The sequence below is a fragment of the Dermacentor andersoni genome, chromosome 7 (genome assembly GCF_023375885.2).
Source record: "Dermacentor andersoni chromosome 7, qqDerAnde1_hic_scaffold, whole genome shotgun sequence".
In the NCBI taxonomy this organism is placed as follows: domain Eukaryota; kingdom Metazoa; phylum Arthropoda; class Arachnida; order Ixodida; family Ixodidae; genus Dermacentor; species Dermacentor andersoni.
In genome coordinates, this window is record NC_092820.1 from 95,543,525 (window position 1) to 95,667,692 (window position 124,168).

A 124,168-nucleotide genomic window follows, 5' to 3' on the forward strand; every position below is an offset into this window, starting at 1 on the left:
GTGCGGGAGCTGCGAAAGTTATCAAGCCTCCCAAAAGTGATAGTAGCGACATTGTCTCAACTCACGAAGGAGGCTATTCGTTGTCATTTTCGGAAGTTTCGGAATGCCGCTGCACGAACGCTCGAGGGTAAGCCCTCGGAGGCCGCGGTGTCCTTTTTTGGGATCATCAGTACACGGCTCATCATACGCGCCAGCTTGGTCGTTAAAGAAACGGTGCGCAGCTTCACAATCTCGATATTGCCGCGAGTTGGGCGACAAGAAACAACTTCGTGTAATCCTGGCGGCCCAATACTGCGGAGCCAGATGTCTTACTTGATGCTCACTGGACAAGGGGAATTATACGCGATTGCGAACAAAGTTGAGTTTTTGCAGAAATCTGACAGATCGTAAGAAAATACATATTGCGCCTTCCGCTTGTGCTTCCTCGAGACTGTGGACTTTGAGATGTGCGGTGACAAACTAGATACACCGAAAGAGGCATTACAGATGGCACAATTGCCGGCCTCGCTTGCCGGGCTTAAGCCGCTTGTTCCAAGGTTATCACCATAACCCCTAGCAATGTTGTAAAGCGGCGACCTGTGTATTATCTTACTTTCTGTGCCACTTCGTGCTGATGTCATTAGGTGACTGTTAACGTTGTTATAATTACCCTACAATGAGTTTTCACCGGATGTGCGATTAGTAGAGACGATAGTATTATTTTAGAATGGAATGGAAAACTTTATTGACTCTTTTAAGGTTTTAGCGGGTCGAGGCCGAAGTCTTCATTCTTGAAGCTTGGGTCCTCTTCAGCCGTGGATGGGCCCCTAGTCCAGGGCTCCACTGAGCCGGGCCGCCTCGCACGCGTGCGCTATTAGAGCTTTTTGAGCCTCTAGCTCGCGGCTGGTGAGCCAGCTCTCCCATTGCTCCGCACTTGGTGTTTTGTGTTTGTGGAATGCTTGGTTTCTTGTACACTCCCATGTAATGTGGTATAATGTTGGTTTAGCTCCAGACCACGGACAGATTACGCTATACTACGTGGGGAACATCCTACCTAGTATGTGTAAGTTTGGGAAGGAGCCCGTTTGCAGTCTCCGCCATCCTGCCGCCTCCTCCTTTGTTAATGCTTTATGTGGTGGGGGACATTGATATCTTAGCCCCTTATAGAGGTTGTCTTAGAGAAAAATTATGTAACGTAAGTCGCGTGGTAAGAACTTTTTAAGGACGGCGCCAATTTTCGTTCCTTTCCTTTGCACAGGTACAAAGTATTTTCATTATCCTGGCAGGGTCCGCATCGTATGGCCACTCTTGTAAGTATGCATCAAATATTAATATGGCACACAACCCTGACATAGTTGTAATACTCGAATAGTAATTCGCGGATCATCGCAATGTGGCGTGCCGTAGTTCAGGAATGACCGGTCTCGTCTTCTTAACCGTTAAAAATTGAGTCCTATTTCCATCGCAAAGGGGTATTTATTCGGGCAGCTTTTGTAGACGTTTCGTGCACGTGTAAATACGTGAATGAAACGAAAAAAAATTTTGAAAATGTATTGTTAGCTGCAACGTTATCTGTTTAGCTCCCCAGTTCCCCATTCCGGACGCTAAAAATATATGTCAAAAAGCAACTCAGGGTTTATTTCTGACGGTATTACTGATAAATGAGTTGCTTTGCTTAGCCAGAAATTCTTGTGAGGGTTGAATGACGAGTTGTTTATCCGCTACACTTATCCTTTAATTTTACTTTACCATTCTGGTCTGGGCTTCAACCCATGTGCAGTCTTCCCGTTCACATTATGCATATTGTAATGTCTTTCTTCCTTCACAATAAACCCGACGTTGCTCAGTGGGAATGCTGTTGGGCTACTGACCACGAGGTCGCGGGATCAAATCCCGGCCACGGCGGCCGCATTTCGATGGTGGCGAAATGCGAAAACACCCGTGTACTTAGATTTAGATGCGCGTGAAAGAACCCCAGGTGGGCGAAATTTCCGGAGTCCTCCACTACGGCGTGCCTCATAATCACAAAGTGGTTTTGGCACGTAAAGCCCCATAATTTAATTTAATTTTTTTTCCTTGACAATACGATAATATGTGGATTTACCCAACGTCCCAATGCGAGGATAACAGGCAACTTTTAATACTAGTTTGCATTTGTGATTTGGCGAATCCTGCTTCCGGAACTGCAAAACACCATTGATTCCCGAGACTGCCGTTGTGTCAGGAGCGGTTTTTCGCGTGCGCATGCAAAATTGATAATTACTTTAGATGAAATGCGACATTTCGCAAGTTTGCTACAAGTTCAGAAAACACCAATGAAGTTTAAAGCTTGATTTTGCAGCGAAAGCTGTATATTACTAACCTTCCGTAGTTTCTTCGGCGTCCGGCAACAGAAACAGACTTACAAATTTCTAGCAAACCCATACACACAATGGGTTTCATTGTTTGCTTTGTGTGTGATGACGTACTGGTGCAGTGTGGCGGCGCAGATGTCAAAATGCGGAGCAGATTAGAACGCTCGCTGTGAAAAATAGCGCGGCGTCAAGGTTATCGCGGTATATAAGCAAGAGAGGTCTCGCCGCTAAAAACAGCTGCGTTATCGATGGGGCAGACACGTATAGTTCGTGCACCCGAACAACAACATGCGTACGAGGAGCGCCGGAGGGAACGGCAACGAGAATGTAAACGGCGCCGGCGCGAAACGACCACCGACGAAGAACATTCCCGCGATGCTGAACGAAACGACAATCGCGAGCCCGGGCAATCATTCCACTCGGTGAAAATGGAATGGCAGCGAAATCACTTTGTTTTTCGTTTGAGAGCCTTGACTGTCGTCAGCTTTCGCTGCCATTCCATCTTCACAGAGAGGAATGGTTGTCATTTTTATGCCGCGTAACTGCCTTTCAATATACAAGACGCAGGTCTCAAAGCACTGTTAATGTATACGGAAGCTATATATATGTCACCATTTGGGGAACTTTTGTTTTTTCTTTTAGCCACATTTTCAGATTTCCACTTGACGTGGATTTGCATGGCAGCGCTGTTGCTCATCGCTTCGTTATTGTTTGTCAAAGGAGTTGGTGACGTAAGTTTTTCTGTTTCAGTAGCGTTCCTAGATATCTCGAGTTTTACTTCAATCATAGAAGAAAAGAATTCATGATTTATTTTCTGCCTTTGCTTGTGCACTCTAAGAAAAGTTTACACCCTTTGCGGTGTAATTTTGCCACACAGCAATAATCGTCATGTAACTTGCCCGCATTTCCTTTCTTTAACGCTGCGAGCCCGCTACTTCCAAGTCACGAAGGGCATACGCGATATGAGCATGACAGAGCATTCTAGACAGGGAAGTAATGAGCGCAGCGTTTTCAAGAAAGGAAATGTGGGCAAGATAGATGGCGATTATTGTCGTGTGGCAAATATAGACTCCAAAGGGTGTAACCTGTTCTTAAAGTGTATTGTTAGGAAGTATGGTCAGTCATGGGAATTAGATATGTACGTCAATATCAGCGAGATTCCGTTAAAGTTCTACTTGTCAGCCGATGCCAGCAATTCTGATGCGGTGATGTCACTGTGAGAGAAAATATAGAAGTAAAGATAGAATTAAAGTTGGAAAGGGACGTTACCTTTTGTGTTACATCTAATTTCTGGTCAAGGTTATTTTGCTTTACTGCGTGCATCAAGATCAGTAGGTAGGGAGCTATTCTATGAATTAGCCTGACGCGCATGCATTTTTAAGAAAGGAAGTGTCACTACGTATGCGGGAAGCTTCGGGGGGTTATATATAGCTCAATTCTGTGGTGCTTTCCTGGCAATTTTTCTTGGTAGATATTGGCCAAAGTATGCGTAATAAAGTTATGTCTTCGCTGAAACTCCTTTAGGAGGAGTGCTTAGCAGGAAACTTAACTTAGTGGGGTCAAAAACAAGTGGTTGAAGGCTGTAATTTTTTCTATAATTTCTTTGACCATATTACAGTGATGGTAACAGGTGTGTGCGCCTCGCTGAAGCTCATTGACAGGAAAGCTTGCCAATGTTATTTTGCTTCAGAGTAGCACGTATTATTCCATGTTCTAAAACGAAAGGAGAGTCAAGCCTGTATAGCTTTCCGAAAATGCTGCTGCTGACGTAGTCTTGTTGCACGCAGAAAATATCTCTACTGATGATTCCATGGATTTTAGCCATGGTGCCCTTTACACTGTGGCTCGTCGGAGCGGCGGTCTGGGCAGCCGTAAACAGCAAGGTGAGTGCTAACGAAAAAATATCAAATATAAAATTGCTTCATGGTGCGATGCTGCATTAATGTTTCAACATGGCTTGAGACAGTAGACAGCGCAAAAAAAAAAAAAAAAAGAAACGAAAGACAGACAGAAAAAAAAAACACACCACAAAACGTTGTGCTTTGCGGGTAATATAAATGCTATCCGTTTTTCATGTCTGAGCTGTTGGCCGTCAGAAGTCAAATATGAAGTTTTTTAGTAGGAAGCTCGCAGCTGTTTACAACACCGGTTTAGTGCCAGCTCTCTCTAGTCGGAGGATGACATGGTGGAATACAAAATATAGGCACGCTTTTGCGGACACCTCGAACGCTTTCCTTTGTTATCGAACCTTAATTTAACGCAATCAGAGAGCTTGGTGATACGACTTAAGTGGTTGTAACGCCGTGGCGGGCGGGTCAGGTGGCAACTGCCGCAAGATATCGCTCCTGTAGAGAGGAACGAGCCCATACAGACGATTTGGTGCACCGGACGGAGTACTGATAGTACACTGTTAACAGTGGGAACTCAACTATGTCACGCGAACCACGGCAGAAGATAATTTTATTAATAAGAACCTTGTAGAGGTCCTAGCCAGCGAGTGCTGACTCTCGTATGCTGACAGACGCTACGCTATATAGAGAAAGGTGCACTTTACTCGAGTTGTATAGGTATAACTGCCACGAGTATAGTGTGCCTGTGAAATGCCTCACGCCTGATGAAGGATGTCGCTTGCGGAAACCCTTGGTTTCCCGTTTTTAACACGATGTCGGTTTGCGCATCCCTCCGCGCGTGACCAGTCGGAAATAATGGTCGACTCAGCGCTTTAGTTATTGCTCAAATGCTCAAGCACTCCGCATGAAAAATAAGAAGAAAAAGAAACAAAGAAAGAGAAACAAGGGAAAAATCGCGGGCATTTACCAGGCGGGCATATAAGCGGAAACGCTAAAAAATATTGCGGAGTATACAATCAGTATGCAGCAAAAGTAATGTGCCAGCTATCCGTGGCTTACCATGGGAATATGCTGCCAAGAAACTGGGATATATCAAGCTATATTGTTCCGCACTGGAATTTTCTTCATCCAGTAGTTCTTTTCTTCCACAAGAAATTCAGTTTTTTTCTGATCTCCTCATAATCTACCCTTCAGTTATAATTTTTAGGACTTTCAAAAATGAAATGATGAAGTCCATAATTGCAGTGCTTTATTTCTGTGGGTCGTTGCAATCCACCACTTGCTAAAGAGCTCGCAGCTGTATCGTTTGGTGCCGTTGGGCCACCCTGACAGTCCGAGCGCAACGTGGAGAATGCCGTGATGTTTATGGCGCAAGGCTTTATATACATTAATTAAGACGGCAAGCTGGGCGAGTTGGTGGTTGAACATGTTTACAAACATGTTCACATGTGTAACAGAACATGTTACACGTGTTTACATTTCCTGTATATTATAGCTGCTCTCGTGTTGTGTACTTCCTCTCGTCCTTCGTCCGGGTTGCGCTGCCCACCCATAGGAACATGTTTATATACATGCCTGGATCGGGAGAGAGCAACACGAAGATCACTTGTAATGATCGGCACGTGTCGTGCATGTCGTAGCGATATCATCTGATACAGTAGCCTTGTGAGAAATAATTCTGTTATTTAGTCGCAGTGTGCGATGTTACAAAGCCGCACCGCGATAACTGGACCATGTGCTTTTTTTCGGCATATTTAGCATGCACAGGTACGGGACACTAAACCATCACCAACGGCAAGTAGGAATGAGAGGTTATTGCGGTACCCGGCTGTTCTCGAGGTTGTTGCTTGGATTACAAGTCGCATTACACGGGTAGAATGAAGAACCAGACAGTGTGGCAGGAACTATTGAAAACGATTATGAAAGTCAGCAATAGCTTTCTTGTGTAACCTGCTGCTTATCGCCATGCGAGCCACGCATGACAAAGCGTTATGGGCACATCAGCAGACGCGTGACGTGTCAATCTCGTTGCCAGCGCCTATGCCGAATAATACCACGACACAATATGTCTTGTTGTGATCACAGCACTCTATTTGCACATGGGTATTGTGCAGCGTCTACGAGAGACACCGCCGTGGCCAGCTTTTGATTTTCACCGATTGGTTTCGTTGAGGTACCCGCTATTATTCTCCTAGCAATTTTACTTTCCCCACTGATGGGCTACCGCATATCGAGAAAAGATGTGCTTAGGTATCAAATGGGCGCACGAACAAGTTGGTTTTGCACCTTAGGGCAAAAGGTATGACACAATAATTGGGCGAAGTGTTTCTTTGTCGTCGTCCATTGTGGAAAATTCACGGGTTCTTACAGATGAGTCTGACCCATCAACGGTCATGTATTGACGGAAACCGGTTTACCGGATCTTGAGCAAACGCTGTCTTGCCGTACATCACATGGGTTGTTTCTGAGTTATCATTTATGTCCCGAACAGCAGTTTCAGCTGCTGCTCAATATAGTCCTCTGACTCTTTTGAGCAACAGCTGACACTGCTTTTCCCGTATTACAGCATGATCGTGTATCGCATAGTAGATACTGCAACGCACGTTCTTGTACAGCGTTTCTTGCCGCTCGTGTAATCTTTTGGCACAACTTACAGTATTGGGATAAAATAAATAAAAGAATCAAGCAGTATCATTTTGGATGGTCTGATTTTGGTGGTGTATAACCTTTTTGGCTAAGATAAGACGGAAATGAAAGCAAAAAAATTATTGTTTTTCAGATGATGGACCCTGTTTCCGCAACGTTGATGTTTGCCTTTGCAATTGTGGAAGTGAGTAAACCTGAATGTGTTTAGCAAGCTCAAATTTATCGAAAGTAATATTGCGCATCCACACGAACGTAGTCCGAGCGCTTAAGAAACCTGAAAATGTTCCTAGAGAAGGAAACTTCACTTATGGAAGTGCGTCATTTTCTTAGCCCATGCAAGTGTGGGTAGAATTGTGGCATGCAGGACAATTTAGCTTTCTACTACAATCACGAACATGCAAACTTTCACCCAAACAAATTTGTTTTCACTTTGACGGTTATGTGCCGAGCTATGAGATTCAAAATTTCAAGGAAACTAACGCTGATCTTTTAGTATTATTATCTGTAGTATAAACCGAATTTTTCTTGATGACAAGAAGTGTCCTTCAAGTAAGTGTCCTCTTTATCTTAAATGGCTTGATGACGTAACATAAGCTACTATGAGGACTTCTTTATAATCTTGGTTACCTACTCAACTATAAACTGTTTAGTTAGAAGGAAATATAATCATGAAATTATCATTTTAAGGCCGGGCGAGAAAACAGGGCTACGCAGACAGAAACACAACGGCACCTCCTTTTTCAACGTAAGGCTTGATTTCAAATAAACAGTGTATATAGCCTTTTCTCTTCAACGAAGAAACTGAAGATGAACTCGTATTAAGGTTTGGAAAATGTTTGAAGAAGCATTTAATAGAGAGAGAAAAAGAACAGAGCAAATAGGTGAGCGCGTGCTTTTAATCAGGATTGACACTTGAACAACGCATGCGTGTCACATTTGTATAGTGCTTCCATTTATCGAGTGACTACTTTCCTCCTTGTGTCAAACTACCTCAGTGTCATCAAACAAAGGCACAACGCCACGCATGCGGCAGCGCGATGCTAGATAGGACGATGTACAATTTCTCAATGCCTACATTCTTTGACTAGGAAGCGCCTGGCTTCACCACGTTCAGTTAAGAATTCGTCCTATGTTGTGTTTTTGTCTGCGTAGCCCTCTATTGTTTCGCATTGCACAAAACTACACCATTGCAACTGGCTCGTCTATCTATTTTGCCTCGAGGATGGATCTGCAGTGCACAAAGGTTTAATTGCACAGTTATGAGTCATATTACACGACCATAAGCTCCTTCGGAGGCAACTATTTATTAGCATCAGAAACACAGTTTGACCATATATTTTGCACGCTCCGGGTCATCAAAAGCGTTCTGGTGCTGGACGGCAAGTTAAAAAAAAAGTATGGGCAGCCCGCGCGAAACTTCTATAGAAGCAACAAAAATGAAAACATCAACAATTACTGGTTCAGTATACATGGAATTCACTTATGCAGCCACTTGAATAATACGGGCCTTAGGCACAACATTGCAAAGAAACAATGAGAGATGTGTACCAGCCACATAGGAACATACTGGCACCGAGACCGAAGCTCTATATTTACGCCTTCACACTCCCTTCACTAAAACACTTCGCACATGCTATTTCCATTTGCAGCAAAGGTCTAATCACAAGCGTTTCAAGGTGTATGCAACACATTCTAAGTATCATTATTTCAATTCGCACTGTACCTTTGATACGCTATCATGGCGCGCACAGCTGCATAAACCGCACTGGAAAGAGATATTGAGGTAAACGAAGGGATTTATTTTTTTTCTTGGTGAGGACCATAGAAACGCGAAAAAACATAAAGCCAATGCTTAATTTTTTGTCATATTTACGAGGCTGTGTATTCGAAGAAAAAACAAAAAAACGTTTTTGCTGAATTCGATGAAGCACTTATCGCGCAATCAGTTAGGGCAAGAAAAAAAAAAAGAAACGTTTCGCATGCTTCTATTTGCAGGCGTATTTCCTATCCTGCGCAGTCTTCTACCATAGAAAACTGGTCCGAGAGAATTGAGAAAGACAGCTACGAAATGAGAAGGCGCTGGAGCACCGTTCTGCAGAATCACGATGCCTATGATAACCGCAAACGTAAACTCCACCCCTTGTATATCCACCGACTGACTTTTTTCGTTTTCAGGTGTCTTAGAATACCGCTTCGGTGGTTTATTATTTATTGTGATGGCATATTCTAGATGTGCAAATAAAAGAAATACTCTCTTTCTCTATCTCTTTATGCATATATTATATATACATATATATAGGTCACAGTCGTATATGAGGCCAACAGAAAATGTCACAACCAGAAAATTTTCCGCTACATCCCCTAAATACCACCGATGTCACTAGTTTAGTTCATCAACGACTCCCCATGCATGTCGCACAACGAATAGAAATAGAAAAAAAAAAGCATTTGTTCAATAAGTAGTTTCAAGACTTCAGTGTAACCCACAAATATTAATGTTTCATCTCACATCGCACGTAGCAAGCTACCTGTTTCCTCGAAGTATTAACACGGTGTAACGTAAACATTTCTGGGGACATTTTGACACATAGTGGATAACAGTCGTAAAACCATGGTCCTTCTTTTTTCTAGTAAAACACAATAATTCACAATTTTCGCACACCAAATAAGATTTATCAAATTTGGCCTAAAACCGATTTCTCATTGAAAATTACTCTTTCTTAAAGGATGATAATACATTCAGACATTGCAAAACTAATGAACGTTGTCCGTCTTCTGTGAGCAAGGGGTAAAGATATTTCATATTAATAATAATGTTGATATACGAATATGATATGCGCTTTCTTTATGCTGAACACCCAAGCGAAAACCAGCCTATATATACATTCCCGCCAGGCGGCATTCGATGTAGAAAAGCTTGTAGCTGTTTTCTAAAAGCTACGTTAACATGAATACGATAATGGCCCATCGCATCACGTTTCCCGCACGTCGAATGTACATGTAAACAGCTGTATTGCCCTAGGAACGGAAGGCTACGTCGACGGCGCTCTGCAATGCGAGCGGTAGCTATGACGCTGACAGGACATTTACTCAGTTATGTTGCGTTCAGAGAGGGGTGGCAGATTGAACTAGTTGTCGCATCATTAATTTTGTTGGAAGAGCGCGTGGCACGAATCAGTATAACAGGATGACCATGCACAGACAAGGGAGAAAGGCCCGACAGAGATCTAGGATGGACACCGAGAGAGACAGAGAGACAGAGAGATGGGGTGGGAAAGGTAGGAACGTCCGCCAGAAGAGCTTCTGGTTTGCTGCTCGTCACTGGGGCAAGGGAAAAGGAAGACTGAATGAACAGCGGACAAATAAAGAAAAGACGCGAAAAAAAATAACTGAAGGTTAAGAACGCGTTTGAGAACTGATTTAGTTTCTCTAATAGGCCACTCGAAGGTGAATACGCCAAAAGTGCCTCGACCGACTTTTGGAGTGACGCCTGCATAGAGCGCAGTTCCAGTACTGTCTGCTCCGAAAGCAGCCGGTCTCCAAGACGTACCAGCGTGGTCGCGAGTGAATGCGTGTGTGCGCTGAACCGAGGACGACGGCGAAGTTCAATAGATTGTTAACTTTCAGGCCGTGATCTCTAAATCGATTGTTTAGGCAAATTTTTGCGTTTTGCTGTATAGTATATAGATGCTTGCTTCCACCTGACAATGGCAGTTCATAAAAAAATGTGCGTGAACAGGAATTTGTAAAACAAGAAAAAAACTGAACAAATCTTGCGAAGCATGGCTGTGTGCGCTGCTATTTTCTTTATTAGGCAAGCTGCAGAGAACCAAATAAAGAAGGAATCGCCTAATACGTATATTACCATTTGTTGTTTTTGCCTACAAGTTTTGTTTTAATACATGTATTGCCTGCCTAACAGCATTTGTATAGCTAAGTTCGTTTCAGGACACACTAAAGACTCTCTTTGCTATTACATTCGCCCGAGAGTGATTTCGCTCCTTTATATACGTTCGTTATCGAGAAGAAGCCATTGTGTCTGATTGGTAAAGGTTACCAGAGAGAACCCGAACGTTTGGCTGCGCGACGACAAAATCCCGATTTCTCTCCGGTTTTCCTCCTTAAAAATAACATCCGATTTTTAACCCTCGAAATAAAAGGAGGTATAAAAAGACCACCGCCGACGGACAACGCACAGATGGTTAACCAGCGAAGCTGTAATGTGCGGCTCCAGTGTTTATCACTTGGTTAATCACGACGGTTCATTAAACGACAGCTTCGTAGGCTGCCGGATCCTCGCTACGCAGTTGCTGCTTGCGCTCTGCTGAACGAGCCTGTTCTTGCTGATGTAACCAGCGCAAGGGTGGACACGGGACACTACTAAGACGACGAGCACAAGTGCTGACTTCCAACTCGTGTTTATTACAAAAAGGCATGCATTCATAAACTCGCGCACTTGATCAGAATGAGATACAATTGTGCAAGTAAACGTGGTCACCACAATCAACAAGAGTGCGCCAAGGCCGCGTCAAGGCCTAAGGCGGCTTCCCGCGTACAGACCCCAAGTAAGCGAATTCTTTAACAGACAACGCTACGGACGATTTGCTAACGCAGTTGTATTCCGCGATAGCCGCTGCCTCAACGATGAGTTGTCCCTGTCGCCTTACTAGTGCACTGTGTCCACTCTTGCGCTGGTTACATCGGCTCGGAATCGCAACTAGCCCGGTCTCACACTTTGCTCCTGTTCTTGTGCCCGGGCTACATTATCGGAATGGCGTAGACGAGCTCCTTCCCGGTCCTGCTCTTGGCCTTGCTTTCTCAGGAGTACGTATGACGCGTGGCCAACCCACTTTGGAGCCAGAGAGAAAGTGCTGAGTGCGCGTTCGGCTGCGAAGGAGCGCAAAAACGTCACTACTAGCGAGGCCAATCACGCGCCTCTTTCTCTTTTTTTTCTTTCGCGCATGCGCATGGGGTTGCGCCGGAGGAGTTTTCAGCGTACAGGCGACAGACGGATGGATGGACGAATAGGCTAGCCACAAGCAGCTTCGCTGTAAAACCCTATAACAAGGCAGTTACGCATAACGCATGCGATGAGTTGATGAAAAAGTGTGCCTAAAGGGCCGTAATACATGCATGCATTCGTATGTAACCTCGCATGCGCGTTTTGCTATAATGTATCTCCCCTTTCGGGGAAAAAAAATGTGTCGGTGGCAGATATAGATGTACTATAGGACGGCGGGTTAAATTATACGCCGTTTGTTAAGCATACTTATAACCTTTTTATACGTAATTTACAGAAAAGGAAAAATCTAAACATTGCTCTGAACATCGCTTATACATATTTGCGACCTTATTTACACCATATGTTAAAAAAGTTCGTTGTTTAGTTCACGGGTTAACTGGGGCAAGCTATCTTGCCTCGTGCAACGCTTGAATATAGGCAGTAAACGAGTAATAAGTAATTACCTTCAGTGATTAGAAGAGATGTAAATCAGCATCATAATATTTCTACTATTTTCTTCTCCAGTTAACTTGTTATGATTTCTATATCTACCATAAATGTTTTTCTACTATTGTTAGCCCTATGTACTTAGATTCAGGTGCACGTTAAACAACCCCAGGTGGTCCAAATTATCGGAGTCCTTCACTACGGCGTGCCTCATAATCAGATAGTGGTTTTAGCACGTAAAACTGCATAATTTAATTTTTACTATTAATATTGTTCGCACGCAACATAATAATTTGCATTGCTTAAAGGTATTTTAGCTTCGCACACTATATTTTTGTATTTGTTTATTATTATTACGTGCGACATGTAGCACATTTGAATCCCACTTAGTGGTTTTGGAAACATAATATGTAACATTTTGTAAATCTTATACTGCAACCGTAGGTGCTTGAACTACACATCTTTGGCCCAATTTTCCTCGGTGTGCAGTGTGTACTGTGAACCGAAATAAAAAGTCTGTTGTTGTTGTTAAGCTACGAACGTTAAGCTTTTTTAAGAGATCACACCTAATGTTACTCCAATTTCCACCGTATGTGAATTTGGTGCACTGCACAATTGCCCTAGGGTAGTTCGAAGCAGGGACTAACGGCGCACTCATGCTTTCAAGGAATAGTTTAAGCAATTTTATGATTTGATAACACGCATTTAACTTCGCAGGCTGATTGGCTGTACCGTGTTCCCAGTTCTGCTACCAGTTCCCAGACTATTCTAGTGTACATCTCCATTTTCTTTTCTACGTTTTTTACTATCTCTGTTATTTGCGTTTCATTCATAGTTAGAAGTTCAGATGCTATTGGCTCGTATTTTGCGCGGTCTCTCGCAAATGTTAAGGCTAAACGTTTGTGATCGCTGCCTAGACTATCTTTTCCATGTTCATCTATCATCATTTGGTCTAGTCGTTCGTAGACCGTGTCCAATAACAGGCCGCTGCTCCAAATCACGTAGATGCGTTTCGTTCAAGGCGTACACGCTAGTAGCTTCGTCAGTCAGCAGTGCTCGGGCCATCATGCGACGCCTGTCGACAGTATATGCAACCAGTTGTCGCTCCATTGACCCAGAGATGGGCGGCAGGTACGAACCCCCACTTTGCAGTCACATTTGCCGGCGGCAGCGCGGTCGTCTCGCTGATGCCGTATGAACACGCTAGGTCACGGCGGACCCAACGGCTGTCGAATCGACGCAAAACAAATGTGGATGATTAAATTATCAGAACAAAAAAAAATTGTTTCATGCTTGCAAAGGGAGGCCATGAAGTTTAGTCCGGCGCCTTCAGTTTTAATCATGCAGACAATGTCTGCCAGTTTGCCACAAGGGGAGCGGCTCGCTAATATAGCAGTGAAACTCACAGAATCATCGGAACGCAAAATAGCGGCTGCGGAATGGGAATGCGCACCCGCCAACGCCTGCTGGGTCGGTGTAGTGACAACTGGTTACAATATACTGTCGACAAGCACTGCATGCCCGGCCGCACTCTTGTCTCAATCACAGCTTATAAAGAAGCGGTGTCGCTCTGTGCCGCTGACAGTCGCGCGGGCCGCTTGCTCCCGCATTCGGGTTAGGTGTCACGGTGGCAGTACGGGTTCGGTCTCTCTTCGCTGAGCACGTGTATAAGCTCGAAGAAAAGCACACGCAGAAACCAGAATTTGCGATGAAGCGTAGAAGAGCGACGCAGCCGCAGATGCTACGAGCAAAGGTTACGCCACGGTCGCGCGGGGATGAAACTTCAAGAAAAGGGCGGTGCGTGGAAGGACACACTGCAGCCCGGTGAAGCACCCAATGTGGCTCTAACCTACTTTTCGCCATCCGCATTTCGTGCCTCGGTGTGCAGCGCGCGTGAGCCGGCTCGACGGAAGGCCACCGCAGATATCACGATTTACGCCGACGCCGAGAACCTCATCGCAGAGGTTGCGTGCACGACATACAGCCAATAGTATCAGGCTGCTCCAAAAGAACAACACATGAAAACGTCAAGCTCAAATTGACTGGAACAGGGAATAGGGCTCTAACGCTCTAACCGTGTTTTTCCCTTGCTTTTGGGTAAGAGATCGCTTGCATATTGCCATTCTTTGTTAAACCGAATAGAATCCTTGGCTGTTGTAATGTAAGGATTCCTTTCATTTCAATACATTCCTTCATCTCCCATCGCTCAAGTTGGGGGGAGGGGGTAGCGCCGCTCGGACCAATGATGATGCATGACCAAGAAAGGAAGTGGCCTCGAATCATTGCTTTAAACCGGCCTTATTTTACTTTGAGACTATGGCAGCGGAAGAGTTTTTATCATGTTAGAGCGATTTGGGTAAAAAAAATTATGCAGATCCCACGCGCTGTGGGCATCGATGTAAGCGAACCTTTCCGTGCTGGATGCTTTGATTGACGATAATTAGCGGTGATGTTGAAGGCTAAAGCTTAATTCCTTCAACGTTTAGGTTAACACGAGAATGGTGAGTTGATGTTTAACGTTACCTTGCGTGCACCACTGCTGTTTGTCTGCGTAGTACACAGAACACACAGGGAGAGGTGTTTGCTTGTGGCGTTGTTGTGCGCCACATTTTATAACCTCTGAGAGGGTTGAGCGTTTTCATGTCCTCACATGGCACGTCGCTATGTGGCAGAAGTATTAAACTTGAATTGGATTATGGGGCTGTACGTGCCGAAACCACAGTCGGATTATGAGGCAAGCCGTAGTGGCGGACTCCGGATTAACTTTGACACCGTGATGTTCTTTAACGAGTTCCAAAATCTAAGTGCGCGTGCGTTTTTCATTTCGCCCCCGTCGAAATGCGGCTGCCGCGATTGGGATCAAATGCACGACCTCTGGCAGTGCCATAGCCGCAAAGCTAACGCGGCGGGCACATAAGTGTTGATATGAAGGTCGACCGCTTCCGGGTAGTGTCTCCAGGACCCTGCGGTGCGGTTTAGTTGATGCGGATATGCTTCTGCACGCCCTGAGTAAGTTGCCGCTTGACATATTTGCATGGCGTTTATTTTTCAGAAATAGCAGCAACGTACTGTACCGCACCTTGAACCTGCTTGAATTGGGTGCTAACCAACGGCGACGATCATCCGTTGAAGTCATCTTGTGCACAATCGAGGTGCGACACCGGTAACCACACTGGCAGCGCTCCTCTTGACTGCAGCGTTGTGAGACCCCTAATAGCTTCTAGGGCGTCGTTATCCGCTGGGAAGTGGCAATGTCATTCCCGCGCAATGATAAAATAATGTTCGATGGAACTCGAGCGCAACGTTATACCTTCTTACTGCTTTCACTGCTTCGCCTCGAGGGCGAACTTGCTATTATTCGTAATTTAAATGTTACTCTCTTTCTTGAAAAAACAAACAAAAAAACTGCCAACTGTACCTCTGTCGCCAACATTCCGCAGTGTCAATTAAATGTCCATGTCCCATATTACAGTGGCATTTATGCAGATATACAACTCATCCGTACCCAATGAGCTATAAAAGAAATCTCTCATAACTGTATGGGCGAATATATTTGCAACACTAAATACGCGCAAAAGTGCTAGCCTTCTGCGAGCCTACGTTTTGAGATGACAGGCCGTAATATCAAATAATGTTGCTACAGGTTAATAACCGCAATTGCTTGCACACCTTCATTTGACAAATAACGCAACGAGAAGTATCAAAAGGCAATTTAGGCTGAGGCGTAACTTTATCTTTGCATGACAGAAGAAAGAGCAAATTCACACTTTTCGGAAAAAAAGTAAACATTATAAGTTAAGATATATACTACAGAGCCCTATATCCCGTTATATTTGTTACTTTCGCCTCCATGGCCTACTACCCTCTCACTGGCAGATACGATCGCACGTAGACCGGTGGTTGCACATCACCAACGCGACAGAGCCTCAATAAAGCGCGCGGAAATGGAACGTAGCATCAGTGTGAATTAGACTTCCTTTTGGGAAACTTGGTAAGGCCAGCTGAACGTGAATATGTAAAAACATATACTGCATAATGAAAAAAAATATGACTGACAAGTGCCCCCACCTCCTTTCACTCTCCTTATCCATCTGTTCTTTCTTTGTTCACGCACGTTTTTTCTTTACAACTTAAAGCCACATTTATCATCACTAATCAGCACTGTTAAGGTACTGAAGTAGCTAGTGCCGCCTCCGATGTGCTCCTATACCGATGCACCGTGCCACATGAACCATCTTCGTCTTTGATAAAATGTGTCGAAGATTTCTTTGAACGGCTCTGTTAACACTATGTAGGCACCCACTACGGCGGCTTAGCGGCTATGGTGTTGTGCTGCTAAGTACGAGGTCGCAGAATCAAACCCCAGCCGCGGCGTCCGCAATTCGACGCGGACGAAATGCAAAAACGCCCGTCTCCCTAGAATTCGGGTGAGGTGAGAGATCCCCCGCTGGTAAAATTAATCCGGAGTCCCTCCCTAAGTCGTGCCTCATAATAAGGTCGTGGTTTTGGCACGTAAAGCCCCATAATTCATATAGTATGTTGGCCTAGCTGAGTTTTGGAGCAACGAAGATGCGAAGCGAAAATGAAGGTGCCGCAATATGACTGGTTGAAGCACTGCATATGTTAACACGGCTTGATACTGCAAATCTTGTGGCACATGATGACGTAGTTATACTGGCACTGCATCACAACTGGAGCAAAACTGCGGTACGCCATTATTTTATTAGTTCCGGTGGAAGAGCCAAACTACATGCTAGAAGCGATGTGATGCAGTATTTTATTTCCCTTTGTCGGTGTGAAAGCTCTCTTAAATGTTTACGAGAGCATAACGTTTGCTTAGCGGCAGTGAGAACGAAGGAACGGCGATTTTCGCGCCAACCCCAATACACTTCTCACCCCATTTTTTATGGGGGGGGGGGGGGGGAGAGGCAATCAAAATTTGGGTATCCGCAGATCGCTTCAACTGAACAACAGCTCATTTGCTTACTGGGTGCTACTTGTTTAGTTCATCGACCACCTCGGAGGGTTTATTCGCGGAGGACCACCTGTCGTTGATACTTTCACTTTTGTGCGATGTGGCAACTGGCGTGAAGCCACAAAAGAGTTACCGACGTCATGCCGACTGGTAAGTGTTCGACCAAGAATAGCGTCCCTGCCTGCAACATTGCATCCACGTGGGTTACGCTCATACAACGTGAGCTGAGAAAAAAAAAAGAGCACAATTACCTCTGACGTCCACAGTTCTTTTCCCATTCCAAACAGTTAGAAAAAACAAACATTTGCGAAAGATAGCGCAGTTCTGCCTTTTCTGTTGGACTTTCGTCATGAGAAATAGCAATGTCCTGGTAGCTAGTCAAAATGGTTAAATAATTACCTTTGAATTATTCATTTTCCTGCACCGCTGCCAAAAAAAAATTGGAGGCGAACATTAGTGAAATCATGTCCACTTAGCGTGAGTCCTACGACTGCTTAGACTGCGAAGTACACGTGTATAAAATTTGCTACGAAAGACATGGGTGTTAGTCAACATTTTCCTAAAAGCATCGCTCAAGCTATTCGGGTTGTTCATAGCTATAACTGCAGTGCGATTTTTGGTGTAATTGGGGTACGGATGTCCTGAAAGTGGTGCTAAATGTGGTGCTAATCTTAGTATTTCAGCTATGAAGACATGACTTCATTAGTGCTCGGCTATAATTGCTCAATGAGACGGCATATACTATTGAGTGGTTATTGTAAAAGGCAACGAATGAATAATTTGTCTTAGCTAACAGGGCATTGCAATTTATTGTTTCGTCGCTTCGAATAATGTGCACCGAAAATACCAAATTTTACTATACGCTGCATGGGATATAAAAAATATTTACTATAAGTATAAAAAAAATCGAAGCATATGGTGCAAGTGAAACTGCAACGGAAACGCTTCCTGCTAATAAGACGAGCTGTAATAGTTCTAACGTAGTCTACTTTCTGATAGATATGTTATTGGTATATGGCAGATATATTGAAATATCAGAGAGACAACTCATGATAACCAGCCCTGCTGCCAAGCCTGCACAATGAAGATTGTATCACGAGGCATCGATACTTCAATAAAATGGGAAATATCAGAAAAAAATAAACAGCCTGAATAACAATGGTAGAGGCATGCCAGTTTCCATATTCGCGCGAAATGTAGGCATGATTTCATAGAAAATAATCGTAATCTGGAAAGCTGGAGGAATGCGTAAGTAAATAACCGGTTCAAGTCTAACATGAAAGAGAGCAGCTTACAGTAATGTAGCGCAATGATGCAGTATCATGCTGGAAATACGTACAACAGGATTTTATTTTACCTAGCGACGCAAACGAATAATCCACCTACCCCTTCTCAATAATCAGAACTGTTTATTATGTCAGCGAGTGCTATGGTGTCAAACTATCCAAGGATGAGAACGGATGTATGCGCAATCTTCAGCAGGCACATTTAAGAAATGAAAGCAGTGGACACGTAGTGAGTGGCGCTAATTAGAACAAATCAAGGCGCCCTAATGTACTTCTTGCAGGTACAGTAGCGTTTGTTGCAGTAAAGGCCCCTGCCACACTGCCGAGCATCGCGACGGTCGCTGATGCGATTGGAGCAGTCCTGGTCCAAGCCTGTAAAAATAAATATTAGCAACAATTTCACCTACGCGTGAACATTTACTGTAAGCATAAGTATACCTGGTGCTTCTTTCGAAGACTTTCCTATTACTTTTTTAAATAGCCATTTTGAAATAAAACGACACTTCCTTCAGACACATGCCGTCCGTGGTGGCAGCTATGGAGTGGCAGGGGATACGGGGTAATTTGTCGCTAATTAAGAAAAGTGTCCAGTGATGAGCATGTAAAATTTTAACTTAGGCTGGCTTATTCTATATAGAAAATTGAATCGAGCACTCTAGGTAAGTCAGATAAGCTTTACGATCTGAGAAAATGCAGGTACCCTGTCAAGACATATATAGAGTGGGAAGTCGGAGCGGCGATCTCAACGGTAAGGCAAAGACACCGAGTGTGAGCCCTAGCGCTGATCCCGTACTTCGCGCTGGTGTTGGTTAGCTAGTGTCTGTCATCCTCGCTACACACATCACCGGGAGTGAAAAGGCAGCCGTCATAGCGACCTAAGAGCTCGCCGAGATGAGCGAGTCGTGGTAAGTCTCGAGAGGCTGCACACGGAGGATGCCTCGTCGCCGACGGTACAGGTCTGACGACTATGCGATGCGTTCGATGATGTTAATTTAGGCAGGTGTGCGCTTGGCGATGTGGTAAGGGCTTTCATACTTCGGTAGTACTTTCAAAGAGAGACCAAGTACATTGGAAAAAAAACTGACCACCGCAGAAGCCTGCCAGAAAGGAAAGAAGGTCTCACTGGATTTTGGCTATGCTAATCTTATGTGGAGTTTAAAGTCAGGCGGGGAAGCAGATGGCCATGTTATTGTGGAACTGAATTTCAGCTTCGAGAGCCTTTCGTAGTTTTTTGCTAGACTTGCTTTTAACATCTGTATACATATACAAAGGGAGCTCTTATGAAGCGTTCGTCTAGCGGAGTTATTCAAAAGAGGACGCCTACGTTGGCTTTTCTTATAATCGCTTTCGGCTTTGACTCTCCCTAGGCGGCACATCTGCTGTGTAATTCCCTCCCATTTTCTCCCTCTTGACGTTATCATGAGACGAACCTACTCACAAAGTATTTGTCCCTCTCCCCCCTCCCCCCCCCAAAAAAAAAACAAAAAAAAAAAAAGAACGTTTTCCTGATCTTCAGAGTTACGCGTGGTGTGATCCATTTCAGCACCGAGACAAAAGAGAACATGACACTCAGAAAAGCGAATCAAAGCTAGGGCTTTATTTACCAGGCGCCATTATTAGAGCATTAACGGCCCCATTCCCTTACCGAGTACAGCGACGCATGCCGGGCAACAGCGACACCCATCGGCGAAGGAACGAACCACTCCGTCGCAGCTGGTGTTGTCAGGGGCCGGTTCGCACTTGGTCTCCTTGCACGGCTCGCCGGTGCAGGCGCTCTGGCGTTCTGCGATTATAGCGGCGTCACGTATTCGGGCAATTTGCACTATTGCACTAGGCAAACAAATGGCGTTACATTCTTCGAGAGCGAGTGGTTTGCTTGTTCAAGCACCCTATAAACGCGACGCGGTCAAGAAGACAACAAAGCGCGCTACCTACCTACTGAGAAAAGTTCATTGAATGAAAGATGGTTTGTGAAGCTCGAAAGGTGAAGAAAATACAAAAAACAAAAAAAAACAGCAATAAATGATTCATTGTTGGAAGCACGACGAGTGCAATAATTGCAGAGGTAAGCAACTTTTCTCTCACTGGGGTAAATAAATGGAACCTTGAGACATTTCGCACTGCTGTGATAAATAGCAAGAGCATCGAAAATTTTGCGTGCACATTGCTCGCGATACATCACCAGGATGGCGCACTGTTTTAAACTTTGTCTCAACCTCGCGCTTGGCGCAGTCGATGGCAGCTGTACTGCTAGTTCTTGCTTGCACCACATTCGAATGTTCCCGCACACGCGCTGCGACCAAAAATACTGGCAGTAATACAGCTATCCACACTGCCAAGCGCGTGCGAGAGCCAATGTTTCAAAGTGCGCGTGACCTTAGACTAGGCGAAAGCCAATCTGGCGACGAAAGTACTATGAGGATGTAAATCCTACTAACAAAAGACTTGGTTTCCTGTTTACGTTCCGTTGTCTCAGATTTCTCTCATGTGAGAACGCCACGCAATTTGGTGCCGGCACGCGCCCAGCACTCAAGGTAGCTTTTGAAACAACAACGAGGAGATTGCTGCGCCAATGTATTAATTAGGAAATCCCCATACTATAGCAAGTAGTTTTATAGATCCGGTGATCATGCTTGCCCAAGGAACTTATAACAAAAGTGGCACGATGGACTTGTCAGAATCATATGATTTGATTAGCTCACGGCTTATCGATAGGGCTTCAGATAGAGCAGCTCTTACTTTCAGGTATTGAAAAAATAACCTTGAGCCGCGCTTTTGTGGCGATTCCTTTTTCGATGCTATTCCTTTTCGCGCTTCGTCAGTGGCCAGAGCGACGGTCCATCCTCGCTATCAAAAGGATGAGCCGACCGTGAACGGTGGATGACCACAGTAGCATAAAATCAAGCGGAAGGCATGATTGCAGAATCGCGGGCTTGGTTTTTCATCTTCGCGCAGGCGCGAACCAGTGTAGCCTTATAGGCTTAACACAACATGAAAATTCTCAGCCCATATACAGGAATTTCCTAAAGGTGAGCACGTCAGAGTCGCACCCACATTTAAGTTAGTACTCACTGGCGGGGTCACCACGATAGTCCCAGTCCGGCAACTCTCCACACTCGGCGTCCACGAAATAGTACATCACGAGTAGCGCCGTGACGCAGCAGCTGGTGACAACGCCGGCCAAGCTGACGCACACCACAAACAATCGCGTCCCCTGCGCATCGATGAAGGTTACTTCGAGCCACACTCGCAAAGCTGTTCGCTCGTAACGGATCTTTGCCATTGACCGGCCACGTTCGCTAATCATATCTCTAGCACAAGAATTGGCTGACATTTTATTTTTACGAACAATTTTAGCGTAGCAAACATCTTGCGAATACTGTGTCATTTTCAGGAAACTGAAACGTTGAAGGTGCTATAATATACTTCGTGCACGTGAGTGATCACTTTTGCAACCACTGAGCGCGGATGAACGCAGATGAGAATCACCAAAACAGTCCACAGACGCATTCTTGTATGGTTGTTGCAAGCGCACCACAAGAGAACGCTTCAACTCAGTAACTTTTCACGTTCGCGGCAGAGGCCGCCGACATCATATCTGCCTAATATCGTTTGCAAGAAACGCGTTGGCGTAAATGTCCTTTATGTCACAGGTAACATAATGGAAACACAGTACGTAACACCCCGGCCTGTGCAATAGAATAAATATTCTCCGCAAACGCAGACTCTCATTTGTACAAGTTGTCAGAATGGGTGATCACACACACCTTAAGTAAAGGCCGCGCAAGGAAATATGCTGAATGCAAAGATTGGACCACGTCCACAAAATGTCCTTACTCCAGAATTGTTCCTGATAAAAAATTCTACCTATTCTTCATGCTGGACATACTACATCAGTGAAGGCGGCAAGGTAATGGCAGATATTACTTACTAAAGAAGGCCCGTATTCATACGCTAAAATTGCTTGTACGAGTAACTTTCTGCCCATTCTATTGCTGGACATATTATTCAATTGACTTATGAATTCTAGGTTTTTATGATTCAGAACCATTGCCTGATTATGAGGCACGCCATAGCGGAAGACTTCTGATTCATCCTGACCACCAGGGGATCTTTAACATGCCCCCATTGCATAGATCACCGGCGTTTTTGTACTTCGGCCCCATCGAAATGTGGCCGCCGTGGCCACGATCTGGTTCCGCGACCTAGTGATCGCTGGGCCTATTATTTGCGAAGCCGACCATCTAATGGGAAGATCACATAAGAACGATAAGCTTTGTGAGTACGGCCTCTAATACGGAAACACGATTTTTAAACACCATAAACTTTTTTGTACGCTTACCTTTGACGCTCCGACCATGTCTTCTAACGGCTGGCTGTAATGCAATAAAAACATGCACAGCGGAATTGAGGTGCTACTCTCTAAAAGAAAGGGTAGCATGAAGAAGCAGACAGGAGGTCAGAATGAAACATTCACATAATATTTCTTAGATGGGTTATGCTGAGATTGACACTTTCGAAATGGATAACTCGTGATTCAATGGTATAAAACAGAACTAAGCTATAAAACAGAACTAACTGTAGTTTTGAAGACAATTTTGACAATTGCGGATATTTTGCTATATAAGCGCGAAATTATGTTTAATTAATACGCTCAGGCAAGTGAAGCGCCTTTTTTGAGCCTACGCGCACCAAGTTCACGAACGTTTTTAATCGTAAGTGTTTGCTATTCGACGGCTTCGTTCGCTAATCATATGTCCAACATCCCAATTTTCTGGCAATATGTTTAACGTAGGAATATTTTTTTTCGACCGCGAACGAACTTTTTAATTTGTCAAATGGCTAGAAAGCGTGAAAGCTGCGCGCAATCATACGTCACGAAGTGTGCTACTTAAATACATATTTCTAGGGGGTACTTAGATCACCCAACCTAGTCCTAAAAAGTCCGCTGTGGTACGGAATGTCTCGTGCTCCCACCTCTACAAAAGTTCTGACTGCGCCTAAGTGCGTTAGCTCCTGCTGTTCACGACAAGCTGGTGGGTGAAACGTCCGAGAGCTTGTCCTTACTCTGGGGCAATTAACAAGAGAAGATGCCAGCTAATCATGATGCTAAATTATCTCCCGAACAGGCGGCCTGGCAATGGTAAAGGGAAGTTACGAACGAAAAGCTCTGTGAATTTGACCCCTAATACGTAACACCCCACCTCCCGTTTAAAATAATATATCTGCTTAATAGAAGCGAACAAACCTTTGTTGTCTCATTGCGGCACGCATGGAGCGTCGTGGGGACTTCGTGCTGCTCACAGAACGGCTGCTGAGGAAGCTGTCGTAGGTGAAAGCTGCAAGTGAACGGTCACGTGAGTTCCTGTCAGACAACCATTGCAAATAATTTATTGCTATCATTCCTAATTATTTTGGGTTTATTATTCGCTCGTTGATTCTACCAATACAATAATGAATAATTTCATGTTCTGTCTCGCTTGTGCGTACTGTTATTTTGCTGTCTAAAAGCAACTAAAATATCGAATGCGTTGAAAGCAAGTTTGTCCTGTACTGCACATTTAGGGAGAAATGGGATGAGTGAAGCACACTGATGAGACATGACTGCGCTCAATAGTTGCTTATAGCAAGAATTATTTTACGACGCAATACAGCAATATCCTTGAAAACAGTTTCAGTGTTGGCAACGGCACGGTGAGAATCAACATTTAAAGCGTGCACTTGTGCTTATGGGCAGGATAAAACAAATTTTAAGGTTTTGCACCTCTAAGTAGCGAAAATAGCATTTGCTAAACTTCAAGATTGTGGACTCAAAGAACCAACACATGACGGACAAGCACGATCGACGCATTTCGAAGCTCCTCATTCGTGTTTACCGAAGAAATATGGTTCAGCACTTCTAGGCCAATTGACAGATGAGCGTCGTAACAAAGACTGTTCGCCACGAATGACAATACTGTGCGATAAGATTGTCAGTTGCTACTCGCAACCTTAATCTCGGCACTGAACATATTCGCAAAAATGGCAGTCGACCTCCCGGTAAAGTGCATTAACAGCCCTGAATGATCAAACTGCCCACTTACTCCGGCAAGAAACTATCTGGGCCTTCCTATGTCGGGATTCCGGTACTTCGGCGGCGGTTAAAATAGAATAGGTCGGAGAATGACGAACATGTGTCAGCCCTGTCCTTCTTCCTCTTCTTCTTTCACCTTGATGCTAATAGGGCGGTAAGGTCGTTATTTCTTTTCTCAAACTTACTCTTGCCAGAAATTGATGTCCTGGTAGGAAAAAAGTTTACAGTCAATTTTGCGTGCGCTAACGAGAATGAATACGGAAGAATACGCACTCACGTGACATTAATTAAATTAGTTAATATTCTCATTCGAATGCGTTTAAACTTCCTATTGTTTTCTCCCAAGAAGGGTCGTTGGTTCGAGTGGCTTAATTCACTTTGCCTTAATTACATGTGCCTGCAATAATTTTCGACTTAATTATCACCAAAGGTCGAGGGTGTGATTGCCTCAATTACCTATACTTAATTAAATGTGCATCAATTCCCTTCGCCCTAATTAACACCCATGATCGTTGGTTCGACTCCCATCAGAGGTCGTGGGTTCGATTGCCTAAATTACCTCTACCTTAAGTAACTGGGCTTTTATTGAGCTCGCCTTAATTAACACCAAAGGTCATGAGTTCGGCTCCCACCAATGAACGTGGATTCGACCATGGTGGCAACATCAATTTTGGTGCCATTGAATTTTGGTCCAACAAAGGTCGAGAGTTCGACACCCACCAAAGATTGTGGGTTCGGGTGCCTTAATTATCTTTGCCTTAACACCAAAAATTGGGGGTTAGACTCCATCCTAAGGTCGTGGGTGGCACCATCAATTTTGGTACCATTGAATTTTAGTGCTATAACACCGGTCGGTCAATTTTCGGATAACGCCCGGCAGCGGATTTTTCGACCCATAAGTCTTATACGGCTATCGCCTTTGAAAGAACGAAACATTAGGCGCAAGCTTAAATAATTGCATATCCTTTCAAAGTTCACTTATGCAGAGGAGTTCCGTTTCTTTAGCCCAGAGGGGAGAAATGAGCCGCTGTTTCACAGATAGGCTGAAAGCAGCCCTAGAAACTCACTTTGTCTAAAAGGATGGTTGATGCATATTCGTTATTCCCGTTTTCTTGACTTTCAAGGACAGCGGACTTACAGTTAGGAGTTCTAGTTACTTTTCGTACGGCATGACGTACGACGTATAGACATTTCTACCATGTGAACGGGACGCACGACTAATGATGTCTCCATTTCCAGCGTTTCGGCCGGGGTTCCGCATCATATAAGTGGGCCGCACAACCCGCCATCATTCATAAATCCAAGCAAGGCTGGGGAGTATACCCACTTCAATCCACTTGCTGGAGTCAGCTGTCGGTCACTGCGGAGCCTAGGCCGTCGGAGCAAGGGCTCTCGAATATGTCACGCACCGGGACATTTAGGTACACGGTAAAGAACTGCGGGTTATCGATAATAATCTAGGCAACCTACAACGTATAGTATCATGGAAAGGTTCTCTGGGCCTTGAAAAGCAAGACACCGTAATTTACTGTAATCATTTGAACTTATTCATGCCGTTCAACGTTGCGTAACAAAGTGACGGTTGCTCACTGGCATCTTCTGGAATGCTGTATTCTTTGTGTTCTGACTGGAAATGATAGCGAAACGACACTCCCTGAAGCTATGAAAAAAAAAAAAGAACTGGGCTCCAATCTACGATGTGGTGGTGGTTGGCCTTGGAAACTGTGGTATGATCATGATCTGATAGACCAATGTGACGTAGCTTTCAGCTGGATTCAGGCGAGCCTGAGTACGACGCCGTTGTACATGTCGTTGCTGTTCCTTTCGTCGCTGATCGTATTCGAGGTGCTCTTCAGGCGTCCTGACTGCGCGTGGGTTCCATTACGCAGGAATCACAGCGTCCGGCCTAGCCTGAGCACGACGCCTTGGAACCAATTGACGTAGCTGTTCCCGTCGCCACTCATAGTGTTCACGCTGCTATCCAGAGATTCTACCTGTGCGTGGCCTTTCAATGGCGCTATCAGAACCCACATTAAATCCGTTGCTAGGAGGGTTCATCTTTTACATGTGAAAGTGTGGCTACGTGACCCTCTGCTCCGTATGCTACAGTTGCCGCTTCTCGGCAACAGTAGCTTGTTGGCTTCTTGTGATATGTACGTGAAAGGTGGCAGACGTAGCAAATGGGTCGCGAAACGTAAATATAATTTAATAAAAATCACATTACGCAGAGTGACTTTAAACAAAGCAGGCAAATACATAAAACGTGAACGTGCCCCAGCTTCCATAGCCTACATCGGTCACTTCTTAAAGCTCTGCCCAGGAACGAGGGCTATTCGAGAAAAAAAAGATGCTGAGAGTTGCTAAGTTGCGAAAAAAAAAGAACGCTGGAAGTGTTGATAGGGATTGCAAGGTTCAGCTTGATGCTTGGACTCTTCGGATGGTGTTGTTAATATACGCTGTTGCGACGTGTAAGCACCACGCAGCACGCAAAGTAACTCCTGTAGGGCAGAAGGAACAACGCGCTACAGCTACCAGGAGTCTGAAAACATTGGCGCGATAGCAGCGCTGGTAGTGGCATCGTAGGCGTCGCATTGCGATGGTGCAAGGTGAGACGGACAGGATAACTTTACGGTTAGTCGGTGCCAAAATATAAACACATCAGCTGAGTAAGAACGGTCGCGCGTGCAACACTCATGACAACAGTGGAAGAACACTGGCCTGGCTCCGCCACTGAGGCGATAGGGCAGAGCGTTGGCTGTGCGTCCATTTCATTTCCTCGTTTTTTTCGGGCCAAACTCGCGGCGTCTCTGGACACTCTTTAAGCGTCCGCGCGTGAGCCGTCTACGCCCTGCCCGGTGGAAAGGATGATAACGGTGGGGACGCCGAAGAGGTGAATGCACCTCGAGCGTCCGCGTAATTACTATCAGAATGAAAGCAGGCATACAGTTACAGGTACTGACTCATGGACGAAAAGCACCCTGAGCCGCTAATGCCATTTCTGCACGGGGAGGGCTTCCGCGCACGCACGCACGCACGAACGCACGCACACACAGACGCACGCACGCGCGCACATACACACAAAAAAGACATTTAACTAGCGAGGCAACATTCTTGCATTTATTGACGAAAAATAAAACACTGGTAACAATATGGAGCAGGGTTATGTGGCGAGTGGAAAGTGGGTTCGGTGGTGAAGAGCGTAGGGCGCATGCCATATTACAGAATGCAAAGCAGCTTTGTTACTAGAACTCTGTTCGCGTCGATATGCAGAATGACTGAAAGGTGGGTAAGTTGGGTGCGGATGCTTAGTTGAAGCTATGCCTGAAGCGGGACGCAGCACACAAAAAAGAAGGCAGACGAAAAAGCGAGACATGGCTTGCGTATTTTCTTCGTCCCTTTTGTGCGCGCTAAGCCGGGCTGCCCTGCCCTAGCTAAGTATTGGATTATATATGTCTGTGTGCCTGTGCTTGTGTAACAACATTTGTAATGGTCTAATATTACACTATTTTAGACTGCTTAACAAGGAAGCGACTTTCAAGTCAACCCCGCCGTCCTTTGGAATAGCATTGATTACACTAGATGGCAGTAGCCCATCAAGGCATCATGTAAGCAATGTGTGTTCTATTCATAACAAAAAGGAGAATAAACAATGTGCGGATTGTGGAATAGGATGGACTCCTTTTTCTAAATTATTTCTTTTTCTTACATTTTGTCACTGGTATTTTTTTCTTGTTTGAATTTGATACTAACGTTTCGAATTTTGAGGTATATACTGATATTGTATTTTTCCTCTCGTTACGTTTCCCCGTGTTTCTTTATTGCAACATCTTTAAACGCTTCCGAACTCCTTTGTCAAAAATGCTTGTTTCTAATTGATATTGCTTGTATATATAACGACGATACTTTGGGTTAGACTGTTACTTATCAGGTTAGGATATTAATGCTTTTATGCAAGTTTTTGATCGAGGGTTTATTTTCTGCTGCTCTGCGAGTGTCACATTTGTACTTTTATGTTTATTAGGCAACGGAAATACAATTTTCAGTTCCACAGCCAGCTAATTCTCATAACAGAGCTTGGTGCACTCGTTGTCGCAGGGTGATCTCACGCTTTCCTTCATGGCATCGTCGACAAAACAGCGATGTGTGCAGCTTGTGTAGCAGCTACTGTAGCAAACCTCCCGAAGTGCAGCCATGTTTGTTCCTTTAGGTGCGCATGCGCACAACCCGTCTTTGCAGGCCCCCATGGAGAAAAATGGACACTGGGCATTCTGCGGGATCACGAAAAGAGGAAAGCGTGAGGGAGGGATCGATGCGGTGCTTAGCTAGTTTTCTGAAATCTTATACCTCAAATGTACTTTTGCACAGCCACCCGATTCTTCCCCAATTCAACTTGATCTTCAGATGGGCGTAATTGCCGATTACAAATGCCACCGTCATCATTATCTACTTCTTCATTAACATCAGGGACGATGGTGATTTCAGCGAGAACCAGCTCGGTATATTTATCCCCTCCTCTGTTTTTGTGCAAGGTCTACCTTCGCGCGGCTATTTCAGTTTAGGCATAATGAAGTCTAGCAATCTGAAAGCAAAAGCGTGGCGTATGGAATAAACCCCGCCAACCGAAGACTCAACTGAACAATCACCATTTTGTTTTCTTTTTTGCTCTAGGTGGATGACCAATAGTGTTTAATTTTTCATGGCATTAAGAGAAACTATAACTCGTCAAGAAACCGCCAACGCACTAAGAATGCGGAATTTCCAAAGAAAAAAGAATACAGTGCATATATTAACAAGACATGCACTTTTGAGGTCACAGAAAAAGCGCCAGAATTGATTTTATGCGATGAAGGCGCGCAAGGACATGTATGGCTGTTAGATTTCCGTCGCAACAAAATGCCACCACTGTTGCCAGGAATTGAATACGCCACCTCGTGGTGCCGTAGTAGGCCGCTAAAAACACGTGCTCTAAGCTACTGCGTCTAGATGATTGACTATGAAACTTACAAAGGTCCTACCGTGTTTTGCTTCTTTTAATCACACGCTAACAATTTCACATTGCAACAACAATCTGATTCTTGTTAGGTTACAACAAGCTCTAGCACACTGTTTTGATCATGTAATAGTTGGTACGCCAAAAAACGAACGTGACCCTGCAAAAAAAAAAAAAAAAATCTCATTTGTGTTTAAGTGCATGTCAGACCTATTCAACATGCCAAGTTCTTGATCACTTACATAGCAGAGGTTTCCGTTTGCAGTAGTGTGATCAATGCAGCCTACGGTCCTCTGAAAAAGAAAAAAAAGAAAAAAAAAAACATAGGCGAAAGTATTTTAAACAGAAACAAAAAATAATTTTGGCTTCCGCTTACATTGAATTTCCGTTTTGTTCAAGAATATCGCTCCGTGCAATCGCATCCTCTTTTCTTACAGCTTAGTAGTAAATTAGAAAGGCGACAGATCGGTACGCTAGGCTGTCATAAGGATTAGGGATGTCAGTGCGACACAGGCCCGGAGGACGAGTAACAGTACTTGGCCATGTTTTCACTCAATCTGTATTCCTGTTTTGTGCTATATCACCAATTAATAATAGTGAACCTTTGCTATGTTTTTACCAAAGATCAATAATAAATGAGCATACGTCTGAGATTTTTCTTCATAATGAATCTAAAAAAAAAAGGAACACTCACCTTAACTCTCAAAAGCTGTGAGGCTTGCGGAAGGGAATTAGTGTTCTCGTTTAGGTTGTCGGCAACAGCCAGGGCCGTCGCTCTTGGTGCTGAAAAACAGTTCATTGACCTTGGCGAGACAAACTTACGCTTGAGAAAGAAAGACTTCTGAGGAGAAAGGTATGCTTTAGAAAACAAAGGAGTAGAAATAGAACCGTGAATTTATATGACTGGGGGTGTCTGTAGCAGACACGAGAGGTTACAGTAAATCGTCGAAACCAAGCAGTTTCGGAGAGGGCAAAGACAAGTTTCCGCATAGGGGGGGAAATGAATCGCCAGTCTAAATGAGTGGTTTTGTGCGTTGAAGGGCGCAAACATCTTACGTCAAGTCGAGGATTCACTGACATAAATTTCGAGGAGGGATGGACGATTTTTTCTTACCGACAAGTGCGATTATGGCGATTGATGTTACAATCAGGAACGCTTCCTTTGCGTGGGTTGGCATGACGTTGCTATAGTTGGCAATGAGCCACATAAATGCGCGCCTTGTTTCCGCGTAATCTTCGTACGAGTGAAAAGTACTTTATGCTTGCGCGTGCGGTCTCTCTGCGCAGCCAACAACTCGGATGGAACCATATTATATGCTTCCCGCGTTTCCCGTTGTCCAAACGTGCAAGTAGGTCGTTCGTGACAAACTCGAGGCGACTGGCTTCTTGTTCAAAGTTGAGGAACAGGAGCCGGGGCAACGATCAGCTGTCGGTTGCAGTGAAGAAGAGAGAGAGAGAGCTTGATTTATTCTTCCGTTGTTCGACCTAGTGATTCACGGCTATACTCTCGCCTAGGCCCTGGGGAACAGTAAGTGAGAGATATGCAAAATCTTGTTCCAGGAAAACACTAAGCTCTTACGTGTTCGCAGAGAGGGCTGTACAATGTACTGGTGTTTCTTTAAATATTTTTGAAACATTCTTCCACCCGTTCTTCTTGCTTGCGCGTAGTGGCGCGTGAACAGTGTCTACGATTGCTAAACGTGATCGCCGTGCTTCACGCTTGCAAATGTATTCACTTCTATATTTCTTATAGTCTTATGTATGAAACGTGAAGGAAAGCGAAACAATCCCAGCCGGACAACCTAAACTGAACCATAGAATCTCATTTTTCTTCTTCATTCGCTTAGGGTTGCCACACGGCCGTAGAATCAAAGTAGGATAAAACCAGCTGAACATTGTACTCGCTGCTTTCGCGTACCTGCATATCGAGCAGAATCAGGAGATTCCTTAAATTCGCACTTTTTTTTTTTAGGGGGGGGGGGGGGGGAGGGGAAGCTTCGATTTCGCATCACGAAGTAGTCCTTGGAAAAGAGGCGACTCTTAGTGCTAACGTACGGTCGCGCACCATCTAAGAAACCTGATCTAGCGAGCACGCTACGGCGTTTTTCCTTCATTTTGGTGACAGGCTTATACAGGAAGTGAAATGTTTGACATCTCCGAAGAAGTGACGACGTGAGTCACGCCCTGTTCACTTTAAAGGAAAAAAAGTCCCCAACAATGACAGGAAGAATCCCGAGATTTGTGAAAGAACAGCGGGATTGAACGAATACTACATATATGACGAATAGTTGTCAAACTATCAAGAAAGTGCTATATAAGAGTGGTTTAGCTTGTCCGGTATAGGGGTAAACGCAAGCGGACGGGGCGTGGGAGAGTAGGGGGTGAGGCGTAAATGCGAGTGTCCTAGGGTGCCTCGATACGGCGGCAGAGGGGAGCGCGCGCATCGAGGCACCCTAGAGTGTCCTGCATGCTACAGCCACCTGGTGGCGCAGAGCTCAAACAGACAAAAAAACAGCTAATATTTCAGTAAGCAAGTGTATTCTACTTTATTGTGGGTGTAAATTCTTGGCAGCAACACGATTACGTCAGGGCAGAAAATATACACCAGCAGCGACGTACAATACAATTCGTTAATGCAATATTAACTGTTTGTCTGTTTGAGCTCTGCACCACCAGGTGGCTGCACCATGCAGGACACTCACGTTTACGCCTCCGCTCCAACGCCCCGCAGGCCCCGCCCGCCTGCATTTACTCAAATACCGGAACCTCTCTCTAGTCGGCCTGTATTCCGCATACTTGAAATGGGAGTGGTTGAAGGTGAAAAAGAAATCATCAAAATATAAAGACCGACAAAGTTGGCAAATATATGTTCATAATTTTTCTCTTGTGAAGATTTAGTTTCACCCCATTTCTTGTATCTTCATACTCATGAAAAGAGTAGAGCATCATACCGAATTACAAGTTTTTATTTCTTCAGGAAGCTTTGCGAAGTTTGTAGAATGGGGACTTCATGCGATAACTCTCTGCAGTGACATCACATACAGGAACATCAACCATTTCTTGTCTAATATACTTAAAACAAAATAAGGGATGTAAATAATTGCAAAAAACGATGAAAGAAGGGAACCGACTACAGAACAACTTGCTAACGCCGAGAGCGAACACCCGATCGTCTACATTAGAGCTCTCGGTAATAATAAACTTTGCACATACTACTGACAGGCGCAGCACATATACGATCAAAAATGTTTCAGTTGTAGGCAACACGTATCGCAAGCTATTATTTCTTTTATAAGCTGTTGGTTCTTTCCCGCCGTCTTTGCTTAGTTGTTTCGGCGTTTCGCTGCTATGCACGAAGTCGCGGGATCAAATCCCGGCCACGGCGGCCGCATTTCGATGGGGGCAAAGTGAAAAACGCAAAAAACGAAAAAAAGAAAAACTCCCACGTACCTTGCACTGGGCCCACGCTCAAGAACCCCAGGTGATGGAAATTACGGCATGCACTACGGCGTGCCTCACTATCAGATTGAAGTCTTGGCGCGCAAACCCATGCAAAAAAGTTTACTTCTGACGAATTATCTTGGAGTCCGCAATTGTGCATATTCAGGGCGCAAATAATCAGCTCGGCGCACACATTATTCCTCTCACAATCACGTTTGCTTACTACGAGAATGACGATTCAACACCGACTTGGGATGCGGCGGAGCGGCAGCTTTCGCTTTGCTTCCTGGCTGTGTTCCGATACCTTCATGCTCACGTGCGCGTTCAGTTAGACGGCACTCGCGCGAATCGAAAAGAAGGTGCGTTGATTACAGAGTGGTGCTCGTACATTTTCATGCCTGTGCTCTACATGCTGGCAGAGTGGTTCCAATGGAGAACGTTGCCGTGATGTTGTTGGGGCTTCAGAGCACGGTTCGTGCCCACTAGGGGTTTTGGCCACACGGGAGGAAATGAGAAGTGCACCCAGCTAAATGCAAAGAGGGAGAAAACCAACAATCAAAGATACAAATATTATGCAACTTAAGCTGCAAAAATTTGACAGGGCTCATTCATAAAAAGAATAAAAATAAAACACACTATGGCCGGTATCCTAACAGCGTAATCTTGCGAACGCCTCAATGAAATTGCGTATTGAAGCAATAATAGACCTCTGGCTAGTGCCTAATTGACAGGCACCAAAGGACAATATGTTTGACGCTGAAAGTGTTAGAGTAGCAGTCATATGCACAACAAGCATTCAGCGGAGCAGGAGAGGCGTTGCAATTGTTTCTGGCTTGTTGCAAAAAGAACAAAAGGGTAGGAATCATTAAACCACACACATGAGCGTAAAGGTTTAGGGGCGAATCTTTATATCGGAAGCTTGATAGAACACCCTCACATTGTCGTAAAATATATTTCGCTGCGTCTTATTGGAATTTTCGGTGTCGGAAATCATCAGAGGAAATCGGGGATGATTCATCAAGGGATAACAGGTATTTAAATCTGGCTCATGTAATAAATCAAAAGTTAAGAATAGCAATTTTAACTGAAACATTGAGTGGCAATGACGTGAGCAAGTCAGCGTATTCATTTAAGAACATGCCACTGTGTTCGGGTCCCCAGAAAAACGCGCGTGTTTGAGATGCACTATCTGGCACCAGTGCCGAAAATATGCTCAGTACTCAGGTTAAATGCGTACCCACGGAAAGCGTATAAGTAACAATAATTGCCTTAGGTTGCTGAATACCGAAGGGAGAAAGTGCGCGCAAGGTGAAAGTGTGCGGAATGCGCTTTGTTCTTTTTTTTTGCAGGTCGATAACACGAAGCCTTCAAGCAAGTAAAAAACATTGACTGAAGGCAGTGAATGCGGGAGACTAATGCCAGTGTTGTCACCTAAGAAGCGGGCCAGCTCAAAGGAGCTATGGACATTTTGAACTTTTCTAAAGTGCTACCACGAAAAAGACGAAGTTGTAACTACTCCTTTTGGTTCGTTTTTTGCTCATCAGATTAGCTGCCAGCGTTCGCCTTTGAGACCACCAAACACATGGCAAGCGCGCCAAATCGAATCTATAAGAGTGAAACGAGTAGCCAGGGCAACGAAGTCTCGGTGTTTTACTTCAAGAAAGAAAAAAAAAATGGAAAAGAGAAACTGGAGAGTTTGCTGGATGCGCGGAAGTGTCGCTGCCTCTCTTCCTGCCCTGCTCGTGCCACAAACGCTGCACACGCAGTCTCGGACGAGTCTTTCAGTGGGAGAGGCTGCGCAGGCGCGGGTGGCCGTGCTTGTGATGGCGGCGGCGGTTGGCCTGGCGCAGCCTGCGGTATCGGCCCGGGGGCCTGTTGTGGGCAGCGAGCTCGTTGTGCGCGGCTCCGGTGGTGACCGCAGCATCTCCGAAGGTGGCGCCTTTGTCCGGCACCGCCTTTGCAGCATCGCCCACTTTGCCGCTCGTGGTCTTGGCTTCGAAGTGGAGCTTGTTCACCTCCTCGTCGGCGGCGGCAGCACCGCCAGACTTGGCGGGTGGACCGGGGAGACCGGGGGCGCCGGGCTTGCCGGGACGTCCCGGGGTACCCGGCACTCCCGCGGGTCCGCCGTCCATGGAAGGATGTCCGGGCTCGCCCATTTCGCCGGGTGAGCCCATGTGGCCCGGCTCGCCGGGCTCTCCGGGCCCTCCGGGCTTCCCTGGCTGCCCGTCAGCTCCTGCACGAAGGAGTGTGGTTCAAGGAGTAGCGAATGGGTCTTCGATGGCAGTCGTGAAATGCAAACTCGGTTCACGAGAGCACTATACTGAAAAGCACGTAATGGTTAATAACCGATATGAATATACATATGTATAAGCGAGAAGAAAGGGCGTTAACCGAGGGGCCCGATTTTTATTAGTCATATAGTATGCAGCCAACAAACACTGACACCAAGGAGAACATAGGGAAAACAGGGGGGGAACGATCCGACAACCTTCGAATTTCGCGTGCGATGCTCTACCAATTGAGCTACCGTGGCAATGGGAGAGTATCGCACGAATTGTTTAGCCCCATATTAATCGGTTTTGCATAAATTACCAAGCATCAATTTTGCAAGAGCATAGTGATGTCTGTAATGTCCATCAGCCTCGTTTACATGGATACGGTAGAAGCATATAGTATATATCGTATCGCATATACTCATATGCCAACGTTTACATGAATGCTAATTTTATTGCAATTTATACGCAATTTGTTCTAACTTGTCTTGTGATGAGTTACGATTTTATTGTTTGCCCCTAACTGGATTTCTCAAATAGCAGTCGACCCCAAAGTACATTTATTAAATAAAGAGCTAAATACTGTCCAGCAAACTAACGCCACGTGGTGTCATATTTAAATGTTAGCGATTTCACTTCAGGTAAACCTGCTTTTACTGTCGCATTGGGAAATGCACCGAAAATACCCGCAAGGTGTCGGCTACATTCCTTCAGTTCTCCGTTGTTTGTCCGGAAACTTACGCGACGTTTATTTTCCGATAACATCCCTCATCGTGCCAAAATAACAAACTTTCCCAGTGTCTCGCAGCGGTTGTATGGCCCCTACGTGGTCTCTACTGTAGCGGTTGCATAGTCCAGCGGTAGACGAGTGCGGACGTCTCTTCCATTGTCACCTCCAAAGTGGACTTGGCTACGTTAATGACGGGAATCAAAGTACTCACCGATGTAAATGTCATTTGTAATTAACAAAGACGACACTGTTTCAACGCGTGTAATGCACTAACGAGTGAAAAGAAATTGCGTGCGGCCTGCTTCATAGGACGCCATTGTTATTGTTTTCCTATCCCTCAGTGTGGCAGCGCCCGCCGGTTTTCCATAATTCCTATAATTTCTAATCCGACAAGCTTTTCGTTACATGCGCGGTTGAAATGCGCATTCTCCATGTCAAACTACCTCTGTGTGTCGCATCTGGTGCGTTACGCCATCCTATAGCAAATTACCCCATTTATACGAGTTTGGATACGCTTGAAAGTCGACACGATACGCTTCTGTCACATTCGTGCAAGGACTTTGCTATGCCGCGAAGCGCAATTCCGATGTGAAGATTACCAATGTGAAAGCAACCGTTGCTTCATCATGCTCACAGAACCTTCATATGCCTGCAGTGAGTTTTGGCTGGTTACATGTAGCTTGTGAATAATGAACTGCCTTCGAGAAGGCCATTTATGAAGCAACTTTCCTTACTACGACGAAGCTAAAATGACGACAACTGCTCGTTGAAGTCTCTAAATAGAAAATGTTGTAGCTAAATCGAGAAGAAAGTCGCTAAATCTAGCATCAAACTTGCTAAGATGGGAACACTGATTACAGAGAAGGAATTACAAAAAGCAAAAAAAAAAGAAGTTTTCAAGGACAGTTTGTTTACACGACCCCAACAAACACGGGATGATGCAAGCAGCGGAAGGTGGCAATCGTATAGATAACCCGGCGACAGCCTACTCTGTAATGCAGTGCCTCCAGGGGGCGTCTTGCAAGCGGCTCGCACTGCGAAGAACCGTAACCCTTAACTGCTTAGCGCGAGCGCCATCTGTTACAGCGCGTGGCGGCTAGGCCCGAAAGACAATCCTAGCTGTTCAAGCAAAGAATAATTAACTAAAGATAGTTATGTAAGAAAACTTAGCATAAGAAGCTGTTTTGTTGGATCTGCCAGTGTGCAGCTGACAGCGCCCGCTTTTAAATGTGGGGGGGGGGCGGAGGAGGGGGGTAGGCGTATGCCCTACTTTGCTGCGCCACTTCTGATAGTGGGTGGCCAAGTGCCCCCTCCTCTGCCCGCCTCCTCCGGTAGACACGCCTATGGCTAACAACATAACATGCAGTGCGGTCGAACATTGGAATGGTAGCGTCAACATAGTTTCATCGGGGGCTATGTGCGCGACCCGAGAAAGCAGTGCGCGGAGGTCTCGCATCAGCGAACCTTCGCTATCTTCGTTGAAGAACGACTGCTCAAACAGGCAACTTTAATGTGCAGCTAAGGAAGTGAGTGGCTCTCGATAAGCTTGACTTATTGAGAGTGGCTTGCTGGTACAGTTTGCTTTGCCGTATCTGGCGCACTGGCACCTTATCATACTAAGCCTTGACGGGGTAATTCCGATACTCGATACCATTTTACCTGAAGCGTTGTACCGGCGTTTGACCCGATGGATGTTACGGCATGATCTCGACGCAAGAAGGCCGTATTCAATCAGATATATTCAGCCTCCCTGGTTAAGCCTAGAGCTCCGATAATCGATGACGGATATTGAAAACCGCCTCGTTCTGCCTCCGGCGCATTGCTGCCCAAGTGTTATGACACATAGCAGAGTAAATACAATGACCATTTGAGAATTTTGAATGCAAGCATTGACGACGACTGAATAGATCCGAGGAGGGCGACTTTCCTGGAGGAGCTGCCATATTTCAATCAGCAATTCTTCCCTCGACGAGCGTCATTCATCGGCTTCGTTCACGTTATATCGCCGCGTTGACGTCACACGCTGTGCATCTGCCGGATTTGGTTCGTCACTTTCGGCACAACTGGTCAACGGTGTAGCGCATAAATACAAGCATTGCATTAGATTGCGCGTTCCATAGAATAAAAATTGCTTATAACAAATATGTACGCATCGAATTTCTTGGCGTTAATGCTCATCGTGTTAAAGTCAACATTCATCGTGGAATAAGTTCAAGACTTCTTATGTGCGTCTTATCCACTCCTTATATATATATATTACATATATATGACGAAGCCGCTCAATACATTGCGCTGTTCCAAAATGAGTTTGGGATGCTTTGAGATGTCTCTATGCCAACGTCCCATGTTCTGGTTCTGATACAGGAATTTATTTTTTATTACGCAGAACACGAGGGGCGTTTGCCCGCGCAAATTCGTCGGTCACCATACCGGGTGTATTAGGCGTTCGCAAAAGTAATTGTGCAGCGAAAACGGTGGTCTTAAAATTTGAACTATTACATACTGAAGTGCACTGGTCTACAGGGGATGCTCAAAATGTCCACCGTCTGTCTTAAGCCTCGTCCCCACACGACACTGCACATGAATAAACCCTTTGTGGAGGGTTGCCGGAGTCACCTGCGCAGTGAGCCGTGTGTAGCTCCGGCAGGTGTGTGAATACTGCCTTCATACACCCGTGCTTCGTGCTCTCCACAGACGTTGTCTAACTACACCTCAATGCCTATCATTTCGCACGTGAAACGGCCATGTCGTTCAGAATTACCATACCGTTTTTTTTTTACTTTCTCGCTGCAGTTAATCAATACGCAATACGCAATCTCAATACGCAAGCGGCACCTCGAAACGCTGCGCTGAAACGGTGCAGTGCAAAGGCGACGCGTAAACGGACGATGCCTTCGCGCTTCCCTCTTCCTACGATATTATTCCCATTGGCACTGGGCGCGCAACCGCATGCAAAGTCACTTCGACAACATGGGCAAGACAGACCGCATTACGCCGCCGTGTAACCAAGCTTCATTTTACACCGCCTTACTTGGTCACTAGAGGGTTTCACTGCGATAAATGCTACGAAGTGGAGGGTGTTTATATTCAGATAGAATGCAGGAATAATATAAAGCCAGTAATTTCAGTGTACATGGCCGTCTTAAAGTGTAAAAACACGGAACGAGACCTCTACGACGATCCCTTCTAACTTTCCAATATAAACATGTGCCGTCGAGTCTAACTCAGACACTAAATGGCGTCATTCGTGTAATTACTGAATACTTAGGCTTTTCCTGGAAACAGTGTCCGTCTGGGCACGCAATTATTCAGCAGTGCCGTATCAATTTAACCAGCAGCCGAGGTTAAAGGAAAACACTGAATGAGCTTCAAATTCACGCCCACACATATTTCCTGCGATGAAACAAATAACGCGAACCGCGAAGCAGAGGCCAGGAAAGCGTCGCTCCGAAAATGTACTCTCGACTCACCATCCTTACCCGGCCGGCCGGGTTCTCCCGGCGTGCCGCCCGATTTCTCCGGAAGGTTCCGCCCTCCGGAGGGCTGCTGCCGTTCCGTTCCCGATGCCGGTGGCAGTGCCGGCAGTCCCGGCATTCCTGGCAGGCCCGGAAGGCCGGTCTTTCCCGCCTGCGGCGCACCGGATTCGTCCAGGTCCCTCCTCTCCGGCTCCGCGATGTCCCTCTTCCCACGCTCCTCGGGAGACGACGATCCCGCACTGCCCGACTGAGCCGACTTTCCCGGCTGACCCGGCTGCCCTGGCTGCCCTGGCTGACCAGGCTGTCCTGGAGCTCCGGCAGCACCCGCTGCCCCTGCCTCGCCAGGTTTTCCTTGGGCCGCCGCGTTCTCGTTAAGGCCTCGTTGGTCGGGACCTGCATTAATTATGGCGGCAAATCAATGATAAAAAAAACGCCGTTTGGCATTGGCTGATTACAGTGCAGCGCATTAAATCCATTTTCACAAGTAAATGTTGCTAGTAAAAGTTCAAGTACCTGTAGAGGTAGTTGCGAAATAAATCATTTTCTGGAGTCCACCTGAGCAAGCCTGAAGACTCGCGTAGCGCTGGTCATGTGGAAGTTTCCGCTCTATGTTTAACAGTATGCGGAAGATGGGGGCTTCACAAGTGCTCACAGCGAATCGTTTTTATGACGAAAGGCAAACTAGCGCTAGCAAAAGTTTCATTTTGTTAAGTTATGTGATATTTCTGTTTAAACGAATTTCTGCAGCGCCAGGTATTCTCTTGAGTGGAAACTAAGTGGCGTCAACGTAGAGGCACCACTCCTGAAAAAAAAAAAGAAGGGAAAGGAAGCTTAAAATGTAATTGGTGGCTTTGCGCGCTGAAAACCATCTGGTTATGAGGCCCGCCAAAATAAAAACAAACTTGTTGGTTTCATTTAAACTCCCGTAAAGACCGTTTCCCTGTAATCGTCCTGGTCATGACATTAAGTCAGGCAAACAAATGCGGCTCCGAATTCTTAATACACTTCCAGAACGTAGCGTCTTATGAAGTCGCAATTGACTGCTAGATTACTGAGCTTGGTTATGGGCGATCTTCAATCATCATCTTGACTATGTACGAACCAGAAAAAATATCATCATCATTTATAATTTATTTTTCCTTAAGGACCCGTGTCGGGGTATTACATAAGGGGGGTTACAGAAATTAAGGATAGAAACAAAGCTATGGTTACAATTTCTCACAAGACTCAGCCTGTGGATTCGTATTAAAACAAACAACAAGAACAACAACAACAAAAGAAGCCAAGAGGCACGCTTAATAGAACGCAAAAGCAAATCAGCAGAACAGTCACAATGTGAGACGGCAATCGCAAAAGAATGAAGGCACAGTACGGTCATTATAAGGTTTGGGTTTAAGGTAATCAGTAAGCAGCTGCATGAAGACAATGGGGTTGCGCTCATTGACAACTATATCTAGTAAGTTGTTCCACTCTATAATGGCGCTAGGCCAAAACGATTGAGAAAAGGAAAATGTTGAACCGTGCAAGCGCTGGATGCTGCAAGAGTTAAAAAGGCGGCGAGATGTACGGGTTGGTGGGATAAGAAGCCTTCAAATGCAGTTCGGCGAAGTTATAATAATGTCGCTGGAAAAGGCACAGTTTTGCAATTTTCCGACGCAACACCAATGGTTCGCGTCCTAGAGATGATTTAATCGCACTGACACTTTCTTCACGGCTGTACGTGGAAGTGATGAATCTAGCCGCACGATTTTGTGTTGATTCTAATATATTAATTAAGTAAGCTTGGTGCGGGCTCCAAATAGCTGAGGCGTATTCAAGTTTACTTCGAATAAAAGTTTCATAAGCTAGTTTTCTTGTGGATGATGGGCACAGCGCAAGGGTACGTCTGACGTAACCAAGTGATTTATTGGTGTCGGTAGCCAATTTTGTTATATGGTCGGACCAGGTCAACTTGCTATTAATAGTGATACCGAGATAACGATACGATTCAACGGTGGATAGGGCTGTCGAGTTTAAAAAGTACGGGTGATCCGTGTTAGAGTGTTTACGAGATACCTGCGTAAATTTACATTTGGAGATGTTAAGTTTCATTAAAGAGTTGGAGCACCAGGTTTCTAAAAGTCTTTTTGGAGCACCGCATGGTCGTTTGGGCCTGTAATGCAACGGTAGATTACGCAGTCATCTGCAAAAAGTCGGATATTGGATGATATGCCGCTGGAAATGTCGTTTAAGAAGAGGAGAAAGAGAAGGGGACCGAGGACGGACCCCTGTGTACTCCGGAGATGACGCTAGCAGTGGTTGAGCAATGATTTCCGATAGCTGTGTACTGGAATCGATTAGCAAGAAAGCAACGGGTCCATGACAGCGCGAGAGGGTCGAGACCGAGGCATGAAAGTTTGGCCAAAAGCCGCTGATGGGGAACACAGTCAAATGCTTTGGGCGAAGTCTAGATATATGACGTCAGTTTGAAGTGATGAGTCTAAGTTCAGGTGAAGTTCAGTAATAAATTAAAAAAGCTGTGTATCGCATGACAAACCAGGCCGGAAACCGTGCTGATTGTGAAAAAAGAAGGAATGATCACCGAGATGACATGCTATTTGCGAATAGATTATATGTTCTAGGAATTTACACGGAATACTCGTTAGGGAAATGCGGCAATAGTTGGAAAGATCAGAGTGGCTGCCTCACTTATATACCGGTACCACTTTACTAATCTTCCAGTCATTTGGAAGTGAACTATCATTAATGGAGTGGGTAAAAATTATTTGTAATATTAGACTGGAAATTGCTTTCGTACCTTTTATTATCTTAGCAGTGATGTTATCTGGCCCGGGGGCACTAGAAATCTTTAGATTATCAATAAGTTTCATAATGCCTTGAGAATTAATCGTAATGGGAAACATGAGGGGAAAACTGTGGCTGGGCAAATCAAAGTCCTTCAGTGCAGGCTCAAGAGTGAAAACAGAAGAAAAATATGAGTTGTTTACATCTGAACGCTGATCAAGCGGCCTGTTTGAACCGCCAGGATAAGTCAAGGAAATGTTATTGGATCTATTGCTTGGTTTCAGAATATTCCAAAATTTTTTGGGGTTGACAGATATGATGTTAGGCAAATTGTGGTGTAAGAACTTCTTTTTGGATTGTCTCAAAGTGCTAGTGTATTTGCGCAGGCATTTGAAGCACTTGTCCCACTTTCAACAAGATTCAGAGCGTTTTGCATAACGAAACAGACGTTTTTTCCTTCCTGACAGCCTCCGAAGTGTGTTAGAAGACCAGGGTTTTCCTAAATCACCGCGAATGCGAACAAGAGGTACATGTCTCTCAACAAGCAATAATAATTTATTCTTAAATAGCAACCAGTTTTCATCTACTGTACGAGAAGGAGCAGTCTCACGAAAAAAAAAATGAGAAAGTGTTCAGTTCAGTGTTAATTTTTCTAAAATCTGCTTTGTTGTAGTTCCTAATGTATTTGGTCGAGGGCTGTCTGAAAGAAACTGGGATGCAGATATTAAATAGCAGTAATTTGTGGTCGCTCAGACCGGCAACGGATGATAGCGATTTTATTATTTTGGGGTTAGTAACAAGGACAAGGTCTAGAATGTTCTCCCCACGGGTTGCCATATTAACCATCTGAGTAAAGTTGAATGTAAGGATTGTGTCAAAAGTTTTGGATTGCCGGTTATGTGCCTCTAGATTTGCCCAGTTAATGTCCGGAAAATTAAAATCGCCACAGAGCATAAAATTCGCAGACGGGAAGCGTGAGTAAAGATTCGCTAGTACAGAATTTAGTTAATGGTTGAAAGAAACATCACATTCAGGAGCGCGATATCAAGCAATAATCGCAATCATACTTGACCGAAGTGATATATTTACACACAAGATTTCATGTTGACAGTTCAATTTGGTGACATATGAAGGAACACTTTCTTTCACAAAAATCAAAATGCCGCCTCCCCTGCGCCCCAACCTGTCAAGCCTGTGAACAGCGTATGTTTGGTTATCATTTAGTAGCTCGTGGTCAGCAATTTTTGGATGCAGCCAATATTCCGGAAGTATAGCGAGGTCAGTATTGTTGTCTTTCAAAATAGATTCTAGGGCGTCTTTCTTAGGCAGGTAACTACGCTTGTTTGCGAGCAAGTCCGACATATTCTGATAAACACGGACAGTAATCGAGGCGAGGCGGGTCTTGGGGGGGGGGGGGGGGGGGAGAAGAGGGACGCGCATGCCTGGAAAGACGCCGTGACCGCTATGCCCTCAGTTCAACTATGCAATCAGTTTCAGCATTGTACGTGAATTGCTTGCCATCAAGAAGCAGCCTGTCAAAGCGAAGTATAAGTGATCTGCCTCTCTGTTGTGCATGAAGATAAAGTTTCCTTCGCCCCTGTCGAACTCTGGCTGAGTAGTCCTCGCGAATCGAAAAATTCGTGCTCTTGAGCTTAGAAGCCACTGCAACAATTCTTGATTTATCTTTAAATCTTGCATATTTTACAATAATAGGCCTAGTTTTGTCTTGCTGGTAACGACCAAGTCGGTGCCCACGCTCCAAGTCGTCTGTACTAACGGATAAACCGAGTTTCTCGGAGCAGAATGATACTATTTTTGTCTGGGACTCAAGCCAAATCTCAACCTTTGTGTCTTCAATTCCACAAACAAGTAACTTTGAACGACACAGGCGATTTTCTGCATCACCGCATTTTTCGGTAAGAACTTTGATTTCAGTGGAAAGTCTTGCAAGGCTACCATTCACGTCCGCCTTCAAACCTATTTCGTTTGACTGAGTCGAATGTACGAACCTGCTCAGCTTTACAGTTTCTTCGGCATAAGGTGATTTGTCGTACCATTGGAGCATGATGTCTATGAAAGTGCAGTTTTTAAATAGTGTTAAGTAGCTATTGTATGCGAATTTTGAGGCGCGCTCTGTCGCTCTCAGTATAACCCTGCTGTCCAGAACTGATGTCAAGGTTCCTGTAGCGCGGACGTCTTTCCGGTTGCCCTCATAATGGCGGCCAAAAGGGCGAGGGTAGTGTTTTTTTATTTATGCTCAACCTAATCACACGGCACCAATAGGCACAGACAAACAAGAGGCAGAGAACACGTAATACCAGCTTACAAGCGGTTGGTGAAAATAGAGGTAATTCAATGTATTTTAAACGTACATGCAATCGCGGATGCTAGAACACTGCACCGACAAACAACATTACACAAAGCGCCAAAATGTATAAAATAAACAGAACTCGTTTTCCAAACGTATTTTTTTTCAGAGCTTATAATGTGTGCGATTTCAAGACTTGAGAAAAGGTTTGGGTGGAAACAAAAAGAAAAATCAATTCCGTCGCAGTTTGAGCATGCCTGCTCAAATCAAATGGTGCACCTTATGCGTGTGCTTGTTCGAACAATGCAATGTATTAAAGCAATTTCACTTTGCGATGCGGTGGCCTAAACATATGCTCACGAATGTGATCGAGATGCATACGCACGCACATGCACAAATGCATTACATACATACATACATAAATACATACATACATACATACATACATACATACATACATACATACATACATACATACATACATACATACGCATACATACATATATACATACATATATACATACATACATATATATCACACAGTTAAGTGTGCGGGCAGCTTGGAAACCTTACGGTGTATGGGTGCCAGCAAAAAAAGTCCTACGTTAGTGCAGTATTAGGTTTGAGCCAAACAGGCAGGAATGTTCGTCTCGCACACCAGCATACGTAGCACATTTAAAATCCAGGCAGCGCGACCTGGCTCAGCAAATATTCTGCTTTTTTCTCAGATACAACCCGCACACTTTTGACCCTGCATGTGCGTAAGTACATACGTATGCATGCATATGTGCACAACGCATATAAGGTCCTCTTAAACATCCTGTTAAGCCTCCTTAAAATGCTTCTCTCACTACCTTGCTGGCCTGCCGAGCCTCCAACTTGTCCTGGCTGTCCTGCAGGCCCGGTTCCTTCCCCTGTTCCAGACTGTCCCGGCTGTCCTGGTTGTCCTGGTTGTCCTGGTTGACCAGGCTGTCCCGGTGCGCCTAGTTCGAGAACACCAGCAGGCGTGTTGTTGCACTCTCGAGTAACTCCCGTGCAATCTAGTAAAGTTTACCACTCTGCAATGTATCGTTGACACGCTAACCGATTTTTTTTACCTTGTAACTACAGGTGCGCTTTAACCGAAAGCAATTCCAAACTGATTCCAATTATGCAACCAGCACTCCACAATTGGTCAAAATATTTTTTGGCAACTTCCTAAAAGAATGAAGACAAGCAAACGCATACATGTGGTATCAAGTACGATAGACAAAAAATTCGTCTTTTTGGTAATAAGTCGGCAAATATCGTCAAGTTGTCAGTGCCACATTTCGAAGAAGAAGGACTCGAAGAAATTTTAGCCTGAGCCCCAAATCTCTCGCTCAACAGTGAACGATTCTACATATTGTGAATAGGAACAAGCAAGCAACACACGTGCATCTGTGCAGCTGTGGTTGCCAAGATAACGTTCATGCGGCGGATAGGGGAACTTGGGTCTCGTGCCGTTAATATCCAAAGCCTAGCCCTTCCAAAAAGCCACAGAAGCAAGCCGCATAGATCAGCTCCGTACGTGGCGTCCCAGGACCGCTCCAAGATCAGCTACGATTCACGACATAAGAATGTGTCGTACGATAAAGGGGACATAGTATGGCTTTGGATACCACTTCGCAAGCGCGGCCTGCGCCAGAAGTTTCTGGCTCGTTACACCGGGTCTTTCGTCATCACCAATCGCCTTAGTGATGGGACCTATTCTATTGCTCGTTGCGTTTCTAATGGCTACCGGTCTAAGAAGACGCAGGTTGTTCTCGTTGCCCGCCTGATGCACTATCGTCTCCGTGTTATCTCCGTGGACGTAACAGTAACTCGCCCAGCGGGCTTCGTCTGTGAAGGGAGGAGTGTTACGCTAAAGCTACAGGAAGGGCGAAGAAAGAGGAGAACGAAGTGCACTTGTCTTTGGATCGGCTCGGTGTGCGAGCGGGCAACCTCCTATCCTATTAATGAATTCATATTTAAATAAACGCATCCCATCGTAACAATATTCCTTCTCTACAAGTATCGGTGGGCTCTCGGTATGAGGGCACCAGAGAGTGCTCCACATGTACTCTTACAGAAGCAACGTCGTATTGGGCTGCTGACACTCATAGTAACCGAATGTGCAAGGAGCCCTTACCAGACACTGCGTTCATGTCCGCAGCGTCAAGTAAAAATCACTCTATTAACCGACACAAACTCTCATCGTGTGTGAGTTGATTCTTTTCAATGCTTACACGATGCCTAACGTAAATACAGCACTGATTCACGCACAGCAATAAAATGCATTGCCTTTTTCTTTTCTCTTTCCAATTTGCGACACAACCAAATGTATTTCCACTCAATCTCTACGAAAGTATTTGTAAAATTAGTTTTCTCTGTGATACCATGACAGGTTTCCCGACTTTTAACGTTACAATCCGGTACGCAAAAGGCCCGTATGCCTTTTATTGGTAGTGGTACATAATCATAGGGATCCTGCATGAAAACGAGCATGTTACCATATAGATGCTTATAACCATATATGATTACAATACGGATCGTATGATATTTAAGTAATATTGACTTACATCACTCCATATGCCAACCATCGTTCCTTCGTAATTTTCCGCGCTATTATTCAACTTTTACTCCCTTGGTTTAGCACTGGTGGCGCACCTTGTCATGGTATTGATGCAAGAGCACCATGTCGGCCACTTTTTTTTATCTTCAGAGCACGAGAAAGGCTGAAGGTTTGGCGTATTGAATTACTAACACAACTCCAAAAAGCGAGACGCCATAGATTCTGCTTCCACAGACCTGGAGCTCCCGGCAGTCCCGCTGCTCCCGGAGCACCTGCCGCTGGTGGCTCATCGTTTGCGCCCAGATTATGGCTGTAAAGTCCGGCCCGTTGGCCGGAACCTATCTGAGCTGGCAAACCGTGGACGGCAGAGAGACCGGGATTGTATAGCTGTCCCTGACCGCCAGAGAGAACTTCGCTAGCCTGTGAACCCGCACGGCCTAGCGTGTCCTGTCCCGTGATCTGCGGCTGCTGGGCTGACTGGCCATCGGCTCCACCTTGAAACATTGCAGAGCACCAAAAGAAAAAAAAATATGTAGGGTTAGCAAACTTTTTGCAGCTTCTTACATGCCCTAACAGCGATAAGGATGCGGCACTTTTGGACAGACATTTATTGCCTATCGTATGGCTGTCACTTGCAAGAACGATCTGCTACAAAGCAAATAATAAGCAGTGCTATACGTCCAGACGTTCATTTCTCCATCTAATTTCTCGCAGTCATCTAAGTCGCACACCTAAACCGTCGGTAGGGACAGCAGTGCGACTGCACTCGATGCATTTGGAAATCGACCGATGAGGACCGCCATCAAGTCAAGGGCCTAGCGTTGCGGTATCGCTACGCCCCACGTCTGCCCTCGCCATAATGCCCTGCTGTGCCTCTCAGCGTCATAGCCACGTTCACTTGAAAAGGACTTGCTTTTACTCAACGATCACACGTGACACGTGGATTCAAAAGAGAAATGGTAATATTCAACAAGCTGCTTTCCTGTTGATCGTTTACTCTCATTGAGCACGGAATCCGTCTGAGCAGGCATTCCCTACGCTGCAGGTAGACTGCGAAGAGGTTCCTCTCCCTGGTCGCCTCGGAAATAAATTGCGGTTTTCTCGTTTCAGTGTTTCAGTGTTTTTGCAGGGGGTGCAACAGAGCTGCCTGCGCTTTTCAGAAGTACACATATTTGCGTTTTCAACCGTTCCGTATTGAAAACTGAACGTCGACAACTGCGCGACTTCCTTGTCCACGCGCATTTGAATGGGCTATCGTTCTATTACGCAGTGTTACACGGGTAACAAAGGCAGTGGCTTTTAAATTGTCATGGCCGGATGCAGAATAAGTGCCAATGGAGCATTAAAGCTGCTATTGTCCCGAACGATTTTAAACTCTAGGGCCAGTATCCTTAGCCAAGACGTTTTGGAGATGCTTTTACATTTGTTCGATGTCAGCCCCCGCGCTGGGTGCATCTCAATGGAAAGACCGGCGTGTTCTGAGCGATTTATCCGACCACCATGCACCGAAAAGCAGATCCACGAAAGTGATCCGTAGAGAATACGGTCCCAGCATGCTTGTTTACAAGCCTAAACACGAAGAAGCATGGCACCGTATCTCACGTATATCGTCGGAAGAAAAAAAAGAAGCACAACCGCATGATTTGTGATTGCCTGTCAACTGAGTAGTGTTCACGCTGCATAGGTAACATGGCCTTGCCTCTTTTTTTACGCTTTAGAGAAAGTAGGATGCCTGATACCACTTCCCTTGAAACTAGCTGTTTGAGAGCGCCATCTGACATCGGGTTTTGTCTTCTATATTTCTCACCCTACATTGCAATATAGCTGCACGAATTGAAGATAGGACCACACATTCTCGAAAATGCAATAATTGGCGTCTTATAACACGCGTAATTTAGGGACAACCATGAATTTATGTTCGTATTGCCGTGCAACTTGTCCGCCGCTACAAGCGGCCCAAAGCATGACGCTAGGAGCAACTCCACACGGGGATGGGCTCAAGCTTACCGCCATGAGTTGGATGCTTCCGGCAGTGGCATTTGCCTGACGAAAATAGTATTATAGTATCTCCGGTATCGCGGAAGATCCAAAGCAACCGCGTAATATAACATTTGCGGACGCTGGTAGTGGCTTCTGCTTGATCTCACTAGCATGCCTTGCACAGACGCTTTTGTATTCCAACAGTGTTCTCGTCAAAAAAAGAAAAAAAAAAACAGAGAAAAGTTTAAAAAGGGAACGTTCGCGATCACGCCACTGCCAAAAAATTTGCACCAGCGGCGGTCTAGAATATCCTTTGTTACTGCAATAATAGCACTTGGTATAACTGAGCATTCTGCGCAACTAGATGGCGCCACCAATCATTCAGCATACGCCTACGCTAACCTGCTAAGCCGCTTGCATGTGCCAGAATATTGGACACGCTAAAGCTGGCAAGGCCAGAATAGCGACCAGCGCCACTTTGGCGATGGCCGCCTGGTGAAGTGCCCGTGTGCTGAAGCTTTAGGAGTTCCGGTACAGAGCATTAAAGGAAGGAAAGTAACGCAAGAGAGGTGAAGATTATTGTTTGTTTTACAAGATGCGCTCCAAGGGAGGAAACATTTTTAAGCGTGTAAAACGGGCAAAATGGAAAGTGGGTGTTAAAGACAACCACTAAATCAGTGTACACTGATAACGTACGATTTCTAGAATTTAGTTGTGATAATCTCACGGAGATATGCCAAAATATTAAAAGATGAAACAATGGTCAATGTTCTATCTTTTTGAATTTGGCGCTGGAGCAAGAGCATCTGTCGATCAGTGGGACATCGTGGATTCCAAAGCTGTTTTTTTAATCATTTGGGTCGTTTTGGTTCATTAATAGCTCTAAAATATGCAGTCTTGAGCTGTTTTAGAATACTACAGCATTTTGCATCTTTACGGATAAATAATTTAACTATCGCCGAGGAGACGCTGTCGAAACACATGACGTCACAGAGAGTGCAGGAACTGAAAAATTGGAGTCGCCACCCGCCTTTCGTTTTCGCGGCTTGCCTGGCTTACTGCGTCTGCTCGTGGTTAGAGTGGTCTTTGTTGAGTGATTCTGGAAGGGCAATTTACAGTTACAGCCCAGAAAGCTTTTGTATTCATTGTGCCGTTTAATCAGGAGACCTGCGAATCAGGCGAGCTGGTATCGATTCATTGTTAGTATACCACGCAAACAATGAAGACGAAGCTGAGACACGAAGTGATACAGTGCATGGTGCGGTCGCTTCGTCTTCGTTACCCATCTGTTTACTATTCGCTTAGGGCACAATTATTCTTTCATCAATTGCAGTGCATACTCCAAAACACCTAATGAATTGGTTTACATGACGTCATCTTGTTTGACTTTACGGGCTGTGAAGAAAGCCCGCGAAAGCCCTCGTGACTTCGGCGACCTAAATACTATTCAAAGACCGAATTCATCCAAGATGTACATATGTTTAAGGTTTGGGTCTAGATGCGTGAAACACACAGCAGATAGGAATGGCTCTTGTATTTAAATCCATTGTATCCTTCGCTCGTGTCTGCTTTGTCCCGTGGGCTTGTAAACTTCATGCAGCTTGTAACCGTGCAACACAAATGTCTGGGTGAATTCTTTTGACTGCAACGAAAGATATGATGCACCTAAAATACGAGCGCCTTTCGTCGTAACCGTCTGTGATAATCTTCTGGGCGCGTCATACGCTTCATCGCGGAGAAACAAGTTGCCTTTTTACCTTGATTTGTGGGCATGTCAACGAGCCGGAAACGACTTCGCCGGCGCTTCCTTCCACTCAAGACGTAGCTGTTGGACATCTCCTCGACGTAGATGCCACTGTGACCCCGGCTGATATCCTTGTAGCCGGTAGGGGCTGCGGGGGCGGGCGCTTCGGCCGACTGGACATCGGAGATCTGCCTCGCAGGATAGCCAAAGTCACGCTGTCTGTACCGCCTGTACTGACCTGGTAAGGAGCAGGAAATGCATGTTTGAGAGCAACATTAAGCCATAAACTGGGTCTTCGGTTAGCGATTTCATCTGCTAAGTCCCGTCTTGTCGCCGAGGCTATAGACAACGGGCGTTCAAGAATTCTACAGCATTCTGATTTTTAAGTTTACAGAATACTCTAAAATCCCTTGGGGCCGGTAGCCTAATTCTAGTCCTTGAACTGGGTTATTCAAAGAACTGGATTTTGCTCGCAAAAAAAAAAAAAAAAATCGAGACACATATTCAACTACTTATGAAGGAATCAGTAATTAAATCCTGATTGAATTACTTAACGCTACATGTTGCAATTTTCGAATTATAGCCGGTGAGTACGTAAGGCTTATTCATTTAAAACAAATTTTCACGATGACACACCTTTCGAGATATTCCTTGTCAAAGCGTGCGCCTAAATACATGAGCGTTCTAGTCACTTACGTGCTTCAATGCATAAAAAGGGGGGCTTCTTAAAAAAGCATGTGGAACAACAGTGCATTTTTTACCGCGAGGTCGATGCCTCATATAAAATGACGGAAATGCAATCAAAACAAAAAAGGTATGACGCGTTTGCGTCACGTGTCTCCTTTTACACTCCGCTTTTCGCACTGGAGCATTTCGAACTGCTCTCGGCGTCACCAAACTGCTCCGGTTCTGCCATTGGATCACAGTGCTCCTGTTCTTTTTCGCCCATTGTAACGCAGTTACTTTTCAGAGATCACTTTCGGAGATGCATTTGATAACTCTTTCTCGCCCAATGATTTGTGATATTAGAGAGCAGAAGAGTCATATTCTTGATGCCTAGGAGGCCTAGTGCCTTTGGCGTTGCGCTGCGAAGCGCGAGACACCTAATCTTTGACTTACGTATCTCTTAGTGACACTCGCACCTGGGCGCTGGTGTTCTTTAGGTGAGGCGAGCGAACGTCTTTCCCCTAGCGCGATATGCAGCAAGTAGCGAGGGAGGGCGTGGAGGATGGATGGATCTTATGAGCGTCCCCTTTGGAACGGGGCGGTGGGTTGCGCCACCAAGCTCTTGCTATTATACTGCCTAATGTCCTACCTAGGTTAAACAATAAAAAAGAGAAAAAATACTATGAACTCCCACACCCAAATTTTCTGATCCCCTATTGCTAACTGTGCTTTTGTACGTCTCCGTTTTTTGTCGTTTCCCTACTTTTCTTCCTCCAATCCTCTAATCGCCCCTTACTAATGCCTATTGCGGACATGTTTACTTTTCCATTGCTCTCGCTGAACCCGAGGGCTTCAAGGAGGCCAGTGGTGCCTAAATGGACCGCTGGCATATATCTTCACATTCTGATAAAACATGCTCCATAATTTCCCTAGCTTTACCGCAGCAAGCACATGCTTCTTGTTCTTTCTTATATCTCGCTTTATAGGTGCGTGTTCGAAGGCACCCGATCTCGCTTCGAAAAGTAATGAAGTAATGAGCTTCCCTTTGAGTTATCATAAATTGTTTGTTTCCTGATTTCGTTTTTTCCTCTTAAGTAGTTACTCATGGCAGGTTTCCTTTCCATTGCCGCCACCCATGAGACTATTTCAGCCTCTCTGACTTTCCACTTGACCGTCTTTGTTGCTGTGTTGCCCACTCTACAGGCCACATACTTGCTGGTAAGCCTCCTAGTTCTTTTTCTCCACTGTGAATCAATGTTTTTCCTGTACAGATACCTGAACACTCTCCCAGCCCAGTTACTTTCTTCTACATTCCTCAGGTGTTCTTCATACTCAATTTTACTGCGAGCTTCCCTCACTTCAAAACTAGTCCAGCCCATATCACCCTGCACAGCTTCATTTGTAGTCTTACCGTGAGCGCCCGATGCGAGGCGACCCACTAAGCTTTGTTTCCCATCGAGGCCTGATTGTACCCTTGTTTTAAAGAAAACAACCGCATTTCCAAAAGTAAGTCCTGGAACCATTACACCTTTCCTCATACCTCGGAGGACCTCGTACCTATTGTATCCCCATAGCGCTCTGTGCTTCATTATGGCTGCATTTCTCTTCCCCTTCACTGTTATTGTCTTTTCCTGTGATTGATTTTCCTGTGAGGAAGCGAAGCGCATGCGCCACCTGGCGGGGCGTAGCCCCCTAGCGAGCGGCGCACGAACCACATCTTGCGCGCCATCTCCGGTGCTGACCTCAGAGCATGTAACAGCTCGCGCGCGCAGCTGCTGCGAGCAAGTGAGCGAGCGAGCAGGTGTGCGCCGGGAGAGGATACGCGAGAGTGGAAGGAGTGATGTCACATCCGCTCTGCTAGGCAGATGTTCAGTATATACCAGGCAACTGTTTTCCATTAATTAGCCGGTTAAATACCATGCCACCTTCTTATTTGGGAAGTCACTAAAGACGTCATTGCTTAGCCTTTCCACTTCCGGGTTTCTAGGAATTTCGCCAAAGTCGTGCTGACGTGGCGGGTTTCTAAATTCTACGATTCCGTGCTTTGGTGCGCGGTAATCAGTGATTTCTAATTAATTCCGAAAACTCCAGGCACTTTGGTAACTTAACGTGAACTAAACTTATGCTCTCATATATATATAATGAAATCCACGAATTTTGTACTGTACTATGTTTCTTTCTAAATTTTTTCCCGATTTACTTTGAATTTCGTTCCCGGTCGTCTCAGGAGGTGGAGCGGACATGCTGCGCAAGAACGAAGAGTGTCCCTCGATGCTCAGGAAACTAAAGAAAGGAACGGTTATTTACAACTAGTAGAAGGAATTAGAAGACACTCACCGCTAACGGCTACCACTGACGCCGCCATCAGCACAACGGCGAGCGCCACACGCACCATTCTTACCGCCCGACGTCGTGAACCTGCAACCGTGGAGGTGAAAAAAAAAAAAAAAAAAATCGACGGCGTCATTGACGCATGCAAAAATGCAAACTACGTATAATTGACGGCGCATAACAAGCGACTACCATATCGCGAGACAATTATGCTCGCATAGTAGTCTATCATACTGAGTGAGTCATATGCTCGAGAATGTGTTATTGCAATGCGAAGTAAGACTCTAAAAAATACAGCTCCTGCGAAAAAGAAATCCCCTTGCGATTGAACGGTAAATGCGAGAGAAACGCTTTAGCATTAGGTCGTACCTGTTTGAGGTCCCCGATCCATAATTTAAACCTCGTTCAGCGCATTGCCAAACAGTTTAGGAGCTCACTCGTTACACGTCCTGCCTTTTCGAGGAGCGAAGGGCAACTGACAGTGGTCCGGCCCAGACCACGGATGTGTTTTTTTTCCGCTTTCGCACTGCTTGTGCGAATGCATTAAACAAATTGTAACGGCTGGAAAGAGCACACAAATGGTATCGAAGGAATCATCCATTCCGGCAGGACTAACATGAAGCACCCGTTCATTAAAGTACGCCGCTAAGCTGAACAGATAGGGAGACAACCCAAGTGTTGTAAATGTTGAAGCTCAGGCGAGTTCGCAACTATTAATTCCGATGGCACTCACAGTGCACACGTACCAAGGGAATAAGGGAGAGGCAACGACTGACCACTCTCGTCTTGTGTCTTATTTCCTTACTATGTGCGTGCTGTGAGAACCATTTAAACAAGTGGCATGTCTCCCTATCAGTCCGCCTCTCACCACGCTGTCTCGAACTTCAAACGCCATGCTATGCACACTAGCCTGCGTCGCGTGCTGTTGCTCCACTAAAACAGGAAATTTCGTTTTAGTGCTATGTGATGTTCGTAAATTCAGCAATATCCCCACTTTTTCTTTTAAATATTGCAAACCTATTCAATCCATGCAGGAGGGGCATTGTGTATAGCATCAGGGACAATTGTTACAAAAGGAAACATTTCTTAATATATATATAACAGCGGTGGGTAACCACTCTACTTGAACCTTTCAAAGCATAGGTTACGCGATATCCGTCAACAGCGCCGTAAAGTACAGTCAACAGCAAAAGTTTACGGGATGGGGTTTCCCCTTCAAATGTGAATTCCTACACTGTTAAGGCATGACACTTCGTAGTTAATGAATCACTCTCTAGGTGGCGAAGGCTTCTACATGCTGGAGCATTTAATTCGAGGCTGTGTGACCACGCTTCGCGAGAATTCAGCTTCTTGGCAGATCATGCGTCCCGTGAACTTTTGCGGTTGACTGTACGTGTTCGCTGTGCAGGTGGTGTACCAGCTGGCAGCGCTCAAAATCAAACATGCAACGTAGGATGCGGCAATGTGTAATAATCGCAACGGACGAGCGATAAGCTTTCTTTCAAAATAGGTTACCTTTGCAGCGACAACCGTCGACATAATACCGTATCAGTTTCCCGGCAATCACGCACGAAGCTTTAAAGAAATTTGAATTATTCTACACGCATATACCCTAGTGAATGATAGTCGGACTACCGCAGGGAGAAAGCGTGCAAATATTTAGCTTCAGACATTCGTTCACGTAATTAACCGCAATTAGATGACGTCCTCTATGTCCTGACTCTTCGCGTTCACAAGAGCTAACTTGTGCTCGTTCCAGTCGGGAAAACATTTCACACGTTTAGAACCCACGCAGGTCACGTAAACGAATATATGTCAAGTAGTTATCTCAGAAAACTTGCTTAATTATGAGGCTCTCAACAGTACTTGAGCACGGTGTGATAGCGCTCGAAGCACGCTCCTGAGTGGAGGCTAGGATTAGCGATGCAGGTTTGTAGGCTTCTCGTAGTCACTGTCTTCCGAAGCTCAGTCATACGAGGACGTTGACTGACTGTATGAAGGCAAACTGACACACCCATGGTGCAAGAATTACCTTCTCATTCACTGTAACTTACGGAAATCTTGTCTATAAGACGCGGGGGCAGAAAAATACCACCATCCTTTCAGCGCTTCACGCTACAAATCGCGCAAAAGCTTGCGAAGTGCCCTTTTAGTTGAATAAGCTCTCAAGGTCTGGTGCTACCTAGCCAAATGAACAGAGGACGCGAGGAGGCGAGTTTCGGCCGTTACCCGACGCTTGACCGGAGCTGATGTTTGCACGTCTAGGGGGCGACCCGACACACGACGGCGCTGGGCTAATTGTCAAGATGTCACATAGGGAGTTGCAGGAAATCGCAAGACGTCGCAATGAGGCGTTTTCGACAAGATATAGCTTATGTGTTTACTTCTTATTTATTTATTTAAATATTTACTGGCAATGAAATAACTCCTGCGATTTCAAATATACCAAGTGAACGGGCGCCCACGCGTATGGTATAGCAGTGCCTGAAGGCAGTCTCACTGGGAGAGAAAGTTGTTCACTCGAGGCGCTTGGCTTGAAGCAGAGATCACCGGGAGCTGTTGGCACTCCGTTGAAAGACCCTTCGACAGATCTGGTGCAAGATTCGGCGGAAGGCAAGTTGGCTACCGCAACTAGTGATTTTTCGATTAACGGGCAAGATCTCTTTTTTTTTTCCCTGTGCCCCAGCGTGGCCTGTTTAACGCGGTTCGTGAAAGAATTGAAAGCATCGGGTGAAGTAAACTTCCAGAAAAATGCGGGCCTGAGTTCTGATCAGTTCTTGGAGATCTTACATTTCTATTTACAGTCTACCATCTTGTCTACTAACAGTTCTTATTATGCTCAGAAAGACGGTATATTAATCGGCTCTTATGTAGCTCCAGTTTTATACGACATATATCTTTCATCCATTGACAAGTGCATCTTTGCAAAAATCAGCAATTCTAATGTAGTTAGGGTTGATAGATATGTGGATGATTACCTTGTTTATTTAAATTTGAGACTAGCCTTGGCGTTGCTGTGGCAGAATTAACACCTTGTTGACAGAGTCTGGTGGATTGGATTTTACCTGGGAATTGCCCACAGGATAACTCAATTGAATTGCTGGACCTTAAACTTAGTTTCACGAAGACCTACGTGTGCTGGATGCATAACCCAAGGACTATGAAAAGCATTTACCATTTGACAGCGCACATTCTAAACTGATCAATAGGGGAATAGCTAATGCATGCCGCAATTCCGCATTAATGGAGTCATGCGGAATGCATGCGGATTGTGGAGTCAGCACAATCTTGTTATGTAATCACATTAGCCTATTGGAAGATGCTCGATTTCCTCCCTCCGTTATTACGGGTGTGTGCCGAAGCCTTCTGTAGAAGATAAAACACGGAAAAAAGTGCGGAAGTCAAAAGAAAAAAGAGAAAATGAACACGCACGTAGTTTCATATGTACATCACCTCTCCTACAATATAAAGAAGGTCACAGCCAAATACGATGTGCGCATTGTGTTTTCCGCCCCATGCAAACTGGCCAAAATTTGCCCTTTGATGGTGAATAAGCTGCCGGCTACGTGCTCCAAGAAGCACGTCACACGCTACACCGACTGTGTTAGCGATCTCGTCTACAATATTCCCCTAAGGGGTGGCAAGGTGCATATTGGAAAAACGGGACGATTCTTCAACGATAAGGCGAGAGAGCACCGGTTGGCGGTCAGCAGCAACATCGGCAGCCCCTTGGCAGACCAGAGCATGCGCTGTGGCGGTGCCACTCCTCGACAAAACGACCTTTTTAAGGAAAAAAAAGCGCACTGAAAGGAAGATAATCGTGGCTTTGTTCATAAAAAGAGCAGGAAATGAGTGCGTTAGCACGCCGTCACTAGCATTCAGTGTCAGAGAAGTGTCATTCATAAATGACAGCCTGTAATCTATGCCAAGTTTAGAATGTGCAACTGCCACATTTGGTTGGATGCTCGGATTACGCCTGTAATGCACGCATGCTCGTATGTATATCTGCCATCATAATTCGGCACAGATCACTGGCCTACGAGCAGTCTTAATTCCCATCACCCCTGCCTATCTCTACTGGGATTACGTTTCTGTTAGGTTTCTTCTACAAGTTTGCGCGGGTTCTGGTGAATAAACCGTTAGAAGCTGGCGCCCGTATGTGTCGTTTGTGTCTCACTTCGTCCTCGTCTGCTTAGCGCCGTAACTTCTGTTTTTAAGCTGAAAGACCACTCGTGCTGTTTTCGTCGTCACTCACTCTGGGTGCGTGGCGACTATCCCACTCCCTTTCCCACTGAGACTCTTCGAAGGCCTTGATATGCCGTGCGCGCTAGCAAGCCTTCGTGCAAGCAAGCGTGGGTTAGTAGCTGCACTTAATTTTTCATTTCCTGCTGGTTTTTTTTTCGCATTTAAAAATAAACGCTAGAGGTGTAATAAATGAGCACTGGTAAGCGTAGTTTCAAGACGGCACAAGACAAGAGAATGACACACTGGTGTGTTTCGGTGTCTTCTCTTGACCCGTCTTCAAAGTGGGCTTACTAGTATTACTTTATTATTATGGACCAAATGAACCAACTACTCCAGCAACGAGGTTTATTAACGAGAGTTGTATCTTGGTAAAAAAAAAAAAAAAAAAAAAAAAAAAAAACGTCCGTACGTCTCTTACAATTAACTGTTACTCCGTGATTGACATCTTCACAATGGTAAAGGCTAAGAAGTCGGCTAATTATTTTGTAGTAGTTCATTTATGTCAGCGACTAAGATTACTGGCGTTCCGACATGGTATTATTAGTGGCGTCCCTCCTGTTTTTGTTTTTTTAAATCTTCGTGCAGTGCATGACTAGGGCACTCGGTATATGCCGTATATCAAGCGCAAGGTGAAAGTCGCTAAACTGGCACACGACCACAAATGACTGTCAGTATACCGACTGAAATTTACTCTTCGCAGAAAGGAAATCTGCCCAAAGAAGTGGGGCTTGGTATAAGGGACGGTCATGTAAGAAATGAAATTTGAGCGGTACACAAACCCACATACACATACGCACACGCTAAAAAAACATAGTGACAATTCTTACCATATGTTTAAACATAAAACTCATCCAGTATTTCCCTTACATAAGGATCTGCTTATTCACGCCCAGTCTTCCAGCCTCCCTAAATTTTGCTTATCAAGGCTATTAACCAACGTCGCGATCTACCTATCGGCGGTCTTAAGTGTGAGGTTAAATTAACGATTTTTAATCCTGTTATTTATGCAGCGACTGTTGTTTTCTTTTTTTGCCACATAGCTCTGGCAACAGCAGAACGCAATCTATACTGTACCGTACAATCAATACAAATAATGCATGAACACATCTCGCGAAAAAGCTTATGGTTTTCCTTTTTTCTTTAGAGGGAAGGGATAAAGCTGTTTATCGTGCGCTATTGCATCTGTGCCATTGGAATACTCCAACATGTATAGCGATTTAGCAGCTTAAATGCAATGGAACGTGGCAACTGCTACTCAATGAACTCCAAGGAAAATTATCGAATGAATTACCGCCTGATATCGTCGTAGCGGGAGATAGCCTTTCAGCGTGTCAACGCATAGACTGGCTATACCAGATTGTACGTGCTGCAAGCGGCGTTCCGCTGACATAATCAGCCGAATCATCTGGCTTCAAATAATGTATGATAACCCATTAATAGAATAGCGCGAAAGGAATAAAATTCCTTTAAACTGAGACATTCGGCGCCTGTATCGGAATGGGATTGAATTCGATGGCAGCGAATCGCCCCAAAACGGCCCCGTGGACGCGAACGAGTTCCAGACGGATTTCATTGCCGGTGCTGCGGGCATCCTTCGCCACGAAGCAATCGTAACGCGAACCGGCAAGTAAGTCATTGCTCGCGGCCATCCGCGAGTGGCCGCCATTCCGAAACACTGTCGCGACAGTGGCGCTGTTAATAGTATGTTGAGAAATATTACTCGGTTCGGTACGAGAAACGCCACGCCAAGCAGAAGTATGATGCCAAGAAGGACCGAATCGACGCGAAAAGTTAACGTGCGCTAACTAGGCGCGAGCGGAAAAAGCTGCGAGAAGGAGAGGAAGGCACAAACTCCGCACGGGCGGGTTGGCGCACGCACACTCCGAAGATCGCGCTATTAGTGAGGCGTCGCGCGCTCTGCTTGCCTTCGGGGAATTTCGAGAGCAGGCCGCAGCTCCCGTGGTGTTGAAAGCGAGCCGTGTGAATGACGCGGCGTTTCGGGGAAAGGAGAATCCGCGCCGCTCCAGGTGCCGAAAGGCTCCGCGTGAACTGCCCTCTACGTCGGACAGGTCCTAATCTCCCCAAGGCCTTTCAACACGCCTTTTAACGCCTTTCAACGCGCGTTCGCTTGAGAAGGCCCGCTTATGACTTCGTGGCCCTCCCGATGCCTAACTCGATAAGTGTGATCGCTTGCTCTGGATTGCGAAGGGGCGATAAAATTGCCCTAACGAAAATCGTACCAACACCGCGCAGAAGCCTGCAGGCTCACGTATGGCTCGTCTATGGTGGTATATGGGGTACGTAATCTAATGGCGCCAGAAACAGGTCTTGTATAATGCGAGAACAATTTTCGCGCGATTCTATGTCTTCATTCACCATTCGTGGCTGGCCGATTCCAGTGATAATGTCAGCGGAACGCTGTTCGGACCAATAATGATGAGCAAATAAAATATGCCCCCCCCCCGCCCCCCCCCCCCGCCCCCCCCCTCCCCCCGCCCCCTTTGGGGAAAAATCATTACAATATAGCGGTCCAAGGTCCCAATTTTGTTGCCACGCCTTCAGGCCGACCCTACTCCACTCTTATCTTCACGGCCGGCTGATATCCCAGTGATAACGTGGATCTCTGGAGCGTCGTTCCGACCCACCACGAAGCGCCAAAAGCGCGAGAAGGAACAGCAACGGAAAAGGGGGCGCGGCTGCAAAGATTACGGCCAGAAATTTCCATTCTCTGAACGGGGTACGGTCCCAGCCGCGCTTCTCCTCGATAACGACAGGCACCTAGCATCGTATGGTTGCGCGTAGCGTCGAAGGAACTCACCTTACAGTCCCGGATTCGCGCGTCAGCCTCCCGACGCCGATGGGCCCTGGAGTAGGAAACAGCGATGGCGTCCGAAGCGCGTGGGGTTGAGGCACCGAATGGAACCCCCGCTGGCACCGGCCACGCTTTCTCTTCTTTCGCGGCTGCGGCCGCGCGCTGGAGCACGCGCTGCATGCCGCGGCCTCGCTTTCTTCTCGTCGGCGCAGCAGCGGTTGCAAAATTACGGTGCGGGGCAATCGGAGCGCGAAGATATCGAGCTCGCCCTCACGAAAGATTAGGCGGGGTTACCGTGGAGCTGGTTAACTGCATTCATGACCAGCTGCTTATCTATTTTCGTGCTTATTAGCGAGCTTTATTACTGTAACCTGTAGTCTCTCAGTTAGAAATAATATTATTAGCACGTGAAGAAAAAAAAATTTAAAACATCTCGACAAGTCCTTAGGAAAAACGCGCGTTCCTGAAAAGCAGTTAAGGCGATGAATAACGAATAATCAATAGTAGCGCCATGGTTATGCGGGCACAGCTCAAGCGATGAACAAGAAAGAACATCCATCTTGACAGTAATATTCCGTTTCGTTTTTAAAAAGTAATTTGGCAACAGTGCCGCAAGGAATAAGTAGCCAAATTAAACAACAGCGGCATCAAATAAACGCGTTCATCCTAGTGTGACGCCGGTACTGCAGCAATGAGCTCATGTGCTGCCCGCTATATCCGACGGATATAGCCCTCTGCAAATTTTAGTTTTGATTCCCTGCACAGCTCGGGCCTAACAACCTGAGTACCGCAAGCACAACCGTAAATGGTGATGATAGACCACTGTAACATTTAGGGCAGCTTACAGACCGGTCCCATAAATAATACGGTCTGAGACGGCTATCTAAACACAGAAATTCTTGCATTCCCGGAATGCATGGATCACTCTTCTTGAGCGTCTGCTCAAGTCTTCATTTAGTGGAAGCAGCGCGAGGCACGATTACATTTCCTGTAGAAAGCATGCACCGAAAGAGGATGGAGAGAGAACGATCTGCCGCCCAATGAGTTCATCCGTAGTGACGCATGAGTACATGTGCTCGCACACGGCTTGCCACTCAAATTCCAACAACAACGACATTTGGCTTTGGCAAAAAATGGTTATAACTCAGAAAGGGTACAATGAAAAATAAAACATGTTGTAATTAACAAAATCAACCTTTGAGTGCGCATGGTTTGTGCGCGTTAGAACAAGAGCTAGTTTTATTACACAAACGCAACCTGTACTTGCGATTGTTGACGAAGCGTAGACCCGTCAATGTAGCTCATTTGACAAAGCATTGGCGCGCGTCAGGTATGCGTTTGTGGGTTCGGCTTTTACCAGACGAAAATTGTCTGGTTTGTCCACTTTTATTTTCAAAGGGAAAGCTTTCTTTGGCTCTTTCACCCATTTTAGAGGTGGGGAGTTGGCAGTCGAAGCTTGGAACAAGGAAATCAGCCGCGATTTAGCGGTGAATGCGAGAGAAAGGCGTTAGCATTTACGTTGCGCCTCTGTGAGGGCCCAGGTCCATGACTTGAACTGCATTTACCACATTGCAAAGTGTTGTTCAGGAGATCACTGGACACACGTTCTGCCTCGCCTAGGAGTGAACTGCAATTGACAGTGGTGCGGAGCCGCCTGCCGTCAATTGCACTATATATATATATATATATATATATATATATCTGTGTACAGGTGTTAAAGTTTGAGTTTTACAGTATTTTTAATGGTTGGCTATGGCGTATAGCAGAAATCTACGCATCATTAGCCGTATTACCATAAAAGGCTGACACACACTATAAATCAAGACGGCCGAAATACTAAACAACAAAATTTTACCAACCATAATTTTGAACTAATCCAATGAGCGCGCATATTGCAATATACGATTCTGAAGCAAGTAATTTTGCAAGCCACATCCACTTGAACGAATTGTGAAACTAGCACTAGTTTTGAGAAAGGCATACTGAAACCCTCGGGGAAAATAAACTGTTGTTCCATTGACTTTTTGAACAAAACGCCGTTTTATGCATTGAAGTTGAAAAAATTACTAGGTTCACCAATACATTTCGTCGCAGTCATTGCGAACGCACAACTCGGATCTATTAGCCTTCTCAGAACTTGTTTTATGTGGATATGACTTTAGAAGTCACCAGCTACAATTCGTGGGTTGCGATATGTGCCGTAGTGTAGGGTAGCTTTAATTTTAATGAAGAAGGACTTCCTAATTAGTCAAATGCTCATGTAAATTTTTTTAGCAAATAGTGTCCCCCCCATCGAGTAATCTAGCCCTGGAACTAGAAGGGGGCTATATGGCACGGGTTATTTTATTAAATTTCTGTTGAATTACACAGTAGAACACCTCACATACATACATACATACATACATACATACATGCATACATGCATACATGCATACATACGTACATACATACATACATGCATACATTCACCCGGGGAACACAGGGATCGATTAATAAGATATAACAAAATCACGAAGCATTATTATTTAAGCAGAAGGAAATACCCATTGCCACACGGTAAGCTTTGCAGAGCGCAAGCGGTCACATTACGTTTGCTACAGACAAGAACATACCCAAGTCCAGATTTTATTAACAGTTTCTATCCGGAGAGGGAAACTCAAAGCAACTGTAATAAGTGCAATGGCATGATTACTCTTGAGCACATGCTTTGGCAGTGCCCCGCGGTCTTCACAGACTGTCACAAGGAACAAGAATGGTGGCGGCAAATGCTACACAGCAGATCACTCTCTGACCAATTACGGGCAGTCCAGAAGGCCCGCGATGTGGCTGAAGGGCTCGGCCTGACAGTCCCAACGTGGGAGCGGCGCGCGTCAACCTAGGGTTAACCTTCAGGACCCAATAAAGTTCTTCATACCATACCATACTAAGCAAGGCAATATCATCAGCGAATCGCAAGTTACTAAGGTATTCTCCATAAACTTTTATACCCAATTCTTCTCAATCCAGGTCTCTGAATACCTCCTGTAAACACGCTGTGAATAGCATTGGAGAGATCGTATCTCCCTGCCTGACGCCTTTCTTTATTGGGATTTTGTTACTTTCTTTATGGAGGACTACGGTGGCTGTGGAGCCGCTATAGATATCTTTTAGTATTTTTACACACGGCTCGTTTACACCCTGATTCCGTAATGCCTCCATGACTGCTGAGGTTTCGACAGAATCAAACGCTTTCTCGTAATCAATGAAAGCTATATATAAGGGTTGGTTATATTCCGCACATTTTTCTATCACCTGATTGATAGTGTGAATATGGTCTATTGTTGAGTAGCCTTTGCAGAATCCTGCCTGGACCTTTGCTTGACAGAAGTCTAAGGTGTTCCTGATTCTATTTGCGATTACCTTAGTAAATAGTTTGTAGGCAACGGACAGTAAGCTGATCGGTCTATAATTTTTCAAGTCTTGGCGTCCCCTTTCTTATGGATTAGGATTATGTTAGCGTTCTTCCAAGATTCTTTACGCTCGAGGTCATGAGGCATTGCGTATACAGGGTGGCCAGTTTCTCTAGAACAATCTGCCCACCATCCTTCAACAAATCTGCTGTTACCTGATCCTCCCCAGCTGTCTTCTCCCTTTGCATAGCTCCCAAGGCTTTCTTTACTCCTTCCGGCGTTACCTGGTGGGATTAATGTTGGAATAATGTTGGGATTTCGAATTCCTCTAGAATATTCTCTCTTCCATTATAGTCGTGGGTGCCACTGGTACTGTATAAATCTCTATAGAACTCCTCAGCCACTTGAACTATCTCATCCATATTAGTAATGGTATTGTCGGCTTTGTATCTTAACGCATACTTCAACAAATCTGCTGTTACCTGATCCTCCCCAGCTGTCTTCTCCCTTTGCATAGCTCCCAAGGCTTTCTTTACTCCTTCCGGCGTTACCTGGTGGGATTAATGTTGGAATAATGTTGGGATTTCGAATTCCTCTAGAATATTCTCTCTTCCATTATAGTCGTGGGTGCCACTGGTACTGTATAAATCTCTATAGAACTCCTCAGCCGCTTGAACTATCTCATCCATATTAGTAATGGTATTGCCGGCTTTGTATCTTAACGCATACATCTGATTCTTGCCAATTCCTAGTTTCTTCCTCACTGCTTTGAGGCTTCCTCCGTTCCTCGGAGCATGTTCAATTCTATCCATATTATACTTCCTTATGTCAACTGTCTTACGCTTGTTGATTAACTTCGAAAGTTCTGCCAGTTCTATCCTAGCTGTAGGGTTAGAGGCTTTCATTCATTGGCGTTTCTTGATCAGATCTTTCGTATCCTGCGATACCTTACTGGTATCCTGTCTAACGGAGTTACCACCGACTTCTATTGCACACTCCTTAATTAAGCCCACAAGATTGTCGTTCATTGCTTCAACACTAAAGTACTCTTCCTGAGTTAAAGCCGAATACCTGTTCTGTAGCTTAATCTGGAAGTCCTCTATTTTCCCTCTTACCGCTAACTCATTGATCGGCTTCTTATGTACCAGTTTCTTCCGTTCCCTCCTCAGGTTAGGCTAATACGATTCTTACCATCTTATGGTCACTGCAATGCACCTTGCTGAGCACGTCCACATCTTGTATGATGCCAGTGTGAGCGCCGAGTATGAAGTCTATTTCATTTCTAGTCTCGCCGTCTGGGCTCTTCCACGTCCACTTTCGGCTATCCCGCTTCCGGAAGAAGGTATTCATTATCCGCAAACTCTACCAATAACTCTCCTCTGCTATTCCTAGAGCCTATGCCATATTCCCCCACTGACTTGTCTCCGTCCTGCTTCTTGCCTACCCTGGCATTGAAATCGCCCATCAGTATACTGTATTTTGTTTTCACTTTACCCATCGCCGATTCCACGTCTTCATAGAAGCTTTCGACTTCCTGGTCATCATGACTGGATGTAGGGCTGTAGACCTGTACAACCTTCATTTTGTGCCTCTTATTAAGTTTCCCAGCAAGACCTGCCACCCTCTCGTTAATGCTATAGAATTCCTGTATGTTACCAGCTATGTTCTTATTAATCAGGAATCCGACTCCTAGTTCTCGTCTCTCCGCTAAGCCCCGGTAGCACAGGACGTGCCCGCTTTTTAGCACTGTATATGCTTCTTTTTGCCTCCTAACTTCACTGAGCCCTATTATATCCCATTTACTGCCCTCTAATTCCTGCAATAGCACTGCTAGACTCGCCTCACTAGATAACGTTCTAGCGTTAAACGTTGCCAGGTTCATATTCCAATGGCGACCAGTCCGTAGCCAGGGATTCTTAGCACCCTCTGCTGCGTCACAGGTCTGACCGCCGCCGTGGTCAGTTGCTTCGCAGCTGCTGGGGTGCTATGCCATGTTTTATTGTCACTGGCTTCATGCTGTGGCCATTCTACAGCGTATCTGTCTATGGCTAGGACACATGAATTTCTTCGTGGCATAACGTCGACAGAAAACAAGGGTGAGCCGATCCCGGTAGCAGTGCAGGGTAGAGCAGTGGCTCATACCACCGTAAGGCAGAGGCTGCAAGCAGTGACTCATCAATGGCTCATACCCTCTTAAGCAAGCAGAAATGCAACGGCTCATAATCCCGTAAGGCAGAGGCTACAAGCACTCAGCAAAGTGAAGCGAACAGTGCATACGTTCTGTGAAATCACGCATACAACATACGAACCAGCACAAATTTAAATAAAGGATAAGCTCAGAACAAGCATCCAAACCACATAATTGATGATAAGGCACTCCTGAAAACAATGCGAAGCACGTATCGCTGCCCGCATATATTTCTCTGTAATGATTACTGTTGCACAAGCTGCAGCGGCGACGGCAGCTTGCGATGTGGAGAGCGGCGACCCTAGCCTTTAGTGTACACAATAACTGGCCTAGCAACTCATTTCAATGTTTTTGCGGCAGCGCTATGGGCGGCGTGCTGTCAAAATTACTATTACTCTCATTACTACCATCACATTAAGGCCATAAAGCATTGCGTACCCCACTCAGCAGTTGTAGTGGTGGCTTTCAACAGCTTCGCTGGACATCTACTTTTGCAGGGCCGGCATGACGAGTCAATTTTTTTACTGCTTCCTCGATCTTCCCAAGTTTTAATTTCGAATACCATTGCTTTCTTCTTGTTGATGAGTATTGAAAGTTAACTGAAATCTATGTGATCTCTTGAGTTAGACACTTTCATGCTTTCTCGTTTCTTTACTAGGTCTTTTGTTACTTACGAGAGCTTACCTACAGGGTGCCTTGGTGCCTTACCTCCCACTGCAATTGCTGCTTCTGAAATCAGTTTCGTTGCTGCTTCATTCATTATTTGTATGATATGGGCCTTTTCCAAAGTTGCATATTTGTTTACGACTATCAACCATTAATGCATCTAGTTTTAGCGTCACCGCGTCTAGGTTGGCAGGTTTTTTTACTAATTTTACCTTTTCTCTCTTCCAGCTGAGACAAATCCTTTGGCCTAACCGTTGGCCACTGCTATTTACCCTACCTAACACTTCTACATCTTTCACTATGATGGGATAAGCGGACAGTATGAAATTAGGGCTTTCCAGGTCCATTCTCCGTTGCGGCGCTTCCTGAATAAGATATTCATTATTCGCAGTGTAATATTTCCACGAATTCTACTAAGCTCTATAGTCTCGTGTCCCTAGAATCAATGCCGTAGTTGCCAATTGCCTGTTCACCAGCCTGCTTTCCCCCCACGTTTGCATTGAAGCCGTACAGTATACTTAGTTAGCACCTTCGTGATCGCTAATTGAACATCTTCATAAAACTGTTCTATTTCATGATCATCGTGACGGCAGGTTGGAGCGTGGGCTTGTAAAACCTTTATTCAATACCGCTATTCAAGTTTATTAGGACGCCTACTACCCTCATTATTGCTGTAGAAATCATCAATGCTGCCCGCTTACATCTTTATGGATTAAAACTACTAACGCATATTTTCTCTTACTGAAAGATCTCTGTAGCAGACGTCGTGACCGTTAGTCAGCCCTGTATAAGCCTCGCCATTTCTTCTAACGGCACTAAGTCCAATATCCCACGCAACGCCTAATAATTCCTCATTGCCATACATACATACATACATACATACATACATACATACATACATACATACATACATACATACATACATACATACATACATACATACATACATACATACATACATACATACATACATACATACATACATACATGCATGCATGCATACATACATACATACATACATACATACATACATACATACATACATACATACATACATACATACATACATACATACATACATACATACATACATACATAATTGGTCGACAGCAGCAGCCTATATTTATGTCCACTGCAGGACGAAGGTCGCTCGCTGCGATGTCAAATTACCCCTGTATTGTGCTAGCTGATTTCAACTTGCGTTGGACATTGCCTTCCCAATTCTCAAAAAAATTTCACTACATTAGTTGGCGTAAATAACAACTGCGGTTGCTTCGGTTGGTTAATTTAAATTTTCGCGCTTAAATGCAATAAACCTCTTAAATATCGGTGCAGTGGCTACCTATGTAAATGAATTCTTGTTTCCTGAGCTCAGGATGTGAAGTTCTTTTTTTCTTCTGGAATGGGAATATTTGTTTCATCTCGAAGAAGTTAACAGATGTGCAGTGATTCAATTTATATAGGATAAAACGAGTAATTACTTTATTGCAGCTTTTTTCAAGGGGTGTGTTTGCTTCTGTTTGAGCAACGCGGGTTGTGCATTCGGTCTCCTCTGACGACGCATTCTCGATGTCGCACAGCTAAGCAGCACCTTTCACGAAACTATGAAAGGGGCGTCTGTATCTTCCTCTGGCTTATTGCTTGGGAAATCGTCAAGGTATTCTTGATCAGCCAATGACGCCGAGGGCAACTTGGGTCGCACCAGGTCACCGAAGAAGAACTGAACTCCGGCAAAGGACATCTGCCGAACAATAAGAAAAAAAAAGGGGGCAGGGAAAACATGTATGAAAGAAGACGCGAGGCCACGTGATTATGATGTTGGTGACCCATGTTTATAGAAATTTATACTTATGTTTGCACTATATTGAGCCTTACGGGGCTGACCGAAGAAAATAAAGACGTGGCTGGAAGCAAATAAGTGCGACAGCCGAACTTGTTACGAAAGGATGAGAAAGCACAGCCGCATGTCGTGTCATAGTTTGAGGTAGAAGCAGGAATTTCACATTTGGGATCATTACGAAAGCAGGGTAATCATTTGAAGAAACCTGAGTGTTCACAGGGTGGTTTACCGCCTATAAGAAAATTCATCAGAGAGACTCGCACTAACACGCAGATTAGCTGAAACCAATCCTACAAACCGCAAAATGAGGAATAGCGCGTTCATGCGCGAATTCAGAAGTACAAATACGTTTGTAGAATACACATCATTACAATTATCAGGACTTAAGGATGGCTGTACTAATACTTTCACTAGTTGTTCCCTTTGCCTCTCAACGTTTCGACATAATATTTTAGCGCGAAGACTTTTTCCGCACGGATGCTGGATGGGACACACCCAAGCGCTTGTATGGGTCCCTTTCTGTGTCCGTGTGGCAAAAGTATTCTCGCTAAAATACTTTATCAAACACGTCGCACCAAAAAGGCCAGAAGTCAGTCCTAGCTGTAATCTTTAATTTGTTCTCTCCTACCATTTCTGTAAGGATAACGTACCCACATTGAAGCAGCCAACACTGTATACTTTTGTGTCTACACTGGCTACTGTACTTCGTGAAAAGTGAAATGAACAATCCATAAACGCAAACGCTCCGAAATTTCACCTCGCAATTCGCGCAGCGCAACAACGCAGACATCGGTGCTCACGAATGTCACGAAATTCTTTGTGGTAGAAAACGCACTGCGTAATTTTTTTATCGGGCTCGTGGAGATCCGCAAGCCTAATGCGTGCCAACACCACCTCACGCTAATCCTGCTTTCCCTAAACCAGTTACTACGCCGCCAAGTGATTTATTACTAGGCAATTTGCACATGCCGAGGAATTTCGGACACTGCCTCCGGCCATCTGACGAGCTTCACCGCAATGCACTAGCGTAGCTCAGTGGGCAGCATGTATAGCAATAATCTCTCACGAGGACGGCCGAATTTCAATAGCTTTCAGTAAGCAAAGCCGAGGCGGTGCGCCCTTCTAATACCATGCTTATTTACGGGGTTTATTTGCAACTTTTCTGCTGCGCTAGAGCAGTGTTTTAAATTCCAGAGGAAAATTCTGCGAGAAAGCTGCAAACACGCTACGGCTAACTGCCATTAATTCGCATGTTAATAAAAGGACGTGCCCTCTCGGAGTTGCTAATTGAAACTTGTTGAAATTCAGGAGGCCTCCTTAAATATCACTGTTTTTTTTAAATTTTTCCCTTTGAGTTACGCTGGTTCACTGCGGTGAAGTTTGGTCGATAGCCGCAGGGGCAATGTCCGAAATTCCTCGACATGAGAGAGAAAAGAAGAAATGAAAGCATAGGAAAGATAGGGATGGTAACAAGGAGATGACTGGTGTTGGCTAACCTGCTTTTTTTCCCGATTATTTGGTGGCTTTTGTCGCCTTCGCAGGAAAATGTGAGAAAAGCATCGCTACAGTTATGATCAATGTGGTCGTCGTCATAACCATTATAACCATCATCTAGCTATTATCTCCATCATGACGAAGGCCTTCCTCTTGCGGTGATCTTCGATTACCCCCTAACTCTATGTCTTTCCTACGCTTACAATGTTCCCAATATCATAAGGGCATCCGACGCTATGCGACTCTCGAGTAAATTTCCTTTCACCTGACACCAACTCTGTTGCTCGGATATGCCCCGTCATATCCGCTCTGGGCATCACGTAAGTTGTACAATGTATTTCTTCCTCGTTACCTCTACTGTAGTACTGCCTACCATTATTTTGCCTCTAACGTTCGCTGCCGCCCGCCTTTCGGTCTCTTATACACAGCTTACTCTTCAATAGCACGTTGTGCAGATATTAGATTGTTATCGTGTTTCCGTTATACTGCAAGTTACAGACAATAGTTCAGCATTATTAGAACACGCCCATTAAACACTCTTGCTTTTCAGGATATCTGTAAGCTGCAGTTCTCGACGAATGAGTGTTCTCCAGCGTAGAAGCACGAGAAAAAAGTGAGACATACAGGGCCTACTTTCAGCTGAACATTTATTAGAAAAGCGGCTCTTAAGTGTGCCTCTCTGAAAAAAGAAATTATCTTCACGTAGCACTAGAATTTCTTATTTACCAAATTTTGTAATCCTTGCGTTAGTTGGCCCTACTTCGAACGAAGACAGCGCTAGATGTGCGTTTGTGTCTCCCTTTTTCTCGGTATCGTGCGCTGGAAGTTATGCATCGTGAACCAATTAGCCCGATAGTTTATTTTTTTTGCGTTCACGATACGATAATGCTTGTCATAAGGCAAAAGCAGCCTTTTAAACATGCAGTTCCTGTTATTCACTTCATTCAAGAAAGCTGCCCACGCTGCTCATATTCGGTCGATATGACAGTCACTTATACTATGTGTACATAGGCTGATGAAATTTGAAATATAAAATACAGAAATTAGCGAAGGTAAGCGGCACGTGCCCTGCACGAAGCATAGGGGCGACTGAAATGCAAGAAATTGAGGTACCGTCAGATTTAATTCGGATGTTCTTAGGATATAGGCCGTGGTTACAAACACTCATTTCGTGAACTGAACATTGATTTTGCCCTGGTATGTTGTTTAACTGGATTGAAAACCCAGTAGTTCATACTTTTAGCATGACAGTTTCCGCTAGCTTTGGGTAAGATTAGGGGTTGTTCTGCCAGAGAAGGATAAGCAAATCATCTTATCCGCTCTTCGCTTATTCTTGTGATGTTACCACAGAATTTATTTTTCGCATTTCAGGCTAGTACTGCTGCACGGAGAGTTTGTTTTCAATGTCATTCCCTTGTATTCACTCCTGTGCTGTAATGCGACACAGAGTTCCCACTAACTGTTCTGGTGGCTCTAGACAAACCACGTGCATATTATACGTGCATATTAAACACGCCCAATATTATACTTATATATTTTTTTATTTTATTAGGAGTATCAACCCTCAAATGAGAGTCAACAGAGCGAGGACCAAACAATGGCTTTCATCTAAATATGTCAAAATGCACTATCGTGCTCAATGTGAGTTGTAACATGAGTGACCGTTTTTAATTTTTTTTTTCTTTTCTCTGTGTAGGCGCTGCCAAGCTGCTATACAGTGCCCGTACGGCAGCATGGCAGCACCTACGCAAATGCACGAAAGAATTGCAGAACACCGCTTCGATTGCTGCAAGCAGCCTGTTAACAAAAAAAAAAGAAGTTTGTTATTTTTACTATTCTAAGGATTGACGGGTGTTATGCAGTGTTGCAACTCATATTGAGCACGAAAGTACGTGAAACCACGTACATCGATCGGCACATCAAACTTAAGTCGGCAAATGACATGAGTGCGATGCACAGCCGGTTCGAATTTGCCGCTATCCTTCGGCGCAACACTAATGTTTGGTCATTTATTTTGCATTTAAGCTACGTCTGCGAAGAATTAGTAGCGAAATGCAAATGCGCAAGTGGTGGACCTGTTCGCGAGAAAAGTGCAGCCGGCGTCATACTGCTGCACTAACAATTCCTTTTAAGGCGAAGGCCCGAAGTGACTCGTTGCAATGGCTCATACTTCAAAAAACGCGGCGGCGTCTAGTCGAGTGGTACAAAAAATACGATCATCAGCAACAAGGCAAAGGCTACAAGCCCTCAGCAAGGTGAAGCACACAGTGCATACATTCATTGAAATCACCCATTCAACACACAGAACAGCGTGCGTTTCAATAAAGAACAAGCACAAAACAAGTATCCGAACCATCAGTCAAGCATTGCATACCCTCCTCGGAAGAGCGCTACGGCCGAGGATGCTCGCCAAGCGAGAAACGAGGTGCGACGTGCGAAGCGGCGGGCGCAAGGCGTTTGACTACGAGTGTTACTCTGCCCTGCTGAGAAGGCGCAACGCAAAGTCGAAGAAAAACGTCGTTGGCGCGAGTCTGACCCCGCTATACGAGCCCGTGAATCCGCAGATAAGCGTCGAAAACGAGCCAAAGAAGACAGACAACGGCTTGCCACACGTTTACTTCACACTGCGGTCCGTTACGTTTTGCAAGAAGTCTGACCCTTCCGCTCGTACATATTCATGTATTACCAAGTCTGCAGCATGCTGTCGCCTTCACGTGTTGCAGGAGTGTAACGTGCTGCCGAAATTTTCATCACGTCCATAAAAAAGTGTTGCGTGGCCGTTCCGAGCACGCTCTCGTACCCGCGGGGCCAAATTGTAGCTCTAGCTTGCAGGATCCTGAGACAATCTGGGGTCATCGCTTCGCGCAAAGAACTGATTTGGGTGCCAGGTCACGAGGGTGCAGAGGGAAATGAGTGTGCAGACGCTGCCGCCTGAGCTTCACGCCCCCGGAGACCCTCCTCCTCCCTCCTCGAAGACTCGGACTTCCCATTGCCATTAGTAACTTATGCAGATGTATTAGAGTACTTGTACATATCGTGACGAAAATATCCGGGCACGGCTAAGGGATTAGATAAAGCAGAATAATGTCGTTTTCGGAGATTACAAACCATGTCATTTAATAACCCAGTCAAGCTACTTGCTATCGAACCCGCCGTGGTTGCTCAGTGGCTATGGTGTTGGGCTGCTGAGCCCGAGGTCGTGGGATCGAATCCCGGCCACGGGTGCCGCATTTTGATGGAGGCGAAATGCGAGAACACCCGTGTACTTAGATTTAAGTGCACGTTAAGGAACCCCAGGTGGTCGAAATTTCCGGAGTCCTCCACTACGGCTCGCCTCATAATCAGAAAGTGGTTTTGGCACGTAAAAATCCATAATTTTTAGTTGCTATCGATCCGCATTTATTTTGAGCCGAGATTAAATTCTGCGGGCAGAAAGCAGATTTCTACCGTATGGTATGGGCCTGCCAGGCTAGTAGTGCCTGAGAATCTATGCAACAGCTAACGCGGGAAGGTCGGGAAGGCAGCCCTGTCCAGTTCAATCCCCGAGGACCAGCAAGCCCTCGCGGGAAGGGGCCGTGCGGCGGCCTTAGCCAACAGAATTCCGGAGCAGGAGTCCGAGCACCCTTCTCCTAACTTGCTTCCCCTTTTCCTGTCAATAAAACGATTTCATCGTCATCGTCATACTTACCTGCGGTTGTTGGCTTAGAGTTCGCTGTCGCCTGGATGGGCGTTTGTTGAGGGGAGCGTGCCATCCTGGTCCGCATATGGTGACAAGCTCCAGTGACTCGTCCTCGGACAGATTATGCGAGGGAATGTTCTCAATGACGGGAGGTATTAGCCCGCCTTTATGTAGCACGCGGACGGTGGGGACAGTCGCGTACGGCTCCCAAGGGTCACCCTCCTCTTCCGTGCTCACCGCCTTCTCCGTCTCTGCTAAGTCTGCAGAGATTTAGGATGCTCCAGCTGTTGTCAACGTCAGAGCAGAGACCAGGCACCTTCCCCCCCCCCCCCCCCCCCCCCCCCCCGATATTATCCCGATTAGTTTCACGCCACCCGTGCTTCTTTAACTTTCCGGAATCAGTATTTCGATTTAGGCACCGCTCGCATGGATTACAAACGCAGTATGCCACTCTCGGGCAACGGAATACTTCATTCGGGCGCGAAGGTGAGCAAGCGTTTTTCGACTCTGTCGTTAGCTTTAGGGGCAGTATTATGGCGTGGAATTCATTAAGCAGGACGGTTATTCGAACGTTACCAGCCCTGAATGAATCTGATTACTACTTTGTAGACCAGTTGGTGACTTAAAGCATACCTTTACAGAGTCGAATTCAAAGTTTATAGAATGGCTGACGAGGAAATAGCAAATGAATGTACGGCTAAACAGGGTGGTCTCTTTAGCTGCATTGAAATTAAAAAAAAAAGCTGGCTCTGGTTGTACCAGAACAGGCTATCGCGCATGTGCGCCGATAGCGTTTGCCACTTCTTTCCCTGACTCTCCTTTCCCACGCTACCTACGCAGGTACATAAGCATATGAATAAACGACCAGTTGGTCATTCCTTGCTCAGTAACGGGTCGCTGAGGTCCGTTACATCAAACACGATACATGGTAGATTGCACAATCCTAACCCCTGATCTAAATTACTCGATGAAGTGGTCATTACTTCGGCAAGAAATCAAAAGTGTTGAATTGAACAAATCATACAGTTATGCAACTTAACTTTTTCATTATTTACATTATGGCACAAATTTCAATGTAGAAGTGTAGCTAGTGAATATGCAAGGCATATAGACTTCGAACGAATTCTCAGGACAACGTCACTTTCAAGATATTCAGTTACAAAGTGTCGGACGAGGTGCACTGGTGTTCGAGTTACTTTTGTGCTTCAACTAATAAAACACAGCTTTCTTAGTACACGTGACAGGAACAACCGTGCATGTTCTACGGCAAGTTTGACGGCGCATATCTAGAAACCAGTGCCATCCTCAGAATTCGTTCCAAGTCGATGTCCCGTGCATATTTACTGGCTACAATTCGTAGATCAAGATATGTGCCGCAATGTAAATGATTACATAAATTTATTAGCCCACTAACCTTGTTCTTTAAATAGGGCGTGTTGGTGCTTCGTAAAAATAATGGCCGCATCAACGACTTATTTGGAACAGGGGCTAGTAATGCATCTGCAGCAGGCAGTTTTTAAAAATTTGGTGCAGCTAACATAGGGAGCATATATATATATATATATATATATATATATATATATATATATATATATATATATATATGTATATATATATCTCAAATCCCTACCGCGGCGGCCGCATTTCTATGGGCGCGAAATGAAAGAACACCCATGTACCATGCAATTGGGTGCACGTTAGCGAACCTCAGGCGGCTGAAGGTAATGCGGAGTCCCATAGTACGACATTCCTCGTACTCAAGTCGTTGTTATGGCACCTAAAACGCACAAATTTATTCAATTCATTTTTGCTCCTTGTTCACCCCATATACATTCACAACAACAACAGCAACAACAACAACAACAACAACAACAACAACAACAACAACAACAACAAATAATAATAATAATAATAATAGTAATAATAATAATAATAATAATAATAATAATAATAATAATAATACTCACGTGCCGCCATGACTGGAGTTTCCGAGGGCACACGCAACTACGATAATTTGCACGTATATTAATATTGGTCTGATATAACCTCTCCATTCCCTCACTTCCGACACTGGTAATACCGGTGACACAAATCACCTGTTGAATGCAAAGGAGTTCGCACATAATTGGGGCAGTAAGCACTGGCTGCTGTTTTAGGGGCGTTTGCTGCACGTGCTTCCCAGTGGGCTTCGAACTATACTTGTTCACTGAATAATTTTGACAAAATGCTTGATACTTCAACCATATATCGAACTACAGGACGTTGTACGCACCGTATAGCCTACATTAAAGCCTTGCAGGTTGTTATGCTCTCATGGCAAGAATTTCGAGGCTTGAATTTTGTAAAATAGTTCGATGACCCCTCTGCACAATGTCCAATGCAATATCGCAGAATAAGGGTGAAATTAACTGTTTATTTTAACTAGCATTGAGCAAAAAGATGAAAAAAAAGAACAGTTAATACATTTGCTACCAATTGAACAATGTAGGTATTTATTTGAGGAAAAATATTGCTGTGGAGTTGCCTCACTTGGCATGGCTTCTTTAGCGAGCTCCACCAAACCTAGTGCTATCTTACTGGTGATACATTCTAGGGGGTGATACCACCTCCAGAATACCACTATCCAGAATTTACGAAAAGAACAATAAATGAAGATTGAACGGAACTTTCATACTAACTATGAAGGATGTTTACAATAATATATATACACATCCAGAGGGGATGCTTTCGTTAGTCGCTTCAATAAATAGCTGCGGATTATGGATAGTTCGACCACAGGAGAGCCGGTTATGCAAAAACCTTAGGTAGCCAAAACAACTGTCATTTAATGCATTTGCTTGGAGTGTTGTTGTTGTTGTTGTAGCCATGATGGGGGATTGGCCAAGAAATGGGTGGATTATTCCAAATTAATATGGAGCATACATTCCCTAATATCCATGGAATTAGCATTGAATAGCGTATAATTACCTGTTAAACATATAATCAGGAAGGTCATATGGAATTAGTAACAATTATTTTAAAAGTAAAACATATAGAATGTACTCACCCTTCCAAGCCTCATCTTCTTTTGGACGACGATGCTCATAACTGGGCCACCAGTCGGAGTGTTGTTTCTGCTTCTTGTGGTGCCCTTTCTTGACTTGACGTACCTTTGCATCGTTTCCAATTCACTTATTTTTACCGGAAAGGTCAAAATAATGCTCCGCGAAATTATTCAAGGCGAAAAAAAGCAAAGGGAAGACATCAGGAGAATCAGGCTACGTGAGCGGAGCTAGAAGGCAAATTTACAGGAGGGGTGCTTTGCAGGAAGGCCAGAGTTTAGGGATCTCCGATAGCTTGCGCAACACGCTCAGTGGAACAAAGCTAGTGGCATCAAGACGCCAAAATCAGCTCTCGGCACGCCTCCAGTTTCGTCGACTTATCCAGGTTCACTATTGATTTAGCGTCGCGTGGGCGTTACCTCTGGAGCACCCGAAAACTAAGGAGCCACGTGGTCAAACTGTCGGTGTTTTGTTTCATTTCTTTGTCGTTCGACTCACTGCGCTACCTGTGCAATTGGGTTATAGAAAAAAATTATTGCTTTTTAACGTGTTCTAAAAAAGGGAAAGGGTTCACGTAAGGTTGCGACACTTGTGCAGTTTTTGCATTCGACGGTCGATAGACAGATATTGTCAAAAAATTGGAGACATGCCCATGTTCCGCCCGAGAAATGCGTGACAAGTGAGTGGGGCCCATTGCGTACATGGTCGCAGTTTTCCCCAGTCTTCAGCGTCTGGAACGGAGGAGCGGCGTACTCGTGTTGACACACCTGGCTTTATCTGGACATTTTATTGTCTGCTGCTTTCACGATTTCCCGGCCATTTTGGTTCGCTCACTGCCATCGAGCAAACTCGGGTGAGCGAGAAATTCGGCGCATCCTGCATAGCACCCTAGTAGAAACGAGCTGCAATTATAGTAAGAGAACAAACGACGGCAATGTCAGGGAATGCATATATTGATTTGTAATGCTAATGAGTCGTATCCGTCGTTTTTAACGCGAATGTCTGAATTAAACTCTAAACGTGTTCTCTGACTGGCTGCGGTTTCAAAGAAGAGGACCAATGCTTGAGATAAGTAAGATCAGGCGACTCTACAATTATGTACTAACGGGTCTTCTTTATATGATTGTGTTTAAGTTGAAATATTTATCCCGTGAGAAATCTTCAGAAACAAGAATTCTGCGCAATATTCTCGAAAACAACAGAACATTTGTTGGCTGACATTAAAAAGAATTCGATTAATTTCTTTGTAGCATGCTACTAAGATTCTGGATAGTATTATGACGAGAAAGCTGTACAAAAAAATTACGCACAGAAATAAGATGCAAGTAGATGAAACAATATACCCTTATCAAATTATATTAGCTGATAACAAAACTGAATTAACCTGACTGTGAAAGAACGAACGACGTTTTTCGTATGAAAGCGGATTTTCTGAAAGAAGCAAGAGTACGTATGACATTAAAAAGTTGATATGCAGATTGTCGTGTCTTACTGTGTTCTGACATAGGAATAACAATCGAAACCACTACGGGGATGTAAATTGCAAGACAGGCTCGAGGAGACAGAACGCCGCACCACCAGTTGCTAAACATGCGGCCAATATTTTTTTTTACAATTAAAGACGAACGTGAGTTAAGGAAGGGCAGATTGTGTATCACTTATGAGTGCGGCGTTTGAAGGTTCGACAACTCGTTCCTTTGCGTAAAATGCCGTGTATGTTTAGAAGGCAAAATTTGACAGCAAAAAGTCCTCACGTGATTTGAAGGCGAAAGTATGATGACTTGTCTAAGTTGTCACCTCAAATTAAAACAACACCTTAATTCGCGTGGCTATAATTGGCACCTACCATAATACACCCTAATTTATTTTAATCCACCTTAATCCCATTGCACCTTAATTCACATTAATTCGCTTTAATTCACTCCAGTCCGCCATAATGCATGTTAATTCAATTTTATCCACCTTAATCTATTTGAATCCACTTAAATCCACTTTAATCCACCTTAATCCAATTCCGGGAGTTGGTGACGTCTGTTTTTTTGGGTGTGTGACATGGCGTGCGGAAGACGCCGTGGCGGTTCCCCGTGAGATTTCGCAGTGCGAGCCGCAGCAGCTCCAATTCCGGGAACGTGACGTCGTCACTTGGTCACGTGGGTTTTGGTGCGATCGGGTGATAACGCCAGAAGCCGGATTTCTCGCTTCGTAGCGCACACGAGGCCTTAATGTCAAAAAGTTTGATCATAATTCAACCTCCAGTTGAAGTCGACGAAAGACAAAGCCTTGCTGAGCGACTATGGTGTTGAGTAAGAGGAGTGGGAGAATCATCGGACTGAAATCCCTTTAACTGCGCTCTCTTCGCTATCACCCCACGTTTTGACGCATGATGATGTGTTAAGGAATTTTAAATAATTTTCCGAGATTTGACATCTCAAAACTATTATGTGATCACGAGGCGCGTCGTTTTTGAGGAAATGCGTCCGTGGCGTAATGATTACACCATCAGGCCTCTATGCTAGATGTTCTATGTTAGAATCCGGCCGTCGGACATTTCTTCTTTTATTTATTTAAGAATCTTAATTTCGCAATAAGACTCAAAGAGTCAGTGCGGTTGCAACGCGTTAGTTAACGTATTAGACGAAGTGAGGCTCGTGGCCTTCGGGACAGGATGCACTGCTGTAAACAGGAGCTGCATAAGTAAACGCGCCTTGCGTGCGCCATAGAGTTGTATGAAACTCTATGGCGTGCGCAGCCAGAACGTGGACCAAAAGCACTCGACGACAGCCAGCAGCACCGGCTTAGAAATACACGGTCTGGTCGGCGTAGTCACCCTGCGTAAGCCTCGCGTCCGTGTACTGCAGGATGGTCGCGTGGGGTTTTCGTCGGCGTTGTCACGTCGCCTTGGCCTCTTGTTACCGCGGCGCCGCTTAAGGCCGGCACTAGTAGCAGCGTGCGCCCAACACGTACGCGCACGTGATTCACGTGTCTCGACCGCGGAGTGGTCTTGGCAGGCATGCCGGCCCTCCTTACTTCAGTGCGATTAGCGCTTTACAGAAGCTCCTGGGCTGGCGTCCTGACAAGAACACAAGGAGGAATATTTGCGCGATGTGACGAACGCGGCCGTCTGCTGCAAGAAAAAAAAAGGCTGCGGCATAGCTCAGCTAACCCTGGATTTGCAAAGCGAAAGCCTTGTTTGGCCTGGTTAAGTCTTAGTTTCCCTTTGCTAACCTTTCATTTATCTGTAATTATTATACTAAGGTGTACAATCATCGCTAAGCCCGGCATGACGGCTGTGCCTAGGTTGGTGGCTAGTCATGACTGTGATTAGGCTTGGGTAGACACGCATAGTTCGACGGTGCGACGCCTTTTGTGCCACGGGGAAAGCGCAAGTGCTAGACATGCAAACAGACGCCGCGAACATGCGCAGCGTCGTCGGAGCACAAGGGGACAGCGCGTAAACGGTGCAATGCCTGTCTCATTCCGGACCCTTTCCAGTGAAGCAGCTCGCCGGGCGATATATGCGGGCTGGTCAGACGCCGCTTTACGACGACTGCCCAAAGCCTCCCGTTGCCGCGCAACGCTCAGAGAAGAGGACCAATGCTCTCTTCTGTGGCCAAGCTCGCACTCACTAGGCGAGCGCGGCGCTCCTCATAGCCAGGTGCGCGGCGAGTCACGTGGTCATGCGGTGACCCCTGCAGCTGCGGTAACGGCCCCGTTAAGCTGTGAAGACCACATACGCCAAGCCGGCGGCATTGGTGGTGGAGCTCGGCGCGACGAATCACGTGATGCGTTGCCAAGACTACGGCGTAGCTGCGGTCAAATGAAGGTCTAATTCGTGGCGATGGCGAAACTCGGCTCGACATGGTTAGTAAAGCTTTCGCTTAGAAAAATAACAAATAATAAAGTGCACAAACAGGTACTACACTATGGTTATTACGTGTGGGAAAACGATGACACAAGTTGGCATGGTCTGCATAGCTCTGTTACGATTCGCGCCAGCAGGCAGTGCTGTCTAACTTGAGGTCTTCTGTGCACCAAGTCTGCGCGATGGGAGCACGAACACGCTGGAACGCGTTTCGCCGTCTGGCGTGCAAATTCTGACGCAAAGCGAGAGCGTACATGTAACTTCGGTAATGTTTCTTAGGAAGAGTATTAAAACAAAAGAAATCGGTATTTTTATGTGCAATTATTGATGACGGTGCAAGATCGCCTGGGGTGTGCATATTACTGATATTGCAATAAAACATGCTACCACGCGCCTCAACGCAATGCCTTGCATTCGGGACATGCTTGAATATATTGTTCAAGGGGCTGGTGCATAAAGAAAAAAAAATACATCAGCATGGAGAAAAGATGGCTGAAAAGATGGCTGGAAAAGATGGCGCGACAGCCTGATCATCCCGCCGCTTCCCAAAAACATGCACCCGACGCACCACGCCGCGCGACGGAACAAACGAGCGAGAGACCTTCAGAAGAACTTTGGCAACAGCAACGAGGCGGTATACGTAGACGCTGCGCGATATGGAGGAGAGAGAAGCGCACACGCGATCGCGGTTGTAGACGGCACGGGTAAGTGCCTCGCGAGCGCCACGGTGGCCACGGGACACACCCAGGCGGCCGAAGTAGCCGCGGTAGCCCTAGCACTGGCGGCGGTGCCGAGCGCTGCGATCGTGATCAGCGACTCGCAGGCGGCAATCCACGGCTTCGCGCGCGGTCGCGTCTCGCGGGAAGCGGTCCGCATACTCCAAATTTGCGACGATGGCGACGCGTCATTGCCCTCGCAACCCCAAAATTCTACGGTGTTCCTCCTCTGGACCCCTGCACACACCGATGTCCCGCTCGCCGGCAACGAGGCGGCCCACGCCGCCGCTGGAGGTCTCGTACGCGGAGCCGCCGCAGATTATGTGGCCGCCGCCCTCCGCCCCCGAGACCGGTGCATCGGATCTGCGGGATCGGGACACTACAACAGAAATGCAGCAATAAAAATGAGAATGGGCGTGGGGCGATCGCCTGACCACGTTCAGAGACCTCACCCAACACTACAGATTCCAAAGACGCACATTCCCGCCACCACACCATAAATTAAACAGGAATGAGGCCGTAACTTTACGCTTGCTCCAGACACACACCTACCCTAGCCCCGCCGTCCTGCAACACTGCTACCCGTGTTTATATCCAACAGATGCCTGTAAAGCTTGCGGACAGAGAGCAACGCTGCGACACATGCTCCGGGAATGTGCCGGCAACCACGGTAATGAGACCACCTCCGTTCGCGACGCGTCCGTAATAGCGGCCGTTGCCACAGTACGGGAAGCCTCGAGCTCGCTTCTTCCCGACGCTGCCCCAGCTGTTGGGGCCGCCGGGAACCTTCTCCATCGGCGTCACTGCCGCTGGAAGGCGGCTCTCAAAAGTTCCGAGTTGGCAGACCAGCTCTGGGCCGTCGGGCATGCCTAAGATGCCGCCCTAGTGCAAGGACTTCGAGCCGCCACCTGAGGCCACCACAACAAAACTGCCGGACCACTCATTAATAAAGTTTCTTCTCTCCGTAGTTTAATGGCTAATGCATCGGGCTGCGGTGACCGGAATCGTGCTGACCGCTCAAGCCAGTGGGGCCCTGGACTAGGGACTCCACCCACTCGCTTTCTGCATTTTTTTCTTTCAAATAAACGTTTTGGTATATATATATATATATATATATATATATATATATATATATATATATATATATATATATATATATATATATATATATATATTTGGAACATCACGGTCACCTAGCGCCGTCACCATGGCAGTGGTCACAGAAGCACGTATCGGCCCACACTTTTAGCCTGCGCATTCTCCGGATCGGCCTACGATAAGAGGCTAGAAATACACCCAGTACGGAAAAGTGGCAATAACTCGCCAAGAAATACTTGGCCTTTAACAAAAAATGTGTTCTGCAATATGCTTTTGAAAAACATGATTCAGGACCTTAACAGGGAGTGTAAGAGTGGGGTTGAAGATTAATATGCAGAAGACAAAGATAATGAAGAATAACCGGGCAAGGGAGCAAGAGTTCAGGATCGCAAGTCAGCTCAAGAGTCTGTGAAGGAGTACGTTTACCTAGGTCAACTAATCACAGGGAACCCTGACCATGAAGTGGAAATTCACAGAAGAACAAAAAATGGGTTGGATCGCATACAGCAGACATCGTGAACTCCTGAATGGAAGCTTACCATCATTATTGAAAAGGAAGGTATACAATCAGTGCATTTTACCAGTGCTGACATATGGGGTAGAGACTGGCAAATAAGCTTGAGAACATGTTAAGGACGACGCAGAGAGCGATGGAACGAACAATGCTAGGCATAACTTTAAAAGACAGAAAGAGAGCGGTTTGGATCAGAGAGCAAACGGGTATAGACGATATTCTAATTGACATCATGAGAGAAAAATCGCGCTGGGCAGGACATGTAATGCGCAGGTTAGATAACCGTTGGACCATTAGGGTGACGGAATGGGTTCCAAGAGGAGGGAAGCGCAGTAGAAGACGGCAGAAGACTAGGTGGTGCGACGAAATTAGGAAATTTGCGGGTGCTACTTGGAATCGGTTGACACAGGACAGGGGCAATTGGAGATCGCAGGGAGACGCGTTCGTCCTGCAGTGGACATAAAATAGGCTGGTGATGATGATGATGATGAATATGATGAATATGCTTTTGACGCATTTTACCTTGCCAGTCTTCAAGGAGTAGACTGTATCGGCGAGGACTGCCCCTGGAAATGTGAAGTAACGTATGGCGGAAAAAAGCAGAAAATCAGTCATGTTTTCAGTCACACAACTGTTTCAGCTCGGGGATTATAGGCTAGTGAACTACGCGGAATCAGTCACTTACAATAGTGTGTTTTCCTCTGGGTGTAGACTACCGAGTCTGAATGCGAAATCAGTATCGTAATCATTATCAACCAACTGATGTACTCTGCAGCCTGCAGGTATCTCCTACTGATATTAAGTTGTCTATTCCTCGCGTCACCTGGCTCCATCCCCTGATAAGACATTTATTTGCCTTATCAAGCCGTCAATTCCTCCATCTTACTCGACTGCACTTCCCAGCCTGGACATCATTTTATTAGTCTAATAGACGACCGGTTACCTCCTCTTTGCACTGCAGGAGCTGTTCAATTTTCAAGTTTATTTATTCCTCCTAAACTTATTTACGATATCAGGAACACTTCCTTGCTTCGCTAGTTTATACTGTCATCTTTGTATCTGTTGGCTCGATCATTCTTTGCACGGCCCTGAACGTCTTCTTCAGGGCGAGCATTCACAATCGCTTTTACGCAAGAATCGTTCTAACAAGAAATTCTAGCTAATCTTGATGCTGGACAATTAATTATCCAAAGCGATCGGTAAATGGCAATGAACACTTACGAAAGAAGAGCTTTGGGATTTCAGACTCATGACCTGCCTTCGCTAAAGCGTCTTTTACTAGGACTGCTCGTAAGAGAAAATTATAGGTAATCCTAATGCTAGACATATAATTAGTGTTGGTGACCGGCCAATGGCACGAAGCATTTACGAACGAGAAGCGTTGTGGATTGGATCCCAGCATCTTTATTATCGTCGAAAATTCCGCCCAACTGGTAAGCAGTGCTAAAATAGAACATGTCAAAATTTTCTGTTCAATAATACGAGTAAGCTGTTTCTCAGAGCCTCAAAGTTCTTGTCGCTTGACTCTTACCTATTTTCATTTGTCTTGAAACTTTCTTACCATCGTCAACATCCCTTGTCGGTTTGTGGCTTAAATAGGTGCCTCCTTGCGCAGGGTCATGTAACTAACTGCCAATCACAAACTCTTCTATTCTGGCCAAGCTATTGAGGATCACCTTAGGCTTCTGCATACATAACAATCTTCATACTTGCTCTTACATTTTGTCGGCTAAGGTCCTCAATTATTTGTTGCGTCATCCCCACCTTTGCTATAAACGACAAGATCATCTTTAAATAGCAGGTTTATGAGATGTTTCCAACTGACCCTCACTGCTAACTCATCCCCATATACCAGCTTGCATATACTTCTTTAGTGTACAGTGAATAGCACTGAAGATAATGCGTCTTTTTGGCGTCCTCATCAGTTAGCATTTATCCGTTTTGGGGATGACGTTTCGGCCACTCTCGCGGCCGAAACGTCAGTAAAGCACTTCGTAACTTTCATCGCTCCCTCTTTGAATTAGTGTTTTCTAGTGCGGTGCGCGAAAGCCCTTTTGTTTGAACTGCTCTCTCTCTATATATATTAAAATGCGAGTGGGTGATCTAGAAGCTTTAGAACAATTCGACCGAATTTTAACGCAGGTACCTACAGGACCACTACCATAGGGATTGTATAACATTGTAACTACCGCAATTTTAGCATGTTCTTAGCCTAATGTAGTCTGCTAATGCTACAGTGTTACTTACCGCACAGAACAAGGAGCACAGCCACCCTAACTGTAGCGGCAGTTGACACGGTCATCGCGCGAAATATCTTTGCACGCCACTCTTTGCACGCGAAGTTAGCCCGGTGTGCATCCCAGACGGATGGACACCTTCGAATTGGGCCACCCTTTTAGAACTTGCGGCGTCGACGCCCTCAGCACGAACGCAGAGTCTAGCTTAGGGGTTGCCTATGTTTACTTTTGTGTCCAACACTCAGAGCGACAGAAAGCACCCGAACTGCGTTGCGTTGGCTACGATTTCCAAGAGGTGCCGAAGCGGGCAGGCAAGTCATGTTTTCTTTCCAATTTTCAGAAAACAGGACGTCGCGTGTGAAATAAATGTCTCGTGCGTTCGCAAGTGACAGCTGCTCATATCAGAGAAAACGTGACACTCGGTACACGCGTGGACCTTACCTGTCCTGGTAGAGCCTGCAACAGCTGTGCCGAAAAGAGGCCCGTTCATCTTTTTCGGCTTGTCGCCTGGTCGTGTACTAAAGGAGCTGCTTAAGAAAGCAGCTGGTCGCGAGTGGCTCAAGCAGGAGAGATGCGTCGTTGTCTGCAGGTCTTTTGGCGACATGGATACTTCCGACACGTGTTGATAAAGTGAGAACTCGCTTCCTTGTAGTCGGCTCCTTATATGAGCGTCACGACGCAACACTAAAGAGCCAGGGTGAGTTAATGAACATGCTATTTTGCCGTGGAAGTTTCTGTTAGCCTGGTCAGCCACTACTGCCGTCACTACACGCTTGCTTTTGAGAGCATTCAAAACGTTTTGGGTGAAAAAAAATAACCTATGGGTGCTTCGCTATACCTTTTCAGCAAAACTTGACTTTGCTTCGGTGTTGGTGCCGAAGTGCTTAAATTTTTTTCCGCCCTGTCGTGCGTGGTTATATCTGTAGCCTCGGCGGTGTCAATGAATTAATCTATTCACTTTAGTCCGCACATTTAAAACACAAGTTTAGCTTTTATTCACCTGTGTGCAACTTTATTCAAGCCATTAACAGGTAAGGAAGTAACGTTCTCCCCTTTACGCTACGCAAGGCCACGTGCTTATTTTGACGAAACGCTGAGTAAAAAAGGTGCGGATAATAGGTTATCGTACACAGACATAGAAATATGCGGTTTAACTGACCGAAGTAAAAGCGTGCGAATAGACAAACTAGACTCAATTGCGTTTAAGGTCTTCCTGCGGAATGACGGGCATTTCCTATATAAAAAACAATTATAAAGATGATATCCACATGTTTGATGATAAGGGAACCTTTCGTGAATCGTCGAAAGAAGGCCATGAAACGGATTATATTCTGCACAGCCTTTTCCCCATAGCGATTGCGTGCCTGCCCGTGAAGACGGGAAGACCTCGACCACGTGACCCACGTGCCTGCGTGTCATGTTGTCTGGGGGTGTGGACCTTTGCTGCGACACTGTATCTAGGGTTGGCGGGCCTACTAGAGCGGGCCAATCCAGCAAAGTGTGCAACGATAAAGCGCACTTTAGTCGATGAGACTGAGCCCCAAATCCTGGGAAATGTAATCAGGAGCACAATTCCTTTATTGAAGGAATTGTGCTCCTGATTACATACATTTGTTGCATTGAGGATATTTAGGTAGTATATGCTTCATCACTGACTAATTCCGTCGAAAATGAGACCAGCATCCAGGACACCTGTAGGGGTGGATATGGTAGGCCTGCCTAGCGTGTACGCTGGAAAGCCCCTTGCTTTAACATGACATAATGGGCCTGTGCATTTTTAATGTGATACGTAGGTGACGCGTGCGTCAGAACATTAGAAGTCATACCGGTAAAGCGGATAAGTAATCTAACAGGGGCTCCTGAGGAAGTACGATTTCGGCCAAAAGTTTTCACGACTTCGTGCGGAGAGCAGGTGAAGTTTGATGGTGCTTTGTCCTGAAATAATGCGTTTCTGTTTTTGTTAGTAGTGAGATGCTCTTAAGACAGCGCGTGCTCAAAATTAGCATTCTCGCTTTAGAAACATGAAGTGAAGTGTCCCAATTACATCATTTCTGTTAATGGCGACGGTCATGTCATCGTGCTTATTGGCGTGAAGCGTGGTTACACACAGGTTGCACGCGTTTCTTGTTTTTAGGATTGCAGTCTGTGCCGTCAGAGGTCCTTGAGAATAATATCCAATGGATGCAGAGGAAGCCTGACCCTACAAATCTTGATAAGTACAGAAGAACTACGAGGGAGAATGGCAAAGTCTTTGTCCCTATTTTTATTTGCCAACGTATGGTACATACAGGTATTTACAAATACACGTACTTTTCTAAGCACTTTACACTATTTTTACACATAGTCCCCATACCGGTCCATACATTTGTCCCATCGCAGCACTAAATTTGAGGTGCGACTGTGCCATGTTGCTACCAGTCAGCGACGCACGCGGCCTCCGCGAACGCCCATTGTCATGCAAGTCTTCGCGGCCTTTTGCAAACTCACATAACCACCACTGCACACTTCTCAAAGCGAGGAACCTTTCGCCATACGTGGGCTGCATTTCCCTGTAGGTTTCAATGGGCGTTCATCCCGTACTCCATAGAAAAGGAATCACACTTCGTTGCTCGTAAGTAGCGGACATGTGAAGCACAACCGCCATCTTCCACAACTGACAGCACCGCCGTGCCATGGAGATACCGGCAGATAAATCACGGCCGGTCCTAGAAAGGTCCACCGCTGGGAATGGGTATGTTGACTTCGCATTCACAGCCGTAACTTGGTCAAAAACAATAGGGGCAAAGACTTTCTGATTCGACGCCGTATACTGCTCTCTGCAAATAATTTACGTCATCTTTATTGTACATTGTGTAATATATTCATGAAAACAACCCTTACTAGATGCGACCACAGCGTTGCATCCTCTGACGAGTCAGATTTCATGAGCTCACTCCGCAGGCACATGTGCGCAGGAGTTCGAAGTCACGCAAAGCTATTTTGTTGATACGAGACAGCGCATACCCGCATGTCTCTGTGAGGCTGTGAGGAAACAGCTGCGGTCTTTTGTATCGAAACACGGCCATGCCTTTATTTACGTTTCATAGAAGGATCGAGCCGTCCAGAGCTTGGGCCGGAGTAACAGACAGAGTAACAGGCCGGGTACTTCCTTATCTCTACGACATTAATTTCTGAGCTTCATATCGTAGATGTAAACTGCACCGGAGCAGAGAGAAGGCATAGGTCAGCGGGTAATTGTGCTTTCTTTATGGCGGCGTTAGCACTCCTGCGGTGGAACTCAGAAATACTTTCCTTCGTACGTGATTTGTGCCATTGGTCGGCCGCCTTCATTCTTATTGCGTCCAGTTGCACGATTAACAGAATTCTTTTCACGCGATCGAAACTAGCTTGAGAGGTTTTTGTGAGTAGAGACCCTTGCTTTCTTTCTACATGAGTGTAAAAGTACAAAATATTATTACATATTCGGTGTACAGGCAGTTCCGGTTAAGGAAGGTGAGGAAATGACGGAGTGCTCTAACCCCAAGCCGTAGCCCTTGTGATCCTGTGTTTTTTACTTCGCCCGTCTATTGCAGTAAGTCGAATGCAAAGACATATATACATGGCTGGTGCGTTATTAGGTAAGTAACCTGCTGTAGTCATTTTATATAAGTATTCTGACAATAATTTGCGCAATTATGCATGTTGTATAATGGCGCCTATGTAGACTCGAACCAACCTTTGTTTTATATTGTATTCTTTTGTAGACGGCAAAATTCAGTAGTTACCCTTTAATCCTATAGCTTCATACACGTATCTATACTGTATAGCTTCAAATATATCGAAACGTATAGCTATAACTGTATCTGCTTCAAGTGTAAGGGAAACATAGTCCCTAAGTGTGAAACGAAAACTCAAGGCACGATCTCCTGGTTTTCAGCCATGTGGACGGTTTTTTCGACTGGGAAGGTTCAATGTGCAGAAATGGTGAGATTTTTTTTAACGACCACCGGACAGTAGACCCATGAAAGCTGCTGATGTTGGCGTCACGAATTTTATAAGTAAAGCTGTCTACGGATAACATTTGGGACAGGAAAAAAAAAATTAAGGCTCTAATAATGACAATCGTGCAATGTGTAAGTGACATATTTAAAAGAAAAAAAATTGTTGTCACAGCTTGCTCTCACTTATCGAGCATGAGAAGCTGTACACCCTAATTACTTGGCATTTATTAAGTGCCGTAAATTTCCTGTCAATATACTTTACAAACATGTCTTGAAACTAGGATACGGATGTGGTGGTACTTGTTTGCCGGTGGATTTCGGGAGAGAATTCGCAAATGAAATAATTGGAGTATTTAAACAGTGTAGAAGAAAAAAAAACATCTATTTCGCGAACTTGTAAATGGCTTTGAGATCCTTATTTTTGGGAAAAGATCCTGAGTATTGGAAAAAAGTATTATCGATGAATAAAGTCTACTAACGGCCTCTTAACGTTAAGCTTGAAGAACCACCTCCAGGCTGTTCAGCAAACAAGTTAATCTTGGTCAACGCAAACCGGCCATTACTATTCGCGTTTATTGATTTTTCTGCTTTTTGCGTTGATTTTCGACAACCCAGTTTGGTGTTGGATCTAAAATAGGAAAGATTTTAGTGCTACTTCGCCTATCGTTTGAACACTTATTATCCGAAAAGCTTGTGGCTAACATAACATTTGGCCAGACACGTGGTAAACCTTAAAAAAAGAAAAAGAAAGAAAAAGAAAGAAAAACAAATAACTGAATTAGTAAACTTCACAAGGAGGTAGAGGCTATGCCGGTATGTTTGTTATTTTCACAAGGCCGTCTATAGTGTTAAAGAACGGTCTATTGAAACTTCCTGGTTATTCGACGATTTCTGCATGGCACACCAATCGTTTGATAGAGCGTTGGCGACCATTATCCAAATTAGATATTGCACAAAACGATCATGGAGGAACAACTTGAGAGTTGAGCGTTCGCACAATGTTCCCCAGCACCTCTAATCAAAGACTTGGCCTCCTTTGAAAAATGGTGGATCAGTTCTGTGGTCGACATTTGCAAGTACGTACACAGCCGGCTTAAGCATATTTGTTTCCCTTGCACTGTACATCTGTTAGGAAAGCAGGTATCTGGCAAAACGTGAAATATGTACCAAATCAAATCGCACTTGCGGATGGACGAGTTATGCTGCCCTCTATAGCATTATGCGCAGATAATTCAAATGAACTTTTCACTGTGATTGTAACAATTAGTTTCGCTATCTTTCTAAACTGTGCACGCGGAATGAATTAACAGAAAGCGCAAACCGCATACATATTGCATTTAAGGAAGCTGAGGTGCGCCAACTGAGACACATATTGCCTCTGTCGTAAAGGTAACCTGCATGGAATACCCCGCTGGAATCAACTAAACCGTGCCGCGATATTCTCGCTCCTACACCTATCCGCGTTGTTAAATTTGATGGCTGCGCGTTACCTATATTCGTAAATAATAAACAAAGCTCTTCTTTCGAATTACCAAGGGAAACAACCTTCACAGTGTATTGCGATTTACGTATTACGGATGCCGTAAGGAAACACAGGCAAAAACGCCGAACACCCGTCTCGTGAACACTAAGGCCGTTTGGACGCCCGGGAATACGTTGCCATTTCTCAAGTATTTATTGTACCATACTGAGGGCGATGAATGAACTTGAAGTTCCATGCACCTATTTGGAGGCACGTGCTACCTTTCTTCCCTAGCACGACGAGGGACACACAAGCAAGGTGGCACAAGAGCGGCGCATCATTTTCCACCTCACTCGCACAACTACAAGACCAACAAGAAGCTTGCTAGAATACTTTCCACAAGCTCAGCCCTGGCCACCACAAGCACCTCGACCAGGAGAAAAGAGATAGTGCCATTTGGGTGCAACTAATTTTGATTAAACAAACCAAACATACAAAATTCTGCGTTTTTCTTTTTACACCAAGATGTCTGTAGATAAACTGGAGTAGTGAAACAACCAGCACCAAGCAAAGATGCAAGCGAGCATGGTAAATCGTGGCCTGTGTTGTACACGTTGCAGCAAGTAAGTAAGCGATTACAATTACTGTTGCTGCACTCGAAAATGGTTTTCATTGTAGTTACCTATTACAGCCCCTCTTTAGTATTAGGGCATTACTCAAAAGTGATCGATTAGTTCCACCTTACTTTTTTCCGAACTTTTCGTGACATTGGCGAGATACCGCGAACAGAACGAGCTGGCCTGGCACTGTCAGTGCGGCCTCTGCAGCCCTTTATACATTACTTAACTTTACTAACAATTGCTATTGAATTATTTTATCCGTCATGCCCCCTCGTTTTTTGTCGTGAAGACATCATCAGCGACATCGAAAGCTAACTCCATGAATGGGCTGGAAGGCAGGGCGGTGTCATAACGTACGAACGTGTGGCGAACAAGATTTTGTCGTTGCTCAGTATATGGGGCCGAATTAACAAAGCTTTTAGTTTTTAAGTGCTGTTTTTAATTAGCTGATCGCCTTCGCTTTGTCCTACATCGCTATTGGCTGGCACGAACGCTTTTAGCGCAAGAACGTATTGCGAATACGGGCCCTGGTTCCACTGTGACGCGCAGCGTGTATGGTTATTGGAACATGAAGACGCCCCCACTCAGATTAATGGAAAGCTGTAAACGACAACAGAATAGGTGATATCGTGGCACCGGCTTCCTCACTGACCTTCCCTATGGAGACATTCAAGCACCGGCTCAATTGGTCGACCAACATATCGGGTGGAGTCATGAACACAACAAAGTAAGAAATTACATGTAATTGCTTACAGAAAAGAAGTAATTCGATAACAGTAAGCATTACAGAGTAAGACATGTCATGAATAAATTATGAGATTACCATAAATGCAGTACATTACAAATAATTATTTAGGCGTAGTTCGTTATGTACAAGTGTGATTGTGGCGAGATGCCATCAGCACCAGTCTGAACGGGAACACCTGCACCGTGTTCAGCGACTACAAGAAGCGGGTTGAGAACCGCATTCACTGCGTTTGATATATATGTATATATATATATATATATATATATATATATATATATATCTATATATATATATATATATATATATATATATATATATATATATATATATATATAAGACATCTTATTGCATAAGCAAGAGGAAAATTTGGCATCGCCAGCATGAAACCAGAGAGCGGGTAGGCCGAGGACTTGACAGCGGTGGTTATGTCCATCTATCTTGCCATTCTTCCGTCCACGGGTGGCCGGTTTTTATTTAGTATTACGAACTACCATAGTCAAACACATCGCATCAGCTTGTATTGGACTTTTCTAACCGACGCTCTGGCACCGTGGGGTGAGGGGATACGGATTATTCAGCTGGCCTTGAACATGGCTTCGTCTCGTACATGGAGCAAATATAGCTTGCGCAAATATAGTTTGTTGAGAGATGAAATACTTGTAAACTGTTTCTTCTCCATTACATATAATGTATTACTGTGTATTGATATGCTGCGCAACTAAACGAATAAAAGGGAACAATATGAATGGCGTGTTAGCTCGGACTTGTGTGCGGTGTAAGTCTAAGCTTGTGCAGTTTTCACGTAGTTATGTCATGTGTTTTTGTAGATACGTGGTATGAAATCGACTCCAAAACCGTGCTTCGTTACGTTTTCTCGGACAATTATAGGTACGTGGAATTCGTTATGCAATTCAGCATGCTTATGTTCTGTGGCATCCTGGACTCATGTGCAGAACTTCGTGTTCATGCTGTATGACTTTATTCAGTCTTTCGTGAGATATCACAACTTCAATTTGCCTGCCAAGCAATGCGATGTAGCCGGTGCCATCTGAAGGAGCCAACTTCCTTTAGTATATCAAGTAGATAAAAGTAAAGCTAAAGAAACGCACTGTGATAGCTGATATTGTAGCTTTTCCTGAAACGTTAGAGTAACTCGCTGCTATCGTTTACGGTTGATACAAGCGTTCATTCGGATGTGAATGCTTAAGGTACATAAATATTTCTTGACCTTCATAAAGAATACATTTTACTTTCGTGTTATCAAAGCATAAACCACTGCGATAGCTGGAGGTCAGCAAAATTCGTATAGAAGGCCTTTGCAATCTTAGAGTAAGATTGTAAGTATAATTTTTGCTGCATTCCTATATGCATTGCGAACACTTCCTGGTTTGAACGATGCCAGCTTTGTAAATTCGTAACCTAAAGAAAACGTGCTTCATAACAATAAGTACATACAGGCTCGTACACTGTTAGAGGGAAGCTACGATCGCGTGTTGCGACCCGCAGAGCACCAGTGAAATCAGTGCAGCGAACGCGGCCGAGCATCAAAGCAAGCCGGTACAGGTGCTGGCCAGGTTGAAAGGCGTGGCTTCGTGTCTTCCGCTAAACTGTTGGGGCGTGCCAGGTTCACACTGCTGTGAAGCGAACTTCGCTCCCACAAGCGTATGGTTGCGTCTGTGAAGCCAGGCACCGCATGTAAATGGTCGGTGAATTCCCCACACTAAGGCCAAATGATCCTGCATGATCATGCCATTCTATAAGACAAAAAGATATAGCTTCATTTGTAACTTCTTAGGGTAACGACAGCGTTGTTACCTAATTATTTTTACTCATATAGGTTTTACCTGACGCAAATATTTGCAGGCGTATATGTAGTTCACTCGGCTTAAAGTAGTTAAAACGTTCGTTTTTCTTTCATCTTTGCGATGAGAATATGCGGCTACAAGCGAAATTTTACTAAAGCCAACACGTGCTTGGTGGACCCTGCAACAAGTACTTGGCAACACATCCAGGCAGCACCGCACATGCACAGGTTTCTTATATTGCGCGGCCGCACTGTGCTACTCTGACAGCGTGGTACAGCATGGCCGCGCGATTTCCTGCCCACTCTAAATGTAGATGAAGGTGAAGTAGGTCTGAAACTTTAAACTGCAAACTGCCGAAAAGAAAAAAAAAACATTAATTGCGATTTATATTTTGCAGAACCTTTCAGCGTACTTAGCTCCTAGCTGATATGAGTGCTATGTGATTGCTAGCCATCGTCCTATCTACACCTTATGATATTGGCTGGCTTTATCAGCTCGGACGCTCTCGAGCGCAGTAAAAAAAAAAAATCACCTACGATTACAATAATCCCTAATGTGAAATTTCAGTGCCGCTCCACACCTGTTTTCATTTCGCAATATACAAGCTGACGCGCACAATCTGCCTCGTGAGGCACATTGCACACGGAGCGAACTGTGTCGAGACTGCTTCACTAATAAAGAAATCGCGGCAGGCAGCACGTGCGTGACGCTTGAGCGCAGTTGACAGCAGCCACCGCAGACAGACCTCCGTTCATGCAGCACTTTGTTTCCATATATGGTATCAGTGAACGCGCCTGCCGCATGCCATCGCTCAACAGACGAAGGCGCGCTATTCTGGCACCATATCATAGCGGTCATCGCTGCAGAGCCCGTCTTTCGCGCAAGTACGCTTTTTTACTCACGCGTTTGCCATACCCTCCTCCTCCACATTCCACATCATGGTTCTGTTGCACCCTCCTCCTCCGATTTCGTCCTCGCGCTTTCTTCGCTTTCGCCGTCTTTCATTCCCCGTTGTGCTCCGCGTTCGCTCTTCCCTCCTTCGCTGTGCGCGTTGGCTCAGTAACGCCGACGCTCAACGCAGGAATGAGCGCCTAAGGGCTGCGCTCTAAAACACATCAGTGATGATTAACCGCGTTGACGAAGAGGAGTAGGAGGAGGAGGAATAAACTTTATTAGTTGAAATGAGCCGACGGTAAAACAGAAGAAAAGATAACGTAAGGCTAGCTGGTTGCAGTGTAATTGCATAAAGGGTAAGGGAACACTGATAAAACCAGACCAGAAAGTAAATAAAAAGAAAGAGAGAGACATAAAAAAAAACAAGAAACATTCATCAGGCCTTCCCCTTTGTGAAGAAGGACGAACAAAGCTTTGGTGGTTTACCTCCCTCGACGCATTTATTTTTATATAGATATTCTTCTTCTTCTTCTTCTTATTATTATTATTGAAGGACACAGACAACGAATACTTCTTTTGACTGTGGAGTGATTTATTCTTATTCTTTTAGAAAGCAGTAACGCGTGAAAGTGCCGCTGCAAGGCAGACGACAATTCCACAATATTTACAACTTCACTGTGAACGAAGTAATCAAGAAAAGTAGACGAAACTCGGCGTAATGTTGAAATCGTCTTAGCGACTAATTGCCGTATAATTTGTTTCGGGAAAGTTTCGAGAATATAAGAGTTACAACAGTTTTCTGTAACCATACTGCCTCCGTAGATGGACATGTATTGACAGGAGACAGCAGTTCTGTAACGTTTACGACTACGTTACGACTAACGTTACGTTTACGGTAACGAACCAATTAAGTTAAGTAAATGAAACTCAGTGTAATGACAGAGCCGCCTTTGCGGCCAATTTCAGCATAAATTTATTCAAGATAGCTACATTAGATTGAGAGCTACAGAGCATTCGCGAGAAACTAGTGACAAACATTTTTTTGTGTCGACGCGACGTGCAGACGGACGGACATCGGCCACCACTGGAGGGCAGCTATATACAGCTTCGCTGTAGATAACGTCAGCATTTATGTGGTGGTGAGTAGGGCAACCTGCCGTCACTAGTCAGCTTTGTCATGGCATGAAACTCTTGGTCAGTTAGCAAAGTAGTGTTAGCAAAGAAAAGTAAATTTTGTCGATTTACCCCGATTTAAGCAGCTACGCATCATATATAAAATTAATAAGGTATGCCGCAGACTGCATTTACGACACAATCGTTGTGAAACCTTTCAGTTATGAAGTGATTTATGTATATGGGAAAGTACGATGACCTATTAGGTCGGCACAATTTGATCTTGCCCTGGGATGTATGCGCACACCCTCCATATCAATGTGGAGATGTTATTTTCATCGGCCTTCTTGCCGTCTAGATTTTCGTTGCTTTTGCTTGAAGGAAAGGGCACTTGAATAAGAGGGAATATTGATCAGAATTGGCTGCGAAAATAGAACGCGGCAGCATTTATCCACGGTGTAAGAACTGTTTAGCTGCTGACATTCCCCACCGAGCGCAACGAGATTGTTTTCGCAACTGCGTCATGAATGGGTCTCCTTGCTGCAGCCGTGAATCGTGGCCTTCGTGTCTGCACCGAAGTGCCTGCCTTTCGCTATGGTGCGCCACTGTAATATCGGAAGCCACTGTTCCCCGCTGCCAGTTACAGGCGCTCACCGCGGCGTCAGCAGGGGTGCTGCAACGTGGAAACCCACCAATTGTGCAGCATTGAACAATATCCGCTTACACTTGGCCGTGCGTGGCAACGCCGAAACTTTACGTACACCACGGTCTCCTCGATGGGGAAGTAGCCTTAGGATATCAGTGCAGTTATTCTGTCACTTCTGTTCAATCACTTCGTTGCTCGTCTAACGCTGTCATGCACTCGAGAAAGAGAGTGAAATGGTGTGGGGTGAGGTATAGAGGTTAATCGGAAGAGATTCTGGTTTGCTTCTCGAGCGTGATCCATAACTGGTTCTAGAAGCCGAAATGCTGCCTTCAGCACTTTCTGTCCGTCGACGATGTCAAGGCGCGGTGGACTGCGGCGCCGATTTGCTGAAGGTAATGCATGCCGGGCTTGATACGGTTGGTGGTGCCTCCTCTTGTTTGAACCTCTATATTTCGTTGATCTTCCAAATGATGACGTCAAGACGACGAGTGCATGGAGTTGTACATAGCAAAGGCTGTTGCAAAGAGAATGCGGTTGGACGGTGTTGACGTAAAAGCTCGCCGTAGAAGTGAATGTTAGCGTGACGCACGCCATTTACGTAGCACTATTAGCGTCTATTTAGGTGACTGTAAAAGTGACCGATTGACGGAAGCAGCGGGCGATGACAATGCTCTAGCCATTATTCCACTGGCGCGTGTACTGCATGAGAAAATATTGCATGGCCAAACTCCTTCGCATGTGCAAGATATCTTTTTCAGATGATTGGCACAACCGCAGTGTGCACGTTTAATCCAGTGCACTACCTTCGCAAGTGGCCTATATCAGAACGGAATAGGTTGTAACGTTTCATTGCCAAAGTACAATAAATCGGTCACCGTTTCATTGACGGCAGTGTTGACGCCATCGTCTTGCCATCGCCTTGCTGTTGTCATCACCCACGTGCTCATGTGACGACGAGAAAGGAAACTTAGTAGCCCTACACTGAATTTACAGAAGTTTAAAATATAACCAATAGCGACGTGGCGACAGACGAATGTGCTAATAACATGGAACGTGTGCACTACTTCTCGTCGCAAATGTGCAGAACGCAACCATTCACGTTTGACAGCAATATTTAAAAAAAAAAGGTCCACTTTACCCAGCTTGTTGCTAAGTTTTGCGCCGCTGGCGCTGTCCGCTGCGAGAAAGGCGAACGAGAGAGAGAAAGCACGCGACACCACGTCGCTCAGTTTCGCACCATTGTCTCCGTAGTCGCAGTTCGTAGGTAAAGTCCTTCGCAGCGCCCCAAAAGGTGCTTCCTTTGGTTGAAGTGCACTAATGAGAAAGAAGTCTTCGGTGAAGTTGCACAAAGCTCGGTTTCCTGTATGACCAGGTGGCATTGCTCTTCACGCATGATGCGTATAATCACAGGGCTCCAATCAGGACTCGATGGCAACGAAAGGTCAGTGGGACGCCTCGCATTGGGCGCTCATTGGAAGACTACGAATGAACCTGTGCTGGAGGATATGGGCTGGACAAGTTTTGAACCGAGGTTAGTTCAGAATGAAATTGATTTTGATCAAACACTGAGGAATATGAAACTATGTAAATGGGTTGCGAGAGTGTTCACGTATCTGTAAAAGAAAAACATTGATTCACAGTCGAGGAAAAAAAAACAAGGCAGCTTACCAGCACGTATGTGACCGCTATAGTAAGCAACAAAGCAACAAAAAACGTCAAACGCAAAATCACAGAGGCTGAGACAATCTCATGGGGGACGGAAATGGAAAAGAAACTTGCTATGAGTAACTACCTAAGGGGAAGAAGCCACAGGAAAGAAACAATTTATGATAACTTGAAGGGAAGCTCCTTACTTTTCGAAGCGAGACCAGGATGCCTTAAAACGTGTAGTTCTAAAGCGAAGCACACCATGGAAGAAGACGCATATGCCTGCTACGGTAAAGCTAAGGAAATGATGGATCATGCTTTATTAGAATGTGAAAATACCTACGCAGCTGCACTTTAGGCTTCTCTGGCCTCACCGAAGCCATTGTTTTCAGGGACAGCTTGAAGAAAGTAAATATGTAGGCAATAGAGATTAGTAAGATGCAATTGGAGGTTTGTTGGTAGAAATGTAGGGAGGACACTAGCAACGGAGGCATACAAAATCGAAGTTGTGGTTCAGAAAGTCTCATGCTGAGAATTCTTCTGTGTGGTTTTTTTCGTTTTCCGAAAGATAGGTAGGGCATTAGGCAAATTAAGAAAGAAAGCTTCGTGGCGCAACCGATCACCTTGTTTCAGGGGGGACGCTTGTAGCACCTATTCATTCATCCATGGGTGGCGAAGCCATTTTATTTGGGCGGAGTATCGCAGTAGTTTTATCCTGTCGCGCTCACCAAACTGTTGCCGTCGTCGTGATGGCGTCATGGCCGTTTGATGGTAGCCATTTTTGCTTCGTCATACTGTTGTCGTTATGCCCTTTTCTTCATGCCGTCGTCATACCTTTCGACCGCCAAGCGACTCGATGAGTTCTAGACTGATAGCGAAAACATCTATCTCCGACCACAATTAACGCTCAAACATAAGTGTTACATAATCATGCGGCTTCCTTACTTTTTTTTTTGCTAATAGATAGATGCAGTTTCCCTACCACTGCATATATCTGAGATATCTAAGAACGCCTTAACTAGGATCGCTTGTAAGACTATTGAACTGAAAGCTGCAGTATTGGACGGGGTCAGCGTCCGCTGACTTTCGAAATATTCAACGAAAATTAAGTTCATGGGGATGTTATGTTCGCCACGAAGAAAGAGTAGTTTTTCTCTGTATAACAGATCACTGATGGCTTTTTGAGGTGACCAAGAATGCTGCTAGGTCACAGAAACAAAACCTTAGGAGCAGTGATCTTGAAGCAACCTTCGAACGATGATATAAAAACGCTGTATTTTCGAGTTAACTCGTTCACAACAGTCTTGCGTCTCAGACTGAGCGTGAATATTTATCAATCGGATAAGGAGCACAACCTCAATTATTGGAAAAATCAATCCATTTTATTGCTTACTTTTGCCATCCCGCCACCCAACAAACCCTACTGAAAGAGAGGGCACACCACTGATACTTCCATGTGGTCAACTTCACCGCATTAGTATTCCCATGACGCTTGTTGCATCCTGAGCATATGCATGAAGCGGAATAATAGCACTTCTAGAAAAAAGCACACCAAGTAGGACTAACAGAAGGCCAATGTTTATTGTATAATGGTGTGCTATCAGGTTTAATGCAAGGGTTTCTCTGCATTAGTCATCTTCTTGCGTTTACTAAATAATCTTTCAAGTGTTTAATGCAACAACTTGTTAACCCGTCAACAACGCAATATACTTCATGACCGGTCAGCGCAGCAACTGTACACGGAAGAAGGTGAGACGATCGCGGGCATTAACACATTCGAACTCGCCCTGTTTACCCAAAACTACGGTGCCTGAGCAGTGGCCTGATCAGGGCGACCACACTCAAAGAAAGATTTGCACTCTTCGGGGCTTTCTTGTCCGCAAACAATAATCGTCGTCCATCTTGCGTGTCTTTGTTTAATGCTGCGCGCCACCGTATTTACAGGTCACGATGAGCGTGTGCGTTATCTGCGTGACATAGCATATTCTTGAAAGGAAAGTAGCAAGCGCTGTTTTAAAAGAAGGCAATGCCGGCAGGAGAGATGCTGATTATTGTGGGGGGACAAGAAACGCCCCAAAGGATGCAAACTAATCGTCGTGGTCTCCTAGTGACGTTGGCGTTGCGCTTCTAAGTCTGAGGGCGCGGTACTGTTACTGAGGTCCCTTACTACGGTGTGCCTCGTAATTCTGTTGTGATTTTGGCCCGTAAAACACAAGGACGTTTTCAGGCTACAAACGTTTTTAGAGGGCACTAAAAACTGTGTAACTAGGACGCAACATCTTCCCTGGTCAATTGCATTGTGCGATAAATTTTACTGCCATATCATTCTAATGGATTATTACGGAGAAATGATGGTTCTTTCTGCGTAATCATCTACCCATGACACTTGCAGTGGTGAGGCTTTTTCTTCCTTCGAAGTTTGGTAGTCATCCTTTGGGTGATAGATTCTAAAGTCGTACTTTTGGTAGTCATCCTTTGGGTGGTAGATTCTACAGTCGTACTTTCAGGCAGCCTACTTGCATCAGTGTCGAACGGCTGTGTCGTAGTGACAAGTGTTAGAGGCTGCGGTGATTGGATTGGCAGTGTCTCTGCAGGCGGGCTGGACGGACGCTGAGGTGTCAATGGCGGGGTTACTGTCAAACTTTCTGACGGCGCTTTCTTAAGCGTGGACACATTTACCACCGCCGCGGGAAGTGAAAATGGCTTTTTTTCCCAAGGGCAGAGGCACACGTCATCGTAGCATGTACCGTTGCAGTAAGGAACCTGTCACGAGAGAAACAAACAAAAGAAAATAATTTCATTCACCGGCGAAGTTCACGCAGGCATGGTAAATAAGGACGGCAACGCGAGCACCGCGTAAAAGGTGTCACATATTCAGTATCGTATCGGTGTACATTATGTCATTCCACTATGCCTTGGTGTATTTGTGGTCCCCCACTTCATAGGTATGAGACTTCAACATCCAATGAATGGATTATACTATTCCACCACAACAATATGCTCAAATTCAACATTTTTTCAATAAATTTTCATACTATTGCAATATTGCGGATCTGACTACTTGAACTAGCATGAACCCTTTAACGTTCAATTGCTGCAGCTGTAAAACTTAGAGTTATCTCCGCTCTCGCATGCGGAAGATTGAGGCGTCCACATTTTTCGGGGGGGGCTTGCTTCAGCTTTACGAAGTTTAACGGTCAGATTATAAGGTGAGCACATTTTTTTGTCGATTAGGCAAGGAGTAAAACAGCGCTTGTAGCGGCGTGCTGCTGACGTACAGTTATGAAACCCCAAGGTATTAATGTCTCCGCAACCGGCACACTTGCATCTGCAGGAGTTCATCCCAGTAACGTGAGCCACTGTGTTGAGAATGAAGTGAATGATGGCGGCCACTAAGATATATTTGAACAATGAGTGAACGCATGCCGGAAGAAAGTATCAGCCAATGTGACACAATGTGCGTGCCCGCGTTCATCTCGACATGGCCGCCATCACCGCCACAGCCGCAGCGCCGCTTACATGGCGGTTGGCACGAAAGCTCCCCATCGTTCCTCCCCATCATTCGTGTACTCGCCGGACCGGTTGGTCACATGGGTGGCGAGAGCGTGACGGGGGACGAGGTAGCCACGGCGAGCGGGCTGAGTGGTTTGGAAGATGGCCGTACACCGAGAGACAGCTGAAGATGTGGTCGGCAGGCTGAAACGCTGCGGCCGAAGTCTTCGCCAGTAGATCGACAGACGGTGCAAGTCTGTCAAGATCTTTGGCAGCGAGGAACCAGCAGCCCGACGCTTCTTCAGATAGGGATCTGAGCGAGCACGCCACAGATAAGCCTCGTGTTCCAAGCTGCTCTCAGAACTTTCCACCGGACGCTTTTTTTTTAATCGCGTTTATTCGTTCAATAAAATATTCATCCCGTGTCCCTTTCTCTATGTTCTGTTAGGGTAGTATTTGCCGCGTTTATTGACGCGTGTCTTTTTCATTTGCGCCGTGTAATTGCTTGTTAATTCGCGAGTGTTGTTAATTCCCACTTTGGTGGGCTCTGTGTTGCGAGTCGCGTGAGAGTTTGTACTGTTTTCTGTTTAAAATGGAAATTGATTTGTTCCTTATAGATTACAGATTATAAAAACAATAATATACAGAAGGAGAACAACATAGACGATATAATATAGAAGAATAATAATACACAATAATATACCCACAGGCCTTCAGCGAAGCTTTCTACCCCATTGCGTGTAATTTGCTTATTCTTTTTCATCACGTCTTCGACATGACCTTATTTTATTAAACCATGTGTTTCTTTTTATGTCGCCTCTTACCTCATAACTCTGGTCTACGCTTCATCTTGGGATCATGGGATCTTGGGATCATGGCCTCGCATATCACAACTACAAAAGGCCACAAAAGCGCTGCTGCGATATCTGAAAGCGACCGGATTGAGTCAGCGTCTGTGATCCGGACTGAGTGACCGACTGATATCTCCAGTGGACTTTCTCTCTCTTTTTTTTTATCTTTCCGTCCCCCTTTCCCTTTCCCCAGTGTAGGGTAGCCAACCGGGCTCAGTCCTGGTTAACCTCCCTACCTTTCATTTATCATTTTCTCTCTCTCTCTCATCAGGCGTGGACTTTATCGTCGGTCAGCAGTCGAACGATCCATAAGTGTACGCGGGGTGGGTTTGTTGTCGCCCCATCTCCTCCGGTTCGGAGAGCGCGAATACTTAACCACCAATCTTTGACACAATGCTATGTGGGATTTCGTCTGCTTGGCAAATTCTTGTGATTTGAGTTCCAGAACGAAATAAAAAGCAGCAATGTTTACTAAAAAATCGCATTTTGTAGTAGTATTAGCGGAGCGGTTGCGCATGCGCCTCCTTTATTACATCTTGTCGCTCCTTTTGTGCTTCTTCCGTTTGTTGCTCGAGCACGAGAATTGAAGACTGGCCATATATGGCTGGCATGCTAAATATGGAGTGCACCGACGTGGCTATGCACGAAAGTGGAAATTTAGTGTAAAACATTGACGAAGATAGGTCCTCCTATCGAAACGTTGGCTAGCCTTTCTGATGCAGTTTATCCCTGTTTATAGCCTTTATACAACAATAATAGCAAGAGGATGTTGCGGACCTCTATGCCACCCCAAAGGTATCTAAATACGATCCTGTAAGAGTACAATTGGTTTCCAGCAGAACGTTCTGATACAGACAGGAAGAGACGACGACATAATCTGGTATAGCGTTTGCCTGATCTCGTTGGTTGCACATAGCAACAAACGTGCAACCACATAGCAACCGTATGTGCAACCAACGAGCTCAGGCAAACACCATTCTGACATACTATAAGAGTTGTGTGTGCGCATAAATAAACAAAATAAAAACGAAAACGAAATACGAGCGTAGTTTCGTATTTAAGTTGTTGAAACTTCCTTGCTATCAGCATGACGAGTAAAACTCTTTGACGTTGGTTATGTTAGACTCCACAGACGTCTTAGAGTCGATATTTATTTCTGCATAATTAACGCGGTGGTTTTAGAAATATTCTGATTTTTGTTTGAACATCATGCCTTACTTACAGAACTCTGTATCGTTTCTTCGGCTTTTATGTTGTGCCGATGACATTAGCATAGAGCCGTACGAGATTGTGCAGCAAGTTACACTCGATAAAAAGAGCACTATTCGGTTTAGATGTTTCTTACCATACAAAAGTCACCAGTTTTCAGGTCACGGCCGCACCTCTTAATCTGTAAGCAAAGGTTATTTTCATGCTGTGTTCACAAACAAATAGGCATGCTTCTAATAAAGCACGGATATGCTTTACTATTTGAAGAAGTCAGATGTAACGTTGCAATTAAATATATTTCATTACACTTTAAATTGATGCGAAACAAAACATAGGTTGCAATCTGGGGCAAAATAAAAACATATCTTGCGATGTCGAGCTCGTGGAGAATGTTCACTACCGATGCCTAGGTCTCTGTTTTTGAAGAGCGTAAAGTCCATAAATCGAAGTTACATTTGGAAGCTACAATTTTACTCCTGCAATGTTTACATGCTTTGGTGAGAGGGAAACAACTGCCAACATTTTTGATTGCTTTTGCTGTCCTGGTGACTTGACTGGCTAAGATCGGGTGGGTGTAATAGCATTTTTGTATGTCATTCTCTCAATAACGAACAAGCAGTTCACTGCGAAATTTGGAATGCGCAGAAGCCGTTTTTTTAAACAGAATCCCGAACTTCGAAGGGTGAGCAATGTTTTCAAACAAAAAACTGTATCTTCAAGATAAATTATATCTTCATACGCAGCTTAATAAAAAGCGATAAGCCGGACTTATAAACTACAGCAGTACACAGAATTTAGGATGAAAAGAAAAACGGTGAAGGTGAAGTCAGTAGGCACTCACAGTGAATCCTGCAGCGTTCAGGACGGAGACACCTGCAGGTACGCTTGGGGTTATTGGTTGTTTTGAGAAACAAAGTAAAAACAAGGAACGTGCCCCACGTTTCATGCAATATATTGCACTCCAGAATGAAGCCGCAGCAAGACAGCCGAAGCAATGAGAGGCCACGTAGATAGTCGTAATTATGCATATAATTCAGTAAGAACGTCAAGCACACCTACATATGTACTGCGTAGAAGGTCTTAATTTCGATATCAGTCCGTTGCAGCCGTAATACGCGGGATCGATAAATGCCCGCATACTTAGCCTTGGTGTCAAGCTGTACACCTTGAGTTAAACAACAATAAAGAACAATCTTTGAGTACAACGTTTCTCATAACCCAGGTGTACGCTTGGGACGTGAGGCTCCAACAGTTATCGCACAATACTAATAATATAATTCTGGCCGCCTCTATTTCCATTAGTCTACTGGCCGTTAATCGCAATTGACAGCTTGTAATGCTTTGTTCGTGAACGCTGGTACTCGGGGATCGAATTCACAGAGTGTTTCGCTGACTTGAGCCGTCGTCGCTAATGATAGGTTCATCATCCGTATTGCCTGAACTTGTTTGATCTTCTTGTGAATTTGGGCCCCAAGACCGAATATTCAAAGGTTTCATTCATAATCGCTTTTTATCATTGGCCGGCCAGCTTTGCTAATTTATGTTGAGCATCGGGATTAGCTGACATTTTCTCCTACGAAAAGTGCTAATGTAAGAAGCCTTCTTTTGTGTGGGTACGGACAATTTTCCCTGCTGACCACTGCAAAACAACCTAAATCAGAGTGAACCGCAGGGTCTTGGTGGCGATAATATTACTCACTCGCTTTGTGTTTTGGGCCCTAATCCGCAAAAGGTTATTACGCTACAAATTTTCAAAGAAGACGCTTACCTATCGTGATGTTTGGGATAGTATTATTACCAAATGATTAGCACCAGCCAGGAACTTAACTGGGAAACTCTGTATATTTGACCCCTCAACTATTCAAAAAATATTGAATGGTGATAAGTCGATCATTATATCGAACATCCCTAACTCGTACCCAATTACGGGTGTGTCGACTATGGCCAAAGAAGCGAATATGACTTTCTGTCAATACTCCTTGAGCAAATATTCTGTGCAGCTGCGCTAGTTAGTACGGCCTATTCAAAACCGATTATATGGATTATAACAACACTGTCTCCCATCCGACATGCGCAAGTCGTGTGAGCACACAGTAGGACAGACTTTCAAGTCGCAGATTTCGCGGCTGGAATTGGCTTGGGTTTTATTGTTTGGATGTGACTACTGTGTCTGAGACCTTGCCGCAGCAAGTGAAGGAATCACTTAGAACGGCCGAGTGGAGACGTCGTATGAAAGGCCAGAGGTAGTGTAGTACGTGCACAGAGTTGCCCAGAATATGAAGGAAGTGGCAAGGGAACACGATGTATCCGCAGTGCTCTCTGCTCCTATTAAGCTGTCGGGGATGTGCACCCGATGCTGCACTAAGAATGTTAAGCATGGCCGCGCGAAAAAAAAAAAATCCCCAGGCCGTTCTCTAATCTCCACTGCAGTGTTGGTGCTCTTTCTGAAATAATCCCCAATTGCTCCGTCAGTAGGTGTAGAGACTACATTGACCAAATTTCCCATCTAATGAGGAACCATTGAGGGAATGCAGAGTTTCATTAAAGAATGAGTCCCCACCACATTTGTTAATTCACTCTAGCGAATGCTCATGCCCACCATGGCTTGCAGGTCCAAGAAATTGAAGAAAGCCCGAAAATTATTCCAGACGTTTCACATTAAAAGGACACTAAAAGCGGACACTAAAAGCAAATACGATGTCTACGTGGTCTGTTTAAATACCATTACAAAAACCTCGCAACTCTTTTTTCGTGCCAAGAAAAGACTTATTTTAGGAGAAAATTGCATCTCGAGGATTCGAGTACCTTTACCGCAATTCATATCTCCCGCCACCCAAACGGGCTAAGTGATGACGTTGCATAGACCACCACCATGCTTTGCTTTGCTGCCGTCGGCGAGTAAAACGGCGCCCGACAGACGGTGGTACCGAGCCAAGACAGAGCCGTAGATTCTCCGCTGCAGCTTCTTTTGGTCAAGTGGAGTAGACAACGTTCGCCACAAGCAGACCAGAAGACTTATTGAGGTGAAATTTAACAGCAATCAGGTGAACGTTGTCCAGATAGAGACGCGTTATTGACCATGAAATATTGAAGCTTGTATTTATTTCTCCGGGCATCACAATAAACGTCCTTATGCTAGAATTGTTACTTTCAAGAAAATTCCAGCAACTTTGAAAGCTGGATGTATCAGTCACAAGGACGGCAATCAAATAGCAAAGAACACTTGTGAACAAGAAAATTCCAGTTTCGCCCGAAAGGCGGAGTACCTATTGCGATAGTAAATCAGTGGACCGCTATACGAAGGAAAGATAGAAGCTTTATCGGCCGTATAAACTTGTCAACATATACATACTTACTAAATTAACAAGCATGCTGTTACTCGCGCACAAGCAAGCATGAACACATCTCACTTTATGACCGCGGAAATTCGCGGTTAAAACATTGGAGCGAGGAAGCACGGAAGCAGAAATCAGCGGATTGACCTTTGTACGGCCTCTCGCATCAACGCGAAGTGGGCCGTGGAATTACATAGCACGGCAGACTCTGGCCCCGTCGCAGATGGCTTTCGAGATGCCGCGGCCCAGGCAGTCGCGCGCCCCTGCCCGGGCCACCCGGAGTAGAACGCTCCCCTCCCCACTCCCTACCCTACCTCCGGACCCTTGCGCGCGAAAGAAGGCAGTGCGCTTCCTCCTCCCTTGCGTGCGCGAGATTGAGCCGCGACCTCCACATCACCCTCACATGCTTTCACTGGCACATACAGCATACGGCACATGGCGACGATTTTATCGCCGTTGGACATTATGCGGAAACTCACAGCGATGGTAGAAATGCGTTTGGAGTGTTCATATTGCTGCTGTCACAATAAATGGTTTGATAATTTGGCCCCACCTTCGACACAATATAGAGCGTGCCAATATGCGTTCCTTCAGAGCGCGTAGAACCTTCAGAGTGTTTGTAACGTAGTTCGTGAGAGCTTGTGCTCACCAATGTAGTCCCTGAGAAAACTTCGGGCTAGCACTGCTTTTGGGAATCTTTGCGAGCATTCAGGCGCTTGCTTCATGCTTGTAATGCATCCCCCGATATGCACCGCTAAATATTCCTGTAGATCTCTTAAACAAAATTCCTTTAGTTGATAAATTATGAAAATGCATTGTTCGTATAGATGATCTACATTGCGTGGATTATTTTTACTACCTTTGCATTTGCTCAAACTTATCGCCTTGAAACTGGTATAACGTGTCAAAGGGATCCTAGAGAAGATAAGTAGCTCTTTAGAGAAAAACAAAGACTGTGAAGCAAACAATTTTGACGTGCCCGCACGTGCGTCCCACGTAAGTGTAAAGTTTTGGGCTCACCTAATATGCAAGGCAATAAAACTTTTATGTGCATGTTGGACCGTCAGCATTTGCCCACTGCTGTCTTCGACATTCGGTTGGCTGTTCGGCGAAAAAAAACAACAACCCATTCGAGACGTGAGCCGTGACACAGAATCAGAAGAAGGGCTTACGTGATGTAAAGATCACTTTACGCACGGAGGATTTATGACCTCGCTTTGTGAAAACACACAGTTTTCGTATTCGATATCAAAATTCAATGTAGCATTTATTCAGCACAATGGCATTATTTAACGCATTGCTGCAGAATGCACGTGATAAGTGGCACGGTGACTAGTGGTGCATGCATATTCAGTCGTGAAATGATGTTTGATCCAAATTATTTAGTGGAGGCGCCAAACTTAGCTGGTCAAGAACTTATGCACACATATGCAACAAATGTCTACTTACGCGGGCGGTCTCGAGCATTCCTAGAGCAAAATAAAATAAAAATATCACAAAACACGTAGAAGAAATCTATAAAGGTACACTTTCATATAAGATAGGCGTAAAAGTAACTGTACTTTGCATAAGGCACACAAGCTATTCTAATTGAACTCTAAAATAAGCAAACCCTTTCCGTTTTAGCCCTATTGCTTAGCTAAGCATATGCTTCGTGAAAGAAACGAAAATGCTGCGCTCGCAATATTCTGTGGTAGAACATTGTGGCGTGTGACTCAGCTGGTCATCCGAACCTTTAAACAATACTGCTTAGAAGCAGCTGTTTGTCGTCATTTAGGTGGATATAAATTATAACTCGTTATTCACCGTAAACAAAAACTTACCAGCGGCGCCATCATGCTTGCAGCGCAGGAAAGAAAAGGCTGAGGACTATTCGGAAGGACGAAGCGAAAGAATAAGAAGGCTTGCAGCTGCGCCGTGCCGGGCCCGCCTATTACTGTTATCGAGGTGGGGGAATTTCGTTGCTCATTGTACTCGTCACAGGTAAGTGGGAAAGGTACTATCATCACTAATGGGGAGACAAATGGGAGAAAATTTAAGACAGGGAGGTTAGCCAGTGTAAGTACCGCCTGGCTACCCGGCGCTTGGGAAAGGGGTAAAGAGAACAAAAGGATAAAGAAGAAGAAGAGGGGAAAAAGGAAACCGGAAAATTCACACAGTAACGCGATACTACGCGCTACAACACTCAAATACCGTCGCACAATTGGCATGTCCTTAAAAACTTCAGCAAGGCCCTTAAGGCCTTGAGTGCCGAAGCCCGTCTGGACCAGTGTACCAGAGCTTTTCCCTCTGTAAAGGGGCGGTTGTCCAGTTTTTCGAGCGCAGTCACGAGCACTTTTCTTGGCACTTTGTAACGGTGACAGTAACAAAGAAAGTGCTCAATCGTCTCCTTGCAGCGGCAGCTGTCACAAGTAGGGCTGTCGGCCATTCTAATGTGGAATGAATAGGAGTTCGTGAATGCCACGCCGAGCCACAGGCGACACGGAAGTGTTGCTTCCGCTCGTGGTAACCCCGGCGGTAGACGGAGTTGCAGACGTGGATCCAATCTGTGGAGACGTGCGTTCGTGAATTCACTGGTCTTCCACAGATTCTGCGTAAGCTCGAGGGCGAGGGAGCGAAGACTTGTGGCTGCATCTGTTCGTGACAGTGGTATTGGTATAACATGGGCACCATCGTGGGCCGATCGGGTGGCGCCATCCGCACGGTGATTTCCCGAAATTCCTCAGTGGCCCGGTATCCACTGGTAGCTGATGCTGTGGCCCTTCTTGATTACGTGATGGTGGAGTAGTCGGATATCTGCGGCTAGTTGCACATTTGGCCCGTGAGTGAAAGGGGACATCAGAGACTGGAGAGCTGCCTTCGAGTCACTATCATCACTAAGACGCCGTATAATTCGTTAAGGTAGTAGTGGGGGTATGCAAGAGTTAAGAAGGACTTCTCAGTTTCGGAATAACTGTCGGCGAAGAATTTGTCTTTTATTAATAGAGCGAAGCTTTGTTTGCCTGCTCCCCCCCCCCCTTTATTTCAGGGGGGAGGGAGGCACTGGCTGCTGCCGGCTGTCTGCTTGCTGCTGTCGTGCATGATTGTACTGCAGCAAACGTAGTGGAAACTAGTACTGGATAATGTGCGTACCGATGTAGCTCGGAGGTGCAGGTGATGCCCGCAAGCGTGGACGTGGGCCCCAGCGCGAACACGTCGTTGGCATCATTCCGTCTCCGTCATTACATTGTGATAATTCATTCAATGTGGTATGATTCTCATCTTTCCACCGTTCTCGCTCACTCGTCGCCACTGCGTTGTCATTTCAATGTCATCATGCCGCCGTCATGCCACCATCGTCATCCCGTTGTCGTCACTCCGTCGTTATTTTTCCTTCATTATTCCGTCTTCGTTATTTCATCGTCGTGATGCAATCGTCATTGTTCTGCAGTCGTCGTACCATCGTCCTCACGCAGTAGTAAGAATACTATCGTCATTGCAAACTTGTCATAATAGGTGGAGCTTTAAATTCCTGGTCATTTCGTCGTTGGAATGCCAGCGTGGTGTCATTACATCGTCGTCCTTTCAGCTTCCTCATGGCAATGTAGGCGTAACGCCATCATAAAAATGCCATCGTCATTGTATTCTTGTCATACAGTCGGCCCCTTGAATTAGTGGTCATACCACTGTCATGTCGTGTCATTTCTTCGTCGTCCTTCCAGCTTCGTCATTCCATTGTCGTCATGCCATCATGATAATTCTGTCACAGTCGTGCTGCCATCAAATGGCTCGTCATAGCATCGTGGTTATGTGGTTGACGTCGCGCCGACGTAGTCATAGTGTGGTCAATTCAGCGTCGTAATTCCATGGTTATCTCGCTATTGCGGCCTATAATCATCGCCATGTCATTGCCACCATTTCACCCCAGTCATCACGTTGCCCTCGTACAGTCATCCTCATGCCGTTATGGTGGTTCCATAGTCGTCATTCAGTCCAACTGTAATCGTCATTCCTTTGTGATCATGCGTTGTGGCTGCACGTTCGAGCGCCGCAAGATTTTGGTGAGCGACGCGGTTGCCGGTAAAAATGGGTGTCGTACTTTGTCGTCTGATAATACTTGCAAATGGTGGCGCTATAGGAACAGCGTTCGTTGTGAATACCTGTATAAGAGTGGCTCACAGAAATTGCAGAACAATTAATAAATTCATGAATTCACAGCGGCAAAACGTGTATTTTCGCGTGCTTGACTACAGCAACGTTTATTCGATGAGAGCTCTCCTACTGTTCAGATTATTGGCCGGAACCAGCAAAATGTTTTTCGAAGCCGCCACCAATGAATAACATACAAAGGCCGAAACGATCTTGTAAATTTTCCGGCGTTACAGTGAAACTGATAATTGTTCGGCATGATGTCTATTCGGGATTATTGTAGTTAAGGGAGTGACTTCTGCCTTCAAGCATCCATAGGGTATTTCACGTACCTTGAACCAAGCATTTAAAAAAAGTGGTTACCGCAACTGAATGCAACCAACGACATATGGTTTGCCATCATATGAAACCCTTTAGGATATGTTTATATTGCATTTAATTAATTTAGTTCATTAACTGAGCTCAATTGTGAAATTTTTTAATATTCACTTTAGGGCCAAGTGCGTTTATTTACGTTGTGAGCCCACTCGAAAACGACCGATCCAATTTTTTTGGCAACCTCCATGCTGCGTGGCGAATTTTTCCGGCGTTTAAAGAAATCCAGCGAAGTATGAAATAAAACAGCGCGGCTGCGCTCATCACATAGAATTCGCTGAGCTGTCAAAGGTGATGAAAAAGTGAAACGTAAGCAATATTCAAAATTAACATGTTGGAAGGTTTGAGGAAGCAGTAAAATATGGCCGCAGCATGAAATTAGTGAGAAGAAAACTTGACACAGCACAGGGCAAGATGCATGCAGAAAACAATAAGGAGGCTAATGTCATCAGTAATTTCCATCATATATTGAAATCAGCAGGACAATTGTACACGAATCTGTACAGTACCGAGAGTAGCCACGCAAAATTTATTGGAAGCAGTAATGAGCGGGATACAGATCAAGGTTCCTTTTATAACCAATGATGAAGTTAGAAGGGCCTTGCAAGACATGTTTCTGGCAGAAGCGGTAGGAGAAGATGGAATAGCAGTCGATTTAATCAAATATGGAGGATATATCAATCTGAAAAGCAACATTTTATACGCGATGCCTGTCGACTCGAAGTGTACCAAAGAGGAGTAAGAATGGCAACATAATATTAATATACAAGAAGGGAGACGTTAAACAATTACACAAATTTACTTGCTTTCAGTGCTGTTTAAGATGCTTGCCAAGGATAATTTCCAATATAACCATGGTAATAATTAGCTTCAATCAACGAAGAGAACAGGCTTGCTTCCGAAAGGGATATTACACAATGAATCGCGTCCCTGTCATGAAGCAGGTAACTGCAAAATACACGTCGTACAACTTGTCTTTCATGGAAGAGGAAATTGCATTTGATTTAATAGAGGTACCAGCAGTGACAGAGGCATTGCGTAATTAGGGATTACTGAAGGCATGCGTGAATATCTTGTAAATATCTGCCAAGATTGCACAGCTACATTTTTTTTTCGCAAGTATAAAATTACTTATGAAGCAAGGGATCAGGAAAGAAGCTCGGAAAACATGCCGACACAAGTTGAAATCAGCTTAGCAAGACCGCGGTAATTGGACGTTGGTGGGAGAACCCTCGTCCTGGGCATTGGATATGAAAATATGCTGCTGCTGCGGCGGACGATAATGATGATCGCCCCGGAAGACCTAACCACCTCAAAGCTACACTCCACGTCTAAGTGTGTACACATATGGTGTCGAATTGTGAATTAGTTTCTAACTAAATGTAGATATACAACGAATTCCGCAATATTGAAGCTGTTCTATGGTAACGCGTAATGATTAAGTTTTTGATCAGTCCTTGCAAAAAATCTAATAATACATCCATCGTAAGTCTTTTTGCCTTTATGGTTTTTCAGAATCTGTTTTCTTTTAATAAAATATAGCACTCGCTCTATCGAAAGCCTATCTAAATGCACGCTACGATCGGATTCAAACAATGTTAATCGAGAAACTTAGCCTGACAAGGGTTACCCGTTCACGCTGGAACATTGCGATGAGTGCATAGTCAATGAAATTCTCTTCCCGCTATTAAAATGCCCTTGGTTTTATTCCTCTTCATTTTCTCGAAGAAGGTAACAATCTTTAGGGCCAGGTAGAATAGGTTTCATGAAACATGCACCAAGGAGTGCTTTTAGAAGTTTTATTAGTTGCGATTTTTGAAGCCTATATGTGAATACATTTGCTCACATAGATTTTTTTTTGAGCACGTTATAGATATAGTTGGGCGTACGTCCGAACCATGAATCATTTAATGATGCTGAAAGAAGTAACAAGATTTGTTTATCAAGGGGTGGATCTGTTGCCTTTGCTGCGGTGCAGGAAGATGGGTGACAGCTTAAAGAGAAGGGAGGGTTGAATTCTACAGCTGCGTTCGAAGGTAGTAAGACGCTCCGAATCACTTCAACCTGTCCGACGGTGTAGACAGGACCCACACAGCCCCGGAAGGATTTGATATGGTTGGCCATGCAAGACTTCCGAGCAGTGTGTCACGGGTTTTGCAGGGCGAGCCCATCCACGACCTTGGGTTGAAAAGTGCGATGTTTTCAGGTGCTTGCAGTGCCACGAAGGTGGTTACGGGCACCTAGGAGGCCTCGGCAGTAGTAAAGTATGCGATGGATAATTACACAGAGAGCTTTCTTTGGGATTATACATTGTTTTGCTGTTAGTCTGTTAAAGATGGCCATAAGGGCTCTCAGCCAGCTCCAATCTGCTCAGCGATTGATTGTTTAGCAATAATCTCTCTGCTATAGCAAACATTAACGTTCTATTTGTTTCACGTGTGCCGTTACGTGATATCTGGCACTGGATTCAGGTCATATTTAAAAACGCTGTGATAACCACTCTAGACTTCCTGAATGGGAAAAGGAGCACTTTGTGGGCGCGGTGACATACTCGACCATAGGGCGTTGTGTGAAGGTGATTTATAAAACACCGAAAGAGGGCGTGCTCGTCGATAGAACAAATTTAACGCGTGCGTTACTTTGTCTTGTACTGTAAGTAGACAGTGCTTTGACTGCATGATGACGCATGTTAAGTAATTGAACGCTGGTAATATAAACGTATATTGAGAGTTCTTCGTGAAGCAACGTAGACTTGTACTAAAAACAAGAAAAAAAAACACAAAAAAATGAACAAATATTTAACACGTCTCAGGTAACACCTGAGTTGACGGGAGAGATTTACTGTCGCTTGTAAAGTAAGCAAACGCTACACGCATAAAGCAAAACGTGTACGGCGTGGTTTCCCGCATTCTTAGAGAAGAAAAAAAAATTCGCGTCTGGCTTGAGGAAAAGAAGCGGCAGCTGCCTACGCGGAAGTGTTCTTTTTTTAATTTTCTGGGCATTTCTTTTTCTGCCATAAAAGCGAGCAAGTGCGAAAAGATATCCGACGTCGTGGTTTCAAGTTAGTACCTGGAAATAAAGGATTTCCATCGTCTATATATGCCCGACTTAACAAGCGGATGGTTGTCAGTTTTGCGAGCGCAGCTGTGGCTTTAATGCGCAGGAACTAGGGAAATCGCGATGCGCAGAATTAAGCAGCGTGACATGTTGCGTCCTTTGCTTTGCAGAGAAGGCGATTCATTCAATCCTGCGTGCGGCATCTGGCACTCCGCATTCAGATTTTATATATATTTTTTGCTTACATATTTCTTTTTTTTTAGCCATGCACCAGTTACTTACGTTAGCATGAAACGAAATTCCGTTCTCAGTTTAAATACTGTTGGGGTTGCCCCAAGTTGAAAGCGCTGCTGCTTCTCCATCTCTCGACCTTTTCTATTATTAATTTTTCTCTCTCTCTGCATCTCCTGCTCGTACTGAGGCGAAACGAGTTGCCTAAAACTAGCACGACAAAGAATTTAATTAAATGGGGTTTAATGGCGCAAAAGCGGCTAAGGCTATGCTGCGCCAAACACTTGCACGACAAAGAGTGCGGGAAGAAATTGAACATGATTTTTAGGCAGCGTATTTGTTTACTACTTTTAGTGCATAATATACGAACCATTTATTGACTGATTGATTGTTGGAGTTTACTGGCGCACGAGCAAGATGTGGCTAGAGAGCGCCAAGGTCAAAAATATCAACCATTCGGAGCTATGGATGGGTTTAAATTAAGCAGCATGTACCCACTGCAGCATACAATTGTATTTAAGTGAAAGTTATTTCGGAATACGTTTTACTCGAGATAATTATAATTATGGCTATTTCCGAATAGAGAGTACACTTATTTATTTCCAACGCAGGCTGCACATGTACAGTGAACCAATATGTAAGTGACGAGCGTGTAAGCGGTAAGTGGTAGGTAAACGTAGACGTTATAACTAAACCAACACTCAGAGTTGGGGGTAGTCTTATAATCGTTATTCAATGTTATACAGGAGGCTATCATGGCAGTAAAGGCGAGAATAAAAACATTGTCATTTGACGCACAAAAAACACAGCGCTAACCAGCATCCCTGAAAAGATTCCACACGAATGCATTTGATTCAGCGGATTGCAACGTGAAACTGCTAATTGAGTAATATTTTCCCGTTCTCATTTTGCACGCTGTTCTTGCTGTGAAGAGTTTTCAATGTCTTCTTGTCTTGTATAATGCCACAAAGGAGATCCTTGCAGTGCAGTTCACAGAAGCTTAATTTGTATTTTAGGACTTCAAATAAATTACTATACCTATGTATTTGTGCAAGAGTGAGTAACCTAATCCAAACGGCCCACACGTAATGTGGACGGTTATTCATATACCATCGCTCTGGCGCACAAAATATGAGTGTTAGGAATAGCGTGGCGCTTTATCAAAGAAAATGGTATTTTCATTCTTGATCTGTAAGCATTACTCAGGCTACTTTGGAGCTGTTACTTTAGTGATGAGGAACTGGTTTCTTACGAATTCTCTCAAGTTTACCAGTCACCAGTTTTAAAGCGGCTACAGTAATGTATCACTGTGATACCTTTTGGAACGGATCTCACTGCCGGAAGAAATCCGATATGGCTGCACGCCGTCCAGATATTGGCGCACAAATAAAGTAAAATGAGCTGACATCGTTTACTGACATCAATTTTACTCCAATAAGAGTAAACGCACAATAATAGAGGACGTACAAGAAACAAGGACGAGTGCGACCCGTCTTAGTTGAAAGCATGTTTAATGGAATTAGCTTTCTTCGGGAACTTCACTTGCTTTTTGGTATGTCTGTTCATTTGTCCGCACCTAACGTGTTTCCCGCCAACTTCGGTCAGTGCATGGGTAACCGATGGGCTGACGGCTACAGAGCATCAGGCTGCCGACCTGAGGGCACCGATAGTGGGTCACTGGGTAACCCACCCAGTGACCCACCGATAGTTGGTCACTGGGTACGTGGAACTGTTCAATGACTAAGTATGCTTCCAATATAACTAAGTGGTAAAAGAACTGACATGTGGGCAAGTTGGTTAAGCTTCATCTTACGTACAGAACAAGAACACATTGATGGATACGACGACGATTGGACGGGCGCTGATTCGCAGTCAAGAAGTTCATTGAAATGGACGCGTATTTTACCCGCGATCACGTCACATGCGCTCCAAGTACGTTGTACGAGAGGAAGCGTCATGTTGTAATCGGGAGCACTCTCATGCGGTTGGGTCAGCGGCGGTCCTGTCGTATTCGTTCCCGTCTGTGTGTTCTTGCACTGTAAATAGCATAATTGGTGCTAGGCGAAACAGAGCCCGCGTCATATTTATTATGCAATCTTGCGCAAATATGAATTCACCTATTAACCCCAGGCGATCTTCGTAGCGGCGGTGTTTATTGCGCGATGCGTTCCCAGAAATAGGCGAACGAGGAGCCCAACAAGCCTCGTACTTCCGCGCGTTTCGTCGGTAGCAGTAGGGCGAGTCGCTACATTGCCTCAATAATTATCTCAGTGACGTCAACATTCATTGTAAGATGGGTTCTGCCGTTATTTATGTATAATAGCATCTGCCGCCCATTAGGTAGAGCTGTTCTTAAGTTTCGCTTATTCTTTGGTCTACGATAAAACTCCAGAAATTACAGAGAATTATAGCGAGTCGGGTGGCGATAATCTTTACACGAATTGTCCCACAACATAAACAAAAGTTCTATAGCCAACTTCGCGGTGATTTTGATAAAATCTCATTGGCTGGTGATAATTTTATTTGAATTTCTATCAAATCCAATAGTTTTATCCAGATCCCTGCCCCAAGGACAACGTAGGCTGTCCCTGTTTAACAACTTGTCAACAATTCGTCTCGAAGCAACCTGTAAACCAATGTTACGTGCCTTCGACTTGCAGCGTCACTCATAAATATATTGCAACCTGATGCTACGTGTCGTTAATGAGCTATTTATTTGACATTTTTGGGTCCATCGCTGTTAAAGAGTCATTCAACTCCTTCGTTCAATAGGACTGAAATAGGCGAGTGAGTGAGAGAACTTTATTTTGAATCCGGCGATTAGAAGGCCCGTGCCATAGGTGTGGCAGAAAGCAGAAAAACACGGGCTGCAGCATGGAAGGCATAAAATGAAAAAAATTCACCACCCAAGCATTCCGTCAACCAGCGAGGATGAAACGTGCGGTACCGGTCTTTATCACCAGGTTAATGCCGACCATGCATTAAAATATTTCTCAATGATTGGTTACGCCTTCGTATTTCTTAATGAGGTTACACACGTGTTCGGCTACCGTTGTCTCCTGCATTCGATGTCTCCAGTTTGCTCGGCGGCCTGGTTAGCAGCAACCACCCGCCATTGAAGCTTGCGATTCGCCAAAACTAAATTGCTTCAAATATAAATCTGTGCCTCACATTAGACAATTAATGGCTCACACTCCCTTAATTAATGGCTCATACGCACGTAAAAGCAGCCTCCGCATTACGACGACAGAAGCGAAGTGGAATTCTACGCGGGAATGATGAGTGGCAGCGGAACCAGCTGTGGAAGAAGACGACGAACGCGGGGGCAGTGGCAAGAGCGCGTTCCCGCGGTTGCGCCGAGGGGCGTCTATGAGCTAGCTGTGGAAGAAGACGCCGATGCTTTATCCATTGCTGATGACGATAGTTTTCTGTACAAATGCGCGGATAGAGGGATTTTCGTTTCGTATAACCATTGAAAGCTTTGCTTTAAAAGAAAATGTGCAGAATCACACGTTAAGTGATGCTTATTTTAGGATGCCGAAACGATATCTTTACTTTTGGCAAGTCCCGCGCCTCAGTGCTCAAGGCCATCCAAAACCGCCCCAAAATGAATGAAGTGTGCAATAGAGAGATCTGTCAATTACCACGTATTTGCTTGCCTTGCGTGATGGCGACCCACGCAAAACTTTTTTTGATGTAAGGTGCGTGCCAATATTCGAAACAGTCCAATTTCCCAAAATTTTGAAGGCCATTTTATCAGTGGCATTCGGTATAAACGCACGTACGGAATATATTGTCTAGGAGCCTCCACGCAAAATTAGAAAGCGTTACTTTTTGGATAGTGTGCTAATGCAACCAACTAAGAACTCAGTAGATCCCATTATCTTGCCAGAGGGTGGAAGCACTCGATTGAAAGCGTGTGAAAACAAGCAAAACAAATTCAGAAAAGCCCCTTAGACGTAAGGGTCCGGCCACCTGTTTATGCATGCAACGTCCGAGCAGTTTTAAGTCTGCACTAACGTGGTCGCATCCATCGTAGTTCGCGATGGCGGGACCGCGAACGCTCAATACTAAGCTCACCTATATAGTAGACTGACGGCCCCGCAAACTACTCAGCAGCATCTGTACAACGGCCGCCACTGTCGCGTACAGTTTTCGCCTGGTGCGCTCGTGCTCCTGTGGTCACCCTGTCGTCATGTGGGACTTTCAGAGAAGCTCCATTCCCCGTGCACGGGCCCCTACCGCGTGCTGCGCCAGTTGTCGTCAGCGACCTATGCAATTGCTGAGGTCAATTCGACCTCACCCTCTCTTCAAGCATCCAATGATGTTGTGCACGTAAATAGGCTCAAGGCTGACTACCCGGCTTCCGAGCACGGCCCTTAGTGGATCCGGGACGACGATTTTGCCGCCGGGGATAGTGCTACAGACCAGTATTTCCGATGTCCAATGTCGCAGAGGCCCGTGGCGCGAAGACGACGACAACGGTTAGCGGCTAGCGCGCGCAGTTGCCCTTTATATAAGTGCAGCGTAGTTTACTACAGCGTAGTTTATTAGAGAGACAAAAAGACTACCTTGCTGAGTTTCTAAAATTATATTTCATTTCTTTAACTTATTTTATCAAAATTCTTAACAATATTTTCATTACACTTCTAAATTACAGTTCTATAGTCCAACGCTCCACTATTCAAATCTAGTTTCGCTTTACTTCTAAGCATACGGAAAACCGCCTGCTTCTTGGCCAATCCCCCATAGTGGGTATGCGCCACTGTTTAGGATACAAGACAAGAGAAGACAAGACAAGTGCAGCGTATTTATGTGTAAATATACTTGCATATAGCTTCGCGTCTGCGTCTTAACACGCAACAATATTTCGACATTTGTGTCTCGACGTACATTGAGGAACGTGTTAAGCGCGGACTTTGAGGCGACGTCGCTGGATGGCGTATTGTGTCTAGAGGGATACGCGAGAGAGCAACCCGGTTACAAAGGCGCCTTATACATGACACATTTCCGCGCTGGCTTTGTTTTGTACTGCTGCATTTCTTCATCACTAATCTCATTAAGATCGACAGTTATTGTGAGATGGGTTCTGCCCGCTCTTCTTTTACTACGACCCACTCTACGAATGTCCACGGTTCTTGCTGATGTCTCAGTCCTACGTTTTTTTTATAAATCGAGATTTGTGCACGTTTGCATTGCGTGTACTTATTTTTAGCCTCAAGGGCAGAAGCCGAAGAGTCAAGCTTGTTGTTGCAAGAGGCTCGCGAATAATAAGTAAGCTCCACACAATTGACCGACTTCGACTCGATGTCCCTCTGTTCTGTTATGTCAGGGTTATGAGGCTTGCCCCCGCCTTACATTTAAGCAGGTTCGCAGCCATTGGATGCTATTCCGAAAACAAACGCCCTACACTTCGTCTAGAATATGTGCCTGGGTATATGAGCCTTCAGTAAAACAAATGGCGTGCTTATTTTGTGGTCCATTCACGCCTGGTGTGATATCTACTACGTCAATCTTAAGTGGCGTCGAAATCGCATCATATATGTTAGACGTGCTTGTCTAGGCATATTGAGCTCCAGGAAACTGCAGAAGAAATTGTGTGTTCATGAGGGCATACCACATGCAGTCAGGAAGCAGTGACGTTTCCTGTACAGACGCAGACATAGACATCACGAAAGCAATTTTCATTCTCACGCACACAAAACTGTCACTGCCCTAAATTCTTAGATAAAGACAGAGATTATGTCAAAGAGGCTTAAAAAAGAATTGTAGTACCTTTTGTCAAAGATACGCGGTGTTGCAAGAATAGGAGTGGCAGGTACACAACACAAGGCTGGACTAGCGAAACAGCTCAATAATTTTATCTTAAATTGCGCAAATATTTATCGTTTTGAAGTGCAGACGCTTCCTCTGTTGAAAGCACTTTGTAACGCAGAGTGCATATGGCACAACCTAAAGCGGTCGAAAGTGAGTACCGACGTTTGATATTGAAAACTGATTATTCGTTGGGGTCTAGTATTTAGAAGACTGAAAGGGCACGGCGCATGCAAAATGATCGGGTCCTTTTTTTTTCAGCAATACTAACGTAGGAGGAAATCTACTGAAACTTCAGTCTTAAGCCTTGTTCTTGAGACCCTTCACGAGTGGCAGTCATTTGACATGAAATAGGGTGGACGGTAGATCATGAGGTAGTTACTGCTATGCCGGCTTTGAGTTCGCAAGAAGCACTACATTGTGTGCAGGCGAAATCTTTAGCTTTGTTTTTGTAAAGCTGCTGCTACTGCCACGCTTTCTACAAATATCGACAATTGCATACGGCTCAGACTGCTGGACCAAGTCACACAGTGACACAGGACTGAATAAACTTTAGATGTCGTACAAGGAGTACAAAACGCAGCTGTGGTGCCATCTTTGTTCAATATGAGTTTGTGTGCTCTCACAGGTGATTTGGGTATGTCGGGGTCATATGCTCCTAAGCGAGTCACATTGCTGCTGTAGGTTGCTAAACATATTAGACCACTGTTTTCTGTTGTAAGACATTACAATACTCGTTTGTTCTGTTAGCAGTAAGCTTGGGAACTGCATTCCGAGCGATGTTGTTCGTTTACAATCTGTAAATTCATTCCTGTCGGCACTGAATTTGCACCAAGCGTCATTGTCAAAATGATGAACGTATTTTTATGGTCTCTGGTTGCGTTAACTTAACGATGACTTTATCGTTCACGCATTTTCTGTTCCCAACGTGTCGGTGTATCTTAACTTTCCTGCTCTCTGATTTTGTACATGTTGATTTAGGTTTTTTTCTTTACCTTGCGTTCCAGTGGATGAACTTGTTAACTTTGCACTGTATTAGCTACTTTTTCCGCACTACAAGGCGATTGATTTTAACTTTAAACGAGGGCCTTCATATCAGCTTGCTCAAGATGCGATATAATCACAGGATTTAGCCGTGAGAGCTGGCCATCGTATAGCATTTCTATGCATTCCTGGGCATTTTGCCTTGTATGGACATGAGCTGGCCAATGAAGAGGCAAAGATGGCTAACAATAACACCACCCAAGTGTCCATCCAGTTTTCTCGGCCAGACACTGATGCTCTAGTGTATACACTATTGCAAAAAAAAACACTAGAACATAATGGGTGCTGCCGACTCACCGTCATCGACGCCATCACGGACTCTATCCGAACGCGCAAGTGAAATTACGGCCCATGATCAAAAGAGGTTATGCACGCTTGCTTCATAGGTTACGACTAGGTGTGGCGTTCACTCGTAGATAACTGCACCTTACTGGTCGTGCAGACAATATGGAATGCGAGGAGTGCGAGGTACCTAAAGGAACAGAAAAGCTTTTGTGCATTTGCCCGCGATATACCATGTGAGACAATCATTACGACACCATTTCTTCAAGTTTACCGATCAACCTTTCCTGGAAAAGAGCTTTTTGGGACCTTGACTTCGTTCTTTCTGGCGTGATTCTGTAAAGGCTCTCTTGAAATCCTTCCAAGAAAGTGGTCTGTGTTTGGCACTTGGTGGAGTCTTTGCTGTTCAAGTTCACTCACCATCGTCTTCACCCTCATCATCGACACCTCTGTCCCTCTCTCTCTAGTCCCGTCTCCCCTTCCCTAATGGTGAGTAGTAGGTCCGTACTTTGATTAAGGCTCCTTATAAGCATTTTCTACAGTAATAACTCTCTCTCGCTCTCTACAAGCCGTAGCCGGACGTTTCGCCTTATTCTTCTGAGCTTGTTGTATCCACTGTGTGACCAAATGCTGCATCTGTACTATTTTTAATATGATTACAGTATTATTAATAAATAAATAAATAAATAAATAAATACAATAGATGCATGATTGAAGTCACTGCGCACCGAGGTAGAAGGTATTGTCTTCCAACGTCCAGGGGAAGACATGTTCTTGAGTGTCTTGAGCGATGCAAACATAAGTCGCGAAGCGTATTCAATGCGTCACAAAAATGCGAACGCAGACTTAACCTTATACGTCGGTGACACAAGCCGCCACAGCAGGTGGTACATAATTTGAGGTTGTTGCCACGTATGCTGTCCCTCATGTGACTTTCATCTTCTATCCCTGGCTGGGAAGGTAAGATTCATCCACAGGTTGTGGCGCAAGTGGAATATCACGCCAAAGCTATCTACGAGCCACGGAACATCGCAAATCAATTCAGGGAAAATTTGCGAAAAGCAAACATTTGCCATTCATTCGACAGCAGTATGAAGCTACAATGAAAATTTGCACGACGCTTTGTTTTTTTTTTCCTTTCGAGCAAGAGGAGTTTCGAATGTAGGGAAGCAAGACTTCTACCCGCTGGCAATGCACTCAGTTATTGAGGGATGCTTGCATCGTCTGAACACGCAATTTCCTCATGGTTCATTCATTGTAGGCCGCGCTTTACATACATGGGTGGCAGATATTGTCACCGATCCAATCACTAATTGTGTCATTGGTTAAAACGCAGGTTTTGAAGTCTTCATAAATGTATCGGAAATTGGAGAATGTGTGTTCTATAACCAACGGCTGCTACGATTTGGTGCGGCGATTGAACGGAGAAATCTTGTCGCAGTGCATCAAAGAGGCTTCCTGATGGAATATAATCAAAGAAACACGCTGAGACCTATAATGTGGCTAAAACATCGCGTGTAACTGCATTGGGAAGCAAGAGATTACTACCGGCGGAATTCGAAACCCAGCAGTTGCATGACGTACGTAACAAGGCGTATACCGCCTTTTGTTCATAGTAGCTTTTCAACTCATTTCACCCAAAGTTCTGCACATAGCCCTCCGGGGTTGGACACTGTGGTCCTCTCTGCAAACTAAGACTGCATTTACACAATTCCCACGATGACGCAAATGTTGATGTCAGCTCTAC

General features: G+C 45.0%; 4 protein-coding genes and 2 long non-coding RNA genes across 10 annotated transcripts in view; 2 read left to right on the forward strand and 4 right to left on the reverse strand.

The window, feature by feature from the left end:
- Positions 1 to 9,088, forward strand: part of LOC126534098 (uncharacterized) — a 16,684-nt gene extending 7,596 nt beyond the window's left edge. For both annotated transcript variants that reach the window (XM_055072072.2, XM_050181317.3), the window contains exons 2-6: positions 1,238 to 1,289; positions 2,976 to 3,064; positions 4,121 to 4,216; positions 6,963 to 7,013; positions 8,825 to 9,088. In XM_055072072.2, coding sequence (XP_054928047.2) covers positions 1,238 to 1,289; positions 2,976 to 3,064; positions 4,121 to 4,216; positions 6,963 to 7,013; positions 8,825 to 8,881 — 345 coding nt within the window. In that variant the 3' untranslated portion in view covers positions 8,882 to 9,088. The remainder of the gene's footprint in view (positions 1 to 1,237; positions 1,290 to 2,975; positions 3,065 to 4,120; positions 4,217 to 6,962; positions 7,014 to 8,824) is intronic.
- Positions 9,089 to 18,392: 9,304 nt separating this feature from the next.
- Positions 18,393 to 22,911, reverse strand: LOC129385441 (uncharacterized). Its single transcript, XM_055072071.2, has 4 exons — positions 22,882 to 22,911; positions 21,612 to 21,753; positions 20,185 to 20,322; positions 18,393 to 18,911 (listed from the first exon to the last, which is right to left on the reverse strand). The coding sequence occupies exons 1-4, from the start codon at positions 22,897 to 22,899 to the stop codon at positions 18,793 to 18,795; spliced, it is 417 nt and encodes a 138-aa protein (XP_054928046.2). The 5' UTR covers positions 22,900 to 22,911; the 3' UTR covers positions 18,393 to 18,792.
- An 11,759-nt stretch (positions 22,912 to 34,670) lies between these two features.
- LOC126534089 (uncharacterized) lies at positions 34,671 to 54,409 on the reverse strand. The gene is made up of 6 exons (XM_050181310.3): positions 53,914 to 54,409; positions 50,924 to 51,148; positions 47,423 to 47,680; positions 45,469 to 45,597; positions 39,517 to 39,915; positions 34,671 to 35,276 (listed from the first exon to the last, which is right to left on the reverse strand). The coding sequence occupies exons 1-6, from the start codon at positions 54,041 to 54,043 to the stop codon at positions 34,825 to 34,827; spliced, it is 1,593 nt and encodes a 530-aa protein (XP_050037267.2). The 5' UTR covers positions 54,044 to 54,409; the 3' UTR covers positions 34,671 to 34,824.
- Positions 54,410 to 68,656: 14,247 nt separating this feature from the next.
- Positions 68,657 to 85,972, reverse strand: LOC126534097 (uncharacterized). Its single transcript, XM_050181316.3, has 5 exons — positions 85,699 to 85,972; positions 83,974 to 84,017; positions 77,267 to 77,369; positions 74,230 to 74,480; positions 68,657 to 68,948 (listed from the first exon to the last, which is right to left on the reverse strand). Exons 1-5 carry the CDS (start codon positions 85,751 to 85,753, stop codon positions 68,802 to 68,804), a joined length of 600 nt encoding a protein of 199 aa, XP_050037273.2. The 5' UTR covers positions 85,754 to 85,972; the 3' UTR covers positions 68,657 to 68,801.
- A 2,018-nt stretch (positions 85,973 to 87,990) lies between these two features.
- Positions 87,991 to 91,629, forward strand: LOC126534102 (uncharacterized). Of its 4 annotated transcripts, none has more exons than XR_011895464.1 (4): positions 87,991 to 88,918; positions 89,162 to 89,305; positions 89,605 to 89,651; positions 91,425 to 91,629. It is a non-coding gene; the product is annotated as an uncharacterized lncRNA (long non-coding RNA). The 4 variants fall into 4 exon arrangements; XR_011895463.1 differs by having other exon boundaries at positions 87,992 to 88,829; XR_011895465.1 differs by lacking the exon at positions 87,991 to 88,918 and adding an exon at positions 88,935 to 88,983.
- Positions 91,630 to 99,963: 8,334 nt separating this feature from the next.
- Positions 99,964 to 109,199, reverse strand: LOC126534762 (uncharacterized). The gene is made up of 5 exons (XR_011895736.1): positions 108,940 to 109,199; positions 108,511 to 108,591; positions 104,997 to 105,028; positions 104,292 to 104,336; positions 99,964 to 101,366 (listed from the first exon to the last, which is right to left on the reverse strand). It is a non-coding gene; the product is annotated as an uncharacterized lncRNA (long non-coding RNA).
- Positions 109,200 to 124,168: the final 14,969 nt, after the last annotated feature.

What these genes read in the sequence shown, in the direction of transcription:
- LOC126534097 (XM_050181316.3), bottom strand. Translation starts at nt 85,753, where the DNA reads ATGACCGTGTCAACTGCCGCTACAGTTAGGGTGGCTGTGCTCCTTGTT. An exon ending in AGAAGATGAGGCTTGGAAGG is followed by an intron (nt 74,481 to 77,266) that starts GTGAGTACATTC and finishes AAATCTCTGCAG; the next exon opens with ACTTAGCAGAGACGGAGAAG. An exon ending in CTCTAAGCCAACAACCGCAG is followed by an intron (nt 68,949 to 74,229) that starts GTAAGTATGACG and finishes ATTGTTCGGCAG; the next exon opens with ATGTCCTTTGCCGGAGTTCA.
- LOC129385441 (XM_055072071.2), bottom strand. An exon ending in CTATCGTGGTGACCCCGCCA is followed by an intron (nt 20,323 to 21,611) that starts GTGAGTACTAAC and finishes CTATAATCGCAG; the next exon opens with AACGCCAGAGCGCCTGCACC. An exon ending in GGCATGCGTCGCTGTACTCG is followed by an intron (nt 18,912 to 20,184) that starts GTAAGGGAATGG and finishes TTATTTTTACAG; the next exon opens with GCTTGGACCAGGACTGCTCC.
- LOC126534089 (XM_050181310.3), bottom strand. Translation starts at nt 54,043, where the DNA reads ATGACGCCGTCGATTTTTTTTTTTTTTTTTTTCACCTCCACGGTTGCA. An exon ending in GGGACTGCCGGGAGCTCCAG is followed by an intron (nt 45,598 to 47,422) that starts GTCTGTGGAAGC and finishes TTCTCGAACTAG; the next exon opens with GCGCACCGGGACAGCCTGGT. An exon ending in AGGCTCGGCAGGCCAGCAAG is followed by an intron (nt 39,916 to 45,468) that starts GTAGTGAGAGAA and finishes TAATTAATGCAG; the next exon opens with GTCCCGACCAACGAGGCCTT.